Here is a 144,179-nt window from a genome sequence, read left to right on the forward strand (position 1 = left end):
GTTGCCTCGTTTGCAGATCTTGTTGCACTTTTGCACATTTTGTACCTTCTCAGGGGTGTACTATGGATGGGGGTATAATTTGTGGGTTTTGTATTTATTTGATATAGCTTGTATATGGTAGAGAAATCATGCTTCAAAGCACATACATGAAGGACAAGAAGACAATAAATACAGATTTGAAAAAATATAACCTCTATGATGTCAGGAAAGTGGTGTATAAGGTGTGGTTGTGAGACCTCATTGTGTCATACGCTTTCAATACCATCTTGAGACCAGTCAGACTAATTTGTAAAACCTTTACCTCAACCCTGGGTAGCTGTGGCTTCGAGCAGCAAGGCTTAAACAAAGGAACAAGTGTGAAGCATTCAGAAGTATCAAAACAACAAACTAAAGTCACAAAGCACAAATGAAATTGGACACCATTTTATAAAAATAGATCTTACACCAAAATGAACAAAATTCACCTGAGGGTTCTGTAGATTTTTAGGTAAAGCATACTTCACTGCTTTTCAGTCATAATTCCAACAAGCATTAGTAAATACAGCTGTTAGTGGAAACTTTGCAAACTGTAAAACCTTCATAAAGTTATGTTTGGCTACTCGGCCTTCTTTGGGTGACAAACTCCGGTGGGGTGGTGGTCAGGAGGGCCAGGGGGGGCAGCAAATATGTGTAGGACAGGTATTTTGACACCAAAGCAGAGTTAAGCCCAGTTCCAGGCTGTGTGGGTGAACCGCCGTTGACATTAAGGGAGTGGTCCTGTTGAAGGGATAAAGAATGCTGAAGATTCTGTATGGTGCTGAGGGTGCTGTCAGGTCGATAGGGGCGGGGGCTACAGGAGCTACTCCTTGTTCCACAGTCTTGGTGGGTTGACTTTGGCCACAGGGGATGATGTTCCTTGAATTACTCTTGGGTCCAGTAAAAGTCCTGCTGCAACGGGACTAGAGGTCTCTGGTCACAGCTAAACCAGCAGTCCCCTTTGGTGAAGGCTGGTGTCTGCCTTGAGTAACCAAACTGCATTCCAAATACTCTCCCAAGTCTAGTGGCCAAAGGTGCAACGTTTGAGCATTTGGACATTGGTCTCCCTGGGTGCAAGGCAGAGGCCAGTTGGGTTCAAGTGATTGTGGTTACTGAATAGTCAGGACATTGTCTCAGCTTTTCTGGCCCTAGTGCTGTAACAGGAAGCTACCCAACTGACTCTTGGAGTTCACCTCTTCTACCTGGGGCTCAGGAGCTATTTTTTCACAAGCCAAACACTACACGCACAGTCCTACCTTTGCTAGCCCAAGAATAAGCAGGTGCAGTCCAGTGGTAGGTGCAGCATCTCTTGCCATGTCCAGGGAACAGTAGGGCAGTCCTTCTTCAGTCCTCTCTCCAGTCCAGAAGTGATTTGAGGTCTGGGTGCCAGAAAGTGCCCTCAGGCTGCAGTGGTTACTAACCAAGGTCAACCAGGCCCTTTCCTCCCTGATGATGACTTCCTGCAGTGTCTGGAATCTAGCTATTCCAAAGTGCACTATTCTGCCCACTCCCAAAATGAGACATGTTTTACTTTGTCCCACTCAGGGTGGTGCAATAAGGGCTGCTGTCCCTGAGGGACGTTTAACCTACAGGACCTGGGTATCCCTGGTACCATATACCCTAGGGACTAAGGCAACTGAGTATAAGCTGACCAAACATACACTTTTAAGGATCAGACCACTGGCACTGAGGTCTGGTTAGCAGGCTTAGTGCACTCTCAGAGTCAAAAGAACAACAGCATTGGTTCAAAACTTTGGGGATGCTCATGCAAAAAGAGGTATTTCCTTACAGTTAAATACTCAAAATAGCCAAATGAAACTTTAATGGACTTTCATAGATATTCTTTCCACTTGAACTTAAAATGAGCAAATGTTGAGGTAACACTAAGTCTCTGATTTAGAGTTCGGCAGTTGTGTACTCCATGACAAACGTGCTGTATATGTAGTCCCCCTTATTGCAAGTGCATTATATCCTATGATACTAATAATACAGCTGATGGGATTTCTCTCATTTTGGTGGCGGAAAACTTGTCAATCAAACTCTAAAACAGACCCTAAGGCTAAAAGGCAAACATTTCACAGTGCAACTCAAGCTGCCCTCAGCTGCCTACTTCCAAACCTCACACAACTTAACCTGATGGAACCAATTTAGGGTCAAATGTTGAACTAGTTCCCAAGTGTGTTTCTTGAAGGAGTAACCCAGTGTTGAGAAAAAAGAACTCTTTACCCAGGCCTGCTGCGCTAACAATCACCATCAGCAGGCATCCTAGAATATTTTCTCTATGATGATGCTGGCTTGGGTTTTCAGACCTACTATGACATCATTGAGGGGATGCCCTCCTTAAAATGTACCAATCCATGAGGAGAGAAGTCACATCTGTCTTCTGTCTTTGACCTACTCTCACCCAATTGGTCTGGCCGGGACCCTGCACAGGAAAAACCCACACTTTTTTTTAGAGATGTGTGTGTCCATATATATGAAATGATGAGATTGTGAAAGAAGTATATCGAGCCTCCTTGGAGTTAAATCACAGGTAGTGAAGGGTGGTCCTGCTGCAGAGTTAGGATTTTTTTTTCATCCTGAGGGTGAAGGCAAAAATGTAGAGCCCGATAAGGACCCGTCTCAGCACCTGCCTTTGAGAACTGCCAGTGCTGAGCACCGGCAGGATCCTGCCCACTTAAAGCCCTGTGTCAGGCTTTTTTTCTGCTGATTCGTACGATAGTCTATACATTTTACTCAATCATCCCGTTAACAACACGAAGGCAAGAACGCCACCTTTATTCTCATTATCGTATTACAGTTCACTCTAGGCAGGAGATGCCTTTGAAAGTGAGTGTGTAATGATGTTTAAGTGCAGCCTCAGGATTTTTACCAACTGCATAGAACAGAATTGCTTTGCGGCTCTGGCTCTGGCTCCCAGCCCAGCTCCTGTGGGCTGCTGATTAGAGATACCTTCAACAGAAATAAGAGCGGAGACCCCCGCGGCACCTCACTAATGTATGTACCCTCGTCCAGGGCAGTGAAGAGTGAAATAACGCCAGCCGCGCTCTCCCAGCACACAATACCAAAGTCACTGAACCCCACCTTTTGCAGAAAATGTCTTCTGTGCCCGCATGTGCAGAGGCAGATAAGAAACACCTCGCTGCAACTGAGTTGCGGCCCATGTTCCGGAACGATCATACTTGCATCCTCCTGAAGCACAAAAAATGACATGCATATTTTATACAGGTGACTTGAACTCCTAACATCTCTTTAAAAAGAAAATACCCGCGGCATACTCACTTTTTTCGCTCAAAATCTGCGGTAAGTTTTTTTAATGTTCATATGAATGTTGTTTTACCTATAAAAACCAGCTTGCAGGTTCAAAGTACTTAAGGAATTTATTTAACAAAAATATATTTACGAATCACCACCATTAGTATATAGCCCATCCTTTTCTTGGCAATAAAACCCATTTTCAGACAAAATTGTGACTTTATGTTAGCTGCTGAAAATTGTTAGTGGGCAATAGGTATACCTGTGCAGGATATTTTCTATCACTTTCCCTGTATGTGTCTCCTCTGCATACAAGAAACAGTTTCAACACCAGTCTCAGGACACCTTCCTGCACACAAAAACCTTTGGCAGAATGCAACACATGTGGAAAGAGGAATTATCGAGGAGAATTAAAGATATTTCTCCTGGTTATGACTCCCTCAGCCAGGAGAATCATTTTGGCACAAACCCAGTTTTATAAGTCCCTGAAGATCTGGTTTTGCATAAAAAAATATGGGTGAATGATGGAAACAGTCATGTTCCACCCATGTAACCCTTATCCGATGCAAAGTAACGTAAGCCAGCACTGTGTGCTGTCCTGCGCTACATTGTATTTACTAATTCTCATAAAGCCAAGCAAACTGGCTTTGTGTGGCTTAGCAAATACCATTTAAGGACTTCTGTTGCCTTGCGATGGCTTGTGTCATAAAAGTACAATGCAAGTCCTTTGTAAGTCTGGGTCATAGAGATACTTTGAATGGAAGTTATTGGTATAGACAGATAGTTGGTTGATCGTGGTGAGCAGGTACTAAATTTATTCCTGGTAGGAGCTCTCTGTAGGAGCTCCTAGAGCTGGGGATCCCTTTCCTGGGAATATCCTGTTTAGCGACAGACATCAATCAGATTGTAATACCCAAGAGTAACTGGATTATTTAGCGTTTCCTGGTGGAACATTTTGAACAAAGCCCTTCCACAATTTCTGCGCTTACCTGACTTAGACGACTGAGGGGTCCCCAGCTGAGGATCGATATGCTGGGGAGCTGACCCATCGCAAGCCATCACGGACTCTACCACCAAAGCTCAACGACCGCTGAAGCCTCGCCTGTGTGCAACACCAAAGGGTGAGTAGCTCTGACACGGTCCAAGGAGAGGGAGGCTAGCTGGACAGGAATCTCATGTAGAGGCCCCCGGCGACCGCGGGTCGAGGCTACATGTTCTCGTTTCCTTAGCCGCAGCAATCTTCGAAGTGCAGAGGACGAGACGGCACGAACTTGCTCGGCTGCTGGGATCCCCCCACTTTGGCTGAACTGCACTCGCTCTGTTGCCTGGATCTCCCAACTTCTGCGGGTCCTGCACCCGCCCTGACGCCTGGATCGCCGCACCGTTGCGGGACCTGCACTCGGTCTGACGCCTGGGTCGCTGGGTTCTCCCCACTTCTGCGGCACCTGCACACAAGAAGAGGCTGCAGGATTGCCTGGAGGCAGCTGGGTCTCCCAGTTCCCCCACATCAGATTTCTTCACAATAGCAGGGCCATCAGGAGGTGTCCCGGAGACCCGAGCGTGGCTGCAGGACCTCTCTGCAGGACCGCTGGGAAACATCAGGCCCCGGAGCAAGGCAGCAGCTCTCTGTGGGCGCAGCAGGAGTGGGCAGTGAGGCAGGAGTTGCCCCAGAGACCCGAGCATGGCTGCAGGACCTCTCGCAGGTACGCTGAGCAGCGTCAGGCCCCGGAACAAGGCAGCAGATCTCGCCCCCGATTTAGGTGACTGGCGGAGTCCAGGGGGTGGGATCCCTCCCCCCAACGGTGGTGCCATCGTGACTGAAGTCCTCGGTGGATGGAGGACTCCGGGGCCAGGGAGTGTCCGACGACGCTGGGAAGATTGGAGAACAATCTCTCTACGCAGCCCCGCCCCCTCAGTAGAAGTTGCATACAATCACGACAATATCACATTCAATTGGGCCCTCACATCGGATCTAGTAACACAAAGGATGATGCAACCAGCGCCCAGTTTCGGCAGCAGCACTTCCCTCAACTTCCAATGGGACACATGATGTAACCATCAACGTGTGCTTTTTATATTTTAATCGACTCCCGAGACGACATAGTTCTCCGCGCAAAGGTACCTCTGGTTTTATTTACTGCCTCTCTTTATCTTGAAGGTTTCTTTCTCACATAATTAAACATTTTCCAGGAGGCCAATGGCTCAAAATGGCTGGGGTCATAAACTACAATGGCAAATTGCCTCCCCCAACCACTGACCATTACTAAGTCCGGGTAACAGCTATGTCTTTGATCTGGGATCATCAAAACTGAAATAGGACTTGACTCCTCATCCTCATGACTTAATCATCCAAAATGAAACAGGACTTATCTCCTCAGCCCCATGATAGATAGCGAAACAGGACAACACCCCATCTCACAATTCATGGAAACAGACAGAGGACTACATAGCCTTTCTTTAACTCTCCTAAGGAGTCGGCCATTTTAGACTAGTCCCCCCTCAGTGGTCGAAATCATAGTTTCTTCGGCTCCCGACTTCCCCTCCTGCAGACATCCGATCAGAACCTCAGTGCATTCCCCCCCTATTTTGGCTTGACCTATCCCTGTCTGTATTTAAGAATGCCCATATTTTAGACTGACTCAACCTCTTCCACATCCCAAATACATTAGCCCTGACTCAACACTGTTCCCAGCCAGCTATGACGCTCTAGCCTACACTACAACACACTCCCCACACCTACACCACAGTTCACAACATGGAACTCACAGGCACTCACACCTACAAAATCATTTCCCCCCCAAACTCACTAAGAAATCTGCCAAACGCTTCAAACACAACTTTTTAAAATCTCACCCAGAAACCCCCTTTGCTGACCCTTATTTTTCACTGCACAATGGGATCACGACCACCAATATCATTTTCTACACTAAACGTAGAGCGCAATGGAGGAAAGCCTTCCTAGCCTTACTCGCAATTTCCTCCACGTGGAAATCCGCACATGGTCTAGTGATTTCCATTGCACAATCACAACTCTTCCAAGCGACAGCAACCATCACCATTTACAACAACGGAACTATTCTCCCTCAGTCCACAGACCATAGTCTAAACCTATTTGATAACATATTCCCCATTATTAAAGAGCATGTCTCTAATCCACCTACTTCTACCCAATTGACCCTCACTCCTAGCACCCAAGACACCACGACGCCAACCCCTTATGCCACCCTCCCACCCCGTACCCCCTTGCCATCAAGGCGCTCAGAGCCTTACACCTCCCTCAATCTTTCTACCCCACACTCCAACACACGACTCCTCTCCACCTAATCCTTACATACTTCCAACTTGCACGACTGTAAAAACAAACTCACCCCTTATTCAATCTGTTAGGTCCCCTGGAACGACCATAGCCCCCCTACCCCTAGTCCCCCTCCTCCATCACCATCCTTCCTCCTACCTCCGCCCTGCCTCATAACAACACTTTCTTCCTCCCCACCCCAGTATTGTATCCATTCACGCACCCACTATAGAAGTCGCTCCCCCTCCGGTTCCAGTCAGGGGTCACTCCCCTTCTAACAGCTCTCCCACCCTACCTCTCTCTTCCCCTGCACCTTCCCTATTCCACTTGGTAACCTCGAACTCCGAACCCCCCCATTCCAGCCAACACAACTGTGTTCACCAGGTGGCGTATATAAGGTCTCCCCACCACGACCACTCAATGAACATCTCACCCCTCTCTAATCCACCCTTAGAACATATCCCACCTTCTATTACTCCTCTCACACCCCCTCTCCTACCAAATGCTCCCACTACCCAGTTAGCTTCAGCTGCAACTTCCCTACTCACACACGCTACACTCTCTCCTACGTTTCCACCAAATCTTACACTAGAGCATACTACACCCAGGATACACCTACCACACCTCTTCATCCACCACCAACCACTCCAACTACCCATACATCCATGCGAAAGACGTGCCCAACCCTCTACTCATCACCCCCCTACTCTTCCCATGCCTTCATCAGATTTCACATCGAACCAAGCCAAATCTCTTCAACTCATACCACGGTCTACCACCTCCACCACTACCGTTCCAAATACCACTTTGGACAAGATTATGTCCACTCTTCTCCAAATTAAAGAGGAACTTCATACTTTTAAAGAGTTGATTTCGAATCAACCCAGGCACCCCACACCCCGGTACCCTTTCACCTAGCAAGCCCCCCACCCAACCTCCGCTCTCACACAAACATAATCCTCCTTACTGGACCTCAATTCCCTCCCATAATTCTGCCACCCGCCCTCTGCGAAGCATCAATCCACTTTTGGGGTACGATATACGCTCCCTCCTACACTCTTATGATTCCGCTCTCACGGCCCACATAGCCACCACTCACCGTCCCATCCCTACTATCCACCCCAACCCTCACAGGTCCTCCACACAAAACAATAGAGGTATCGTTTCCAATAATCTTAAAAAAGTCACACTCACTCTGGACCCCTCCTCCTCCCTCGTCACTCCCCGGCTTAAATGCACACTCCTAAACTAAAGATCTGCCCCTAGACACGCATCAGACATAGCCAACCTCATTATTGCTCTTGACCTTGACCTGACCATACTAACTGAAACCTGGTTAACTGAATCTTCCTCGCCACTCATTGACATTCTAGTACCCCCTAATTATCACATCATTAGATTCACCGGAGCAACCTCTAAGTAATTAGAGCCATTTCCCCTATATTCTCCTCCTGTGAACACATCTGCCTCAACATCAACAGCGAGGGCAATCCAGTATGCTCTCTACATATTATCTACCACCCACCAGAGGACAACCTCACCTTCACTGAACACTTCATTGACATGGTCACACCGAACTCTGGATGACAAAACACACAAATATATTCCTTGGTGATTTCAACCTCCACTGGAACGATTACGACTCTGTGGTCAATAGTCTCAAAAGTGTCCTCAGAGCTCTGTACCTCACCCAAATTTGCAACAGCCCTACTCACGACAAAGGCTCCATCCTGGATATAATCATCTCCAAAGGTGACTCCATCCAACTCGAGTCAATCCAACCTTGTGACTGGTCTGACCACCACATTATCACATTCTTCATCAATGAAAACGTAAAACTTAACCCGGCTCAATCCACCAAACCAAAGGTCTGGAAAAGAGACCTGAAGAAACTCAATCTCAACTCATTACCTTCTCCCAGTTACGATCTTCTCCTACCCCCTACCGGCACCTCCAATGTACAGGTACTCACCGACCACTACCTCAAGTCGATGACCTTGATAATCAACGAGGTTGCCCCCCTTCAGTTAAAGAGAGTTTCCTCTAAAAACTCAAAACCGTAGTACGACGGGCTGCTTAACGAAGATAGACGATCTATGAGACTGGCGGAACGCAATTGGAGATCAGTCCCTTCATCTATGCACCTGAAAACACTAAAGAAAAAAAGAAACGCTTACTTTAGAAAAATCAAACGTTTGAAATCAGATTTCTTTAGCCACCAGCAAGACCAAGCAAGAAACCGGCCAAAAAAACTGTTCGAGTTAATCAAAACTCAATCCAAGGAAGAACCTCAACGACTACAAAACACAACTAGCACACTACCGACCTGAGAAGAATTCTCTACCCTCTGTTTAATCTAAAGACAGATAACATCAGGAAAGATCCCCTCACTGATCTAAGCCTATACTCTAGCCCCCTCAGCAAAACACTCCTTGATCTAAAAATCAAGGCTATATGGTCGTCCTTCAATTCTTACATGGAAGAAACTATAGGCAAGATTCTCAGTACCCTGAAGCCCTCTAATCACTTCACTGACCCTCTACCCGCAAACGCTGTAAAGGACTTTATCCCATTGCTTCTCCTGCTTTGGACCAAAATCATTAACAGCTCACTTCAACAAGAATCCATCCCGGACAAGTATCGCCCTTACTAAAGAAACCCACAGCAGACCCCACTGACCTAAACAACTATCGCCCTATCTCCAATATCACTACATTGGCCAAATTGTTCGAAAAATGTGTACACCTCCAACTGACAAAACACATAGAGTACTTTGACCTCCTCAACTCACACCAATCAGGCTCCCGAGCAGGCCACAGCACGGAATCAGCCATGACACACATAATTGATTATGCGCTTCAAATTCTTGATCAGAACTGTACTTGCCTCCTCATCGTACTCAACCTCTCATCAGCATTTGATACGGTCAAACACGAGAACTTACTCGATCTGTTGAATCTCAGAATGGGTCTATCAGGGACAGTACTCAAGTGGTTTACCTCCTTTCTTCATAACCGGACTCAGAAATTCAAGATTAACAATACTATGTCCACACCCGTTCCAGTAACACTAGGGGCCCGATGTAGGTAAAACGCATTTTCCGATTTTAAAATACCGAATTGCACCGAATCGGTATTTTGAAATCGGAAAATGAGATGTAGATAAAAAAAATCGGAAAAATACCGATTCGGTCGTAATCGGTATTGTGATTCGATACGTACCGAATCGGCATCCACCGAATCGGAATTTACCGATTCGGCTACAACCGAATCGGCAAATACCGATTCGGTAATCGCAATACACCCCCATGGCCAAAAGGCCCATAGGAACGCATTGTAAATACCGAATCAGGAATTACCGAATCGGTAAAATCCGATTCGGTAAAATCCAAATCGGTAAAATCTGAATCGGTAAATACCGAATCGGTGAATGCCGATTCGGCAAGCTAGTCAAACTGAAACCAGAGACAACAGCCAATGAGGTGGATCCACCCTCCCCCACCCTAGCAGGGAGTGGCCACCCAGGCAGGTGCAGCTCATTAAGAACTTTCTGGAGAGGCAGCCTGAGCTGAGCATTCACAGTGAGCAGCAGTGGAAGCAGGATCCAGAGCACTGTGAAAGATGGCTAGCAGCAGTGAGAGCCAGAAGGCTGTGCAGAAGAGGAAACCTAAATTCAGCACCATGGAGCTTCAAGTGTTGGTGGAGGAGGTGGTGAGGGTACACAGGCAGCTGTTTGGGAGGCTGTCCCTCACTGTACCTGAGAGCACAAAGAGGAGGCTGTGGAGCGATATTGGGGAGAAAGTCAACTCTGTTGGTGTTACCCCCAGGAGCCTTGACGACCTCAAAAAGAGGTTCTATGATATCCGCAGCCTAACAAAGCAGAAACTGGCAGAGCTGCAGAGGCAAGCTGGACTTACTGGTGGAAGCAGGAACCCGGCGCCACCCTTCACTGAGCTGGAGGAACTAGTGGCGACTACCATCGAGAGGGAGAGTGTGGTTGGAGTTGGGAACCTGGATAGCTCAGGCAGAGCTACAGCTAAAGGTAAGAAGCATGCGGATCATGACACACCTTACCAGACACCTCCCCTTTAGACCCAATGCACAGCCAAACCCCAGCCCAGTACTGCTACCAACAGACATGAGAAATGCATCATGGTAAATGTAGTCAGCAGAAGTAGGCAAAAATGCCAGTGCAGAAGCATAATTAAAAGAACTGTGGATCTGAATCAAAGTATTTGAAATGATATGTGCAATGCTTTAATTGTAGTGACTGTAATACATCAGCACTCAATTCACAAATGCTTCTTTATACCTAGGGGCACCATCAGGTGGACGAGCAGGAGCAAGTCAGGCACCAGCACCAGCACCATCTTCCAGTGCGGTGGCAGGGCCAAGCACCAGTCAAGCAGCGCCCTGGAGGAGGAGGAGGATGAGAACACCAGTGCCCAGGGAAATGAGGAAGACCTTGGACATTCCTTCACATTTCTACACTCCCCCGAATATCTGGTACGCCCCCATTGCTGTTCTCCCCAGAGAACTCACCAACACCGAGCCACCATGCACCTGCCACATCTCCTGCCAGGAGTATTGTTGTAGCTCCATTGAACCCCATCGAGGGAGCAGCGGGTGAGGCCCCAGCTACCAACACAGTTACACCTGTGGCACCCCAGCCCACACAGCAGGGCAGCAGCAATCCCCGGAGGCGTACAACATCCAGCACTGCACTTCCAGCACGGGAGGGCAGCGTCTTTCAAGGGCTGGAAGGCAGCATGGTAAAGATACAGCGGATGCAGGCGAAATCCATCTTGGCCTGCCAGCGCCAGTTGCGGCAGCATAACCTGCAAATGGGAGAGATGGCGCAGGGGTTTAAGACATTTGTAGAAAGCAATAAGGAAATTGCTACAGGTCTTGGCCGTATGACCACAGCCATCACGCAGCTATGTACAAAGCTGGACGAGCACGAGCTCTCTCGCCGCAGGGATGCCCGCATGCACAATAGGTCAATAAACCGCCTTGCTGCTGCTACCGCACAGCTATGCCAACGTGGGGCAAATATGGAGGCCAGCCTGACCCAGAACACCGCAGAGGTCATCAGGGGCATGGCCCGCATTACGACCGCCATGGAGGCACTTATAATTTCAAACACTGTGGTCAATCCAGCCCTGGACCTGGGCGAGGCTGGGGACAGCAGCAGCCGCAGCAGCCCGGCCAGCGCAGTGTCAGAGCCGCGCCGGAGCACCAGGCGCTCTGCTGAAGCTGCTGGACATGCAGAAGGGGGAGAGGCACATCCCAGTGGAGCTGCTAAGCACAGCAAAAAATAAGCTTGCCAGGGCGGGTGAGGCAACCCGGCCAATTGACATTGAACCACTTTTTGGTAACATTTTCTTTTGTTGCACATCAGTGCAGTACCGGTGTTGCAACATTATTAAAAATTTCATTTCCTTACAACCATTGACCTGTCTGTGCATCTGTACTCACTCAGAAATAGTTTTCTGTAATCTCCTCACGTCTGTATCTGCCATCACTTGGCGTAGACACCCCAGCAGGTTGTGTTTGTGGCACAGCAACGTCGTCGTCATGGTCCTCGTAGTCTGACAACTCCACCTCAGTGCCCTTCTTCACCGCAAGGTTGTGCAACATTGCACAGACAGCTATGATCTTGCAGCAGGTGATGGGGGTATACTGCCTTGCACCTCCACTCTTGCGCAAGCATCTGAATCTGCTTTTCCAGATGCCAAAGGTCCGTTCAACTACATTCCTTGTGCTTTTGTGGGCCCGGTTATACCTCCTTTGGCTGGGTGTAGAGGGGTTGAGGTAGGGGGTGAGTATGAATGAGCGGAGGGCATATGCACTGTCGCCTAGAAGGAAAAGGGGTAACATTACTCACATGCATACATGTATTTCACATAGCTACTTTGTGTTATGGGGGTCTGATGATGTGTCTCACCTAGGAGGTATCCTTCACCAAATTCGCCAGCCGTCAGCCGTGCATAGATGCCGCTCTGTTGAAAAATGTAGGAGTCGTGGGTACTCCCTGGGAATTGAGCAACCAGGTCTGTGATGGTGCACTTCGCATTGCAGATCACCTGAACATTGATGGTGTGCGTAGACTTCCTATTGCGGTATATGTATTCTGTGTCAGCAGGGGGGAAAATCGGAATGTGCGTGCCATCTATACAGCCAATGATTTGGGGAAATTGTGCCATCTGGTAAAAGCCAGCTTTTGTTTGTACCAGTTCCGCGTGGGTTTCAGGGAAAGAGATGTATTGGTCCATCCTCCGTATCATGGCATCAAGGAATTTGTGGAAAAACCTTGACAGGCTGCTCTGGGTCACCCCTCCTACCGCAGCTACTCCACTTTGATAGCTGCCAGACGCAAGCAGGTGTAGGCTGCATAGCTCCTGCACGTGCGCTGGGATGGCGTGTGCCCTTGGGGTGGGGTGGTCCAACAGTGGTTTGAGGTCCCTGATGAGCTCCAGAATGGTGTCTGAGTCCAGCCTGTACCTCTGTAGGATCTCTGCCTCTGTGAGCATGAACAGGGTGATCCTCTGTCTGTAGACCTGTTCCTCTCTTTGCCATTCCCTCTCTCCTTCCTGCTGTAGCCGTAGCCGCCTTGCAATGACATAAAAAGTAGCCATCCTGCAAGTTGCAATGCATTTTGGGTCTATTTTTATAGGTTGAAGTTGGTTACCACCTGATTGTAATCCATGGTAAATACCGATTTTAAAATACAGATTTTGAGCCAAAATCGTTATTTCTATGCTTCCCTATATCTCTCTTTCTCCCCGATTCGGAGATTTACCGAATCGGTAACTCTACCGAATCGGTAGGTTATCCGATTCGGCATTTTTCCGAATCGCTGTCTCTACCGATTCGATACATGGACCGAATCGGTTTTTTTTTCCGATTCGGTGTCACTACCGATTCGGTACATGTACCGAATCGGTATTTTTAACGATTCGGTATGTTACCGAATCGTTCTCTTTCCGAATCGGGGTATATCGGTAGCCATTCCGAATCGGTATATATACCGCTTTGGACGATTTTCATTGCCCTACATCTCGATGGCTGTATACCGATCGGTAAGGGCCGAAAATCGGCATTTTCGGCCGTTACCGATCGGTAACGGCCTACCTACATCGGGCCCTAGGTGTCTTACAAGGATCCTCCCTATCCCCAACATTGTTCAATCTAGTCATGGAACCACTCACCGCACTGCTTCAAGCATCTAATGTGCAATTTCACAACTCTACCTTAAAATACAAACCCCTGAAGACATCAAACTACTCAACACAACGCCTCAGCCAGACTCATACTGGACATCCCCTGTCAAGCTCACATTTCCGGTCACCTGAAAGACCTCCACTGGCTCCTCGTCAACAAGAGAATAGCGTTCCGTCTCCTCACCCACGCACACAAGGCCCTCTACAACCTAGGACCCGAATGCCTCAACACACGACTATCCTTCTACACACCCACCCGCCAACTACGATCATCCAATCAAGCTCTCGACGCAATTCCGCGCATCCATAGATCCACCATGGGAGGAAGATCCTTCTCCTACTTAGCGGCCAAAACCTGGAATTCTCTCCCCACTCACCTCTGCCTTACACAGAACCACCTCTCCTTCAGAAAGCAGCTAAAAACCTGGCTTTTCGATAAGTAACACACCCACCCTCCCTCAAGCGCCTTGAGACCCTCTGGGTGAGTAGTGTGCTATACAAATTCTTGAACTTGAACTTGAACTTAGGAACACACAGACATGGCTGGCTGAGAATCATCTCAAACTCAACGCTCTAAAAATGGAATTCCTCCTAATAGCACCTCCCGCCAAAGTCCCCATCACTCAGGCTTGGCTTAAACATCTCACTGCACTCAACGTTCAACCTACCATCGGTGACTCAGCAAAATCTTTAGGCATTACCCTCGACCGCAATCTCAAAATGCAGCATCATATCAGCAATGCAACGAAGGGAGCTAATTTCCAAATCAATACTTTGAGCTGAAACCCTTCCTCCCAGCCAATGACTTCAGGACTGCAGTCCAAGCCCTAGTTATCCCTTGAGTATATTATGGAAGTGTCGCCCTCTGTGGCCTCCCCATATCGACAACCGCACCCCTAAGAGCCTCTATTAATGCTGAAGATAGACTCATCACTGGCTCAAAAAACGCTCACACATCTCTCCTGACTTAAAATCCTTGAATTGGCTGCCATACGAAGCTAGAATACACCTGAAAATCGCGTGCATGACACACAAGGCTATACACCACAACTCGCCCAGTTACCTTGCTCAGAAATTAACAATCTCTTGTGGCTCAAGAGCCACAAGAAGCGCAGAAAATCTTCTTTTGAAACCACAAAGATTCCACAAGAAAAAAACATATAAACACTCCTTCTCAGGGATGGCGCCCAGGATCTGGAATGCCCTCCCTCCAGAAACCAGACTTATCAATTCCACGGCATCCTTCAAAAAAGAAGTAAAATCGATCCTCTTGGCTAAATTCCCCTGAATATAGGCTAAGGAAATCTCGAGACTCATTATTTTTCCTTTTATGACAATGACTGGCAAGACCACCTATGCACCTTTGCTACCTTTCCTTGACTCTATGGATAACCATTTGCTCTTCTTTGCACAATATGCCTTGTTAATTATTCTTTTGTCTTTATATCCCATTTGGGTGTAAAGCGCTCTTATATCCGTGAGGATCTTGTTTGCGCTCTATAAAACTTTCTAAATAAATAAATAAAATAACAATCAAAATTCTCTTTTGTGTAGCCTCAATCGATGAAAAAATCTAATAGTTTAAAACGTTTTTTATAGTAATTTGAATCTCTCTGTCTTCCAGAATAATTGTGTGATATATATCCATTTTGTCTTAAAGAAGGTGGTGTGAACAATTCCAATTTCGACAGAAACGCTGCGTCTACGGACTACTTTAGTTTCATATTGGTTGGATTTTTAATTTATGTGCTATTGTATGGTTATGTATTTTAGGATCTATAAATGTAATAGACGATCATGGACCATGTAAAGTCCTTTTTAACCTATGGATATGATTTTTTTATATATATGCAGAAGACATATGTATCTTTTTTATGAAAATATCTTTTGAGAACTTAAGGAGTGACAGAGATTGTTTTTACATGGGTGTGGGAAATGTTCATTACAAAGTTTCTTATATTGTATTTACTACTGTTTAGTACATGTTAATGTGTTCTTGAGATGCAAACATTGGGTCTCATTGACTGAAAGTACACAATTGGGAATGTTGCTTGTTGTCTTAGTTATACTACACTGTTCCTTTGGTAGTCAAGGTTGACTCTCCTTTTGTTTGGGATAACATATCCAGTACATAGTCAACAGTGCCCATAGGAGTGCGGAGTCAAAGTGACAATATCCACGGTCTCTGTTTTCTCTTCCTTTCCCAATTCCCCAGGTCAATAGCTAACCAACATACTATATTGTATATAGTTGGCTGTGGATACAGGGAAGTGCGGAAACATTAATAGATCCTATTTGATTCAGACTAAAACATAAGTGTTTTCTGAATGCCAATGCTCACTTAATTCTCAAAGTCAGTTATAGTTGATGCCAATTAGGAGCATAGGCACACATGTACTGATATCAGTAGCAATCAATGCATTTGTCAGTTCACATTTCCCTCTGCAGTGTCATTTGGGCATCTATATATGCTCTGTATATGTGTTCCATGTAGTGGTACAAAAGTAAATGCTGAAATTTACCAGTTATAGTTATGTCAAGAACTATATTTCATGCTCTAAAAAGCTTATAACTCGCACCCCCGCCATAGCACAGTGTTGGCAACAATGATGCTATTTCAGATGTAACAGGGATATTATCACTGCAATCATTAAAAATGTCATGAGTGATGTAATATGTGAGGTAATTAACAGCACATGGCGAGGGCACTATATAATTACTTTAGGGATCGAGTTATAGTTACTTGAGATATTCGAATTATAATTACTTAAAACTGTGTGCTGCATGTTGTCGGGTGGAGGGCCAGTCCCTTCTTCAAACCCCACTGGCAACCAACTCCCTACAATGCGTCACTAAAATTCATCAGTTTTAGTTAACAGAAGAACTTATAACTTGCACCCCTCTATGCACAGTGCTGTCATCAGTGATGTCATTTCTGATGTCATCAGTGAAGTTGTCAATGATGTCATTGAACATTTCATGAGTGAAGTAATATGTAAGGGCCTGATTCACAGAACTAACTTAAGACAAAATCCTAAACTTACTAACATTTTGGTATTCACAGAAGGCACTTACTCATTTTGGTATTCACAGAAGGCACTTACTCATTTCGGTATTCACAGAAGTTAGGAGTCCTAACTTTAGGACTCCTAAATGCCCTCTGTGAATACCAAAAGTCTTAAAGTTAGGATTTTTCTCAGTTTAGGAGTAGTAAAGTTAGGACTCCTAACTTTACTACTCCTAAACTGAGAAAAATACTAACTTTAAGATTTTCGGTATTCACAGAAGGCATTTAAGAGTCCTAAAATTAGGAGTCCTAACATTACTACTCCTAAACTGAGAAAAATCCTAGCTTTAACACTTTCATTATTCAGAGAATGCATTTAGGAGTTCTAAAGTTAGTAGTCCTAACTTTACTACTCCTAAACTGAGAAAAATCCTAACTTTAAGACTTTTGGTATTCACAGAAGGCATTTATGAGTCCTAAAGTTAGGACTCCTAACTTCTGTGAATACCGAAATGAGTAAGTGCCTTCTGTGAATACCAAAATGAGTAAGTGCCTTCTGTGAATACCAAAATGGCAGTAAGTTTAGGATTTTGTCAACTGTCAGTGCATACGTTATAGTTTTTTCAACTGGTGAGTTCCAATTAATTTTTAAGTTTAAAATGTTGGACCTGATTCACAGAAATAACTTAAGACAAAATCCTAAACTTACTGCCATTTTGGTATTCACAGAAGGCACTTACTCATTTTGGTATTCACAGAAGTTAGGAGTCCTAACTTTAGGACTCCTAAATGCCCTCTTGAATACCGAAAGTCTTAAAGTTAGGATTTTTCTCAGGTTAGGAGTAGTAAAGTTAGGACTCCTAACTTTACTACTCCTAAACTGAGAAAAATACTAACTTTAAGATTTTCCGTCTTCACAGAAGGCATTTAAGAGTCCTAAAATTAGGAGTCCTAACATTACTACTCCTAAACTGAGAAAAATCCTAGCCTTAACACTTTCATTATTCAGAGAATGCATTTAGGAGTCCTAAAGTTAGTAGTCCTAACTTTACTACTCCTAAACTGAGAAAAATCCTAACTTTAAGACTTTTGGTATTCACAGAAGGCATTTAGGAGTCCTAAAGTTAGGACTCCAAACTTCTGTGAATACCGAAATGAGTAAGTGCCTTCTGTGAATACCAAAATGAGTAAGTGCCTTCTGTGAATACCAAAATGGTAGTAAGTTTAGGATTTTGTCAACTGTCAGTGCATACGTTATAGTTTTTTCAGTTAACTATAACTGGTGAGTTCCAATTCATTTTTAAGTTTAAAATGTTATGTTTTAACTGATCTTTTCACCTAACGATAACGACCCTTTAACCTTTGTTTTTTTCAGTGAATTTCTAAGGTTTTAATAATGTAAAGTAAAATAATATTATTATACCTAACTATAAAATCACTTCAAACTTTGTTTTTTTTAGTGAATTTCTAGGTTTAAAAAAATTTAAAGTATTTTACTATATCAACTCTGCACCACGCACAGCCTTTGGCCATGCAGTGTGAGAAAGAGAGCAGGTCCAGGCCCTGCATTCAACCAACCCACTGTGGGCACCCCACTGACCATTGCTGGGCAACCAGGTGCAACTCTCCAAAGCCTCCACGTTTCTTTTTTCCAGGCACCACTGTACTTTTTACTTAGGGTGCCACACAGGGTGTTCATACTATGGTGCTGTAACAGCACAAATAAGAAATTAATCCGACCGAACAAGGCCCAGGGGATTAGGGGGTACTCATATCCTGCCCCCTTATTCTTAGTTTTTTATTTGCCTATTTCCTCATGTCATAGAATCGTGGGTGCAATATTTTCAGAATACATGTTTAGAGCTTGTGGTACTGCAGTACTCTACGGTAGTTCCACTGTGGTTCACTGTCACTAAATATCCCTAAATCTGGCACCTTTATTTCTCAAAACCTACTGAACTGATTTACATTCAATCACAAAAGCACACTTTCTGGGTCAAGATCTATCTTTCAGTCAAATTTGGTGCACTTCCATCTAGCTGTTTGGTTGTATCGCTGTTCTATTCTCCTATGGAAAATTGCAAGGGAAAACACGTTTTGCCCCTCCCCCATTTTCTCAGCACCCACTGGATGGATCACCACAAAAGTTTCCAGGAAGGGACTGACATGGATAAACCTTTTTATGGAAAGTTTTGTGCAGATTTGTCAAATGATGGTGCCAAAGTTATTAGCAAACCAAAACAAAATCAATTTCCATGGAAATCTGTTCCTACCTGCAACTACGATATATATATATATATATATATCAAAGTTTGTCAGCCCAAAGTTTTGACGCCGGCGCACTTCAATCAAGAGCGGTGCATGCCTTTACCGGCAGAGCCAAGCCGGTTCGTTTATTTTCATTAACATGTCAGTTTGACACAAAGAAGGACGCAGTCTCTCGTTTCTTTCAGGAAGAATTAGGCAATTTGATTTTATTTTTGCCATGCCATGCCCTACGCGTTTCGGTCAAAAGCTTTGACCTTGATCACGGGATCATTACAAACAGAGAAGATTCTCTTTTATTTCTACAAGAAACAGTTACTTCCTGTTTTTAGTGAAAGGTGCATTGTGGTCAGTGTAGTTTATACATAAACAAGTGTATAGTGATTTGTGAGTGCTTATCTCTGTGTTGTGTATTAAAACCAGTAAATCATTTATTTTACTGTGATGGAGGCGAAATGTGTCCATTTGCATATTTTTTCATCATTTTTCATTTAGAGTGTCAATTTCAGATTAATTTTCATGCTCTCTAGTGAGCCTATTCTCGTGCCGCACGGTTTGCCACTTCAACGCGAGGTTGAAGTGGCAAGCCGTGCGGCACGATCTTTTAGAGGATTCATTTCTCCGGTTTGGATGCAGCGATTTTTGCAATTCAACTCCAATTCCTTGGAAAACATCCCCGAACTAAGCGGAGGTATCAATCTGTGAACTACTAACTTCTGAGTGCGGACAAAACGTCGCACCGATGTTGATGCACCACAAAAGGGTGCCCAATGACAATGGTTTTTAACCTACGTGCACTCTGAAAGAATCTTTGCGCCCCTTCCCCCAAATCCCGTCCTGATGAAGACCCGTTGTTGAGGATTTGAACCACCCGTTTTATGGTTGGGTCGAAACGTCGACGACAATTCCCTGTGGGAGCCTGCACCTATTAACCCCTGCCCCTTGCCCCATTTCCAAATCCCTTTGCCAACAGTGCAAATTAAGGACAACGGAACTGTATATAATATACAAGCTAGTAAAAAAGAAGTAAATTTTTTACAAGCGCTCTCTAGGGCAGGCTCAATTTCTTGTATATAAATAATCTACACTTTGTTTCTCTGATCCTCTTGATCATTCACTTGAACACACACTTTGATCTTTCTCTGTGCACGTTTCTTTTTTACTGTAGGAATATATCTGTGTCTATTCTTAATGTAAATAGGTGTAAAAAGATATGTTAAATTCTAAACTTTGTTGAATTGTACATTAAACATGCCAATCTGATTGGATTTTTTTCAAATCCTAAGGTCTGTGGTGCTTTCTGTATGATATCTTGTCAATGTGGGCTAGTATTACCTATTGAACCAACAATACAGATTCAGTCTGGGTTTGATGAAAATTAAACTTAACCGAATGCAATAATTGTTTTGTATGTTAAATATATGTCGAGGACCAGCTTGTTTCCTATACTGTTAAGCGGATCTGAGCAGACGCTACACAGCGAAAGCCATCAGAACCGGAGCTGAAAATCGAGGTAGTTACGTGCATGCCAATATGATGGAGGAGGATCCAGCAACCCACTGGGGTTTTAATATCGGACTAACATGCTGACTTTCACAGCACTTCACTGGAAGAATAATTGTGCTGCACTACAGATACCAGGTGGCCTTGCTCTACGGCCACGCATATCAGGGCGGTATCTAGTGAAATACAGGTGCAGCTTCCTGCTGTATACGTCAGCACCTACTAAGCCTGTGATGAAGGGTGGGTGCCCGAAACGCGTCGGCTGTAACAAACTGCTGTGTTAACATTGCTGAATTTGGCTGCAACCTCGATTAAATTTGAAAAGCTGTACCTACCTGAGTGGGCTTCTTCGTTTTTGGCATACACATATATATATATATATATATATATATATATATATATATATATATATATATATATATATATATATATATATATATATATATATATATATATATATATATATATATATATATTTATCTATTCACTGAAAAAAACAAAGGAAACAAGGATGTGATGATAGTTAGGAAACAGTGTTAAAATACCTTTAAATTTAAAGTGACGTTATAGTTAGATTCAGGTTTCACTTGTACAAAATCAGTGAAATTCAGCAGTTATAATTGTCTGTGTTAGCTATAACGTATGCCCCTTCAATGCCCTGCTTCTGACATCATATATTACATCACTCATACATGTCAGTGACATCACTGGTGGGTATTTGAGAGGATGCATCAGTCTGTGAGTAGGTGTGTGAGTGGGTGCGTGAGTCTCTGACTGGGTTTGTAAGTGGGTCTGTTACCTAAACATAACATCCCTGTAACGTTTAGTGTTTTAAGTGAATTTCTAAGGTTTTTTAATTTCTTTTCCTGAGTGTAACTTGTAACTATTGAGAGTGAGTGTCTGAGTGGGTCTGTGAGTGAGTGTGTGAGTGTCTTAATGGGTCTGTCAGTGGGTATGTGAGTGTCTGAGTGGGTCTGGTAGTGGCTGCATAAGTCTCTTACTTGGATGGGTGTGTGAGTGGGTGTATGAGTCTCTGAGTGGGTCTGTGAGTGGGTGTGTGAACATCTAAGTGGGTCTGTGAGTAGGTGCATGAGTCTCTGAGTAGGACTGTGAATGGGTGTGTGACAGTTTCAGTGGCTCTGTGAATGAGTGTGTCAATCTCAATGGATATGTGAGTGGATGCACGAGTCTCTGAATGGTTCTGTGAGTGGGTGCATGAGACTCTGGCTGGGTCTGTAAATGGTGCCTCAGTGTCTGAGTGGGTCTCTGACTGGGTGTGTGAGTGTCTGAGTGGGACTGTGAGTGGGTGCAAGAGTGTCTGAATGGGTCAAGATATACACATTTGAATTTGATTTAATATCTCCAAAACTACTGAACAGATTTTCACCTTATATAAGGTTTTAAACACTGAAGTGACTGAAGTGTCACACCATCACCTCTCCCACAACCTACTTAAAACCTGGGTACATAGCTCTTTCTTATAAAAGAGTGAGCATGTTTGCAAACATGAAGAATAAAAATAGAAGCTCTAATGTAAAATTAAAAAACTTCAAAAAGCTGTATATTAGAGTCAGTTTAATACAAGATTTTTTTTAGAAGTGCAGTAGTTTAGAATGTACAGAAATATTCTAGCTTTTCTGTAACTAAACAAGTAGTGCAAAGGATAAACTCGTTGCAATAAATATCTCCTTTCTGATTGTCTCTATATAGCTAGAATAACAGAGCAGAAAAATAAAAGCAATGTATTGTTTCATCCTTAAACAGCTGCCTTGATTATGCACCATTACCTGGCCTGCCTGCATTTCCACCCCAGCGGCTGGCAGCAGGCAATATGATGTCAGAACTAAAGTGTTATAACGTATTACATTTGAGTTCGGACACCATTTCAATATAATAGGTAAATGAGAGCGTCACAAGTCACCGAATAGAAAGAAAGAAGAGACAGGTTTTTTATACAGGGATTGAAGAATCCCATGTATATGTATGCTCACAAGGCATTTATAGTTAGGTCAGCTCAATTGGAAAACCATTTTTGTGTTGCTAATACATTTGGCCCAGTTAGACAAATCTCCATAAAACTTTCCAAAAAGGTGCTATATTGCGTCTAGGGTGTGAATGGAAAGATTCAGGGTGATACGTCAAACGAGGGCTGAGAAAGAAGAGGAATCACAAAAAGCACAATCACCATGCATTTTCCATTGACTGCTTCAGACAAGGCTACAGCAAAAGCTGCTGAACAGAATCATACCTAATTTGGCAGGAAGCTAAATACTGGTCTGCAGATTATGCTCTTTGTTATTTGCTATAAATCTATTTGGTAGTTTTTGAGAAATTGAGGTTAAAAAATCATTGTTTAGATGCATATTTGGTTCCACAAAAGGCACAAGAGACTCTTGCGGGAGTGTCAATTTAAAAATAGAGCATTCAGGACCTTTTTTGCTTTAGGCCAATTTGCTACCATGGAGTCTGATTCGCGCGTGAGCATGCTCTCTGGTTGGGTGCCAGCAACATGAGAAAAATGTTGCTAGCAGCCATTACAGGACTCAGGGACTTATTCTCGGTCCTGAACATGTTTAAAAAAAATATATGAGGGCAGGGTAGGGATACCTGACCCCTGAGGCCCCATGGGGGGACCCGAAAGGACCCCCACTACGGGCATAAACAAAAATATTGGCAATAAATTGCAAACAAGAATTGTAAAAGTGGTGACCGGGCCACTTTATTTTATCAATGGGAGGGGGGCATGCAGCCTCCCTCCTCTAATCTTTACAGGCCCCGGAGAACCTACCACTAAGGCCTAAATTAATTTATGTACGGGAAGGGGCCCCCTCCCCAAGCCATCACAGGCCCCAGGGAGCCCACCCCAGGGCCAAAAACACTTTCTAAGGGGATGGGGGAGGTGTTGTTCTCTCCTGAGCCATCCGAGACCAAAGGTTTTTAAAATGATTAGGGAGTCCATGTGCCCCCCTCATCCATGACAGGCCCAGGGGAGCCCACCCAGGTCCAAAACGTATCAAAATTGGAGGGGGCTTCTTAACCCCCCCACCACCTGAGCCTCTAAAGACCTTGGGAATGGGCTATCCCCTGGGGCCAGGTTACTAGCTATGTCCTGGGAAGCCCATATCTGTGCTTGCTCCCTTCAAAACTCCAAACACGCGGGGGCAAACACAAAGTTTGATTGCAGTTTGTGGGACCTTTGAAAATGCTCCTGCTGGCTGGGAGAAAACCTTTTGATCTGTTTTCTTGCCCACACTAATGCAGGCAGAGAAACAGATCCAAATATTGCTCGTGCCCACAGCAAGCAGCATTAGCAGGTGCTCCCAGCGGGCATGCGCAATGCCTGCTCCCGCTGCATGCCGGAATCTGGCTGGGACCACAGGTTCACTGGGGCTCCCTCTGCAGTCCCCAACACATGTATGATGGGCACCCACCTTCAATGATGAGGGTTTTGGGGAATGGGGTTCCCCAGGTCTGAAAATGCCTTCGGGTGGGTGCCGGGTGGCCCCCTCCCTTTAATTTTAGTAGTGGCCTTGGGGGATGGAGTCCCAGGTCATTGCAAAGCCTGGAGATAGAGGCCACGTGGAACCCTCAACTTTAATTAAAATAAACAGCCCAGGGGAATGGGGTCCCCAGTGCCTAACATCGGTCGGAGAGGGGGGCGAGCAACCACCTCCCCTTTAATTTAAGAAAAAAGCCCCGGGTTGCCCAGGGCCTAACAAGGCTCAGGGACCAGGGCTGTGCAGCCCCCTCTCTTTTTATTAAAAAAAGGCCCTTGGGGAATGGGGAATGGGGAATGGGTCCCCAGGACCTAACAAGGCCCTGTAGGATCATGCAGCCCCCCTTCTCTTTCATAAAAAAAGGTAATGGTGGATGTGGTCCTAATAAGGACCAGGGAGGGGTCCATGGCAAAATGCTACAATCAAATATCAAATCAAATCAGGGACATTTGTACAGCGCACATATCACTCAGAAGTCTCATGGCGCTTGCAGACGGCTCTGATACCATACTCGTCAAAGAGCCATGACTTCAGCTTCTTGCAAAATGAGTTGTGATCAGTGATAGTACGTAGGTTTAAGGGAAGTTTGTTCCAAGACGTAGGGGCAAGAAAGGAAAAAGATCTTCCTCCGTTTCTCGCGGTACGACTTCTGAGAGGTGTGAGAAATGATTAGTTGCTCAATCTTAGCACTCTACAAGGCTGGTACACGTAGTTTTTTGGACCATTACCCGGGCCTTTTCCATACATATTTTTGTGTGTCAGATGAAGAATCTTGAATAGAATTCGTTTTTTGACTGGGAGCCAGTTTAGAGATCTCAATAACAGCTGTCACCAACTTTAAATACATTACAACGTTTACAAAAATTAAATTACTTACGTACACTACACAAAATAAACATCTGCACACCATAATATCTAATCTGGAAAATTCAACAAAATAAAGCTCCAAGTTTTGGAACAATGCAAAAGTGATTACACATATCACTAAATTTAAATACATGAAACATTTGAAAATAATTACATTACTTGCCTCCACTAGACAAAATAAACATCTTCACAACATAATATTTAATCCTGCTAAATTTAAAGAAAATGTCACTCCTCGTTTTGCCCCAATGCAAAATATAAAACTGCATGGCTGATTGTAACCTTTGGTAAACACAGCCATCAACCTATCACATCACCGGTTCCAAGCCCCAGATATTGTGGTATATCATGAACAGCAAACGGTATACCATAGCACAACATATAGGCACGTTTTATATAATTTATACCTTTTATAATTGATATTTTGCTGATAGAACATTGAGATGTTTTCAAATATTTTATGGTACCTTTCATTTAATTTACACTTTCCAATCTATGCCAATCCATTCTATAAAAGTTGACTTTATGTCACTGCACTCTGCGCTATTTACAGTATGCCAGGCTCTTTTATGACACTCAACTATATGCCAATGTATTATACATTAAACCAATTAATATTACTCTGCTGTACTCCACCCACCTACACTGTACACCATTAGACTTTACTTAAATATACTGTTCCCAACTGTATTCTTTTACACATTGAGTATGCCACTTTACTCGATGTCCCTACACTATAATGCTCCTATCTGTAAGCTATTCCACTGTACACAACTACACTTTATGCTATTCCACTATATGCTACTCCAGTATGCCCCACTTTATGGTACACTACTAGAGTGTACGTTATTGCAGCGTAAGCTACTCCACTCTAAACTGATCAATCCAAATAAAATGCAGTATACGCCACTGCAGTGCATCACAATATACTGTATGCTATTCCAGTTAAAAAAACTACACCCTGCACCACTCGATTGAACAACACTTTAGTCTATGTTACTAGACTCGGAGCTTCTATAGCTAACACTATTTAATTCTACAGGACTCTACTGCATGCTATTCCACTATATGCCACTGCGATGTACATCTCAAGACTTAATGCTACTAAGCTCAATTTTATTTCAGCAAACACTAATTATTTGTATGCTACTACACTGTACGGCACTACACTTTATGGTACTCCACTATGCACCATTACACTGTACCCTATTCCACTGTACCATATTCGACTGTAGTGTACACTATTCCACTCTCTACCACTGCACTGTACAGCACTGCAATATACACCACTACACTTCACACAATTTTAATTTACAACACTACACTATACCAAGTTCAACTTTACGCAAGCCCACTGTACACCACTCAGCTGCACGCCACTCCTCTATATGGCACCCCAATGTTCCCCAATGCTATTTTAGCAAACAATATGCCTCTACAGTAAACAACACTCCACTGTATACCACTCCACTGTACTCCGCTACACAATGTATGCGAATACACTCTACAATGTTTTCAGAACATAGCTCCACTTTACCACACCCCACTTTATGCTAAACCACTGTATACCACTACACTATAAAGTACTAAGCATTGTGCTACTTTAATATACACCACTCTGCTATACCCAACTTCAGTGTACGCCACCGCACTGTATGCGACTCCACTGTACACCACTCTGCTGTATGCCATTCCAGTGTACATCACTTCAGTCAACCTTACTCCACTAAATTTCAGTCAAGTATACCAAAATATACTGTATCACAGTACACTTTACAACACTACCCACCACCATATTGTACTATACTCCGCTTTTAAAACATTTCACCCCATAACAGTAGACTGTACCAACAGTACACATTTGTTACTAACATTGCAAACCCATTAAAATTTACAAAGAAACCAAAGGTTAAACATAAGTTATACTTAGGCAAACTTTATTCATGTTTACTATATAAACCCAATTTAAACTACACAAACATTAGAAATTGCACAGTTATAGTTATATCCTAAATTTATTAACTAAGCCCCACTTTCCCACTTATAAATGTTATGCTTACAACACACATTTCAACTTACGCATCACCTTAAAATTCACATAACTTGCACATCTCTGCACATAGTCTTTTCACCTCACTCCACTATTCAGCAACAGGGATGAAATTTATTTTGCTATATACTCAAGCAGGACGGAATCAAATAGTAACATTCTTAGGGCCAATCAAATCTTGTAAATGCAGATCTCTGGGTGATATCTTGAGCAAAGGAGGTGTAAAACTAAAGCGAATGGGTCCCATATACCCATTCATCTGGTCCATTATCTTGCTAATTACAACTTTCTCAATCCGTTACTTTAACAAGTGGACCCACCAAAACACCCAAAAAGATAACTGTTTAGCAATGATCCCAAGGAGAATCATGTCATGGATGTGGGAACTCAAGCAAAATGTAGTAAAATGATAAGCCTTATAGAAATTTTAGGGACTGCCCAATTACCGTCCCTTGAAGAGCTGTCAATAATTTGCACACAGATTCTGAATGACAGTGAACACAAATAGTCTCACGTAGATACGCTTTAAACATGCATACAGTAGGATATGCATGCCTTTTGATACCAACATGGCCTCTCACTCTGCGAGCATGACATATGCCTGCATACAGTAATATGTACTTTGAATCGCTTCTCTTGCAGGCGATTCTTCGCAAAGACTACACATGGGCAAGTATTATCAATGCCCCTGTATACTTTTTAGGCACTACTCATCCATCTGCTAATTTGACTAATAATCCAGGGAGGTACTGTTCTGTTACCCTGATGAAAGCCCCAGACCTTTTTAGGCCTTAGAGTAAGGCTGAAACATGTTGGTTTGATATAGGGTCATAAGTTATTGTTTTCACTCTCTCCACGAATAAAAGGATACCTAGGAGAAGGTGAAGGATTTTTAATCTCTAGTTAGACCACCCTTCTACTAAGTGCTCCCTGAAATATGGTTGAGCCCACCCTAACTTTTAGGAGTCAGGGTGAACCCGACGATGAAGCATGACACTATTAGAGTGTGTGAGGGTTACATATAAAAAGAATGTTTACCTTCCCCGCACTAGTCACGCGGAGCTAACATACCCACTTGGGGTGACCCACCCCAGTATCCTGTGTCCCCTGTATTCGAAATAACCACCCCCATGACCCTTGGTGGCATAATTGTTGGTTAAATCTGTAATGGGTTCCGCTGCCCATCTCCCCCTTCCCATTGAAGATGCCAGCCTGTCTACCAACACATAGGAGTGGCCAAGCTAAGGTGTGACACACACTTGCTTCTAAGTGGCCCTCACCCTTAGGAAGAAGTCACTCCATCCAGCAGACCCGTTGTTCCACTTCCTGGGAGTGCTTCACACCTCCTAGCCAGAGTGCAGCGGCTGACACTTGTGACAACTGCTGCAGTTAATCGACAATGGCTACCAGCGTTTTGGTGCAAGAAAGTGGTGGCTTTATAAAGTCACTTTACTATTTAAAGTTACTTTAAATTCAACTCTAGCATTGAGTTGGGTTTAACATAACAAATAATGTGATACCTGAAGTACTATGTTTGGTAGCCCAAATGGAAGCTAGCACTTAGCACATGGGATAGTGTAACTCCATGTTAGACAAGCCCATAGGGCGACCAGCCTTGCTACAGTGGCAACAACAATTTCAAGTGTTTATTGATATTACATGTCAAAAATAAAATAAATATCTCTTTCTTTATAAACATCTCCTTCTTTATAAACAAACGCTGCTGCTATTCCTCCGCAGCCTCAACAACACATACAAGCAAACACGATGCTGCCGCGCATCCCCTAACACCAAAGTAGGACATTTCTTCTGCACCTATTGCAATTTCACCTGTGATATCTCAGATGCCGACACCACTACCTCCAAAAAACAGACGCCCATCAACATCACCACCCTGCACCAACTGTCCACCATGCTTCTCAATGTCCGATCCCTCTCGAAACACTCCACTGATATCTGGGACCCCTCCACAGCAACACACCCAGCCTTCTCTTTCTGACCGAAAAGTGGCTTAACCCATCTTCCATCCTGGGCATTGCTGCAGCCGTCCCGCCCACCTACAAATTCATACACCAGGACCAAACCCAGAAACCAGGCAGAGGAATTGAGATCATCTACTAAAACACGATTGACTGCACCACCTCCTTGGACGTGGATACCAACGTCATGGAACACCGACAAATACAAACAGACTACAACACTGTCCTTAAAGGAATCCTCGCCTACCGTCCCCAGACCTCCGCGTAGAATTCTGCAACCACATTGCAGACTTCATCACTCCCCTCTCCATCAGATCATCCTACTACATCCTCCTCATGGTCCTTAATTTCCACCTGAAAGACACAACAAACCCTAACTCAAGTACCCTCCTCCACAGCATCAGCAACCTTGGACTCACCCAGCTCGTCAAAGGACCAACCCACACAGCAGGCCACACCCTCAACTCTATTTTCTCCTCCAACAACAAGACCACCACCACCCACACAACCCTACTCATATGGTCCGACCACTACATCATACATTTCAAGATACCTGGCCACTATGCTACCGACCAGAAAACCCCAAAGCACACTGGGGCAAAAAATCCAAAGAAAACTGGAGCAAGACCCTACAGGAACACCCACCCAACCACGCCAGGAACTTCGACTTTCAAAACCAAGCTCTTCAATAATTGGCCCACTGACTGTGCCACCTGCTCTGCTCCCACCCAAAACAAGACCTTCTAAAGCAAAAAATGACTCAGCTGGTACATGGATGACCTCAGAGAGTCATTCAATCAATCAATCAGAGATTTGTAAAGTGCACTACTCACCCGTGAGGGTCCCAACCCTCTGAAGGTGGCTTTGAGCAGCTCCGTTGAGGTCATTAGAAAAGCCAGGTTTTGAAATCCTTCATGAATTGGTATAGTGTTCGGCTCTTCAGGAGGTCCAAGTGCCCCTACAAGTAACTTGAGAGAAAATGGAGACTCAACAAAAACACCAATGAAAGATCCACATACAAAGCCACCCTCAACCTTTACCACCAACAACTATGAGATTGAAAGAAAAAGGCCATAACTCTCAGACTTGAAGCCAGCTCCAACAACAGCATAGAACTCTCAAGGAGTTCTCCAATCCTGCAGCTGCACACATGATATTATCTCATCCCAAGCTCTCCACAATGGCCTCTCAAACGTCTTTCAACAGAAGATTCCCAAGATCTACAACACTTTCAACCCACAGCATACCAGACAAAACTCCCCCAAGGTGAGCAACTGGAAACCCTTCTCAAACAAAGAGACCATTACCTTGATGAATACCTTCCACTCAGGAGCCCCCATGCCTCTACTTTACATACATCGGAAGAATCATCATCTCCCCTTGCTCATCACCATCATCAACACTTCCATAACCACTGCCACCTTCCCGTCTTGCTGGAAAAATGCAGAAGTCAATGACCTACTGAAGAAACCAACAGCGGACTTCAACACTCTAAGCAACTACAGACCAATCTTGCTCCTGTTTTTTCCAGCTAAAGTCACTGAGAAAGCCATCAATACCCAACTTGCAGAACACCTAGAATTCTATTAACTGCTAGACAGATCTCAAACATGCTTTTGCACCAACCGCAGGAAAGACACAGCCCTCATTTTGACTACTGATGACATCAGTAACATCCTCTACTGAGGAGAAACAGCTGCACTGATCACCCTTTACTTCTCTGCAGCTTTCGCTACGGGCTTCCACAAGTCACTCATCGGAAAGGTTCAGCACGTGGTGGGTATATGTGGGCCAGTGCTCAAGTGCATATCCTCTTCCTCACAGACTGAACTCAACTAGAAGACTTCCCCCTATACCTCAGATACCAAGAAACTCAACTGCAAATTCCCTCAAGGAAGGTCGCTCAGCCCACCCCTCTTCACTGTTTACAAGACGCCCCTGGCGGACATAGTCAGAGGCCACGGCATCAGCATACTATCCTACGCCGATGACACACAGCTCATCCTCTCTCTTACTGACTCAACCAGCACTGCCTAAGCAAACTTCACCAACTGCATGAGCAAACTTCACCAACTGCATGAGCAACTGCTTTCAGCTCAACACAGACAAAACTGAAGTCCTTATCTTCGGCACCAAACCATCCCCTCAGGGACACCTGTTTGTGGACCTCCAAACTTGGCCCTATTCCCACACTTGCAGACGATGCCAAGAACCTCGGAATCATCCTGAACACCAACCTGTCCTTGAGCAGACAGATCAATGCCATCTCCTCATCATGCTTCCACAGCTTGAAATGCTACACAAGATTTTAAAGTGAATTCCACTGAACACCATACAAATGATTACCGAGGCTCTTATCACACACAGACTTGATTACGGAAACACCCTATACATTGTATTCCAAGACCATGTCATCTGCCGACTCCAAACCACCCAGACCACCGCTGACAGACTCATCCTGAACAACTCGTGAAATAACCACATCCAACAATCTTGTGGGCTATTAAGGCCTCACCTAGTATTGACTTAAAAATATTACAAAAGTTCATTTTGCCATGCTGGTTTGGAAGTTTAAAAGCTGCCCTGCTAGGTTCCAGTGGCAGACACAAAGCCATGTTTCACCTTGTCACTGTGGTGGTGGCATAATAAGTGCTGGAGACCACCAGTGGCATTTAACTTGCTAGCACTGGGTACACTTAAATATGCCAATCAGGGATTGGCCAATTGCACATACACATTTGAGAAGTCAGAGCACATGCACTGGGGCCTAGTCAGCAGGGCTCAGTGCACTACAGAGTCAAAATATGTGCAGCATAAATCCAAAATTTTGGGGGTCACTTTCTTAAACTCACGTCAGAAAGTGACCTTGCAAACAGGCTTTCTAGAGCCCCTATGCTTTCACTATCACAATTACTCTGATAATTTCTAATCAGCTAAGGAATACCCTGCACATAATGGGCTTCGGAGCCACAGGTCATTTTTTCTACATTTCCTTTGCCAACACATAGGGATGTCAATCATTGTAAAGATCATCCAGAATCAGTTTGAGCAGTTGATGAGTCAGAACTGTCTTCTTGTCTAATAACACTTCAAACTGAACCTCTTCACCTAGTTTGTGATAATGGACATTCTTAAACCATATGTTTCAAATTGATTGACATCCAGATTTTTAAAACTAAGAATAGTCCTTGGCAAGGTAACCCTAGACTCTAACTACTGTCCGCAACCATGCCATAATTTAGCATCTGACTGCATGACTCCTTTGGCATGAACTTCCACTACTGAAGACAATGAGAATATCTTACCAAGTCAGTATCAGGAATGTCTGCACATTTTTGACAAGGCAAAGGCCACCACGTTTACGTCTCAAATGATTACAATTATCATATTGATTTTCTGCCTGAGGCAACTTTGACTTGTAGCCAGATTCCTAAGACATTCCTCCCCGGTCTCCTCCCTACTCCTTTTAGTCCCAAACAAAAGCGGAGACTTGAGAATGTCTATCGATTACCACACCTTGATAAGGTCAAGAATATGAATCGATTGCCATTATCACTAATTACTGTCCTGCTAGACCAAGTGAAGAATTAATTGATTTATTCTAAACTGGAGCTATGAATGGCTCATTATTCAATTAGTTGTTATGAAAGGGAAGAAAGGAAAACCACCTTTCACACTAAATATTGATTATTGGAATACTGCATTATGTTCTTTGGGTTATGTAACAACCTGATGACATTTCAGTTTTTAATAGGCAGCCTTCTTCTGGAATTGTTGGTGTCTGTGCTATTATTTATATAGGCAATATCCTTATCTATCCCGAAATGAAAAGGAACACATGACTCGTGTAAAAACAGATAATCTTGGAAAGATTACGTCAAAACTGGCAATTTGCTTTGTTTGACAAATGTTCTATTCATCTGACTCGAGTAGAATTTCTAGGTTTCATAATTTCTCCCTCTGGAATTCAGATGAATATAAAGAAAGTAGAACCCATCTTAAGTAGCTAGTCCCTATAAATGTAAAAGAAATTCAGAGTCTGTTAGGATTTGCCAGTTTTTATTGGTGGTTTATAACACACTTCTCGAAGTAAAATAAATCGCCTGTTTGCTTAGAAAAGCAGTTCCTTTCAGATGGGCATAAGAGGATGATTTGGCCTTTTCCCTGCTAAAGAAGATATTCATATTGGCCCCTGTACTCAGGCATCCAGTCACAATGTTCCCGTTTGCAGTAAACAGTAGGTGGGGTGGTTATTGGTACCATAAATTAATTATCTTTTTTTGTAACATACATTCAATAGTTTTTTTTCTCAAAAAAGCTACTTTCTTCAGAATAAATGTACCTCATTGCAGGGAATGAACTTCTGGCAATTAAAAGGCTGAATCTGTTGGGGGCAATTCATACCATGACCATATACTCACCTTAATCTCTCATCCTGTTTTTTGTGAGTTTGTCTTCGTTATCCATTAGTGTTGCAGACAAACAAGGGGAGGCAGACACTTTATTCAGAATGATCAAATTCTCAGACAAACAATCAAGAAAACCAGAAAGTTAAACACTTCTCCCAGGTGAAAAAATCATAGGGAGTTGCTGTGCAGATGAATTATGGAACACGTTACCTACTTCAACAAGTCCTTTGACCATTGGAAACGGCTCGAAAAAGCCAATCACAGTATCAAAGGAGGCTTGTTTCTACCTTGAAGACCTATTGTACATACCTACCACTGAAGTGGGAAAAGTTGTTTAGAATTGATGTCACTCATTCCCCCCGCAGGCCATCGTGGGGAACAAAAGGTCAGACAAAATTGCCTGCAATTGGTTTTGGTGGGAACATATGTCTAAACATCCTTTTACCAGACCTGTCCAACCTGTGCTTGTAGTACAACCCTTCCCTCTCAACCTACAGGACTACTTCAGGCAATGGCTATCCGACTGTTTTTCCTGCATATCATTAAGTTGGACTTGTCATGAACCTGCCTCTCATCAACGGGTTGACCACTATCCTAGTAGTGGAGGTCCATTAAACCGAGATGGCCCACTTCATACTCCTGAAAAGCTCCATACAGCTATTGAGTGAGCCAAAAGGTATCTTAAACAAATAGTAGGGTTGCATAAAATCCCCGCCATCACAATCTCGGATTGAGGACCCAATTCATCTAAACGTTTTGCTGTGAGTTTTGTTAATCTCTGGACATCGGTCCTCTTTGATGTTTGCCTACTCCTGAGACCCTGATTACAAGTGCAGGGCCAAATATCAATCCCTCCGCAAACACATGTTCGCAAAGGTACCGGAATTAAGAGTTGTGTGAAAATAATCACACCCTCGCAGCGTCCCATGATAAATTCTGGCAAGTCAACCTGCCAAAATTTGTCGGGGAAAAAGGCCCATAAAAAAGGCAAAACATACTGAACTTGGTGTGTTAAACACCTATTCCGCAAGTTATGCCTCATTTCAAATGATATATTAATATGCGATATACATCTTACCTTTTAAATTCCGATCCTTGTGTTTTAAAAGGTGCAATAATGATCACCTACCCAGCCAGGCACTCATAATGAGGGCCTGAGACCAGTAGTAGAGTCCAGGCTCTTAGCTTAGCTGAATTTGCATACATTAACAGTAATCAAACTAGCCCTGGGAGAAATGTTTATTTTGTCCGAGAAGTTGGAGTAATTTCAGTTATAAGTGAAATTCCCAAAATTACCTGCTTATGACTGATTCAATATTTGAGAGTCATTTGGGCCAAAAATCCAACCACAGGAGCAGCGAATGAAGGGGCATATTTACAAGCCCCTATCGCCACAGGAACATAACTTTCAAAGACTTTCCTGTGGTAATAGAGGCTTCACCTTATTTACAAGGTGGTGTTAAGCCACTTAATGTGGCTTAATTTCGCCTTGTAAATAAGGCACCCTTTCACGCTACACTTAGCGTGAAAGGGGCGGGCAATGGGTGTGTTGCAGTGGATGTTCCACCGCAACACCCATTGATTTTGATGCTGCGCCATGTTTACAAGGGTAGCGTAAATATTGGGCAGCACCAAAATTAAGACCAGTTAAAACCTGGTCTTATCATGGCAATACAAGGTGAAATGTTTCATTTCTTCTTCTTTTTGTTGTTTTTATCTGTGATGCATTCTGCAGTACACATAGACACAGCAAAACATCATGAAAGAATATTTATGTGCAGGAAGGTACCTGCACATAAACAATCCTTTAAAAAATGATGAGTTTCAAATTGCCATTCTGGATTGTTTACGTGCAGGAAAGGATCCCTTCCTGCACATAAACAATCGTTTCCTCAACGCAGGCCACCTTGCACTGTGGTTTGTATTTAGCGCCAGCGCAGGGAGAAATGCAGGGATGCGCTGTATTATTGTAAATATGGTGCATCCCTGTGTTTCTAAAGTGATGGAGTGTGGTGTTAGCTAGTTTGGAGCTAACCCGCGCTCCGCCACTTTTGTTGTAAATATGCCCCGCAGAGAGAGAGAGCTACTGCTGGCTACTGCTGTTCATGTCCTGCAGTATTTAGTCCTATTTTCTTAGCAAACAATGTATCCTTTGGCCCATTTTTGGACAAGATGCATTTTCCACTAAAACAAAATGCTAAATGCTGAATTTAGCATAATTGTGTGTTTGACAGGGAAGATCCATAAAGTCTATTTTGAAGCCCTAAACACTTTTATCACGTTTGGAAATCTTTAACTCAAGACCTGTGGGTTCTTGAGACCTTTCAGGGTTTCAAAATAGACTTTATAGATCTTTCCTGTCAAACACACACGTCCAAACCTTTGATTCTTTCAGTGGAACATCAAGAGAATGTCAAGGAGGAAATCTCCTCGATGCTTCAAAAAGGTGCTCTTATAGAAGTGTCATGGTCTCTAAAGAAATTCGTCCGCACTCTCTTCCTGGTTCAAAAGAAGCAAAAAGGCTGGAGACCAGTTATAAACCTACGAGAAGTAAACAAGTATCTGGTCTACAGGCACTTCAAAATGGAGGGCATTCACCTCCTCAGAGACCTCCTTCTTCAAGGAGACTGGCTGGTCAAGTTAGATCTAAAAGAGGCCTATTTTACCATCCCTATAGCCGAAGAACACCAGCCCTTCAATTCATCTGGGACAATTACCTCTTTCAATTTCAGGCCCTCCCGTTCGGACTGTCATCCGCCCCTTGGTACTTCACCAAGATCATGAAAACTATTGTCTCTCTCCTGAGAGAAAGAGGCATTTGTTTAATTATCTATCTAGACAATATCCTTATCATGTCCCAACTTTACTCTCAACTTTTGGAAGACCTCAAGACCACCATGAATCTCATACAGAGTCTCTGTTTAATTATAAACCGGGAAAAATCTATTCTTACCCCCTCAAAATCTCTAGAATTCCTCGGGTTCACCGTAGATACCTCAAAATGCCTCCTTCTTCTTCCCAAGAAGAGGATCGCCAAGATTCGGAAAGAGATCAGATTTGTTCTAAAACAACACTTTCTTACTCTTGGGGAATTAGCCAGACTTCTGGGCTTACTTTCTTCCTCTATTCAAGCCATCTTTCTGGGACCACTGAATTACCGTGCCCTCCAAAGAGTAAAAGCCCAAGCCCTCAGGTCTGGTCTTTGGTACGGAGACCTTGTAACCCTAGATCAGCAGGCCAAGTCAGAACTCTCCTGGTGGCTGGACAATTTGGATGTATGGAATGCATCTTCAGCTCAACTCCGGATTTTCTCTTGGAGTCAGACGCCAGCCTTCATGGTTGGGGAGCCGCCTCCTCGACCAAAAAACGGGTGGTGTTTGGTCTGAGGCGGAGTCCTCCCACCATATAAACTTTTTGAAGCTGATGGCCGGTTTATACGCCCTAATGAGCTTCAAACACTCACTTCAGGGCACATCTGTTGTCCTGAAAATGGACAACATCTCCGCAGTCTCCTATATCAACCGCCTTGGTGGGACCAGATCAGCTGACCTCTCAAATTTAGCCAAGAAACTCTGGATGTTTTGTTTAGAACACAAAATTTCCATGAAGGCAGAATATCTCACGGGAAAATCGAATCTTTCTGCTGATTGGAATTTGGGATTCCTTTTAGACTTCAGCGATTGGAAACTCTATGCCAGCATTTTCAACTCCCTGTTTCATTTTTGGGGCCCCTTCGATGCAGACTTATTTGCGAGCAGATTGACTTTCCAGCTGCCGAAATACTTCAGCTGGATGCCGGACCCGGGCGCTCTTGCAGTCAATGCCTTTCTCCAGTCCTGGTCTCACCTTCAGCCTTACGCCTTCCCTCCCTTTGCCATGATCCAGAGAGTTCTACAGAAAGTGAGACAAGACCAGAGCTCCCTGCTCCTGATAACTCCCTTCTGACCTTCCCAGGCTTGGTTCCCGACAACCTTGGAACTGTCTTGCGATATTCCCTTCCTAATTCCTGCAACGAAGGTTCTGGTTTCAAACGTAAATGGAGAACATCACCACCTAATCATCAGCTCTCACTCTCCTCGGAGAGTCCTGGGCACCAGGGACATATTACAGATACAATATCATTTGGAGAAAATGGTTTTGTTGGTGCATGGAGAGGAACTTGGATCCTGTGGAGGCTCCTATCATCAGCATAGTTAACTTCCTTGTCAAATTATTTGACAATGGGCTCTCCTATAGATCCATTCATTGTTACAGATCAGCGGTTTCTGCTGGACATTCTCTTGTCAACTGTAAGACAGTAGGTAAGAATGTTATCATTTGTAGAGTTCTGAAAAGCATTAGACTAAGAAGACCTCGTAGACCCAAATACCAGATAGATAGATGTTATAACATGTACAGTGTTAAGTTTGAAATCCTTAGGAGAACTAAGACTATGTCAGATTCTATTTTTTACCCTCGTTTTGATTTCTGTAAGAAACTTTGTGTTGTTGATTGTATGAAAGAATACGATTCCAGAATGAGAGATCTTCCCCCTTAGGATGCTAATCAAATTCTTATTTCTTTTGTTAAACCATTTAAGCCAGTCTCTTCCTGTTCCATTGCTAGATGGGTCAAACTAGCTTTGAACCTCGCTGGTATTGACCTTTCGAAATTTCAAGCCCACTCTCTCAGAGATGCTATGGCTAGCAAATCCTTCTGGTCTGGTGGTAAGTTAGATAATATCCTTAAGGCTGCCGATTGGTCCAATGTCTCCACTTTCGCACATCATTATTGTAAACCTATTGAACATATGTCCGATGTTGTCCTTCAAGGCTACCAACATGCATAATGTAGCCTCCTGTCTTGTAATGAAATTGCAATTTTCCTATTAACATGACCAGAGAATTTGGATTTCATTAAAGACACGGAGGCTAACATTATCCCACCCGTCCCTCCCTTGGACAGAGTATCTATTTATATGTTCTTGCTGTTTTGCATTTATATGCTGTTGATTATTTGCACTGGTTCCTTACTGTTTGCATATGTATTTTTTCTGCCTTTATTGCTTTAGGTTTCAACCTTTTTAACTTTTTATTCTTCTTTTCAGATTACTCAACCTAATGGATTGTCCTCATCTCCTCTAATCCTCCTCTCTTCATTCCCTTCCTCGGAATTCCATTTTTTCTTCGCTCTCAAGACCAAGTTGCATCTCAACCTTATGAACTTTTTGTTGCTTTAATCCATTTAAAAGAGGCAGATTTGTTGTTGCTCATGCCTTTTGTTAGTTGTTGTCACTGCATTCTATAACTATTTTATTGATGATGTAAATTTGGCTGCTTGTGACTGCATTAAATGATTAATGCATAATGTTAGCCTCTGTGTCTTTAATGAAATCCAGATTCTCTGGTCATATTAATAGGAGAATCACAATTGTGTAGTATTTACGAGTAATTACACTAAAGAGAATGACACTATTTATGCCCACCCCTAAATCACGCAGCCAGGGTTTTGTCCTTCTTTTGTAGTCTAGGGTTTCACCCAAAACCTTTTCTCCTAGATTTCAATACGGCTCTGATCAAGTCCCAGCAGTCAAATCTCACCACAAAATACTGCAGAAAATCTCGGAGTCAGCAGGGAACATTAAAAAAAATACAAGGGTAACATGAAAACACCACAGATCAATGATATCAAAATGTTGGATACAAAAATCCCTGCATTTTTAGGGACCTCATAATCGACAGTCCTTACAAAATTTCACAAATCAATAACCTCAAAACCATGGAACTCCAATTGCTAGTCCAGTACCATGTTCATCCGGTGTTTTAATGGGTCACTATTTAAACCCTATCAATCTTTTCATCCTCCTGAATCATCTCCCCTGCCAGTCTCCATTAATGGACATCTGGAGTATAAAGTAAACCAATTTTTTGACTGAAAAAGACATAAAGGTAAATTGTTCTGTTTCGTAGACTGAAAAGGCTAACACCCAGAGGAGAGGTCTTGGTAGACTGCAGCACGTGTACATGCGCCTCGACTAGTACTCAACTTCCATGTTCGAAACCCAAAATAGTTTATCCTGTTATGCGGCCTTTTGGGAAGAACAGTCATGATATGGGCTGGCTATTCTGCCTGGTCCATTAGTAAACACCCCCATCGTTCTGGACCCCACATGCCGAATTCATACTTTGGTTGTAAGCTGGAAATCACTGCATAAAGTCACTTTCCAGCTTTTCTTTGGGGGCAGTAAGCAGCTGATGTCCTTTAACCCCTTCCATGCTCATGACGGCCCCCGGCCATCATGAGTCACGGTGGGCGTGTGTGCATGATGGCCGGGGGCCGTCTGAGCCACGCCCGCGATTGGAACGTTCAGCACCACAGCGGAATTCACGTTGCAGCCAAGGTATTACGAGATGTGAAAACAACCCGAGGCATTGGCATCAGCCTCAGCTACCCTTTTTTTTTGGGTGGGGAAAAGTGGTGGTGGGGTTGGTGGAAAGCAGAATGCCTCTTAGGTAGCTCTCGTGTACGAAACCCTGCCCCCTCCTCACTTGATGAATTTCATTCACAAGTTGGCAGCTCTATTTTTTGGGATCACCTTGTGCACTTCTGGAGGCTGCAGGTGGGTCTTCATTTAGATAATTTGGCCTAAAACCGGTCGCAGATGCCTCATATTTCTCCAGAACGAGACCTCCCTTTGCTGCCAGGGAACGGACATTGGGACGGAAGGGGGGTTGTCCTTTACCGATCATACTGTTCAGTGAGCCTCCTCCTTGTTGGTGTCCCCGAAGGGACTCGTATTGTGACCCTGATGTTGTGGAACCGCCCCCTGCAGCACTTCCGGGTATGGATGTTCAAAGGAACCCCTGCCGCTTTCACCGGTAGTTACTTTCCGGTTTCCTGGGTGTGTTGGGCAGCAGTCTCTCACCAGACATGTTGTGTCATGCCGCCAGTTATGTCAACTGCGACTCAAGGCCTGTAAGCAGCAGGGGGGCTCTAAAAAAATGCTGCCATGCTCCACTGCATTTTTTGGGGAAGGGGGGGGAATTATTATAGATTTCACTTGCATGCAAATCTATGGAAATAATTTCAGTTTCACATAATTCTTGTTTTAGGCAAACAAAGTCATATAAGGAATATGTCGATGAAAAGTGTTTTAATAAAACACAGTTTTGAGAGGAAAATGTAGATTATTGATGGTAATTGCAGAACACTTTCAAAAGTTTGCACAATGGAATCTGTAAACTGTTAAGGGCGAACGCTGTTTCATGCAAGCACACTCTCTTTGTCTAGGAAATGGCCATATGAACAGACTGGGGCGTGCCGGTACCTTAATAGATCTATGTTTACAATCATAATTCTGATGAGAATAACCGATATATAATAAAAAGGAACATGTTTTTTCGGCAACGCAACAGGTTTCCAAGGTGAACAAAACGGTGGCATAATTTCAGTTACAAGAAAAACACAGAAACAAATAGAAGGATTATTTAATCTATGTTTTGCAAGCCATTTATGCTCCAGCCTTTAAGAAGCAGCACCCGATGATTTTAGAACAGACACGATGCTCAAGATAAAGTACGCACAGAATATTTGAGGAACAGTGAAAAAGATCATCATTCTGATTAAATTTGCATTGCAAATATGATGAACGGAAATAATCGATTTCCTTCCCAAAGGTGCTTTGATTAAACTTGGTAAAATCATTTACTGTGGGCAGCTTTGAAGCGATGGCGAGTGTGTATTGATGTGGGTGTGAAGGAAAAGACAGGTTAAGCAGCTCTAGCAAGCCCAAGGGAGATGCCTTTCAATGTTATACTGTGCAGTGACTGATGAAAGCAAGAAAGAAAGCAGAAAAAAAGCAAAAATTGGGTGAATGCCAGAGATGCCTATCAGCAAGATTTTGAGCAGGGTTGCTGTCATAAGGGACCCCTTCTGCCAACTCTAAAACCAGAGATGTGTTATTGAATGTGCCCATCATTTTGGACGTAGAATGAGGTGTCAGACCGTAAAGTAAAAGTGTTAGAAATTCGTGCAGTTTCTTTATGGCCGGGATGCCTGTTACCCCCTCCCAACACAAATCCCCAAGGATGGGAAGACGGACGCAGTTCTGAACTTTTGGAAGGCGGGAGGGAGTCACCCTCCCGGCCGTATTTATTAAAATATGAACAAAATAAAACATTAAAATAAACGTTTCATATCATGTACAATTTTCATTTATTACGTTTCGATGAAGACATGTTTATTGGCTAACCTTAACAAATCTCTAGTACAAAGGTTTTCCTAGCCGAGTCTAACATCCTGCCAATGCATACTTTCTAAATTAAAATTGTACATCCTAGCATTACGGGCCAACGGCAAGGTCGCAACCGGTGTCAGATCCCTACTACCAAAACTCTCGCCCTCACAGTGTGAGTGGCGGCCGCACCGAGGACTGTACCCTCTGTGCCAACTCCAATTTCCCTTGTCATGTGGGGCCCCCCATTTAACTCGACGCCATCTTAGAGGTCGTCCGAGGACCCGTGTGAGGTGACTGTAAGAAGGCAACGTGGACTCCCCCTCCCACCCCACACTGTCTATCACATCCGCCGTCGCGGATATCCCGGCCCCGGGAAATTCGTAGGAGGTGCATATAGCCCCCTCCTCCCCTGGAAGGGGCCTATGGCCGTCTTCCCCTAGGCGACCCATACTTAGTGGGTGCCGCCTCCCCGTGGGAGGGGCCAATGGCCACCTCCCCCCGGGCGCTCCCATCCATATTGGGTGGCGCCCCTCTCTAGGGACCTTGAAATTACTGCTCACCGATCATGACCTTACCGCCCGACCAAAAAATAAATACGACATTTGATTACCTACGAAGGAGAAAATTATGCTGTTTAATTGCAATATCTGTCAATGCTACGAAAAAACAGTACCTTCAGACATTCATCATATCACTAAACTGGACCTTCATATACTGCTAAACAAAGGGGAGAAGATGTTATCAAGAAGAGAAATACTTTATTGCAGTACTAGCATTGCTATAAGGGGCTGGTGGGTGGGTCAAAATTTCTCCTTGTTCCATCGAGGGCTCACGTGCAACGAGTGGGTGCAGCTTCCAAGCACAGGAACAAGAGGATGCTTCTTCGGATTCCCGCTCTCTTTATCCGTCTTCGGGAGGGCGTGAACCCTCTGCTGGTAGGCCTCCTGGGCGTGGCCATCGGTGTAGGTGTCTAGGACAACCCCTCCTGGGCAGGAAGAAGGCGCGCCCCGGCTAGGCCGCTTCGGGCATACCAGCCGTGACACGCCCCCCGCCCAAAATGGTTTCCCGGGGGGATCCGGGCCCCCAACCATACGTTCGGGGGGACCGAGTGGTCGCCCCTTTCCATATGGCCGGGATGCCTGTTACCCCCTCCCAACACAAATCCCCAAGGATGGGAAGACGGACGCAGTTCTGAACTTTTGGAAGGCGGGAGGGAGTCACCCTCCCGGCCGTATATTTATTAAAATATGAAACAAAATTAAAACATTAAAATAAACGTTTCATATCATGTACAATTTTCATTTATTACATTTCGATGAAGACATGTTTATTGGCTAACCTTAACAAATCTCTAGTACAAAGGTTTTCCTAGCCGAGTCTAACATCCTGCCAATGCATACTTTCTAAATTAAAATTGACTTTCAATGTTATACTGTGCAGTGACTGATGAAAGCAAGAAAGAAAGCAGAAAAAAAGCAAAAATTGGGTGAATGCCAGAGATGCCTATCAGCAAGATTTTGAGCAGGGTTGCTGTCATAAGGGACCCCTTCTGCCAACTCTAAAACCAGAGATGTGTTATTGAATGTGCCCTTCATTTTGGACGTAGAATGAGGTGTCAGACCGTAAAGTAAAAGTGTTAGAAATTCGTGCAGTTTCTTTATGGCCGGGATGCCTGTTACCCCCTCCCAACACAAATCCCCAAGGATGGGAAGACGGACGCAGTTCCGAACTTTTGGAAGGCGGGAGGGAGTCACCCTCCCAGCCGTATTTATTAAAATATGAAACAAAATTAAAACATTAAAATAAACGTTTCATATCATGTACAATTTTCATTTATTACATTTCGATGAAGACATGTTTATTGGCTAACCTTAACAAATCTCTAGTACAAAGGTTTTCCTAGCCAAGTCTAACATCCTGCCAATGCATACTTTCTAAATTAAAGTTGTACATCCTAGCATTACGGGCCAACGGCAAGGTCGCAACCGGTGTCAGATCCCTACTACCAAAACTCTCGCCCTCACGGTGTGAGTGGCGGCCGCACCGAGGACTGTACCCTCTGTGCCAACTCCAATTTCCCTTGTCATGTGGGGCCCCCCATTTAACTCGACGTCATCTTAGAGGTCGTCCGAGGACCCGTGTGAGGTGACTGTAAGAAGGCAGCGTGGACTCCCCCTCCCACCCCACACTGTCTATCACATCCGCTGTCGCGGATATCCGGGCCCCGGGAAATTCGTAGGAGGTGCATATAGCCCCCTCCTCCCCTGGAAGGGCCCTATGGCCGTCTTCCCCTAGGCGACCCATACTTAGTGGGTGCCGCCTCCCCGTGGGAGGGGCCAATGGCCACCTCCCCCCGGGCGCTCCCATCCATATTGGGTGGCGCCCCTCTCTCGGGACCTTGAAATTACTGCTCACCGATCATGACCTTACCGCCACAGGCCGGATAGTTGACCGGCTATCCGGCCCCCCCACACTCCTCCTAAAGGTCATGCTTCCTCAAACCCCTTAGCCAAGCTATGAAGTCTCCTATGAGTAAGACATTCCCCTCCCGGGACAAGTGAACCCCATCCTCTAGATACATGTGATCCCCCCGAATGCATCCATGCGGAATACTGTGCAACTGCGCCGAGCGAAACATCCTACCAAGTTTGTTGTTGACCTTTTTTACCGAATGGTTCAGAGCTGACACCGAGAGGCCCCCCCGCCACACCTTCCTGGGAATCATGTGGGACCATGCTATCGTGCACCCCGGGATCCTTCTCGCAAGCCAACTAACAGTAGACAAAACTCGCTCGAGTAGTACTCGCCTCCCGAGTGTCACCATGTCATTGCCCCCCAGGTGTACTATGATTACAGATGGCGGTGACCTCTGCCGCCCTAAGAGTTCCTCGAAAAAAGATTCAAACTGGTCAATACAGAGCCCGCCCCTTCCGTGGAAGGTCACTCTGCACCCGTATTCCCCAGCTGCGTGAGTCGCGTCACCTGCTTTGAATACGTCCCCGGCCCGCCTCACGTATGAGTGGCCCACGACCCACACCACTCTCTCCTCAGCCGGTGATCTCTGACCGCTGGTCCCCTGGTGCCTGGTCGACTGAAAATTCTGCCCCGCATAGCATGCTCGCGAAACTGTAAATCAAACAGAAGACAAGAAGCGTGAGTGCATGTAACTTGACTTCACAACATGTGCAATCGCACGTACCTTTTAAAACAATTCGAGGACCATCGTCCTAACTGTTTCACCTCTTCAGCACTCTGACCCCTGGCTGTAGCCTCCGTAGCAGCCCCAATCCAAAAGGAGTGGGTCCCAAAATCGCACGGGTCCATGCCCGCTGCTGCGATTGCCAGTGCTAACACCCTCTGAAACTGAAACCTCGTCAGTGGGGTGGCATCAATGTGTCTCAGCAGGCTCCCCCCCCACGTATCCGCCCTTCATGCCAAATATTCTTCAACGCACCTTACCGGGCACATGGGGGACCCTCGCATGCGCTGGACAACAATACTGTCTCCCATAGCCCTTTGATCAGTCTTGGATTTGACTATTGTGACTACCATTGAATCACCCCTAATCAGGATGTGATCCCGACACAGGCCTCCCCCTACATCTTTCTTATTCCTTGCAACCAGTTCGCTCACCCGCATAGCCCCGTGGAATGCTAATGCGAAAGCGGCCTTCAATCTTGTTTGGACCCTCCGCTACCCGCCGTCCCACTATTTCCTGGATCTGCAAGAACTCTCGGGGTGTGATGAGTTCCCGCACCCCGCACATGGATGTCTGAATCTACATGTCCCTTGTGGCCTGCTGCAATTGCCCCTGTTAAAATTCCAACAGACCCCTTTCTTACCCCCCTTCCCACCAGTCCTTGCTTGGCGGTCGCCACCGGGGCCCGCTCGAAAGGGCACCGAGGACTGGTGGCGGGGAGGCTCCAACCCATTACCACCTAGCGAGGACGACTTCGTCGCGCCCGGCAGTAGCTGCTTCTGCCAAGAAATTGAGTCGAGACAATCCCACGTCAGAGATGAATCGTGCTCCTTGGCCTTACGGAACTTCATATCGTACCCCATCTATTCATTGCCCTCATACGTTTCATATAAATCCAGTATTCGTGTTTGATAGCAAGACAATTCTGACAGAACCTCGGGTCTACGTTCCCCCATGATTGCAGTAAACATCGCAAAGGCCTTGGCCCAATTTGTGATTGTCTCATCCACCCTGAATCCCGCCATTTTTGCTCGCCATACACTCGGGTGCCACAAATCTTTCTGTGTCTTAATATACTCCATTTCGTGATGGTCAGTCAGCAGGGAAAACATATTTACATACTTATCAGCCCATATCAATTCTTTCGTGGCCAACGGTATATGTTGGACCACCTTCTCCCGTCTTGAGGGCAACGACCCCTCCCCCGCCATTGGCAATGCCTCCTTACCCGGCTTAATCGTCGTTCCCGCCGTTTTCTCTACGCCTGGTGCCCGTCCTTCCGAGATCACCTGGGGGGGACAAGAGGGAGATTCGCCTTTGCGGCAGCTCTAGACTGCCGTAATTGCTCCATTATTTTGCCGAGCCATGCGGCCAGCTGAGCGGCTAATTCCGGAGACATATCCTCCTCGTTGGCGGGCGTAACAACAACCGGAATCGGTTGACCCGCGTCCGGGATTGGTACCGGAGTCTCGACCGGACTGGCCGGGGTCGCCGGGGGAACCTCGGTAACCGGGACCTCCCCCCCTGCCGCCCTATTCCTAACCCGCTTCCCCCTACCCTTGGGGGCAACTTTCGGCAATGCCGGGCCTATTACCTTCTTCGGTCTACCCAGATTGTTCATCGCAGCCATCTGCTTCTTCATGTTCGCCATATCTCTTACCAGCATGCGAAGCATCTGGTCGGTTCCGGACTTCTTTCCTGCCTTCTTGCCAGGCATTATTATCGAGTGTCCGATCTACGTTGATCAACACGGTCCTGAGCCCTGAGCCTCGAAGTCGCTGAAAGAGAAACACAAGAATTACAAGTTCTCAAAATTGCTCCTTGTTCCGTCGAGGGCTCACGTGCAACGAGTGGGTGCAGCTTCCAAGCACAGGAACAAGAGGATGCTTCTTTGGATTCCCGCTCTCTTTATCCGTCTTCGGGAGGGCGTGAACCCTCTGCTGGTAGGCCTCCTGGGCGTGGCCATCGGTGAAGGTGTCTAGGACAACCCCTCCTGGGCGGGAAGAAGGCGCGCCCCGGCTACGCCGCTTCGGGCATACCAGCCGTGGCACGCCCCCCGCCCAAAATGGTTTCCCGGGGGGATCCGGGCCCCCAACCATACGTTCGGGGGGACCGAGTGGTCGCTCCTTTCCATTTGCGTAATTAAGTGAAATTTCTGAAAATTAGGAGTAATGTAAATCTGATGGCATAAGTTTCAGAAATTTTACGCAAGAAGCATAACATGAAATGCAAGGCTACACCAACCTAATAAAATGTGTTTCTGTTGTTTTTGTCAGACATACATCCTGCTTACAGCCAAAGTGGTAAAATGTGAGAGGAATGACACAGATAAAGTATGCTAGAATATAGATTGAAATATACGTTTTCTGAAATATGCACCACTAACATTGCTTATCTGTGTAAAAGGGCAAAAGCCCTCCACCCCCTGCACTCTATAGCTTAAACTGGGCTAACCGAGAAATAGCCACTCTGGAGTTGTCTGTGATGGAAGAAACTCTGGGGCTTATTTATGGGATTTTGGTGTAGGGCAGCACAGCAAGGCACTTTGCTGTGTTGCCCTACTCCAAAGGTGCAGGAATGCACTTTATTTAAGCAACACGGTGCATTCCTGTCCTTTCTCCCTGCGTTGGCACAGTTTTGACAGACTCTCTCCAATGTAAGCACCATTGCACCATGGTGCAAGGGTGTCTCCGTTGCATGCAGGATTGATTTTGTGCAAGAAGTTGCACCTTCCTGAAGCATTTTCCTCTTTCTGTATCTGCTGCAGAAGGCATCAGACATAGAAAGAAGAAAGACGAGGAGAAATAAACATATTTCTCCTCGATACCCCTCACCTTGGGAGGCATACCAATTTGGTGCTTCCCCAGGCTTACATCACTTTGTAAATCTAGGGCACCATCAAATTTCATGAGTCTTGTGTGGGAAAACCCACTGCAACACCCATGAAATGCCTCCTGTGTGCAGAGTAAGGCAATGCAGCGATTTGTGCTGCGTTGCCTTGTTTGTGATTTATTAGGCCACTCAAAGTTACACAGGGTGGCTTTGCGTGGCTTCATAAATCGAAATGAGAGCTCTGAGTAACACAGGTACCACTTTTCGTGGTGCAAAAGTGACACAGGGCTGACATAAATAAGCCACTTAGTTGTCAGTTTTGGCTGCTTTTATGAGATAGCTGCAGGTTAACTTGAGGGTTTTCAGTTTTGTAAAATTTTCCTACAATTGAGTTTTCTATCATTCCTTATTTTTCTGCCTTTGCAGTCTGTATATTAGTAAGTAAAACTTTGTTTTTTTTTTATAGTTTATGTTAATGACACTTGCATTTTGATATTGGTTTTTAAAACATCACAGACACAGGCTAATTTTAATTTGCATGTGGTAGAGAGACTTGTGATGATTTGTATGAGGGAGTAATACTGCGGCATTACTTGTTTTGGCTAGCAGTCATGTATATTTTGTGGGTGGTATTTGGGGAATAGTATTTCAAAACTGGCTGTCTAGGCCTAGTAGAGAATAGTGCCATTTGGGATGTTATGTTATGCAGATTTCTAGAGAGCACTATCGCCAGGAGGGTATCCTAGTACTGAGCAGGTTTGAGTCTAGGCACACATAGGGCCTTGTGAGACTACCCAAAAAGCCCAGAATTCAGATTCTTGTGGAATTCAAGAAGTGAGCAGGCGGCTCTTATGTTTAGAGGCAGGTCGTTCCATGATTTAGGAAAAATTTAGGAGGTGACTCAACCGCCAGATCTGGTTTTCTGTATGTGTGAGATTTGTGCAAGTAGGAGTCCAGACGAGCAGGGGTGTCTGGAATGTTTGTGAAAGCAGATGCAATCATTGAGGTATGCTGGCCAGTGTTGTATCGTGCCTTGATAGCATGGGTGATGAGTTTGAATTGTGCTTGTTTGTGAATGGGGAGCCATGGGAGCTCCTCCGGGTGTTGTGTGAGGTTAGTGCAGCAAAGGAGGTTGAGAGTGATTCTGGCTGCCAAGTTTTGAATGGTATGGAGCTTCCTTGTGAGTTTTTTCTTGATCCTGGCATAGAAGGTGTTTCCATAGTCTAGCTTGCTTGTGACCAGCGCATTTGTGTGATGGTTTTCCCGGTACTAAATGGGAGCCAGTTGAAAATCTTCCTCATCATCTTCAGGTTTTTGAAGCAAGAGGCGGTGATGGCATTGACTTGGGTGGTCATGTCAAGTTTGCTGTTGATGATGACTGCGAGGTTCTTGGTGTGGGTGTTGGGGGTGGATGTCAATCCTAGCTCTGTTGGGCACCAGGTATAGAGCTTTTCCCGAAGATCACGATTTCTGTCTAGTTAGTGTCCAGCTTTAGACAGATGGTCTTCTTCTAGTTGGTGATTTCAGTCATGCAGCATTTGAACTTGATCCGGATATTGGGAGTTTTGTCCATGAGGGAGGGATGAGTTCTGTTTCATTGCTGTCGGGGAGGGCTTTGATATTGTGAGAGAGGATGATCCTGGCTAGAGGGATCATGTATCTATTGAAGTGGGTCGGGCTCAGTGAAGTCCTTGCAGAATTCTGCAGATGAGGTCGCAGTAATGCGAGATGTACTGTGCCAGGGTGACTGACTGGGTCCTTCCAGTCAGGAAAGAACAGTCCCATTGGAGTGCTTGTCCTTGGAGTCTGATGTCATGTAGGTGTTGGATGAGGATGTTGAGGGAGACTGTGTCAAATGCTGTGGAGAGGTCCAGGAGTAAGATGGCTGCTGAGTCTCCTCTGTCCAGAGTCATGTGGCTGTCATCTGTGGCAGCTATGAGGGCAGTTTCTGTGATGTGGTTGTGTTTGAAACCAGACTGAGTGGTGTCAAGTAGTTGGTGGTCATTGAGGTGATTGGTGAGGTGTCTGTGGATGAATTTCCCTAAGACCTTGGCAGGGAATGGTAGAAGGAAGATCGGTCTGTAGTTGGCAAGCGGTGAACGGTCTGCAGCAAGTTTCTTCAGCAATGGGATAAATGTTGCATGTTTCAAAGAATCTGGGAAATTTCCTGGAAGAGGTGGAGGCATTCAGATGATTGTGAGCATGGGGCTGAAGACTTGCAGTCCTCTGGAGTAGGCGTGGTGGGCACAGGGGTTCAATGAGGTCCCTGAATAGAAACATTTTATTGTGGCAGCGGATGATGGGCAAGTGGTTAGAGCAGATGTATTTGAAAGGAGACAGATTTAGTCATTCTGGCAATATAGTGATTCAGGTATAGATTTTGGTCAATGATGAAATCAAGAGATTTCACATTGGGGGACTAAGGAATGGAAAATCTCCAGTATGCCTAGCCACTGTTGTGCAGGAGGTGATGATTCTTTTGAGAAGACTAGAATGAATTGGATTATGATTGGATTAATTTAGACTAAGCAAGAATGCATCCTTTATTTAAGTTTCTCTAAGACTTCCAAGTTAGTGATGAAGAAGGAGTTGGAGACATAAAGGTGCAGCTGGGCCTTATCTGCTCATTGGTGTAGGTGGGTGTATCTGTCAAGAAGCATTAGGGAAAGTGTTTCTATATACAAAGGGAAGAGAACGGGCAAAGGTATGAACCCTTGAGGTACTCCAATTGTTAGGAGGTGAGTATTTTTTTCAAAGGATTCCAGGTTTATAAACTGAGATCTTGTACACAGGAATGTTTTAACCATTCTAAAGCATTCCTTTTTACTCCCATTCTAGTACTAAGATTGAGAGAAGACTAGTTATATTGATGAAGACTAATACCTTGAGGATGTGTGTGATGATGGGGTTTACCAGGCAGTTGTGGGCAGGTTGCCAGTATGAACACTGGTGACCATGAGCTGTATAGGTTTTCTAATAGTAACGTGCGTGTTATAGTGGCACACCCCTTATATGTATGCCATATATATGTGGATCTTGCTTGAGGAATGTGTGAGATATGAATGGTTCAGGAACATAGTGATGACATACCTAGAATATTAGAGCAGGAGATCTTGACCAAATAAGTGTGAACCCTAGCTTCAGAATCAATTGTGAACACATAGGTTGTTACTCTGCAGGGTGTGTATCAAGGAGATGTCCCATACGGATTATGCTGGACTTTTTGGGAACTTTTGCTATGATAGGCCATGACCTGCTCACTTTAATCTTGGATCAGTAATGGGAATCTCTGACCACACTATTAGTTACTTTATCTCATATGTAGAGTGAGGAACTCAGTGACATTCACTCCTTTTATTTCAGCTTTGTGCTATTTATTTGCTAGGTACCGTATGTTTCAGCATTACCTTTTATTTCAATTGCTTGTTATTTATTCAGTAGCTACCATAGGTTTCAGCATTACCTTTTTAAAGTTCTCCATTGTCCCTTTGTAGAACTCATTGGATCTGAAGTGTCGAATATGAATGAGTATGCTGATGACACACACATTGACTTTCATTTAGTGGGTCCAAGCAATGAACTTGCTTGCATTGATTCACAGTTGTGTACAGTCGCTATGCAACTAATGATTTGTAAGTACATGTGAAAAAATGGAGGTGATGCTACTTGGCTCTAAATGAATATTGACTTATCCTATGCTCTTTTCACAACCACCAACTATATTAAATGTATAAAACATGGGATTGTTCAGAATTCAGATAGAAGTCTGGAGAAGTGATGAGACAAAATTAAGTCTGAGTTCTAAAACTGGTTACAGTACTCAATTTCTTGCCAGGTAACACGGAAAGGCTATTGTCTCAAAGTCCCAAAAATAATGGTTTCAAAACATTTAGAATGTGTTTTTTGCTCTGATGCAAGGTGACCACATCCTTGATCTCAGAAGATCAATACAATGACTTTTAGGAAATGCTAGAATAAACTATTAAATACTTCAGCTGGCATTTAAATGGTTTCATAGGTTACTACCAGTTTACCTTCGTATAACGCTTAGCTAGTATCGCCCTGGATGGAGATTCTGGTCCTCCAATATAGTCCTAACTGTTCCCCAGACCAAATGGAAGTCTTTTTGCCACAGGAGAGCCTCCACATTGTGTCTCTGATCGTGAAACAAGATACTTCTGACAATTAGACTAGAACAAGCATTGCTAAGAATTAATAAATAATCAAATATTCCTCATCAAGGGCAGCTTTGGTGGGGATGAAGTGGGTGAGGTTTTTACACATCTTGTCCGAGTGGTATCCTGTTTGGTGAGGCTTCAAAAGACCCATTTTCCATAGTCCAGGAATTCCTACAAGTGGGAATTAAGCTATATGAACTGGTTGGCTGGTGGATCAATGGGGAGTTACACCAAGACTTTTTTTTTAATTGTTCGATGATTGCAGGAACAGTTTAAAAGGTTGGTCTCATATTCCCAATATTATATGAAGCAAGCATGGTGACAATGCCTGACCTTCTGCAGTGGTGCCATGGAACAAAACATAGAATGTTACTTTAGAGTCTACTACTGTATCCAGGAACATTGTTCATTCACTGCTACAAATCCACCCCACACTGCTGCAGTCAAAGGCCTCTGTTTTGTTGCATTGGGGCACGGGTCTTGTCACTGTCCCAGATTGCATCTGCTAAGGCCATCTTTAGCAGCAGATGAGGGCTATTTTTCCTTAGAAAGGTGCATTTTCAACTGTTTCCTAAATTGGAGCAGTGTTCATCAGCCCTGATGAATAAAAGGATGTTGTCCCAAATTCTGGATGGATAGATGAAAACAGCCTGTGGCTTTATCTTTTCTTTTTCACACTTATGAGTCTGCTGACTGATGGTGTCCTGGCAGTGGGTGTAGTGAGCACCCCCAGAGATGGTGAGTTTGTCTGGAGGATAAGTGGGGTCCTGGCCCATGATGGTTTTGTAAATGATGCAGCTGGTTTTGAAGATGGTGGGGGCTGGCAAGGGAAGCCAATGGAGCTCCTACTGGATGGGGGGGTGGTGGGGAGGGGGTGATGTGATCAATGTTCCTGCAGGCAGAACCTTGCTACATGGATCACCGATTTTCCTTGCCAAGACATATTACTTTGTAAAGAACTGTTTTGATGGTCATTGGGAATGCAGGGAAGTATCCTGAAAGTCATGTTGTTGATGAAAACGAAATTGACCTATTTTCTTGAACATTTATCTCTAAACTCTAAAGATGAGGATGTATGTTCTACTAAAGCTTCCCAGTGAGAAAACATGGAGGATCCTTACAATGGGCTATATAGTATATGCATATATGAATGTGATATAAAATGTATTAAAAGTTCTCATATGTACATACAATTGCTAAGAGTGTTAACAGTGCTTGCTTGTTTTGCATTTCTATTGAAGTCAAGTAGAATCTAAAACTCATCTTCCACAAAACGGCATAAAGTGATGGAGCTTGGGTTAGCGATTCAAAAAACAGGGAGAAGTGCTAGTACACATGTGCACATGTATATTTGATATACCTATTTTCATGTCTAGTCTTCAGAAATTTCCAGTTTTATTTCAAATTATAGAGGGTTAGATACAGAGGAATATTACCCAGGTATATTCAATTACAATTTTTATTACAATTAGCACTCTTGTGAACAAATTACTTGAGTTATATATTTTTGGCAAAGAGTCACTGTGCCCTGCAGAATTCCTTGACCAGAAGAAGGGAGGAGGCCAAGTGGTTGAGTCCAGTGCCTTTATTTCCTCTCTAATCCAACTCCTCTTTGTCGCTTCTATCATTCGCCCTCATATTCCCGTGTATGTGGTTAATGGTGGGGGTACTGAGGGACACAAAAAAGCATCGCTCCTGTTGTACCCTGCACACATGATTAGTGTAAACTGAAACTATGTCCATAACACAAAGACGCTATTCACACAGAGTAACAAGTATTAAAGCCGGAACACATAGTAATTCATTTCTTAGCAGTGGGAGGGGATTTAATAAATATGTAATCTGTGCCTCATAGTTGGGAAGCATTGTGAAGACAGCATTAAGACAGACTTGACTTGGAGCACAGGGAACCTTATAGTACTTTTTACAGTATGGTACTCATCATAAAAGATACCAGGTATACCAGGTAATAATTCCCCCCAAATGAAGATCCATCTCCAAATTATGCAGGTAATCCTTAAAGCGAAATAACTGCATGCTTCTGGGATTCCCAACTCGCAATCTGGGATGAATAATCATGTACAACAACATGTGTCTGATCAGTTTTACCTGGAAAATGTGCAAGGAGAAATTTACTGGTGAAGCATTACCACAAAACTTGGAATACCAGTATTTTCAAATTATTTGGAAAGAGGGCTTTGGGTGAGGTTAGTCTTGTAATCTTGCCAAGAATCAGGACAGAAGTTGGTAAAAGTGTCATCGATCAATATTACTCACTTGGAGTGTTGCTGATTTCAAGTTGAACTAGATGACTTAGACACATTTCATTCTAATTTATCAGGAAGCTTAAAATGTGTCATGTGACAGCGCAAATGGGAATTGCCTTTGCTAATGCAACATAGCAGTTTGCAAAATTCATGAGTAGCCCGCAATTTAAAATGTTCTTGTAGAGTTAATGTGCAAATTTGTAACTTCTTCTAAATTGCAATGAATTGAGGCAGCACCACTTTCTTGCAATCTGCAATGCTTTGCGGCCTGATGTTTGGATGGAACAAAGAGAAAAGAGAAATCGGTTCACTGCAGATCGCTTCCTGCTTGCAATGAGGTAAGATGTCACCTTAATAAGTCAACAGCCCTTCACAGGCCTCCATTGGTTGGAAAACTCACCCTATAAATATTCAATTGGATCACTGTATTCTGTATGTGAAAATATCTTTATTGAGCGTTTGTTCAGCAGAGTTGATCTTCGAGATTTTTCTAATTCAAATGGGCCTAGGGACTGCCCCATCCAACCTTTTCACAAGTGCCCTAACTTTCGTCTCCTAGGGTGTTATAATCTGGGTGTCAGGTAGACTACCAGTGCCTCCCTCGAGGTTTAAAAATTAATGCGATCATAGATTTAGTGTTCAGGCACCAGTGATGTTAGGAACCCCTTACTGCCTGATCCTGTCCCGCCCCAGACACCGGAGCCCATGTCGATCCCCCGAAGGTCAAATGGGTACCTATTATTTTATTCAATAAGACGCTAAAGAATTAGTCCAATGGCCCCATGGAACCAACGCTATTATTGAAACTCTGTCTTCCCCTTAAACTTGTGCCATGAATACCTACTTCCCTGAGGTCAGGAAGAGCCTATGAAATTTGAGATGAGGTATATATAACTGGAGCGGGAGAAACTCCACTCAAGTCAAGTCAATCTCTTGCAGCCACAAACATGAGAATGGGCAGGCGACCCTTTTAATCAGGCTGTGACTCTGAACCGTCCATCCCACATTCTCACTGGTTTGCATCCATGCCTGGCTGAAGTTGCAGTGTCCTTGTAAGACGTGTGCTTATGGTGCAACAAACACCGGCCAGAAAAGAAAGGTTTGCTTATTGCTTTTCCTATTGGAGAAATCAGGATACCAAATGTATAGACCCCTCCCACCCCATTTTTTTACAGCCTCAGACATTTTGCCAGGAAGACACATACACAACCATAGACTATTGTTGCCAGGCGTTCCCACTTCTCTTGAATCACACCAGAGCAAAGGGATCCAACAGAAGGAGTATAGTATTTAGGGAAAAAAGCACAGCAGAAGAGTAGTCAGAGGAAGCACGAGTCCCATGCTGTAGGACCCCTTCCTGGTTTTTAAAAGAAAAACAAATACGTGCAAGGGTGTACAGTTTTTCTTAGGAGCACGCTTCTAGCACAGGTGATTGCTGGTTTTGCTGGACACCAAGATTGACTAGACTAGATTGCACATCATGGCTCTTCCTTCCACCACTCTCAACTTTTTGTTGAAGAAATATAAAATCGGTACTATATAATGTTGTCTTGATGTATCCAATATATGAATGCTATTCTGATAGAATCCCCTTGTAAATACACTCGACCCATGTATATCTAAAAACTTGGGCCTCAAATGAACAAACGCCATCTTGGTTTCATTTCTCGAGGCCTCTCTCGTTAGCAAGGAAAACACGTGACATACTGCTGAGAGGAGAGTCTGAAGGGTCGGCCCGGGCTATGAACAGAGCATTGATTCTAATTTAGGAAACTCAAGGTCACATCTGTCTTTCTTCTAGGATGAGCACATTCTTGCAGGCGCCATGCCTGTACTCCCGTGCACCAGAACGAAAGAGAGGCACCTTTACTGACCTACCCCCGGAATAGCTTGAGCTGAGTTTCGAATCAATCTATTGTGCCTTATATGGGTTTTCCTGTTGATTTCTCAATTACTGGTACTTTTCCATGTACGGGGTTTCAATGAGGTATGCCGAAAGTATATATGCACTGTTATGAATGTGATTCAGGAGTCTCCTCTGCACACCTTTGAGAGCTGTGGCGAGAGGGAGGCTCCCCTATATAGGCACTTTTGCAAAATAAACTCTTGAACCTTCTCCATTGCCGGTCGACTTATTCGTGGTAAATAAGGTATATGGGCTATTAGTAAGTATAGCTCTATGGTATATTTTTATGCTACTTCATTGTCTCCATATCTTAGTCGTACACGTGCTTTTTTTCCCAAGCCTTCTATATTTGTCACTGTTCCCTATCTTTCTCGTCGTCCTTCACTGCCTTTAAAATAGGTCCCTGTCCCTTACACTGCGTGCTGGTAACAGGCACTTTCAACCGCCAGTACTGTCTGATCCCCTGGACTTTTAAGATCCACCCTCTGCAAGCAGAGAAGCCCATCTCCATGATGCCACTTTGTAACTAAACATCAAGAGGAGGAGTACGTGGTGCGTCGGCTGCTTGTTTTCTCCTCTATCAACACTTTCAGTTTCACCCACTAAGGTATTTTCAGTTATTGCCTCATTAATACTTTCTGCTAATTTGCGAAGCGACGAATCTGTTGATGTCCAATGGTTGCACTATCTGCAATCCTGAGGAAACACCCTCACATTGCAAATAGCAAATCTTGTGAAATCACACTCCAGAAAGCCTTGGTTCATGTTCTTTTATCTATCTTCTACAGACATGTATTTAAATAATTTAGTCAAATTGACTGACGAAAATTAGCAGAGTTATATGTTTCACCACAAACTATTTTTCTATTCCCAGTTGTGAAGCAAAACATTTTTACAATACTATCTCACCTTGCTGTTAGATATTAAGAAAGGCTTGCTATTTTGGGCATCATTTTATCACGTAATAACATGGACAATGCTTTAAATATTTTACAGTAACAATGGACTGTCTAAAGTATTAAGGGGTTCATTTAATTCAATATATTTTAAATGTCAAGGAACCTATTTCAGATTTATTGTTGTTATGCCATTCCACCAAATGATGTGATTGGAATAAAGTATTTATTTAAATTAAGAATGACAAGAGTTTAATATGCTAATTCATCATTTGTCAAAAAAGCTAAGCTTAACACCATAATGAAAATATGCAAAGTATAATTAAGGAAGTCGTCAAATGTAATAATGACATCAATAAAGAAAGCAATTAAAACCATATTATTGATAATAATAACAAGCTTCATTTGTTACATATTTATGCCACAGCAAGGTCAATTTAGAGTGTTTTTTAAGTAGTCTACTGTGGTGGGGAGGGAAAGCGGTACATTTTAAATAGTTTTTTGTAATATGTGGTTTTCTTCACATAAATGTCCTCAGGAAAAGAAGTCCATGACAACATTTCTTGGTGTGATGGACATATAGTGACCATTTTTCACATACGTACATTTGTTCACAAAGACATCCATTTTAAGCGTCTCTCTACTAACGTTTTACCAATTTTCTACTTTTAATTGTTCAAGCGTTGGAATTGTATTACAATACCAAGAATATGGCGGTTTTTGTCGAGTAAACTGATATGATCTTGGCAAAGATATCCAACTGACTGCATAATGAGCTTGAGGCATTGATTGCTCACCTTCAAAATGGGCATCTTCTCCATTACATCCATATTAGATACCTTAACATTCAAAGTTGAGACTACATATACTCCTTGGCAACAATATGGGGGAAGAACTGAAACATAGTAATTCATTTGCACACACTGTAGTGAAAGGGGTTAAAAAGATCCATAAATAATTGAACAAAATGCAGCAGAAGGTAAAATGACTTGGGATCTAATTATGAGTTTGACGGTCCCTGGACTGCCAAACTCATGGTGGCGGTGCACCCACTGCTGCACTGGTGGTACTACCATCATATTACAATTTTGGAGGTCGGACCGCCATTGGATCGCCAGAACAGCTATTACCTGGCGGTGGCGAGGCAGTCAGGGGCTTACAATATGCTGGCGGTGCCCCTGTGATACCGCCATGCAAATTACGAGTTTGCTGACCGCCAGCGGTCTCATGTATGTTCTTAATCCATGAAGCTGCTGGCAGTCAGGAAACAAGGAGGTCCTACAGGTCCCCTTTGCTCAATGCATGTTGGTGCATGCAGGGGGGCACATGTTGTGCCCCCCTGAGTGCCTGCACCCACAGTTCCAGGACGGCATGGACTTCATAGACCATGCTGTGCTGTTGCACGTTGTGGCGGCCCATGGCAGTGCAGCATTAAGGCTCACATTTGAGCCTTTTTACTGCACCGCTGCAGGACCACCGTGCCACCTGGCAGCCAGACCAAAAAAATACTTGTAATCTGGCGGGTGGGCAGCGGCCCTGTTTGGTGGTGTGGGAGTGGGGCAGTGGTGTGGAGACCTGCTCCCACACCGTCAAACTCGTAATCGGACCCTTGGTATTTTGGTACCTCTACACTAATGTAAGAATTTGGGTCATTAAGTAGGATTAAGACCACAAATCAACCTGGGCTCAACCACCTAGTACCTGTGGCACAAAGCAGCTAGTCTAAACATAGAAGAAACAAGTAGAGAATTTAGCACTACCAAAGTACCAAAACAATAAAAAAAAAATAGCACAATAAAATTCCCACAGCCAATTTCTAAAGATCAAACAGCATGTACTAGGAAAATGGAACAAAAATGGTTAAAATCCAATTAGGGAAACCGAAGATATTAATTTGTAAAGGCTTTAGGGTAAAAAGGTCTAACAAACAGCACATCGTCCAGGGGTCTTGTCAACAGGGATCTCGGTACATGCTCAGGCTAATCATGATGCATCAGAGGGGGGCTAACCCTAGCGGGTTGACTCGGTCAAAGATTTTAACTTCTCTGATAGTCTTTTTTCTGAAAGTAGAAATCAACCAGTGGGGAAAAGGTTGAAGTCCTCTCAAAGTTGGAAATGCATTGGATGAACTGCTGAAGCTGTTTGTTTTGGCAGGAAAAGCTCAGAACAGGCAAATTCACATTTCGCACCCACTGAAGTCCTCTTGTTAGCTAGATACCTGAAGCACCTTCCCCCGGTCAAGCGGTCAATGGTGGGACTCAAGTCCAGATGTACGAAGCCGTTCGGTGGTCACAAAGCCAGCAATTCACAAAAACACAGAGTTTGCAACTGCAAAATGGCTTTAGTCATGTACTAAACACATTTTGTGATTCAGTAACTGATTACCAAATTACAAAATGGGTTTAGAATTGCACCACTAATTGCAATTTGGAGAGGGTCTGTTTAGGTCATACCTTTCAAATGCTGAAATACTTAGGGCCGCTATTTTGCCACAAAAATCCAGTCCCGAAACCCTTAAAAACGACTGATTTTAGATTTGAGGTGGTAAGCTATTTGCACTTTGTGGTTGAATGTGAAAAATACACTTGTTGGGGAGTAAACAGCGGTCTAGCCTCTCAAAAAAAACAAAAAAAACATTTCTTTTTACATGTATCCCCATTTTCCTTTAGGCAAAATGAGCTGCATTTAGAGAAAGTGTACTTTATTTGAAAGCAGCCACAGACATGGCGGTCTGCAGACTCCAGCAGACCCCCATCCTGTGATTGCATCCAATTGTAGTGAGTCAAAATGTATAACGTACTTCATGAATATTGATGAGTTGCATTGCAACCCACTATGATTTGGAATTTTGCTAACTGACACATTAGTACCAAGGTTTGTTCACAAAACTATATTCCTTTCACAAAAAGTTGGTGCAGAATTAGAGACCACTTTGTTGTGCTTGGAATGTTAGTACATTTGGCCCTAGGTCTCTTATTTGGAGCTCAAACAGCTCTAGTGGGACAAGCCGTGAATCTGTAGCCATGTGGGGGGCACTAAGGCCCACATGCATCAAAGTCTGTTTTTGCGATTCCTAATTTGCGATTTTTACCGAATCGCAAATAAGGAATCGCAAAACGGGATGCATGATTGAAAGTGCATAAAATTTGCGATTCGGTAAAAATCACATTTTTTACCGAATCGCAAATATTATGCGAATTCCAATTTGCGATTTCGCAATTCCCATTGATTCCTATAGGAATCAATGGGAATTGCGAATTCGCAAATTGAAATTCCCAAAATGTTAATGCATTCCATGGGTGCAGGGGGGGTTCCAAAGGACCCCCCCCCTGCACCCCTGAAATGTATTTTTAAATGGATGTTTCACACACACATGTCCTAAGGACATGTGTGTCTGTAACATGACAGTGTTTAAAATGCTAATTTGAGCATTTTAAACCTTTTTCGCAAATTACCACGAGGTTCACCCTCGTGGTAATTTGCCCCCCCTAAATGCGAATTCGCAATTTTAAAATTAATCATGCATTGCTTTTAAGGAATCGCAAATTTTCAATTCCTTAAGAGCAATCGCATTTTTGGAATTTGCTAAAAATAGCGATTTTTCCAAAAATGCTTGATGCATACTAAAAAGGTATTTAGGAATCACAAACGGCCGATTTTACCGAATCGCACTGTTTGCGATTCCTAAACAGCTTGATGCATGTGGCCGCTAAGCCCTTGCTGCAAGGGTCAACTGAAGTTTTTCGGTTGGCAAAAAAATCAGAGTGAGACTAAGCTGATTTTCATGCTCACTGAGGTAGTGGCCTGGTCAGATTGCCATTGTGGTTAGTCTGTTCCTTCATAGGTTAAAAATGTATAGGTCCCAGCTGTCTTCTATTTTTGGAGGAGCCCCTCTTTGCCTTGTCTAAGGCTCCTAAAACCTCAGGAAACCACGTAGAGACCAGAACTCATTCAGCAGGGGCCAACAGCACTGCCCAGTCAGTGTTTACTTATGACTGGTTAGCTGTTCTCTTCCAGGAAAGGCCTCTTGCAGATTGTTTTGTCCCTGTTGTCCCAAATGAGCTCTGCCAACTGTCCCTCGGACTCCACTTTGCAATCCTGGGTACAGGTGGGGGCGTGTCCAGGCTATGAAGTCTCACATAGGTCAAAGAGAGCTGGCTTCTTTCTCTACTCTTCTTCCACAGGTCCAGATCTGTTCCATGAGGCTGAGGTGCTTGTGGGAAATGAAAAAAGGGCAAATGTACCTCCTTTTTTCAGCACATCCTATTTTCTCAGGGAAAATCAGGATGGCTGGCACCTTCCCCAATGGCAGAAGCTTTTGGTCCACCCGAGAGACTGTCCAAGGTAATGAAGTTCTTCGACCCTCACAGAAGGCTCTTTATGAGATAAATTGAGCCACATACCTCCCACCTACGCCATCCAACCAAAAGCACAATTCATTGTTTTTTTCTTTGGAAGCAGTTTTCACAGCCAATCTGGGTGAATCACTGGCATGCAGGACATGCTGGGCAGGCCAGGCAGGCTACTGCTAGTTAGGTTACTGAAGCCTCAGACTGAAAACTTATAACTTCCTGAAAGTCTCCTTTCTTGTATATTTTTCAAAGATTCAACTTCATAATTGAATTGGATTTTTAGTAAATATCAGAAACAGCAGTTCCAAAAATAGCATTGTATTTGTACTTTAGCGTTTTTCATTGCTGAAGCTATAGCCCCTAAACAGTGAAGATCGCTTTGGGGGTTAGTCTCTGTGGGAACATGTCGAACTTAAATTTGTACATGTTTAACTTTTAAATACTAGACGCTCTACCTTGTTGTCTTAGGGGTGACGTACTTAATTTTTAAACTAATGTTTCCTGATAGAGAGGATTACAAAATGCAGGTAGGTCTGAAACCATATTTTACTGCTCAGCTAGGTTGATGGTATAATGCATGCTACAGTCAACAGGTGACATTGAATTTTCTTGACATCAGTGTATTTGCTGTGCCACATACTATTGCCTTACTGAAAAGTTAAATAATCCAAATTGGAGTTACGAGTACGGCGGTTGGACCTCTAGAGGACCTCCACAACCACTGAGGAGCCACGATCCTTGGTGGTGGCTCGACGGTCTTGAGGGCGCAACTTGCTTGGTAGTGCTGCTGTGATACCGCCAAGCATATTACGAGTTTCCTCACCGCCAGCGCTTGCATGGGTGGTCTCATTCCATGAAACTGCTTGCAGTGAGGAAACAAAGGGGGTACATGCAGGGGCGCAATTGCTGTGCCCCCTGTGTGCATGCACAGTCCATGCTATGCAGGAACGTGCATTGGAGGTACCGCAGCGGTGCAGTTCTAAGGCTCACATATGAGCCTTTGTACTGTATTGCTGTAGGACCACCACTCTGCCATCCTCGCTAGACCACGAAATTACTCGTAATCTGGTGGGCAGAGCTCCTGTTTGGCAGTGTGATAGCGAGGCGATGGTGTGGCAGCCTGCTCCCACATCACCATACTCATAATAGACCCTTAATTTTATCATATTTTCTGGGTCGGTGGCTTGTTAGGTATGAACATATGACAAACGTTCGATTGATTTTGTCCTAAAACTCTGCTAACCAAAATGATAATTTCTCACACGTTTTGTCATTTTCAGCTTAGCCCATCCTCCCTGCACTAACCTCGAGTAGTTGTCACTGGTGCGGGAACAATTTTCGGAGTGAGATTGATATCATCAGTGTTACCTCACTGAAGTCATAGAAACTATAAAAAATCCAAGGGTCCCACAAAGAACAAGTACAACAAATGAGCCGCACCTATTCAGCAGGAGAGTAGTATAGATGAGGAATGTAGCTGCTGGTGCGTTGTAGAGAACTCTGTCACAAATATATAACTACAGCATCATGTGGTAGCAAACTGTCATTTACAGACTGCATATTTTCCTCTGGCAACACAATTCACACTGACATGCAGTTTTACTTATAAATCTAGGCAACGGACCATGCACGCAACCTGGGCTTCATCCTGGACTCCTCGCTCACAATGACCAAACAAGTCAACGCCGTCTTGTCATCCTGTTTCAACACCCTGCGCATGCTCGGTAAGGTCTTCCGGTGGATCCCCACCGAAACCAGGAAGACGGTCACCCAGGCCCTCGTCACCAGCGACTGGACTACGGGAACACCCTCTACGCGGGAACCACAGCCAAACTCCAGAAAAGACTCCAGCGCATCCAGAACGCTTCTGCACGACTCATCCTGGACATCCCCCGCTACAACCACATCTCTGCCCATCTGAGAGACCTGCACTGCCTACCCGTCAGCAAGAGGATAACGTTCAGGCTCCTCACCCACGCACACAAGGCTCTCCACGACACGGGCCCCAAATACCTCAACAGCCGCCTCACATTCTACACACCCACTCACCAGCTTCGATCTGCCAGCCTCGCCTCCGTCCCACAAATCCGCAGAACCACCGCCGGAGGACGGTCCTTCTCCTACCTGGCGGCCAAGACATGGAACTCCCTCCCCACCCACCTTCGGCTGACCCACGACCATCTCTCCTTCAGGAAGCAACTCAAGACCTGGCTGTTCGAGCAGTAGCGTCTCCCCCTCCTCCCAGCGCCTTGAGACCCTAGCGGGTGAGTAGCGCGCTTTACAAATTTTGCTGATTGATATATAGCATACAAACAATATTGTGCGAAGATCAGGTTTCGGACAATATTTAGCATTTGCACATCACCAAACAAAGTGTATTGAATTGTTTTTATCCTACTAAAATGTTTATTTCCATTACACTTCAGAATTACAAAAAGTGTGTTTCCCTTGTTTTTTCCTAACTGCTATGTTTTGGAATAGTTGCAAAGTTCATTTGCAGGTATTTAAATGTTGTTCTGCGTTAGAAAAAAAGTTACACCTCATAGCCTTTCCCTTTACACTCCTTGTATCCTAGCATGACTGTTTGATAGATCACTTTTCAAAAACTTGAACTTTTCGGTCAGAGAAAGAAAGTAAACACCAAGCTCCATGTTAAAATAAATAAACAACAATGTGTCAGACGGCAGAGGCAGACATGTGGCCTCTGTGTTTGAAGCAATAGCAAATGTGACAAGATAAAATACACAATTTAAAACCATCTTTTTTATGGATTCAGCAGCATCCCTCGCTCCTGTACTTGCAGCACCTATAGTTCCAGTACATCATATTTTCAGGCGGTCATAGTAAACATACCAAAAATCTTTATTGTCTAAGTGTGACAATATCAAAATAGTAGAAGGAACTGGATACTAAATTTATGAATGAAAAATAGAACTTATTTGGTGAACACAGCAAGATGTGTCTGGAAATTCTACATTTAAATTAATTCAATTTAAATGACTAACCGGAGCATGTTACACACCTTCCAGTTTACATTTATACAACAATGATGCTAAACAGCAGCATCTGAAATGTGGGGTTTAATGAGAACAATTACTTTGTATGCTTTGTGCCGGTCCCAAGCTGTTACAGCTCTGCCATGATCTTTCTGCATTTATTAAGATGGCCAAAGGACTCTATAATAATGCACAGAAGGGCTATTTATTGACTTTGCCCTAAACGCTATCTGCAATGTGAGTCTATATCTTTGCTAACGGTAGTATGAGGTAAGGTAATACAGAAAACACAGACCCACTTGCAAGAACAGCTACTTGGCTTCATCCTATCACATCATGTAATAACTGTGAACAGCTCTATTCTGCTTCAGTGCCTTCACAACAAAGACCTGGATACATTTGAGGGGGCTTATATAGGGCCTGTGGGAAAATACATCTCTTTGCATGGTTATCCTGTTTTCTATTTATTGCATACTTGATATATATTCTTCCCGCTGAACAGTGGTATTCTGCTAACCAGGCTTGCATTGCACGTGGTCCATGCCTAAAATGGTGTACATCTGACAGATCAGTTGGCATTTTGACTTTTATATAAGCCTACAGGGACCTGAGCAACACGTGTACAGGTGGCATACATGTTGAATGATGCCCAATATGGAATGCAATGTGACTTTACACAACCCACTTGTACAATTATAAAAACACAACAACTGGCCTGGGAAGAACTCCAGTAGCACTGCAGGTCAAGCTGCATTGCTAATGGACATGTTTAACATCCAGTAACTATCTCACATGTGCCCTTTGAATCCTGCAAGGCCCTGTTGCATAGAGTTAGGAGTTAAGAAGTGGAACATGCTGGTTGTGCAAACCTTGCATGTCTCAGTAGTAACCGCACTAAAGGTCACTAAACGGAATGAGCACAGTTTTCCACTGACAAGTCACATTTCATATTTAGGATCCTTGTCAGATTTTGCTAATGAGTGCACATTGAATCCATTGGTGAACTTAGATTTCAATACAAATGTCACAAAAACTACTTCTGAAAATATGCTAATTTCTGCTCCATGAAAAGGGCGTTTACAGACTAGTTCAGGAAGTCGAGGAATCCTAGAGTGACAGTAATACAATTATAAAAGGGCTTCACTGGAACTATATTTGCCATGTTAGGAACAGCAACCTCTATTGTGCGCCAACTACCGGCAAGACAAGGGGAATATGATTACAGGCCAAGAAACGCCACTCTTATGGTATAAGGTAGTTGTGAAGAGAAAATGGGCAGAGGACATGGTTTGGGCATTTGTAATAGAAAGCAGGATGGACAGGCATCCTCTCTTGCACTCCAAAGACAGAGCTAGTAGGAACATGTGTTTGATGAAAGCCTTTCACCAGTCCCACAGGCCCCTTGCAACCATGAAGCAGTCAGGTGGAAGGCTAGCCTGGTGGGGTTTCCCCTTGAAAGTGGAGAACCACCGACCTTTATTGAGATAATACTATAGAGTATCTAAATATAAGAATGCTTCAGTGACCTGACTAAGGCCAGAAGAGACATGAAAGAAGGCCTCCTTCAAGGCAATAGGGAGATCAAGGACGTCTTGGAAGAAGAACCAACAGGACAATAGGATGAACTAGGTGGAGCTTTACTGAAAATAATAATGTTAGACCTGCCTCCAATTGGCATCAGTGCTCTGCTGCAGTGGAAGGTGTTCCTTCAAGTTTGTGAGTGAACAGGAAAAACTTTCTTTGAAGTTGGGGCTTTGAAATTTTCAAGCTCCGAAGAAAGGGGACAGGGTGCCAAAACTATCTGCTACAGGCACACTCATGGCGGGCTAGATTTTCTTTCCCATTGGACTTTATGCAGTGACTTTTTAGGATACTGAAAGACTGTACAAAATATATTGCTGACATTGGGCCCGATTCACAGAATGAACTTAAGACTCAATCCTAAAGTTACCACTGTTTTGGTATTCACAGATTGCATTTACTACTTTTGGTATTCACAAAATGAACTTACTACTTTTGGCATTCACAGAATGCACTTACTACTTTTGGTATTCACAGAATGAACTTACTCATTTCGGTATTCACAGAAGTTAGGACTCCTAACTTTGGGGCTCCTAAATGCCTTCTGTGAATACCGAATGACTTAAAATTAGGATTTTTCTCAATTTAGTAGTTGTAAAGTTAGGACTCCTAACTTTAGGACTCCTAAATGCCTTCTGTGAATACCGAATGTCCTAAAATTACGATTTTTCTCAATTTAGTAGTAGTAAAGTTAGGACTACTAACTTTAGGACTCCTAAATGCCTTCAGTGAATACCAAAAGTCTTAAAATTAGGATTTTTCTCAATTTAGTAGTAGTAAAGTTAAGACTCCTAACTTTAGGACTCCTAAATGCCTTCTGTGAATACCGAAAGTCTTAAAATTAGGATTTTTCTCAGTTTAGTAGTAATAAAGTTAGGAGTCCTTCGGTATTCAGACAAAAGAGTTTTTCATTACACTTTACCTGACCCAAACTCCATAACTGTAACCTCAGAAAGTGTCTGGGGTGCAGTCACCCACACCCTGCAGACTAGCATGGACTTTTTACTTTCTCATTATTTTCAATAGATGTGTTCCTCTTTTCTTGAAAAAGTCTTAACACCTGATCCAGTGTTTCCTATTTTGGTTTTGTTTCAATTATTTAAATTTTTCTTGAATGTGTGATGTATGTGTGTGTGTATGTGTGTGCATGCATTCATGTGTGTGTGTAGGCATCTGTAACCCATATTGTGAGAATGGGATCAGTTCTCATAGTGTTTGTGCCCTGGCACAGAACAAGACAAACACTATCTTTGTGACGACCAGTAAACCATGAGGACCGGTGCCCATAGAACGTGCATTTGTGTGTGTAGTTGTGTGTGTGAAAGAAACAGAGAGAGAAAGAGAGAGGTAGGAAAACTGTGTGTGCCTGTGTTTGTTTGTGGATGTTGGTGGAGGTGGAGGGGGGCATGTTTAACCCACGCCATGATGACTGGATTGACCCTATTGGCATGGGTTAACTTTGATAGAACCAGACAAATACTACCTTTGTGATGACCGTTGCATTATGGAGACGGTCCTGTGGCGTGTTTAGGTCCGTTTGAGCTACTGTATCAAGAAATCTAAACGTGCATTTATTTTTGTCTCGGGTCGCTTTATAACCTACCCTACTATCAAAACACACGAGGAGGCGGAGTTGTAATTACACACTTCATTACGGTCATTGACCGGGGGTTTGTGTGCCATTATATGGGTGGTTCTGCATGCATGTATCTGACTGCATATTTATGATATGAGCCATCACCTCGCTTTTTAACCCCTTCGATGCTGATGACGAGCTGAGCTCGTCATCAGCCACAGGGGGCGTGTGCGGTTGACGAGCTGAGCTCGTCATCTAACGCAGCTTTTTGAAAAAAGCCGCGTAGTGCAAAAATTTCCGCCACAGCGATGAGGTTAATCAGCAACACCCTTCGGTGTAATTGGCAACATATGTTATACTGAGCAATATTCTAAGGTTAAGTCAGAAGCCCCTTCTGAGTACCAGATTATACTATTTTAAGGATAACCCTGTGATGAGCAGCGTAACATGGAGAAGTGTGGCTCAATGGTTAGAGCAGTAGACCCTGATGCAGAGGTCTGGCACGGTACCAGCATTCAATTCTCGCCTCGGCGGGTCTTGGGCTCAATTACCTCAGACCTGATAATTCTCACCACGGTGCCTATTCTAATCATGGGTCCGACTATGCAACTCAGGGCAATAGCTTGCTTAATCTCCACAACCGCCTCAACAGCACTGGGATGCCTGGCTTCACCTTGGGGGTGCCCAGGAAAAGCCAGGAAGGGTTCCACAGTGGACTGCGTACAGCGCCAGGAAACCCCAGTTGGGGTATAAGTGCGCTTTACAAGTACAAAATAATTTCATTTCATGCCATATTTGATACATTCTCTATTGTATATAGATCTTCACCCAACGTAATATTGATCAACATCCATATGTCATACTGGCCTTCACCCTCTGCCATACTACAACCTATCCGGGCCGAAGATGGCTGGAATGCCAGAAACCGGTCCTTGGAAGCTTGTTTCCGGTCCAGGGAAGACATGGCTTGGCAGTTCGGGCTGGACTGTTCCCATGAGGCACAGGGTCAGACTGATTTGCATATGGCCATGTCTGAACTGGGGTGGCAGAGTGGGCTGAAGAACGGTGATGGATTAAACCCAGATCTTTTGACTGGGTGTGAGTGTTTGATTGATTCAGATGCTCCATCCATCACCAACCCCTTTTGTACCGCTTTTGGCCGCCATAAGTGTGGCAGGGTATGCTCAGACGTGAGTCCCTTGCTCACTTTGCCACTGGATTCAAGCAAGCCGGGCTGAAGACGGCTGGAATGCCAGAAACCGGTCCTCGGAAGCTTGTTTCCGGTCCAGGGAAGACATGACTTGGCAGTTCGGGCTGGACTGTTCCCATAAGGCACAGGGTCGGACTGATTTGCATATGGCCATGTCTGAACTGGGGTGGCAGAGTGGGCTAAGAACGGTGATGGATTAAACCCAGATCTTTTGACTGGGTGTGAGTGTTTGATTGATTCAGATGCTCCGCACATCACCACCCCCTTTTGTACTGCATACTACAACCTATGGCACATAAAACTGCTTACAACCTATTGAGAGGCACCATACACCACTCTGAGCAGCACTCACAATTCTCATTTGCTCTGTCAATGCCAACTTTAAAGAGGCGCTGGTACTTCCCAAAAATATAATGACACCTCAGACCTGTGTATTATTTACATGTGTATTTCATACTGTGTGAAATCCCCTTCACACACAATTTAGATTTCATTACCTTGTGCAGCAAGTCATAAGGGTAGCTATGAATACTTTTATGACACGGTGCATCCACATGGGAATCTTCACTGTGTCAGTGCAAATGCATATCTAAAAGCATTTTCGGTCGTCCTTTTATACCAGCATCTTTAAAAGGAATCTTCAAAAACAGTTTGCGTTTTCTAAAATAGCAGAGCAGCTCAAAAGAACACGTACTAACATTTCATGGTTTCTGATAGGAGTCGGACATGAATAATTCCAACATGAGGACCTATTTTTAACCTTTTGTCTTTATAATACTATCCCAGTTCTCAATAATAATTAAAAATCCTCTTAATTTTGGGCACAGAAAAAAACTTCAGAAGTTTTTAATTCTCAAATACAGTCTTATATGTATGCAAATCTTGCAGATAATTTATTATAAATCATCTGCAAAATAAATCTCATAGAACTGAACTGCAGCGTTAACTGCCTTTTATCAGCAATATTGTTTCCCCCTCTTTCTTAGCAGTTGAATATCACAATGAAACCTATATATATATATATTTTAATTGCAGTCAATATTCCATGCCTTTGTCTTTTCTTCAACAATGAATTTACTGCTAGGGCCGTCATGCAAGCATGTTGCTGCAATAGATGCCTAATGTCGCGAAGCAGCTTATTCTTAACATAATTCCAAAAACATCCACTTTCACATAGAGACCTATTTCGCTTCTTACAGCATCCACTCTGACAGCACTAGGAAGGCTGAATGCTTTTCTTACAGAGTTCAGCTTCCAATGATTTATTTTCTGGAGGACTTTCCTATTCTAAGCCTACCGCCAAATGCAAAACAATTGGGACCATCTGTCATTCAGATGCTTGCAGCACAGACGTCTGAATTACCACCACATTTAGCACTAAAGCGATTTACGCCCCACCACAGAAGTCACTGCACTTTTCAGTAACATGTTTGTGCTGTTCATTTTGTTCTTGAAAATCAATAACCCAACTGAACGTCTTGGACTGCTTTGCTTATGGTCAATCGCTGTTCACAATTCCATATAAAATGTTCCTATTTTATAATTTAAGATTGTCAATATACCACTCTAGAGTGATGTTCCTTTTATCAAAATGTATAGTTTCGTTGACAATATATATTCAATAGACAGTAGCGGCTCCTGGAGGTGGTGCTGCAGGGCGGTGAGCCGGGGCGGAGAGGGGCAGGGTGGGGGGTAGTAAATTACGGCATACGTACGGCCAAACAGAGTTAAATAACTAACTAAACAAATAAAAGGAATTGCATTGCGCCCGCTGCATCACAAATGGCGATCCAGCGCGCGCAATGTAATTCTTTTTATTTAGTTAGTTATTTTAGTTAGTTACTTAACCCCTTCGGTGCTGTGCGGGAGAATTCAACAAACTGTGTGACCCTGGGCAGTTGTTTTCCTTCACTGTGCCTCCCTTTCTGTGATCCTCACATTTGAGCGCACCTTCACATCATTCAGTTGAAGATGTGCACTCTACAGCATATTCTCTTGTAAGTGGTTTCAATAAACAATTATGATGCTCCATCTACAACAAGGCTTTATATAGGAGGCACAAAACAATTGTCTAGCCTCTTAAGGCACTAATAAAACTGTCATCAGGGCAGAAGGGTAAAATAATACACCGCCCTTCCACTGGCTGAATGGCATAATCTGTATTCAGTAATCCGTGTTTCAATCATCCTTGTTTCCAGCATCTCCACACTGTGTGGCTGGAGGCAATTCATTTTCTTCATTGTGCCTCATTTTCCATGAACATCACATTTGAGAGCACATTGAAATAATTCAGTTATGGATGCACAGTGTACACAAATCTCTAGTGGACCACAATCTTTCTCCATCATAACAATAAAAGCTTACATAGCAGGCACAAGGCAACTGCATATTGAGTCATTAATAAAAATCTTCAGGAGAGAACATTGTGGTTCATTGGTTCTGATAATGACCAACCAGTGCAGTGCCTTAAATTAATATGCTAAAGCGAAACCATCCAAAATACATATTTTTAAATTGAAAGTTCTTAGCTCAGCTACAAATAGGTTGTGCTTACTGATTGTTGCAAGAAGTGAATCAAACCGGTATGCTAACTGCTAGGTTTCAGAAAATAAGAAATTGTACTAAGAATCTTGAGCTCTGAAAGATGTGATTGTTATTAGTGTTGCCAAATTCTTACACACTGCGTGGCTCACACACTAGCAGCTCCTCCAGTAGCAATTGACATTGTGGTGGGAGTTTTTTTTAACAAACGGTCTTCTCCTTCATTGGAATCTGTTTTTGATCTGCATATTTTACATAGCTAGGCTCCTCTGTGGTTGCTGATCTATAATAGCTGCTGAAGGCACTGCTCTGGATTTGAATGATCTGTCCACTTTGTTAAATTCTCACGCAATCTATTTCATTAGACCTTTTTGACTGCTATTTTGTGTGTGACCCAATAGTATGTGAATTTTGACCTTCTTAAGAGATTGTGGGGCATATGTACAATCCCCTATCGCCACGGGAACGTCACTTTTTGTGGCGTTCCCGTGGCGATAGGCGACTGACCTTATGTACAAGGCAGCGTTAAGCCACTTAACGTGGCTTAACGCTGCCTTGTACCTAAGGCACCCTTTCACGCTATGCTTAGCGTGAAAGGGGCTTGCAGTGGGTGTTGTGGTGGCCATTCCACCCCAACACCCATTGTATTTGACGCTGCCCCCTATGTACAAGGGTGGCGTCCATAGGAGGCAGCGCCAAAATGAAGACCAGGAAAATAGTGGTCTTAAGTTGGCAAAACGAGGAGAAATGTATTATTTCTCTTCGTTTTTGCTTTTTCCATGTGTGCTGCCTTGTGCAGCACACATGGAAAAAACAAAATGTCATGGTTTGTTTATGTACAAGAAGGTGCCCCTTCCTGTACATAAACAAACCTGTTAAAAAAATGCCATTTTGTAACTTTCTTGTGTGCTGTATGAAGCAGCACACATTAAAGTTACAAAATGGCATTTTAAGATTGTTTATGTGCAGGAAGACACCTCCCTACACACAACCAATCCTCCCCAGCACACTGACACCCTTGCGCTCTGGTGCAAGGGTGCCTGCGCTGGCGCTAAGTTGTTAAACTTAGTGCAATTGCAGGGGGAAACGCAAGGCTGCACCACATTCTTGTAAATATGGTGCAGCCTTGCATTTCCGAAGTGGCGTAGCGGGTCGTTAAGCCCAGGAGGCTAACGACACGCTCCGTCACTTCATTGTACGTATCCCCCATGTATCTTATCTGTTTTTTGGAGCCACCTCACTTTGCTATTTTGCACCCCAAACTGAAGTACTGCCTATCGTATTTTATTTTTTATATCTGTTTAACATTTTGTGTGTGATCTAATATCTGTGAAACTGTACTTACATAAAAGAGACTATGTTCTACTTGATTTATTTGTTTTAAGGATCATGAATCCGCAATAAGCAGCGTGATGATTATATTTACATCTATATTTCTTCATATTTCTTATTTGGCCATCTCATCTGTACCTACCCATATTTGTTTTGAATTATGTGAATGAATGAAGTTTCCACATGTATTTAAATAATAAGCATGCACGCATACTTTAATGCCTGTCTTGTTTTACCAAATTAAGCAGACAAATACAACATCGCAATCATCCCAAATGTAAATATTAGCATTATCCTACACATGCATGCTGACATATGTGATTATTTGAGGAAATCTCATCCTGTTTTTTAACTCCACAAGCTATCTGCCAGTTTAGATGCTAGCCTGGAACTGATGAAAGAGAGTACCTTATTTAATTACAGCTATGGCTCTCAGTTTTTCGTTTTTACTGATTTTACAAATAGATACAGACAGAAAACAATGCGTTTCATGTCTGCATTTACTTTTAAAAGAAAGTAGAAAAATACAGAAAGTAGGGCTTCTTTGAAGTACATTTGCAAAGCCAAGCATGGCCAGGCAAATCAGGCCTTGCATGGCTTTGTAAATATTACTGAAGCCTCTGCATTATCCTTGCATTGCCTTGCATGCCGCAAGGGCAACACAAAGGCTTCATGCATATGGGCCATAATAAGGTCGTCCTGGTTCTTTTGAAAGACCGGCAGACACACACTCAAGCAGAATCAGATCCAGGTTGTTTTGTAAAAAGTATAGAAACCTTCTTTAACCCCTTCACTGTGGCGGCTATTCCGCCGCAGTGCTAAGGGGGCAGGGGTGCAGCGCGGCGCGCCCATGCTGGTAACGGAACCGCTCCGTCACCAGCCACGGTTGCGCTGTGCTCATGACGGAGCGGTTCCGTCACGGCCCCGCCCGCTCAATGGAACGCTCAGCGCAGGCGTGGAATCCGCGCTGCGCAGGTGTGCCGAGCGGGCCCTGACGGAACCGCTCCGTCATCAGCACAGGGCGATCGCGGCTGATGACGGAGTTGTTCCGTCACCAGCAGGGGAGGGGTTAAGATCTGCTGACATCCCACCGCCTCCTCCATGCCCTCATCATTGAATGAACTTCTCTGCATTTTGATCTCTGTGCTCTGTACTGCTGTCTCTGGTCTCACGAAGCCAATATAAAACGTGTAAATGGAAATGAAGTATATAGGTGCCTAAGCAAGTATTTAGGAGTTGGTGGACAATGGTATCCATTGTTGATCCATGATGATGGTTATTTGCTGAGAGCTTCTGCATAACATCCCGGCCCCTGGCAATGTTGGGTTAGTCGGTCATGCAAATCGGCTCATAAAAGATAGTGTCCAACTAGGTGATAGAATGAGGTTGGAGACACCTTTGGAGCATATCCGTAAAAGGCTCATCCATTGACTGGTTATTGAGCTATTGTGAGCTAAGGCTCTTGGAGTGAGGCGGACTCAAGTGTTGAAAAGTTAGCCTAAACATTCACTTTGTGTTGTGGCGAGTAAAACAGGCAACACAGAATTACAGGAAAACATACGACAAGAAACAAGGGGGCATATTACCAAGGGCCTTATCGCCACTTTAGCGGGAATTTTTCCCGCTAAAGCGGCGATAATAATTTTATCGCCCTATTACCTAGCTGTCGCTAACACCAGTTAGCGACAGCTTTAAGGAGATAGCGATCATCTTGGGGCCCACTTTGCATGTCAGCGATAATTATCCCTAATGCCATGCAAAGTGGGCGTGCTAAGATGCTAGCGACTGGAAACAGTCGCTAACATCGCTATCTCCTATTATCTACTTTTCAAAATATTTGCGCTAAGCGCGAATATCTCCAAAAGCGAACGCCTGCCAAAAGCAGTTCTTAGCCATGTTATCCAATGGAAGGTGGATAACATGGCTAAGAGCATTGTCACGATAATGCATGAATATCGCTGATTTTTCAGCGATATTCATGCATTTCGCAGGATTTTTACCGCTTTTGAGATAAACCTTGATAATATCAAGGTATCTCAGTGGTAAAAATCCTCGGTGCTCGGCGATATAATTTTACCCACTAACCATGCATAGCGATAATTATCGCTATTGCTTGGTAATATGCCCCAAGATGTGTAGGAGTTAAAGGATAGCATGAGAAATATGACAAGCATAAAGAGTCGTAAAAGTGTGTTAATGAGTTCACCAATGTTCATGCCTCCAAAGGTTATGAGTAAGGTGAGAAAATGATGATGGATTTTAGCAGCTAGAATTTAGAAATACAAACTAAGAATGTTGCTGGTAGCTCATTTTGGTCTGAAGTTAGCTAGCAAAATTTGGGTGAGATGCTGGTACCTGTTAGGGTGTGGAGGTATTTCTGTGGAATTGAAGCCTGGGGAAGGTGCCCTTTCTACGTTATATGGTTGCATTTTGAAGATCATCATGTAGAATACTGATTAATGCAAATATTTCCTAGAAATCTGTTTTTCTTTTACATGCAGTATTAAATATAATATTATTTTCTGTACGGGTGAATGGAATATTCGGTTCCATCCACGTAATTGGTGACATTTTGGCATCTCTGCTTTACTCTTGTAACACAGAGTTCTGGAAAAATTACGACAATTGCCGCCTGACAGAATATTTTCTTGTGCACGGCTCCACAATGGTAAGTCGGTGAGGGCGAGCGAGATTTGGCAGCGTCAGCATGATTTCTGGTCACTAGGAGGACATCTGATGAGATTTTTCTAATGCATGTGGTCGTGACCATTCGTGGTCAGAAGCCTGCCATGCGGTTATAAAATCTACTCAAGCACCAGCAAAATCAACTCGCGTTGCAGTGCCCTCTGACTCACTGCGCAGTACAATTTGTACTGTTTTTCTAGCGCGGTATGTGCGACCTCTGCCAAATCACAGAGCAACGTGCCTATTTCTGCTCGTTGGCGGAAATCTGCAAAACATTGTGGTGTTCTTATGTAACAACAACAATAATGACCTAGGTCTAGGGCTTTCACTTTCAATTATGTCGAGCTGGGGTATCACACGTTGCAATCAATTACAACAACCTCCCATTTCTTATATATGTATAGGGTAGGGTCTTCGCCAGTCAAATGCCCACCTTAAAAAAGCCTGGCCCCTTATCTAGAAAAATAGTAGAAACCCACACCAATGTGTGATAGGAAAAAATGTGCAAGAGCAAGATGGCACCTCCCGGGCGTACCACCATGGGACCCCTGGTAGGTACTCACCAGGACGGCCCTGTTATCATCATTGGTGCCATCGAGCTTAAAGAAAAGTGTCCAATTGAAAGCAACTGTGTTAACAGTGATGAGTGCAGTGGAAACGAAACAGGCAACATATACAATGGTGTCGCACAACATATAACATAAAACAACGCATACAGCACGGACAGATAACTTTATTCTTGTTCCTTTGTGCTGGTTGCGTATATTAAAAAAGTGAATATGGCTACTGCCTATAGAGCCATGTTCTACACGCCAACATGTTTCATTGCCATGGTACTAGTCAGGCAATTTCTTCAGGGCATATACTTTTTACGCCACTGCATTGGACACCAGGGCTTCAAACACTGTCAAAAAACACAAAATAAAATAAACTTGAGTTTACTTCCTTGCCAAATGGGTAAATTCCTATAAACCGCTGCGCAGACAAAAATAATTATTGCCATGTTTACCCTCTATATCGGCAATTATCTCTCCTACCAGCCGAGAGGTCTTAAAAACAGGTTTTGGTTAACTCCTTCTGTGAGTTTATTAACACCTCCTTCAGTTACTCGTAACTGTAAAAAACCATCACAATGTTCTTAGAAAACTTATCACTTACCCTGCTTCTTAACCTACATCTTCATTCCATTTAAAAACCCTTTCTTTAACACCATATTTTCTGCTTTACCGATACTAGGAGTGCCGCCGGCTTTCTCTCGTCCCTCGAGCAAACTCCCCATCGGCTAGTGTATATTTACGTACTTGCGCGATTGAATGGCCTTCACCGATAGGCTAGATCATTCTTGCGCTATTTGAGGCCATCTTGGATCGGGTTTAACCGCATTGAGATGTATTTACACTGGCAGATATTATGACAATCTCGTGAGATCACGCTGCAGCGTGCCCAAGAGTATTTTTTCATATGCAAACTTTATCAGGACTACCTTTTAATTGTATACAAACACCCAAACTGATGTTAGTGAAAGCGTGGCCCAAAAGATTATTCCTATAGTCAGACCCGGGACCAGGGTTCGATTCCCGACGCGGCAGGGTGTTGAGCTCAAATGTCCACGGACTCGATAATTCTCGCTTCGGTGCCTGACCTAATCATGGGTTCACACTCTGCAACTCTGGGCATTAAGCTTGCTTAATCTCCACAACGGCCCCCCGCGGCGGGATGCCTGGCTTTCACCTTGGGGATGCCCTGTAGGGGCTATCTCACAGGGAAAAACCAGGACGGGTTCCCAAGGCAAGCGCGGAGATACCCCTTCGGGGGTCGATTCTGGCGCTATATAAGAAATGCAATAATAATAATAATAATAATATGTATATCAGGATGTGTACATTTACGCATACTAATTCAGGGCTAGATCTCATCGAGTATCACCCTGTAGAACTGTACACAGACTCGATTCAGAACCGCACTTCAGCTGCACAGAGTATTGTGTATCCTATATATACATTTGTTATTTCTTTTAATCTGGACTTCTGATTACTCTCCAACACAAATGCTCAGACATCTACAATGTCGATCTAAACTTTCTAGTGTGTAGGATATGCTAGTGTATGTCTCTACTCATTATTTAATCAAATGTTTTTACTAACCGGGTCCTAGTGTATCCCATAGGCAACGTAGTTTATAATCATTAGTGTTAACCCACATCCAGGGGGTATTATAGTTCTATTGTTAGGCTACTCCAATTCCTAGTGTGCTGGGAGGGGAAAAATCCTTAAGCATTATTGCGCAAGTACCCTACAAACGCAAAAGAACATCATTGTGCAAATTCAATGTAGCTTGTTCCATTCCAGGAGTTTGTTCAATCCTTTTTGTTCACTTCTCTCCTGAAAAATCCATCTGGCTTCTTTCGTTGTTAGCAAACTCTCCACCGTTTGTGTATCTCCAGTCACTTTTTCCAATACCACCCACGTGAAGGTATGTTTGTTCCTATGACAATGCTGGACCAGCTTTGTTGTGAGCTTTCCCGCCCTAATGGTACTCAAATGTTATTGTATTTTTAGTTTTAGTTTGCGTGTTGTTAAACCGATGTACTCCAGACCACATTCACCTATGAGTCTGTACACCACATTTGTGGTGTTGCAATTGCTGAATTGTCCCAGCGACCATATTTTTCCAGACTGCAAGGGTATGGTCGATGTTTTAGGAGTTAAAGGACATACGGAACAATTTCCACATGGATAATGGCCTTTTGGAATTGCATTACTCTTCGGATCAATGGCTGGCTTTCCCTAGCATGCACCAACTTGTCTTTTAAATTACAAGCTCCCTTAAAAGCAAAACGCGGCGGAGTAATCTTAAATTCATTGTTTGATAGTAACGACCAGTGCTTCCTGATGGATTGTCGTATTTTCGTAGCAAGGGGATCGTATGTCATTACGACAGGGATGCATTCATCTTTCTTTTTTATTTTGGTCTCCAACAAGGCACTTCTCGGAGTGTTAAGCCCCCTCTTTCTGGCTTGTTTGATCACCTTTACCGGGTATTTCCCGGCTTCCAACTTCTCACTCAGGATTTTAGATTGTTCATTATATCCTGCTGTGGACGAACAATTCCTACGGTAATGGAGGAACTGGCCCACCGGCAGATTGTCTCTCAGAGCCCTAGGATGATATGACTCGTATGAGAGCAAAGAGTTTGTCAGTGGGCTTCTGGTGAACACTTGTTTTTAGGCCGTTCTCGTTGGCTTCAATATCTAGATCGAGATATACAGCTTTATTTCTGCTGTATGCCCAGGTAAACCGAAGACTTTGATCCTGATTGTTCAACCAGTGTAGAAATTCCAGGAGAGAGGTTTCGTCTCCAGTCCAGACGCAGAGCACGTCATCGATATATCCCCTTCAAAGGCGCAAATGGCCTTTGAAAGGATTGGTGGTAGAATCGATGACGTGCTCCTCGAACTGGCCTACATAAATGCAGGCCATACTCGGTGCCATGGTTGCGCCCATTGATGTACCCGTTATTTGGAGAAACAGGTTATCCTTGTAACCGAAGAAATTCCTGGTTAGTGCCAGTTCGATACATTGTAGCACAAAACTCTGGGGGGCATCATGAAACCACTCCTGTTTTGCTTATGCCCGCGCCGCTGCCACCAGCGCTGCATCTTGGGGAATACAAGAATATAGCGATTCAATGTCAATGGTGACTAACATTTCGGGAGATGGGTCAAATGTCATTTCATTCAGTACATTAGAATATCCATCGTATCTTTAACGAAGGAGTTCTGTGTAATCACTGATTCGCGTAAGAAATAGTTGGCAAACTGAGATAATGGCTCTAAAACCGTATTCCTGATACAATTGGCCGACCTGGTGGAGGCCTGGTGGAGGCCGGGTCCGCTTGTGTATTTTCAGTAAGATGTAGAAGGCCGGAGTCCTGGGTTTGGTATTCACAAGGAACTCCGCCTCCTTAGATGTTATCCACTTTTTTTCTTTTGCTTTGCCTACTAGATCTTTAATGACTTCCAATAGGTCCGAGGTGGGATCCTTTTTCAGCGGTTGATAGTTGGCACGCATGTTCAATAGTCGGTAGACTTCTGCCTCATTGTCGCTGGTCTCTAATACGACCACTGCCCCACCCTTGTCGGCACTTTTTATTGTAATGTCAGCAATATTTTGTAAGGACTGGACCGCTTCCCAGTCAGCCCTGGGCATATTCTTAAATACTCTTTTGTTGTTGTTTAATTCCAAAGATTCGATATCTTGCAAAACCTTTGACCTTTGACCTCTGGTCCTGCTGCTCCACTTTGGGGGCAGAAACTTGATGGTCTTTTCAAGTTGGTATGAAAACCCCCTTTCTCTTCGAATGGTTGTTTAGCGGAAAAAAAATTGAGTTTAATTTTTCTCACCGTTTCGTGGAACTCCACTCGACACTTGAAGGCGTCATGGGTTGGTGTTGGTGCAAAGCCCAAGCCCTTATTTAAGACTCGCTCTTCATTCACAGATAAGGGGTAACTCGACAGATTAACTACAATGCTCGTCACAGGGGTTTCCTCCCTCTGCTCCGAGTTTGCCGAGGGGAGTAGGTTTGCCATTGTGGCAGGGGGGCAGTTGCCTCGTCCTCTCCCCCGTCCCTGTTGACCAGTTCCCCTGGTCCCCCCCTGGTTCGTCTTCGCTCGATGTATTATCGAATGTCCAATTCGACGGAGTGCGTCCCTGTTGTTGTTGCCTCGCGCCCCGGCCCCTTTGATGTCCACCAAAGTTTTGTTGTTCAGAATTTGGTTGATAATGGGAGTCACTCACATATGGGAAAGCCCACTCATGTGTAAATCTTTGCAGATTCCGTTGGAGTCCTCTACTTTTCTGGGTCACCATATAATTCTTGTACTCGTCCAGATTTTCTTGTATTTTCTTAAGATGTTCTTTTACGTCTGTGAAGGTGCTATCACGACTAATGCTTTCCTCGAGTTCTAGAATTTCTTTAAGTTACTCCTCGCTCAATCTTTGGGCCATGCTAATTATGAGAATTAGCCAGTCTCTCGTACATTTATTTGGGATGTAACTCTAGTATAATCGGAACTTTTTATCATCAAGGAAAATCCTGGGTTCAATCCTAACTAGTAGGCTTGCTGGGGCGGGTCCTGCTCTATAGTATTCTGACATTAATGCCCCATGTAGGGCTATCCTTATGTGTTTTTTCCTAAGGTTGCTTCATTTTTCCCATTCCTCTCTCGCCGAACTATTTCCTGCTAAGGTGATGGTCCAGCTAGAATTGCGGCAATCTGCTCATCTGAGTGATCAGAAGTCCAGATTAAAAGAAATAACAAATGTATATATAGGATACACAATACTCTGTGCAGCTGAAGTGCGGTTCTGAATTGAGTCTGTGTATAGTTCTACAGGGTGATACTCGATGAGATCTAGCCCTGAATTAGTATGCGTAAATGTACACATCCTGAAATACATACAGACTATAAGAATAATCTTTTGGGCCACGCTTTCACTAACATCAGTTTGGGTGTTTGTATACAATGAAAAGGTAGTCCTGATAAAGTTTGCATTTGAAAAAATACTCTTGGGCACGCTGCAGCGTGATCTCGCGAGATTGTCATAATATCTGCCAGTCTAAATACATCTCAATGCGGTTAAACCCGATCCAAGATGGCCTCAAATAGCGCAAGAATGATCTAGCCTATCGGTGAAGGCCATTCAATCGCGCAAGTACGTAAATATACACTAGCCGATGGAGAGTTTGCCCGAGGGACGAGAGAAAGCCAGCGGCACTCCTAGTATCGGTAAAGTAGAAAATATGGTGTTAAAGAAATGGTTTTTAAATGGAATGAAGATGTAGATTAAGAATAGGGGTAAGTGATAAGTTTTCTAAGAACATTGTGATGGTTTTTTACAGTTACGAGTAACGGAAGGAGGTGTTACTAAACTCACAGAAGGAGTTAACCAAAACCTGTTTTTAAGACCTCTCGGCTGGTAGGAGAGATAATTGTCGTTAGAGGGTAAATATGGCAATAATTATTTTTGTCTGCGCAGCGGTTTATAGGAATTTACACATTTGGCAAGGAAGTAAACTCAAGTTTATTTTATTTTGTGTTTTTTGACAGTGTTTGAAGCCCTGGTGTCCAATGCAGTGGCGTAACAAGTATATGCCCTGAAGAAATTGCCTGACTAGTACCATGGCAATGAAACATGTTAGCGAGTAGAACATGGCTCTATAGGCAGTAGCCATATTCACTTTTTTAATATACGCAACCAGCACAAAGGAACAAGAATAAAGTTATCTGTCCGTGCTGTATGCGTTGTTTTATGTTATATGTTGTGTGACACCATTGTATATGTTGCCTGTTTCGTTTCCACTGCACTCATCACTGTTAACACAGCTGCTTTTACTTGGACACTTTTCTTTAAGCTCGATGGCACCAATGATGATAACAGGGCCGTCCTGGTGAGTACCTACCAGGGGTCCCATTGGTGGTGCGCCCGTGAGGTACCATCTTGCTCATGCACATTTTTTCCTATCACACGTTGGTGTGGGTTTCTACTCTGTCTAGATTAGGGGACGGGCTTTTTTGAGGTGGGCTTTTGACTGGCGTAGACCCTACCCTATACATATATAAGAAATGGGAGGTTGTTGTAATTGATTGCGATGTGTGATACCCCAGCTCGACATAATTGAAAGTGAAAGACCTAGACCTAGGTCATTATTGTTGTTGTGACTTATTGAGTGGAGGGCAACCTAGGTCTGTATTTCCCTCTTAGCTCCATGTTGGTGTGCGTGTTCTTATGTAACTCTGTTGAGTCATATTACACGAGTTCCGCCTACTCCTAGTTTTCTACATATTCATTGTGATTGTTCTTCAGCGAGAAAGTGAGTTGGGAATAGCTGCCTGGTCAAGTCAAACTTTATACATTTGGACCCAGATTTATTTACATTTTGTTTCAGGGTTGTGTCACTTTATATAGACCCAGACGTATGCTAAAAAAAAATCTGGATTTACTAAGTCATGCAAAGTTGTATGTGTGGGCCTTTTTAAGGCTTAGTAAAAGAAAGTAATGTAACTAAGCATATAGCGTTGCCTTGCATTACTTTAAGTTGAGATGGAGTTCCGTGGTTAGGGATTGCCCATTCCGGTGCACCCATGCATGAATTTTGATCCATACTCAGATGTACTAAACTCAAGAATCCTAGGTTTACGCCACAATAGGCCTACCCAGGAGAAAATTAGCAAGGAGAAATATCATATTTCTCCTTGTTTTGTCCTCTTTCCCTTTGTGCAGCATTCTGTAGCACACATCCAAAGAGGAATATGGCTCTAAGAATAGTTTTTGTGCAAGAATGTATCCCAACCTGCACAAAAACAATTCTGCCTGTGTAACAGGCACTCTTGGCCATAGCGCAAGGGTGTCTGCATTGGTGGTAGGCAGCCACAAGAGTTCCAGAGTTAAGAGGGAGCTGAATTGCGCCATATCTATGCAAATGTGGCACAGTTCAGCTCTCTCCTTTTCACTGAATGCATCACAGTAACCACCCATGCCGTGTTGCATTGTGTCAAATGTTAATAAATATGTCCCTGGATGTCAATGGTGCAGCTGAACTGCAATGTAAATGGCTGGTAGATAAAGTTAGCAAACCTGCACAATTTGCGCTCTCCTAGTGGTACACAGCCAGTAGTTCTTAGTTGCTTCTTATGTGCTGTAAGGGTGAGATGATAATCTTTAGCGATGAAGATGAGCATGAGTTTGATGATGAACATGTGCTTGTGCAAAATCAGGTGCAAATTCCTTATGCACCAAGTAACATTTTAGATACTGGCACAATACAACTTCATCAGCTGGCCAGCATATGTACCAGTCTTTCTTTTTTTACCATTACAGTTGTAATAATCTGAATGATGAGAAATAAACAAGTTTGTTAAGGCATTTGTGTCCCAACTTTGGCGTAAACATGCTTTACAGCAACCTAGCCGACATTGTATGGAGAGCAGTTATGATGTTGAGTTTTGCTGCTAGGGCTGGGGGCAGTGGCTTAGCGAGGGTGGGGCCACAGGGGCAGTTGCCCCAGTTGCAAAATTCTTTGGGACGCAAAATCTTTAAAGAAAAGCGGAAGGACCCTTGCCTTTTTGTCATTATTCAGTTTTGTGGCATGGAATTTGGAATGAAGATGAGCCTGTGCATGATACTCCAAAGGCGGGTACCTTTATTTACATGGTGGAGTATTTCCAAAGCCAATTGAATAAACTCCTAGATGAGTTGCTGTGTGCTGTTATATTATGTGCGCTCACACACCTTTCTGTTCATCATACAGTTACACGCAGCTCTACACTACTACGACAACCTGAAAAAAATATGTAAAACTTGAAATTACAAAAAAATACCAAATATATTCTAACAAAGTGCAGTATCCATCCTTAAAAGTTTCTTTTTAATAACATATAGTTGGATTGGCTGTGGAAGAGAGAGCCTGGACAGTTGAGTGAAGTGATTTACAGACATACTTACCGTGTCTAAAACCATTTCGAGCTTAGGTTGAAATATTTAAGCTGTTGGTCACGCTCTCTCAGGGCCAAGTGAGTAAATGTTGTTGCAGCAAATGACAATTTGCAGTTGAGACCACCGAACAAAATCAATAAGGCCTGATTAATATGTCCAATAGCTCCTTCCTGCAAGAGAAACCTAATCCGTGAATGTCTTTCTTGCCTAACGGAAGGGCAAGCAAACCTCGTTTGAAAAACATCTTTCTTTTGTAATGAGTTTTGAATTTGTGTGGTCACAGGCACTAGAGAGTGAGCACAAAACATGGATGAAGAAATGAATTCTCCTGGAAGAGACAGGCTCCAGGCCAAGTACAGCAGCTTAAACCGCAAATGTGGCCCTGCAATGATATTAATTAGAGAAAGTGAGATAATGTAAGTGTGAACGAGCAATCATTTGCCATTTCACCCACTAAGGCTGGGATGTGGGGGGAGAGGGTGTTTTATGTGTGTGTACGTGTGTGTGTGTGTGTGTGTGTGTGTGTGCGTGTGCGTGTGCGTGTGCGTGTGCGCGTGTGTGTGTGTGTGTGTGTGTGTGTGTGTGTGTGGCTGCGTGGGAAGTGTGTCACTCTGTACATACATGTTTGAGTGGTTGATTCACTGGTTGTATAAGTGCATGTGGAAACAGCTGTATGTGTGGGTGAGTGTGTGCATGGGTGTGTTGATGAGTGAATGGATGTCTCAATGGTACATCTCCAAGTATCTCCATATGTAAAAGGCAGTGCATGTAAAAGTTGAAGTATATAAATGACTATACATAAGAGTCAGTGATTGTGAGAGTGGCTGTATGGATGAGTGTGTATTTCTATCAGTGATTGTAGAAGAGAGTAAGTATGCATTTGTTTCTGTTTGAATAAGTGATGTGGTGTGTGTATAACTGTATAGGTCAGTAATTGGAAGTGTGATTGATTCTTTGCATGACTGAATAGGTTTGTGAGTTACTCTGGATGAGTGGTGGTGTTTGAGTGACTGTAGGTGTATGAGTGCTTATGATAGTGTTGTATTTATGAGTGAGTGCATGTAAGAGTGATTGGATGGGTGAATGAGTGGATGTGTGGGTAGACCTAGGAATCAATGTTGTAACTGGTATTGGTGTGTCTATGGTTTCGAGAATGATAGTCTGTAGTTTGTGGTTGTATCAAAGGTTATATTAGAGTGTGAGGAGGTGCATTGTATTATCAAGTGGATGATGTCATAAGTGATGTCATCAGTGATGTCACTGACCATGTCATAAATGATGTAATATGTGACGTCATCAGCAGTGCATTGCGGGGGCGCGAGCTATAGTTAGCTGAACTAACTATAATAGGGGAATTTCTATGGTCTTGTACGAGTGAAATGTCCAACTAACTATAACGTTCCTGAAACCTATGTTTTTTTCAGTGAATTTCAAAGGTTTTTTTAAATGCTAATTTCTAACTATAAAGTGCCTGAAATATATGGTTTTTTCAGTGAATTTCAAAGGTTTTTTAAAAGCTAATTTCTAACTATGCCTACAGAGGTAGGACAAGTGAAGAAAGAAGGAAAACCGCACTGAAAGAATCAAAAGAAATGCAGAAAGAAGCAACAGAAGTCCAGAAAGATGAAGAAAAGTGCAGGAAGAAGCAAGACATGTGCAGAAAGAACCAATAGAGAGCAGAAAGAGGCCTTGTTGCAAAATCATCCTGTGCCAACAACTTTTTCAGACGGGTACTAGTGGTAACTGAGTCACTAACCAGGCCTAGAGCCAGTGCTGTGCTAAAAGACACTTAGAATACAGCGAAAACACCTACATACACTAGGGAACTCTATGTGTTGGGGTACCCCTGTGATTAGCATGACCTCCTCTGTAAGACCCTTGTACACAATAGGGCAGAAGGATTAAAACTATCTAAGTCAGAGGTGCAGAAATATGCTACTGTAACTAGTAGACGAGTTTGCAGAGTGGTGGAGAAAGGGTTCTGGGCGTCCAACCAACGCTCAGGAATTCCGCTGCCTAGGACTTACAGGAGGTACCAAGAGGGATTCTTGGCCCCCAAACTCCCTCAGGACTAAATTGGACTTAATCCCCCATCCCGTAGTCTGCCACGAGGCACGTTTGCAGAGTGGTAGAGAAAAGGGGCCATGTCCTTCGAAGAAGTCTTAGCAATCCCACTGTGTGGGACTTACTGGAGGTAACAAGAGGGTTAGTTGGCCCCCATGGACATCCTTGGCAGCTAACTTCCCAAACTATTACCACCAATCAGTAAGTACTCGTACCAGGCCACGCCCACTTTGCCCACCACTCTACAAACTCGCTCCCTGGCACGCTCTTAGATGGGGATTGAAGTCCCCTTCACTGCTGGGGGTCCTTTAGGGGGCAAGTAGGCTACCTTTTACCTCCAGTAAGCCCTACGCAGTTGAATTGGTGAGAGGTAGACAGAGGCCATGCCCCCTTTCTCCACCACTCTGCGAACGCGCCCCCTGGCGCGTTGTATGTTGGGGGATTAAGTCCCCTTGAATCATGCGTGTCCCTTGGGTCCAACTAGCCCACCAGGTACCTCCAGTAAGCGCCACAAAACTGCGTTGCAGAGAGGTGTAAAAAGGGGTGTGGCCTGGCCTACCTCTCTGCAACGCAGCACAGTGTTGCTTACTGGAGATACCAGGTGGGGTTTTTGGCCCCCAGGGACCCTCAGGATTGAAGAGGAATTCATTCCCCCAACTTAAAACACCCCACAGGGCGTGATGCACACATGTCACCTCAGGCCCCACCACCTCCCTTTACCACTGTGCAAACGCGCCCCTTGGCGCGTTTTAAGTTGGGGGATTAAATCCCTTTGAATCCTGAGAGTCCCTGGGGTTCAACTAACCCACTAGGTACCTCCAGTAAGCGGCAAAAAGCTGTGTTCCTGAGAGGTGTAAAAAGGGGCATGTTTAAAAGAAAAAAGTCCCAAAAACAATGGACAGTCTAAGGATATGCCCAGTTTCAATACGTACTCCTAAGGGTATACCTATTTCTCTAAAAACAGCATGCCATCAAGTGGGCGGGAAAGGCAAAAGTACAATGTAGTGTGTTCAAGTTATAACAGTATTACATACGGGAAATTATGGATTATCATAAACTACTGACACAATTCCAATTTACAATGATAATCGTCACAATGCATGTTTGGTAAAACTCTGTTAGGATTTATTTATACAAAAAATTTTTCATTATTAAAATCACAGTATTAAAAACATCATGTTATACATTTTATTAAAAATTAAAGAATAAAAACACAAAGATTCAAAAAGAGTCGATGCGGCGTTTTGGTTTTCTGTTAGTACACCTTCTTCAGGACTGATTCTTATTCCAGGTGGAGGTTATATCTCTACTGGAAATTGCTGATTGACAAAATTCATATGGGCTATTTAGATGATTGGCCCGTCATAGGATGCTGTACTCAATTAGCGACAAATACCGACTGAAGGAGGAGTGGACGGACTGCCGGGACACAGGAGCAGGGAGGCCGATATAAAGATAGCGGATAATGACAAACTGATGAGGCCAGCCCCAATTTGTCTTGTGGTTCTCCAATAAGAACGGACCCAATTGAAAGCGGACCATATTGGAAGCGGATAGAGGTTACAGTAACAACTCCTTTACCCAACTTGAATGGTAAATTAACGACCGCAACTATCATCAAAACGGTGGCTCCTCCTGGCAGTCTAAATTCAACAAGATTACGTCCTAATTACAGAGACTTCTATTCATATTGAACATCAGAGACAGATGACAACAAAAAGGAACGTTGTTGACAATTCTCGATTAGGGAGAGACTTCACATTTTGCTAATTGAGTACAGCATCCTGTGACGGGTCAATCATCTAAATAGCCCATATGAATTTTGTCAATCAGTAATTTCCAGTAGAGATATAACCTCCATCTGGAATAAGAATCAGTCCTGAAGAAGGTGTACTAACAGAAAAACGAAACGCCGCGTCGACTCTTTTTGATTCTTTGTGTTTTTATTCTTTAATTTTTAATAAAATGTATAACATGATGTTTTTAATACTGTGATTTTGAATAATGAAAAATTGTTTTGTATAAATAAATCCTAACAGAGTTTTACCAAACATGCATTGTGACGATTATCATTGTAAATTGGAATTGTGTCAGTAGTTTATGATAATCCATAATTTCCCGTATGTGATACTGTTATATCTTGAACACACTACATTGTTCCTTTGCCTTTCACGCCCACTTGATGGCATGCTGTTTTAAGAGAAATAGGTATACCCTTAGGAGTACGTATTGAAACTGGGCATATCCTTAGACTGTCCATTGTTTTTGGGACTTTTTTCTTTTAAACATTCTTCCCCCCAGTCCCTTACAAGTCTGTGTGGGGTCCTCCTTCTCTCTGTAAAAAGGGGCATGGCCTGGATCACCTCTCTACAACACAGGTCTGTGGCGCTTACTGAAGGTACCTGGTGGCCTATTTGGCCCCAGGGTCCCTCAAGATTGAAGGGGAATTAATTCCCCAACTTAAAACGTGCCACAGGGTGCGTTTGCAGATTCTTGCTGGGAGGGGGCGGGGCCTCTGGCATGATCGCGTGTTTTGTTTTTCATTTTCTTTTGGGATGGGGGTGTGTGGCCCCCCTTCTTTTTACGTTTTTGGGCCCTGGGGACCCAATCCCCCAGGGCCTGACACCCATTTAAAAAAAATAATATGAACGGGAAGGGGCCGTGTGGGCCCCCTCATGTGGCAAAATCCAGCCCCGGGGACCCCAACCCCCGGGGCATGGCCACATATTTTTTTTTTTTTTTTTATGGAGAGAGGGCTGCGTGGCCCCCACCCTGAGACCTCTTTTGGCCCCGGGGACCACATCCCCCGGGCTGGCCTCTATTTCTTATATTTTTTCTTTGGGAGGGGGCGCCGCGCGGCCCCCTCCTGGGGTCCTTGTGGGACTGTGGGACCCCCTGAGCAGGCCTAGGGGGTCAGGGGGTTTCTACCCTGCCCCTTTTCTTGTTTCTTGTGTTTGTTTTTCTGTTTTCTTGTGCCTCGGTTACTGAGGAACAAGATGGCTGCCACCTCTTGCTTCTTTCTACACCGCTCTGGCTTCTTTCTACACCTCTCTTGCTTATTTTTGTGCCTTTCTTCCTCTTTCTGCACCTTTCTGCCTCTTTCTGCCCCTCTCTTAATTATTTCTGCCCTTCTCTTGCCTCTTTCTGTGCCTCACTTGCTTCTTTCTGCGCTGCTGCCATACCATCCTATATTGGTTACCATGTGCTTATACTTTTCATTATCTGTATTTGGGAGCTCCTGGTGTGCTCATTTCTGTCTCACAGACTGCACCTTTTCAATATTTGTTAATTGTTGTAGAGTCTCACTGTAGGTTTTCGGGGAGTCTGTGCAGCAGTTCTTTAATCATTTAAATTTGGTCTTGCTTTTAGCTCCATACAGTGTGAGCAGGTTATTTGAACCAGCTTAGGGATTCTTCTTTTGTTCTTGTTTTCCATTTCAGTTCATTGTATCCCTGCCTTCTATGTAACTTGGACTCCTGTTCATGTTTACATGACATCCTTACTGTTGGGGATGTCAATTCATGTGACGTAATGCTTTGACCTTTCTAAGTATGTAATCCTTGCCAAAGCTTGGATTACTGCGTAAATCCCTGAAGCATCACACAGGTAGAGCCTGTTTCTAATGTGTATGATCCCACACCCTGGGTATAACTAGCCTTATAGGACAGCAGTCCATAGGTACCCCACAGTTTTTTGTGTGCCAGGTACCAGAGTAGAGGTGACACCTGCCCTTTTTTTTGGGACTCACCTTAGCAGCGTTTGTGCGGTCTCTTCGAGACATGCTGTATTCAGGATATTGGCATTCCACATGATCAGGGCTTCTAGTTGGTTTGGTGGCCTGCGTTTCTATATTCCTTTAATCTGGCTAGTCGTTACGGTGCATCTGTCATGCCTTTGTGTAACAGGTGCCCTCCCAGCGGACATCCCCCCAAATATTTTTGGTTTGGCCATCTGTTGCCTCTTCTGCTCGCACCCCTTCCCTCCCGTCATTGCTGACACCCTTCCTGCGGCTTGCCCTACCCTCCAACCCCCCCTGCACAACACGTCATTGGCATTTTTGGCTACAGCAGCATGCTGCGCTTTACGTTTAAACATCTAAAGCGTGGTGTGCCACCATTGCTACAAAAGCAATTGCAATATACTACGGTGATATAGTCCTTATTGAATAGAAAAGAAATTCATGCTTGATACCAGTAGCATTGATAACAGCACAAATTTGCATCAGACCTAATAGTGAGGTAATTGTTATGAGAATAGGGTCAGATGTTTAACACACAATATCATATGGTCCTCGTTGTGATGGATAACAGATCACACTTTTTTGACACACACTAAGATATGATCCATATGATGGCAATAGAAGCACAGACATATCAGGCACCTAAACATGTGTAAAACTCATAGCTACAGAAAGACAAACACCTATGTATCCCGATTTTAAAGATCAAAATAGGTTCAGCTGTATTCTTGCCTTCCAGGTCTTATCTGAGCGACCTCAAGTTCTTATGTTGAAGTTGACGTTTAACCAGCTTTTCACAATTTATGGACAGAATTTACTTACAAATTGTCAAATGCCATAATTAGAGTTGGATGAATGGGATACTCCTTCACAAACGAGATGGAGATCCCGTCTGCAGTTTTACAAGTGCTACAATGCCTAATCCGGGCCCTACATTTTTACCACTTTAAGAATATAGCACATGCGGCTAGAAACTGAAAAGCAGCTCTTCACTTCGCAAATGTTCAAAATACCAACTGAATTGAGGATGCAGAACTACACGAATTCAAAGGGAAACACAGTGAAAAGATGGATATTGTAGCAGTTAGGAACAATTTTTTAAAGGTATTGTCTAAATAATACACTATTTAAAACCCAGTATGGTCAGTTAAATATACGCTGGATGAAATAAGAAAGCAGTGTTTGCTAAATGCATATGTATTCTGTAATAAATTGTCAGTCACATACGAAAGGGATCCAAATAAAGGCTGTTTTTTTGACAAATATATACTGTACCAAATAGCAAGACAGTATATGTAAAATATAATCTGGTCCTCATAAACAGACTTGTATAAAAGCATACACCGGTCCTCGTAAAGTGGTTTGCTGTCTTATGTAGTGTGTAAAAATGGTCTTCATAACTCTTGGATACGGGACATATGCGGTCCTCATAAGGGGGTTATGTCAGAAAGTCTCAAAACTATTCCCATAATCGTTTTTTGAAAATCTGATATAACTTTCATACTGTCATTAAAGTATAAACATAAAATGTATGATGATTTTGATTCTCTGATGATCAGAAAGTGTGGCCTTCATAATGTAGGTTTTTTTCACTGGTCTTCATAGAGTGATATAAACATGTAAGTGTGAGTGTGTGTGTGTGTGTTTGTTTATACTCTGTATAAGTCCTCCCAGTGTTGCTAAAGCCTGACAACACCACACTGGAACCATTTTTAAGATGCCTACGTCTCCGGAGCATCACTTTTTATGACGATCCGGTGGTGCGGGCCTCTCAAACATATCTATGAGGAGAAGCAAAGCTACCCTGCATGGCTGTGCTTTGCTCCATAGTTATGGCGTAATGCAAGGCAGTGCAATGCACGGTGTTGCTTTACAAAGCATCGAGGAGGCGTTCCACAGGCGTTGTTGTGGGTGTTTCCACTTAACACCCATGGATTTTGACACAGCCCTAGATTTACAACATCACGTAAACTTGGGGCAACACCCAAAATTTACGCCTCCCTAGAGCACTCCTAACCAGGAGAAATGTTTCTGCTTGTTTTTCCCTCTTTCCACATGTGCTGCATTTTGTAGCAAGCATAGAAGGAAGAAAATGGCTCTTGTGATTGTTTTTGTGCAGGAAGGTATCCCTTACAATCATGCCCACAACACAGACACCCAGGTACCATCGTGCAAGCGTGCCTTCGTTGGTGCTCAGCTTCAAATTGTGCACAGGCGCTGGCTGAAAGGACAGGAATGCACTGTGTCTTGTAAGTACGTTGCATTCCTGCACTTTCAAATTGGCGTCGGGCAGCACAGCAAAATGAATTACGGTGCTACCCTACGCCAACTCTTTGTAAATGAGGTCCACCACTTCTAAAATAATCTATGCTAGAAACACAAAAAGTGCACTGTTAATAAGAATGGCTTTGCGGATCCTCATGTCAGATACCCGACTGGTATATGTTTGTGCTATCTTTCTTGCTAAGTTTCTCAGCTGGGCATGGATCATTAGAACAAGAAGGCTAAAAAATAAATGACTATAATGTTTAATCTGTTCTTAACTTCAATGTATTATCAATTTTTATTGTTGGATGGTATATTGTGTATGACCATCCTCCTTTGTTTTATCTTGTAGAAATTGTAATGTAAAATTGTTTTTATTGTGATGCTTTTTAAGATAACATTTTATCGAAATAACGCCTTCTACAACAACAACAATAATAGAAATAGAGAGTTACTGGTTTATTGCTAGCAGCTGAATTAATATCCACTAAGGGTCCCTTATATGTTCGGAGAGACTCCCCGACATCTCCTGCACTTCTCTCTGAAGAAACATGCCATTCATGCGCAGAGCGAAACGAAGGAACGTTTTGGATTTTAAGCCAAAATATTACTTTAAAACTGTTAATTGCTGTAATAAGGCTGTTGAGCTCCTTTTAGCTTTGCAATCCCAAGAAATACAATAATTCCACTGAGTTGCAAACTGTGTTGTTCCTAATTGTAAAATGCACTTTCAGAGCTGATTTACAGTTAACCTCCAAGTGAATTACAAGTGTAGTAAGTCTGCCATTTAAAGTTGTAAACGCCGATTTACGTTTTTTCAAGCCACACACGTCTAGCTGTGCTATTGCTTGAAAGTTCTTAAGACCATCGGGAAAGTTGTTCCAGAAGTAAGTAAAGAAGGTAAGGAGGTTTCTCCGCAGATTTACATCTGCAGTTTATTTCCTGCACATCTTGTGTCGTTTGTATGAACGTTACAACTAATTTTCTGAAAGTTCAGATTTACCGATTACTTTTTCAGGCTAAATGTTAAATTCTGGGACAACAAAAAAACACATTTTCTGCAACTTATATTTTTACTGAAGTCTCCATTTAAGTATCCACATTAAACACAATTTATACTCGTGTTCTCTACTCTCAGCTCTGTTCACGACCATTAAAATCTGCATTCATATATACACCCATACATCAGCTAGTACATCATTTTTTAGCCAAACTGCCCCTCAGTCTTTTTTTCTTCATTCTATTTTTATTACAATATTGTGTGTCTATGTGTGTGTGCGCGTGTGTGTATGTCTGTGTGTGTGTAGATATGTTGGTTGTGTGCAACTGAATCTGTGTCGGTGGTCTGTTAGTCTGGTTACATGGACACCTGTATGCATGTTAGTCAATGTCCTTGAATGCTTCCATGTCCGTTGGTCTATCTGCATGTTGCATGTTTTGTTTCTAATGCGTGCGTGTGCCTGTTGGACTTCTTGGACACGACTTTATGTCTAGTCTGCGTGCAAAGGTTTTGGTAGTTCTGTTGTGCTATGTGCGTTGGGCATGTATTTCAGTTGTTCTGTGCGTGCGCTGGTGTTGTGGATGTGTCAGTTTGTGCGCGCATGGATTCCAGCTAACTTGATGTTTTCTCAAGTGCATTTATCTACGTATTTTTGTGATCATATCTGTAAGAATGAGCAATACAAAAGCAAATATGCATTAACTTCTTCCACTACTCGTAGAGAAACAAAGTCGAAATTGCTTAAGAAACATCACAGAGCCTCCTGGTTGAATGCAGCCCTGCCAAGTGCCACGCATTGCGGGTTAGCCTAACGCATTTCAGCGCTTGCACCCCGTCACTGCATTGCAACTAAATGTCTTGCCATTGTGAGCTCCTGTTAAATTGGTCAGGAACTCTGCTGTTGACGTGGCACTGTGTAAATAGAGAAACCTGTCATCATGATCCTGACTGCAGAATTAAAGTGCAGCGTCTCCTTTGTGAAGCGGGAAACCTCTTCAGTTTGCTGTGTACTGCGGGAGTCTGAGGAGACCTTTTGCCTGCCACTGGATCTCTGCCTATCACCGGAACCTTCATCGACTTGTCGGACCCGCTGCGCGGGTCCCGCTGCGCCCGTGGACACCCTGTGTGGCGTTGGTGGGGAGCCCTAGACTGAAAAACTCACTTGTCCACCGGCAGGGCTGCGAGCAGCCTAGCAGGGACTTCATTGTCCAGGAGTCCCTGCGTGCTTCACCTGTGGCCGCTCTCCCTGCCGGCAACGCCCCCTGCCCTCCACTATATCTTAGGGCGGAGCATCCGCTGCGCGGGAGCGTGCAGGAGCGACCGGGGCGAAGACCGGGCAAAGAGCGGGCCGTTTGAGGCCGTTCGAGTACGGCAGAGTCCGGCCCGGGCCCACCCCCCTGGCCGTTCTGGAAGCACATAAGGTAGGCGGAGGCCCACACCATATTAACTTTTGACTTTTGATTTTGCAAGAACGGATCAAAAATTAACCGTGAGATCTTTCATCCCGCCTACACTCTATAATGCCTTTAAGATCAGGTAAAGAACGAACAGTCCAAATTCACACCACCAAGGGAGTCATATCAGGCCCCCTTGATGCCTTCATCACACGGGCCACGGGGATATTGGAGAAGGAAATTGCCATGGATCCTGAGTGCTCAAGGCTCAGCATCAAAAAGAGGCGAGGTACCCTTGGAAGCTGCTTTCACTTTGTTGTCACAAATGTAAACTACTGAGCTCTGAAAATGCCCCCTGGCTTTCTGATTATGTAGACGTGCTGCAGGATGCCAACAAGAAAAGACAGGGAGAACCCAGCTCTTTCTAATTTCGCCAGGTGTGAGGTGAGACAGGTGTCCTTGTCCCAGGGCTGGAACTACACCATGAAACAGAGAAGGTGGAGGGGGAAAGGAGGGCCACTCTTGTACTTTACTTGTGCACCTGATGTTCCCTGAACACCAAAGGCCTTTGAGAGGGAGATAACCAGTGTGTAGCCCTATTCTTTTGCCACTCGTTTCCCATATCAAACGTTGACTTTTAAACACACCTGCTTTGTAACCTGCTTCATTTGATCACAGTGGCGATGGACCAGATGTCACTTCCTTGAAAAGGGGAGCAGGGGTTCCAGCTTGTTTTTGCTGCTCGAGATTACCATGTATTGTCTATGAAAGACTGTTATAGTTTAACTGTTCCCTGTTCCCCTAATATAACTGAAGTATGTTCCTGGCATAACATGCAGGCTTCATAAACTATAGTAATGGCCCTAAAAAATGAACTTATTGGTTATCAAGAGCCAAATACGTCAATCAGGTGATCCTGACAGCAAATGAAAGACTTTAGGAGCATTGGGCAGTTTTGAGGCATTTTTTATAACACAATATGGGCTAATTTGTGAAATGTTTCTCACTACACTGATTTGACCGCTGTTCTCTATTTGATTCCCGGTTCTCTATTCGGTATCGCTCTAAGGGCATATTTAGAGTTAATGCCACCAGAGCGTCACTTTTTCCAATTGTGGTGTTAAGTCCAATTCCTTATTTACAAGGTGGCGTGAAGCCGCTTAAGGTGGCTTAACGCCTCCTTGTAAATAATGCCCCGATTTTCACAGCACTTAGCTTGAAAGGGACGAGCAATGGGTGTTGCAGTGGGCGTTTTGCTGCAAGACCCATTGCTTTTTGACACTGCCCCATACTTACTAGGTATGGAGTAGCGGCAAAAATATCACCAGGGAATACCTGGACTTAAGCAGGAGAAAAAGGAGAAATGTTTAGTTTCTCCTCGAATGTTGTTCTTCATTGTGTGCTGCATTTTGCAGCACACATAGAAACAGCAATTCGCCTGTAAAGATTGTTTATGTGCAGGAAGATGCCCCTTTCTGCACATAAACAATGATCCCTGCAGCACAGGCCCCCTTGCAACAAGGCACAAGGTTGCTTGTGCTGGCGCTAGGCAGCTTCTTTAGCGCCAGCGGTGGGGGAAACACAGAGGTGTGATGTATTTTTGTAAGAACGGCTCATCCCTGCATTTTGAAACTGCAGCGTTACCAATTTTGGCGTAACACCGCGCTACAACACTTTCTAGTATATGCCCTTAGGTGTCACACATAAGAAATTCAAATGTCACACATAATCAGACAGAAACTATGTATGTGTCTCACATAAACAGCCAAACCAGAGAGTTTTCGCCCCATCTCCCTTCTGCCTTGGGTCTCCAAGATCTCTGAGGCCTGCATCAATTCCATCTTGACGGGCTATTTGGAGGAATATAACGCACTGAACCCCTCTCAGAATGGTTTCCGTCCTGGTCACAGCACGGATTCTGCTCTTCTAGCTGTGACCGAACATCTGAGATGGGCCTTAGACAAGGGTCGTACCACAACACTGATATTATTATTTTTTTGTCAATCAAATTACTTTATTCGATAACTTAATATCATAAAAGACATGGTACAATCAGGAAAATAAGAAAACAATTGATTACACAATAAAAATCATAAAATGAGAAAATTCATGGTGTACATATTTTTACACATTCATAAATATAGTCTTAAAAACATTATAAAAACTACAATGAATTTATACTCTACAATAAGACCACAATGTAAAAATACGTCCTAATCCGGGCCACTAAAGGTCAGTGGTGGCATAATGCTCATGTTCTTGATTCGGATAGCAGCAACTAGGAAACTAGCGACATAAAACATTATTCGGGGTGAGTTAAGTTGTTGTAAATACAGAAGGGCTGCCTAACCTGTGTGAATCTCGCCTCCCTCAAAATTGGGAACAAAAAATTCTTTCTACAGTCATGGTAGCGATCGCAAAACATAAAGAAGCGTAGGGTGTCCTGGGTCGAAAAGTTGTCACATTTACAGGGATCGGCCCGCTCGGGAGTACACCAGGTTCGAAAGGAGCCCAAAGAGAAATGAATCTGATTGAGCTGGAATCTAATTAGGAGATGCCGATAGTATGGGATGTTCACTATATTCAAGTAAGGTTCAGGGCGTGGACAGCTGACTAGGGCATAGTTAGCTCTTGCTAATGGTTTCCTCAGTTCTATCTCCTCTCGCTCTAATGATAACATATTCAACAAGGCATTTTTTGTCAGAGCGATATCCTTTTTTGTTATAGTATCAGGTGAGGAAAAAATGTCCGGGTGCCCTATTTTTTGAAAACCTGTTTTTATATAAGCCAGCCATGGGATTTTGCTGGCATTGTCCAGCTCCATACACTTTTTCAATATAATGTGATTTAGGGAGATTTCATGACTTAACCAAATCTTCAGCCAATATATCAGTGGTGCTATCTTGATTTGATCAGTTACATATCCTACCCCCAGTTCGGTGTGGATGGAAAAGGTGGGGGTAGACTGTGGGACAGTTAGAACTCCTCTCAAGAATGTATTCTCTATTAACTGAATTTTATCATGAGAAGTATAGCCCCATATCTGGCAGCCGTACATAGCGACCGCCAGACATTTGGCTTTGTATACCTTTGTAAGAGCTTCAACTGGTCTAGCCCCTAACTTTTTTATGAACCCCATGAGTGCTGAAACGGTTCTCGCAAATGCTGTGCTGTGGCTATTGTTTTGTGGGCCCCAACTGCCCTTTTCATCAAAAACAATTCCCAGATAGGGGAATGTAGGTACCTTGCAGACTGCTTCCCCACTACAGAGAAAGGTTTTGATTTTGGTTTTCCGGTTTACATTCCCTGCAATCAGAACCTTGGACTTTTTTGCATTTATCTTTAGATCCAAGTTCTCCATAAAGCTTCCAAAGGCATCTAGCAACCTTTGCAGGCCTACCCCGGTGCGGGCCACTGATCTTATTAAATCTTAGTGCATCGTTCAACACTATGTCCCACCAGAACCAAAGCGGTTGGAGGAGGAGGGCATTCTGGACTCAGCCTTGGACAGATTTCCCTCTTTTCTTTTGGAGAGGACCTTCCAGTTAGCAGCCCCACCTTTTACTTCTAGAGTCCATACTACCAAACAGGGGGTGCCGCAGAGCTCAGCCTTGAGTCCTACCCTCTTCAACTTGTATGTTCAACCGCCAGCTATGGTGGCTAATAGCAGAGGGCTCACGGCAGTATCATATGTGGATGATACACAGTTGGTAGTCACACTCTCCGATTACCCCACTCTGAACTTTTGTAAGTTTCGGAGTGATCTTGAGGCCATCGCAGAGTGGATGACTTCCAACTGTCTCCAGCTCAATGCCAGCAAGTCTGAGGTACTGCTGGTAGGGAAACACTCTGAGCTGTGGAGCTAGCACTGGTGGCCTGCCAGTTTGGAGCATACACCTGCCAAACAGGTCGTACAAAACCTGGGTGTCTGGGTCGATTCCGCCCTTAACTTTCAGATCCAAACCAAGAAGGTGGCAGGGACCTGTTTTGGTATTTTGAGCAGGTGTCAAGGTGCCTGAAACATCCACAGGAGCCGACGATGTACCCAACGCCCCTCCGCCTCTTGACTGTACCTGAAGAAAACAATATTTTATAGAACACACTTTCCTGGAAATAACTTAGTCTGAAAACTTTATACTTTAAACTACAATTACCCCAAGAGTTTTAGGCCTTTGCTTCTCTCTTGTATTTTAATGGCTGTATTAATTCCCTCTGGCTACTTCATTGCTGCAAGGAAAAAACAGATTTACAAAATTTACCCCTGAGAAAACTAGTGCGTGAACTTCTAAACTCTCTTAGATTTTTCTACCACTCATTACCTGATTGTAGCGTGAAGGAGTTTATAAGTTCATCTGCGCTTCTGCTGATTTCTTGACTAGACAAACTAAATAAGAACCAATGACTGAGGAGAATGTCAAGTTCTGAATGTCACAGTTTTTTTCGTTTTCAAAGTACTTATTCAAGAAAGACTAGCTGGAAGCTTTAACTAAAAGTTTTCTCAGATATTACCACTTAAATGAAGAAATAAACAAACAAGCCTGACTGGATTCTTCTTCTTCTCAAGTCAGCTGAAGAGGCGTCCCTCGTTGCGCATGCAATACTAGGTTGCTTCGGAAACACTTTGGCTATTTTCGGAAAGACTGTGGCAAGGTTCCTGAACTTTCGATTTCGATTCCGGCACGGAGCCCAAGGCTGACGTGCTCTGTCCGCCGGAACACAGTTGAAGTGCGCAGTTCGAATTACGAACGCGCACCTTGTTCACATTGATGCTCACACGCTGAGCAGACACTAGACTGCTGACCTGTAATGGCTGCGTCCGGTCTGCTCCACCATGCTGGGTTTCCTGCTGAGTTCTGTATATTCTTAAAGCATTGGTTGAACATCAGGGTGGATATCCGGTGCCTTTTCTTCCACCTTAAGGATGTGAAACCCTTGCGTCGGTGTCAGTGTTGCCTTTTCTGAACCCTAACTAGAGGAATCCTGACAGTACCTCCCTCCAAAGGGGGCCCTCCCAATGTGGGTTTAGTAGGATTTGCCATATAGAATTGCTTTACCAATCTGGGTGCATGCACATTGAAAGAGGGCTCCCACGATCTTTCTTCTGACCCATAACCCTTCCAGTCAACTAAATAATACAGTTGGTTTCTAGAGACTTTGGAATCTAAAATTCTACTCACTTCGAACTCTTCTTCTGACTCTATAGTAATGGCTAACGTTTTTTTCTTGAGTCTAACATTGGGAGGGTTTTTCTTTAGCAGTGATACATGAAAGGTGGGATGGATTTTTAGTGAATTAGGAAGCTGCAATTTTACAGCTACAGGGTTTATGATTTTGTGAACCTTAAAAGGAGCAATAAATCTGGGTTGGAATTTCCTATTTCCCTTCAATTTCAAGTGTTTAGTGGAAATCCATACCTGATTTCCCACTTCAAATTTGGTTCCCTCTCTTCTTTTCTTATCGGCTTGATTTTTGTAGGACACTTTTGCTTTTGACAGATTCTCTAGAGCCTTCCTGTAAGTGTTTTCTAACTCGTGCATTAAATTGGAAATGTCAGGAACTGAGTCATCTTTTGTCCCTAACACTAAACTAGGATATCTCCCAGAGCTTAAGAAAAAAGGGGTGTAACCGTGGAGCTGTGTACTGTGTTATTGTAAGCAAACTCTGCAGTCCACAACAAATCCGACCAGTTACCCTCCTGCTCCATCAAGTAGAGTCTCAAGTATTGTTCCAGTTCTTGATTGACTCTCTCTGTCTGACCATCTGTTTCAGGATGATAACTGGTAGAATAACGAGAGTCAATACCCAAATTTTGCATGAATTTTTTCCAGAATTTTGATACAAATTGTGGTCCTCTATCAGAGATAACTATTTGAGGGATCCCATGAGCTCGGACCACATGTTGGTTAAATACCTGAACTAACTGAGAAGCAGTGGGCACAGCTTTTACCGGAACAAAATGACTCATTTTGGAAAATGAATCCACCAACACCAATATAGCGGTGTGACCCTGGCTGCTATGGAGATCTACAATCAGATCTAAAGAGACGGTAAGCCATGGGTAGGGTGCATTAGGCAAAGGTTGTAACAACCCTTGTGGGGCTTGCCGATTGGGTTTCCCTCTTATGCATGACTCACACGTTGCAACATACTGTCTCACCTGAGCCGACATTTTTGGCCACCAAAAGTATCTCATGACCAAATCTAAGGTTTTCGTGGGTCCTTTGTGACCCGCCAGACAATCATCGTGACAGTTCTTCATAGCTTTCTCTTGCATTTCTTTGGTTGGAAGGTACAACTTCCCTTCATGGTACGGAAGGCCATCCACTAGTTTCCTTCTGTCATCATCTCTTACCCAATTGCTTAGCTGTTCGTCAGACTGAGTTTTCAAAATTTCAGTGGTGAATTCACCAGAATGGATGGCTCCAATAATTTTATTTTGTGGAATTATCGGTTCCTCTGTAGCCATTTTCACAGTATCTGCTGACCCAATTCGAGATAAGGCGTCTGCTTTTCCCTTCTTCACACCTGGTTTGTACGTGATGACGAAGTCAAATTCCGAGAAATATAATGACCATCTCAGCTGCCTTGGAGTTAATGTCTTTGCTGACTTTAAAAACTGTAAGTTGCGATGATCTGTGTAGACGGTCACACAATGTCTGGCTCCCAACAAATAGTGTCTCCAATCCTGAAACGCTTCTTTAACTGTCAGCAGTTCTTTGTCAGCTATGGAATAATTAACCTCGGATTCTGACAATTTCCGGGACCGGTATGCCACTGGGTGAAGTTGTCCTGTCAATTTGCTTCTCTGTGATAAAATTCCTCCTGTAGCGAAATCGGAAGCGTCAGTTTCGACGTAGAAAGCCTGCTCTAGATCTGGGTGAACCAAAATCGGGGCCGTCACAAAAGTTTTCTTCAAACACTGGAATGCCTCTTCTGCCTCGGGAGACCATTCAAATCTTTTGCCCTTCCTTAACAGCTGAGTGATAGGAGAGGCCAATGTGGAGAAGTTTGGTATGAACCTCCGATAGAAATTAGCAAACCCTAGGAAGCTTTGTATCTCTTTTACATTTCGTGGTGACGGCCAATCCTGAATGACTTGCACCTTGGTAGGGTCCATTGCGACTCCTTCTGCGGACAATACAAATCCTAAGAATTCCACCTGATCTGAATGGAACACACACTTTTCTAGTTTGACGAACAGATTATTCTCCAATAGTTTTTTCAAGATGGCTCTGACATGTTTCACATGATCTTCCATACAGTCAGAAAAAATTAGTATGTCGTCTATGTAAACGACGGCAACACGATCAAGGAATTCACTAAGCACATCATTGACCAGATGTTTAAACGCTGCTGGTGCATTGCATAGACCATATGGCATCACTTGATATTCGAATAGGCCATATTTGGTTCTGAAGGCGGTTTTCCATTCGTCACCTTCGGCAACTCTCACCAAATGGTATGCCCCTCTTAAGTTGAGCTTAGTATAAATCTTAGCTCCTTTGACCTGATCCAGAAGCTGTGATATAAGGGGCAGAGGATATCTGTTCTTCACAGTTACTTGATTCAAGACTCTGTAGTCTATGCAGTTGCGCAAGGTGCCGTCCTTTTTTTGATCAAAAAAACAGAGGCGATGACACCGGAGATTGGGAAGGCCTGATGAACCCAATCTTCAGATATTCATCCAAATACTCCTTCAGATGAACATTCTCTGACTCTGTTAAGGCGTATATGAGACTGCATGGAAGTTTGGCTCCGGGCTCTAATTCGATTTTACAATCATATTCTCGGTGCTGAGGAAGTTTCTCCGCATTTTTCTTATCAAATACACTGGCTAAATCGCCATATTCCTTTGGAATTTCTCGAGTTTGCAACACACAAATGCTGTTCGTGATTTGGGCGAGTTCCTTGGCTGGTGACCCCTCTGATTTTCGACTAGTTGCTTGAAGACAATTATTCTGGCAGTATTCCGAATTCATGGTGATAGTTCTTCTTTCCCAAACTATAGTCGGATTGTGTTCGGACAACCACGGAAGGCTCAGGATCAATTGAAACTGTGGTGCGTCAATAAGGTTAAATCTTATGTACTCACGATGGCCCTGTAACCCGATCAATTAAAGTGACTCGGTTTCTTTAGTTATCGGACCAGAGGTGAGGTTAGTACCATCCACCGTCTTGACCGCTTCACACGGTTTCTTCCTTACTGCCTTTATGCCAATTTCTTGTGCGTATTTTATGTCACAAAAATTTCCTGTGGCGCCCGAATCTATCATGACCGATGCTCCATGGTTTTCTCGAGCTCCAAATCGTATGGTACATGAAACTATATGGCTGAGATACCCGCCACCCCCTCTCAACACAATCCCCAAGGATGGGAAACCGGAAACAGTTCTGAACTTTTTGGAAGGCGGGAAGGGAGTTACCCTTCCCGGCCATATTTATTAAAATATGAAACAAAATCAAAATATTAAAATAACAGTTTCATATCATGTACAATTTCGTTTCCACATTACGATGTTTTGGCTAACCTTAACATATTTCTAATACAAAGGTTCTCCTAGCCGAAACTAACATCCTACCAATACATTAGTAACTTGAAATTGTACATCCTAACGTTAAGGGCCAACGGCAAGGTCGTAACCGGTGTCAGATCCCTAAACCAGAAATACCCCCTCACTTGCGAGGGGCGACCGCACAGAGGGCTGTACCTCATGTGCACATACCAATTTCCCTTGTCTTGACGGGGGCCCCAATTAACTCGACGCCATTTTAAGGTCGTCCGAGGACTCGTGTGGGGTGTCTAGAAGGTAGCGTAGACCCCCCTCCCCACCCCACACAACTTACCACATCTGCCGTCGCAGATGTCCTGGCCCCGGGAAATTCCCAGGAGGGGCCCGTAGCCCCTCCTATCCAGGGAGGGGCCTTGACTGCCTTCCCTTTCCTTTCGGCGTCCCATCCTTAGAAGGGACCGCCTACCCGTTGAGGGGCCAATGGCCACCTCCCCCCGGGCGCTCCCATCCGTAATGGGTGACACCCCCCCCATAGGGATCTTCCAATTACTGCTCACCGATCATGACCTTACCGCCCGACCGAATAAATACGACATTAAACTAGAAAGACTAAAACTAAAAGACAACAGATGCTCAAAATATGAATACTGCAACATCACTGATCAACACTGGTGCCAATACTTTATTCGAAAAATTATACTGCAAGGAATTATTCACTTTATTGCATACTGAACCAAAACTTAATCACAACAACCTGTAAGAAAATTGAGTTACCACATCAAAACTTTATTTCAAACCACTTGCTGTCTCCAGGGGCTGGTGGGTGGGTCAAAATTGGCTCTTCGTTCCGTCTCGAGCTCACGTGCAGCAGGGAGGTGCAGCTTCAGAGCACAGGAACAAGAGGATGCTTCTCTGGCTTGTTGCTCCTTTTATCCTTCTTCGGGCGGGCGTAAACCCGCCTCCGCCCGCCTCCGGGGGCGTGGTTGGCAGCTTCAGTGTCTAGGACAACCCACTCTAGGGCGGGAACAAAGCGCGCCCCGGCTACGCCGCTTCGGGCATACCAGCCGAGACTCGCCTCCCGCCCCAGATGGCTTCCCGGGGGGATCGAGGTACTCCACCATACGTTCGGGGGGACCGAGTGGTCGCCCCTTTCCATATGGCTGAGATACCCGCCACCCCCTCTCAACACAATCCCCAAGGATGGGAAACCGGAAACAGTTCTGAACTTTTTGGAAGGCGGGAAGGGAGTTACCCTTCCCGGCCGTATTTATTAAAATATGAAACAAAATCAAAATATTAAAATAACAGTTTCATATCATGTACAATTTCGTTTTCACATTACGATGTTTTGGCTAACCTTAACATATTTCTAATACAAAGGTTCTCCTAGCCGAAACTAACATCCTACCAATACATTAGTAACTTGAAATTGTACATCCTAACGTTAAGGGCCAACGGCAAGGTCGTAACCGGTGTCAGATCCCTAAACCAGAAATACCCCCTCACTTGCGAGGGGCGACCGCACAGAGGGCTGTACCTCATGTGCACATACCAATTTCCCTTGTCTTGACGGGGGCCCCAATTAACTCGACGCCATTTTAAGGTCGTCCGAGGACTCGTGTGGGGTGTCTAGAAGGTAGCGTAGACCCCCCTCCCCACCCCACACAACTTACCACATCTGCCGTCGCAGATGTCCTGGCCCCGGGAAATTCCCAGGAGGGGCCTGTAGCCCCTCCTATCCAGGGAGGGGCCTTGACCGCCTTCCCTTTCCTTCGGCGTCCCATCCTTAGAAGGGACCGCCTACCCGTTGAGGGGCCAATGGCCACCTCCCCCCGGGCGCTCCCATCCGTAATGGGTGACGCCCCCCCCATAGGGATCTTCCAATTACTGCTCACCGATCATGACCTTACCGCCACAGGCCGGATAGTTGACCGGCTATCCGGACCCCCCACAAAACTCCTACCTAAAGGTCATGCTGTAAACCCTTTAGCCAGGCTACGAGGTCTCCTATGAATAACACATTCCCCACCCGGGACAAATGGACCCCATCCTCCAGGTACATACTGTCCCCCTTGATACAACCATGAGGAATGGAATGCAATGCACTTGAACGGAACAGTCTACCCAATTTGTTGTTCACTTTCTTCACCGAATGATTTAAAGCAGACACCGAATTCGCCCCCCGCCACACCTTACGTGGAATCATATGGGACCATGCAATTGTGCACCCTGGAACCCTTCTCGCCAACCAGCTTACTGTGGATAGGATTGCCTCGAGAAGAAGTCGTCTACCAGTGGTCACCAAATCATTGCCCCCAAGATGCACTATGATTATAGATGGCGGTGACCTTGTCCGCCCTAACAAACCCTCGAAAAAGGATTGAAACTGGTCAATACAGAGCCCGCCCCTTCCGTAGAAGGTCACCCTGTACCCGTATTCCCCAGCTACGTGAAACATGTCACCTGCTTTGAATACGTCTGCGGCACGCCTCACGTATGAGTGGCCCACGACCCACACCACTACCTCCGCAGCCGGTGATCTTTGACCGCTGGTTCCCAGGTGTCGGGTCGACTGCACAGTCCGCCCCGCTTTGTAGGCTTGCGAAACTGTAAACCAAACAAAAACAAGAAGCGTGAGTACATGACATCAGCTACACAACATGTGCAACCGCACATACCTTTTGTAACAATTCGAGGACCAACGCCCCAATTGTTTCACTTTTTCCACACTCAGACCCCTGGCTGTAGCCTCTGTAGCAGCCCCTATCCGAAAGGAATGGGTCCCAAACTCGCCGGGGTTCAAGCCCGCGGCCGAAATTGCCATTGCAAGCACCCACTGGAACTGAAACCTCGTCAGTGGGGTGGCATCAGCGTGTCTCAACAAGGTCCCCCCCCATGATGCCGCCCTCTGCGCTAAATATTCCTCTACGCAAACAACAGGGCACATGGGAGATCCGGGAATCCGATGTATGACTACGCAGTCCCCGCTCGCACCCTGATCGGTCTTAGACCTGACAAACGAGACAATCATAGTCTCCCCCTTAACCTGAATGTGCTCTCGGCACAATCCCCCCACCGTATCCTGCTTGTTCTTCGCCACCAGTTCGCTTACCCGCATTGCCCCATGGAATGCTAACACAAAAGCGGCCCGGAATAACACTGTCTCATACTGGGATGAACATGTCGCAGGGAGTACGGATAATAACAGGGCCAACCTATCCAGACCTATCGGGTGCCTCTCATCTACTCTGCGACCCTCAAGGCGTTGCCACCCACGTAGCGCTTTCTGCACCACAAAAGACGCTGTCGGGTCCTGGATCCCATGCGCCCTCGCCATAAAGGAAATGGCGGCCCGATGCCTTTGGGCCGTAGCTACTGACTTGCCTGCCTGATGTAAAGACAGCAAAAATTTTACGACAAGCTCTTCCTGGCCCCAAAGCTCCCCCCTAGCAGACCCCAAAAAGGACCAATAGGAACGGAACGCCCCTTCGTATGCCTTCCTTGTCCTGGGTGCTAAACTCTCTCCCACGAGGTTTTGTAGTTCGGGGCACCGAGAGACCAGAGAGCTTCGGGAAAGGGTGCCGCCACCGGGTCCGCTGTGGGCAGAAAACCCCAGAAGGCCTGCATACGGAAACGAGAAAGCGCATCAGCCGCTTGGTTCAGTACCCCCGGGACATGTCTTGCCCTAAAGAGCACATTCAACTGCATAGACAATAACACAATTTCTTTGAGCAGTCTCAGAATCCATTTGCAACGTGCTGCCTGACTATTGATACACTCAACCACGGTCATGTTATCAGACCAGAACACCACAGAGTGATCCCGGAACCCCTCAGGCCATGTTTTCAGGGCCACCAAAATAGGGAAGAGTTCGAGAAAAGCAATGTTATTCGTCAGCCCGCACTCGTGCCACCATGACGGCCATTTTTGAGCCGACCAATGTGTGCCGAATATGGCACCAAAACCTATACTCCCCGCCGAATCTGTCCACAGCCCCAGCTCCTCGGAGGACACCGTCGGTTTATTCCAGACAATTCGACCATTGAAATCCGCCAGGAATGCCAACCAAATGCGCATGTCCTGGCGAATCTCTGCCGAGAGCCTCGTGCGGTGGTGTCCCTCCTTCAGGCCGACCATGGCTTGTGCAATCGAGCGGGAAAAGGGGCGGGCCATTGGCATTACTCTGAGTGCGAAATTCAACTGGCCCACCATTTGTTGCAATTGATGCAGGTTTACCTTAGTCTCACGAATACATGTTTCAAGGGATGCCCTGAATTTTACCACTTTTTCTCTTGGTAATCGAAAACAACCTTCTTCCGAGTCGAGCTCGATCCCCAGAAACTCGAGTGAAGTCGAGGGACCCACAGTCTTACCTGGTGCCAATGGCACACCAAAATTGTTCATTAAGACACAAAATTCGTTTAAAGCCTGTCCACATTCTGGATCCCCGGCTGCCCCCAGGAACAGAAAGTCATCGAGATAATGCATAACGTGCTGAAAACCCGTCTTCCTTGTGAAGACCCATTGCAGAAAACAACTGAACTTTTCAAAATAAGCACAAGATATAGAGCATCCCATTGGCATACATCTATCCATGTAATAGCGACCCTGAAACATGAAACCAAGGAGACGCTGATCGTCTGGGTGTACCGGGAGCAACCGGAACGCTGACTCGATGTCTGACTTTGCCATCAGCGCCCCGGGCCCCAGGCGATTCAACATGGCGACGGCCTCATCGAAAGATGCGTACCGCACCGAACACACTTCCGGGTCTATCGCATCATTTACGGAAAGACCACGTGGGGCTGACAAGTTATGTATCAGCCTGAACTCACCCGGGTCCTTCTTAGGGACCACCCCTAAGGGGGTACAAACAAAGTTAGCAACCAGTGGTAAATCGAATGGACCGGCAACACGCCCTCGAGTCACCTCTTTCCCAATCTTTGCCTGTACCACCGCCGTATGCTGCAGGACCGACAGTTGGTTCTTACAACTTGCTACACCCCGAAAATCTCCCACTGGAATGCGGAAACCATATGAAAAACCGTCTCGCAACACTCCAGCGGAAACATGATCCGGGTATTCGTTGAGCCAAGGAATCATTGCCATGGTATCAATCGGGGTAGGTAAAGGCGCCCCTCGGCCTATTTCAGACCTGTTTGGCGCTTCCCCTACCACCGTTATCACCCGTCTTGGCTCTGCACATGGTCTCAGGATGAGAGGACTGTCCACACCCCCCACATTCATGTCTAAACTTGCATGACCCCTGGGGCCTCGTACATTTTCCCCTGTTAAAATTCCAACAAATCCCCCTTTTACCTGCGTTGCCACTCGACTTCGAGTGGTGCTCGTTACCTGCACCCGTCCGAAAGGGTGTCCCGGAGGATTGGCGGGAAGACTCACCCCCGTTACTCCCCGACAATGGTACTTTTAACATGCCTGAATTCTCCATCTTCTGCCAAGAAATGGAGTCATAACAATCCCATGTTAGAGCTGGGTCGTGCTCCTTAGCCTTCCTAAAAATATTGTCGTAACAAAACCACTGATTGCCCTCGTATGCTAGAGAATACTCCATGATACGTGTCTGATAAATAGGTAACTCTGTCAACAACTCAGGCCTTCACTCACCCATAATGGAGGTAAAAATGCCAAATGCTCTGCCCCAAGTACCTATGTTTTCGTCGACCTTAAAGGCGGCCATTTTAGCGCGCCAAACACTCGGATGCATAAGCTCTTTTTGGCCCTTCACATGCTCCATCTCGTAATGGTCAGTAAGCAAAGAAAACATGTTCACATACTTATCGGCCCAAATCTTTTCCTTAATTTCAAGTGGAACATGCTGGGCCACTTTCTCCTTTCGTGAGGGTACAGACCCTTCCCCCGCAATCGGCAGTAACCGCTTACCTGCACTAGGTGCCGTACTTGCTGCCGAACTCGCGCCTGCTGCATTCCCAGCCACCGGAACCTGTGGGGGAACAGAAGATGGTGCTTTCGCAGCCTCTCTAGATTCCCGCAGTTGTCTCATTACTGCCCTGGCGTCGTCAGCCGTGGCCCCCCCACTATCTTTACCCAACCACGCTGCCAGTTGCGCCGCCAACTCTGGAGGCATATCATCCCCGTTCACGGGAGTAACCACCACGGGGATCGGATGCCCCTCCTTCGGAACCGAGATTGGCTCCTCTATCGGTGTATCGGGAACCGGGGCCTCCCCCCCAAGTGCCCCCCTCTTGGACCTCTTGCTTCTCCCGCTAGGGGCTACTCCCGGCAATGCTGGTCCGACGATTCGCTTCGGTCCTCCCTCCCCGTTCTTTGCCGCCATCTGCTTCTTCAAATCGGCTACCTCTTTTATGAGCATGCGGAGCATCTGATCGGTACCGACCCGCTTTCCGACCTTCTTGCCCGGCATTTTCACACGAAGATATCTGTAAAACAAAGACAAAAATTACAACGCTCAAAATTGGCTCTTCGTTCCGTCTCGAGCTCACGTGCAGCGGGGAGGTGCAGCTTCAGAGCACAGGAACAAGAGGATGCTTCTCTGGCTTGTTGCTCCTTTTATCCTTCTTCGGGCGGGCGTAAACCCGCCTCCGCCCGCCTCCGGGGGCGTGGTTGGCGGCTTCAGTGTCTAGGACAACCCACTCTAGGGCGGGAACAAAGCGCGCCCCGGCTACGCCGCTTCGGGCATACCAGCCGAGACTCGCCTCCCGCCCCAGATGGCTTCCCGGGGGGATCGGGGTACTCCACCATACGTTCGGGGGAACCGAGTGGTCGCCCCTTTCCATTAGATGTGGTGCAGCTGATTGTAGGGTGTTGACTAATTGCTGAGGCTCTTGCGTAGGTTCCTCAGTACCTCCCACCAGGGCAACCCCATTCACTGGTGGGACCTGTCTTTTAAACCAACACTGATTTTGGATCTTTTTGGGCATTCTTTCACAAAATGACCCGAACCGCCGCAACACATGCACAAATTTTGGGTCCTCCTCTTCTCTCTTTCCTCTTTTGTAAGAGGGCCTCTGATGGAGCCAATCTGCATTGGCTCTTCTCCTGTAGTTTGATCCGACTTAACACTTTCAGATTTGATGAGGTCTAACCTGGGAACAAATACTCGGAAGTCTTTTTTCTTTTCAGAACGTCTTTCAGACAATCGATGTTCAATCTGAAGAACTAAATCAATTAGCTCGGAGATTTCCTGAGGTCATTTTGGTATCTGCGCTAAGGCATCTTTCAACTCATCCTTTAGACCTCGACAGAAGATAGCAGACCGTTTTGCCTCTGGCCAGTCGGTTTCCACAATTAGTTTGTTAAATTGTGCAATATAAGCAACCAGGTCACGGCTCCCTTGCTTGAGGTCTAGTAACTCGTTGTCCGTTTCTTGATTTGCCGTCCTTCTGTCAAAAATTCGTAAGAACTCCTTCTTAAAACCTTCAAAATCGTACAAAGCTGGGTCGTTTCGAGAAACCAATGGCATTGACCATGCGGCTGCGTCACCGCTCAAGTAAGACAGCATGAATGCAACTTTGGCCTGATTTTCTTTAAAAACCACTGACCTACATAGGAAGTGTAAGGAGCACTGGGGATCCCCTGTGAACCTTTCGGGGTTAGCTAATGGGACAACTGGGGCCACTGAATGTATCACCTGCGTAGCTGCCTCTGCGGCAGTTCTACGACTAGGATCCAGTCCTGGCAATGGAGTAGTACTGGCCAGGAGTTCATCCATTTTTAATTTAATCTGATAAGTTTCCTGTTGGGATCTTTTAATTTCCTCCCTAAGGCTTCTGTTCTCCTCAGCGGACTGGAATAATTGACTCTATAACCCCTCTAAAATTCCTGCTAGGGTTTTTAAATCTAACCCCTCTGCCATCTCGACTCGGGTGGATATGCTTTGGCACTTCAATCTGTCAAGGTGCCTGAAACATCCACAGGAGCCGACGATGTACCCAACGCCCCTCCGCCTCAGACACCACCCGAATGTTTATAATTCCAGGTAATGTCTAAAACAGGGGGGAAAGGCGAAGTGGAGAGACAAAAAGAGAGACAGCCTCAATGGAATCGGATGACGATCCCTCTGTCGTAGGTTGGGGCGTCATCTTGACTGTACCTGAAGAAAACAATATTTTATAGAACACACTTTCCTGGAAATAACTTAGTCTGAAAACTTTATACTTTAAACTACAACTACCCCAAGAGTTTTAGGCCTTTGCTTCTCTCTTGTATTTTAATGGCTGTATTAATTCCCTCTGGCTACTTCATTGCTTCAAGGAAAAAACAGATTTACATGAATTTACCCCTTAGAAAACTAGTGCATGAACTTCTACACTCTCTTAGATTTTTCTACCACTCATTACCTGATTGTAGCGTGAAGGAGCTTATAAGTTTAACTGCGCTTCCGCGTATTTCTTGACTGACAAACTAAATAAGAACCAATGACTGAGGAGAATGTCAAGTTCTGAATGTCACAGTTTTTTCGTTTTCAAAGTACTTATTCAAGAAAGACTAGCTGGAAGCTTTAACTAAAAGTTTTCTCAGATATTTCCACTTAAATGAAGAAATAAACAAACAAGCCTGACTGTATTCTTCTTCTTCTCAAGTCAGCTGAAGAGGCGTCCCTCGTTGCGCATGCGATACTAGGTTGCTTCGGAAACACTGTGGCTATTTTCGGAAAGACTGTGGCAAGGTTCCTGAACTTTCGATTTCGATTCCGGCACAGAGCTCAAGGCTGACGTGCTCTGTCCGCCGGAACACAGTTGAAGTGCGCAGTTCGAATTACGAACACACACCTTGTTCACATTGATGCTCACGCGCTGAGCAGACACTAGACTGCTGACCTGTAATGGCTGCGTCCGTTCTGCTCCACCATGCTGGGTTTCCTGCTGAGTTCTGTATATTCTTAAAGCATTGGTTGAACATCAGGGTGGATATCCAGTGCCTTTTCTTCCACCTTAAGAATGTGAAACCCTTGCGTCGGGTCGGTGTTGCCTTTTCTGAACCCTAACTAGAGGAATCCTGACAGTGGGCTCAAACCGTTGTTGGGGTTTTCTGACCCCCCATCAGGCAGGTTATTGTTCAGGCTTCAATTCTGCCATGACTAGACTATGCCAGCTCACTCTATCTGCGGTCCAACAAGTCCAACAAGTCTGAAATCGTTAGACTGCAAAGGGTCCAGAATGCTGCGGCCAGACCTCTCCTTGGCCCGCCTAGGACATTATCTGCATCAAGTGCTATTCATCGGCTTCACTTTCTGCCTGTGGCCAAACGTATGGAGTTCATTTCCCTTTGTATTTCATTTATAATCTTGAACTCTTCATCCCCTTGTATTCTGGCAAATCTGCTTGCACCATACAGCCTCTCCCGCCAACTTCGGTCGATGGGGCAGCATTGGGTGGCTATCCCTCGGGTGAGGAGGGTCCGTGACGGGGGCGTTCCTACCATTCTCTGGCATCCGAACTTTGGAACGTGCTCCCTATTTCCATCCGCAGATTGAAGAACTATTTTTCGCAAAGCAATCAAAACGTTCCTCTTCCCTCCGTTGTGGGCCTTTTCTCTGTTAGAGGCTGTGCCGTTTTCTGACATAAGCGCCAGGACGCCCCTTTGCTGGGGCAGCTGAGCGCTCTATAAGACCTCATAACATAACATAACATAACATAACATAACATAACATAACATAACATAACATAACATAACATAACATAACATAACATAACATAACATAACATAAACAGTTTCAAACGAAGCAGCTATAAGAATTGATACTCACAGCCTTATACTGAAAGTGGAAGCCCTCCTGCACTGTAGGGGCTGCAGGGGATGTGGTACACCTCCCCCCCATGCACTTTGTTACACACTGAAGTTGAGAATGTTGCTGTAGGGGGTCTGTGTTTCTACCATGAAGTTGAGAATTTTGCCAAGCAACACTACATATCCTTCACACAGGAAGATACGCTGTCAAAATTCAGCATATAATATAAAATCGGTGCATGAAAAAAATGATCATATTAATATTAAGTGGTAAGAATGGTACAGAGTAATTAAATGACCCATATGCTGTGTGGAGTAAGGTATAGCTCATCAAGGGCTATGCAAATTGGAGGAAATAAAATATAATTGAAAATATTATTCTTGCCTATTTAGCAGAATATGCAAAAGTTGGTTAAACTGATGAATCTCAGAACCACTAACAGACAGCTGGGGAATATGCAAACACCATTCCATAAGAAACTAACCGCTAGTTCTTTCAAAACATGGGCTTTAAAAACAGCATTGAGGAGGTGCTGTCATTCCTTTACTAAACACATCTGGGTGATGGCTGTGCCGAAGCATCTCATTAGAGGCTTTCTGAGGTTTTTTCATTGAGTGACCATTTTATGAACAGATTATATTAAAATTACTTCAGCCTGAAAGAGATGAAATCTAAATGCCATATGAAAAACACCGCAAATCTTGTTATGGACATGCAAGAGCACAGGAAAATGAAAGCATTTGGAATGTTGACATTTTTGGCCAATATTTATTTTGAGATGCGAACGATAACTGCATTTTATGACTTAATAAGAGCGAATTTTGATATATTATGGAGTTTTAGGGTTTCTTCAAATCGGTATTTTGAAAAACAGTTTTCACGATAGCGCCTACTGAATAGCCACCCTACTGGCTTTCACATCGACCGTCACAATACATCAGGGGCCTCATTTATGAGGCCGTGCGTCACTTTTTGTGACGCACCAGCAGCGTAAAAAATGTGCCTTGTTGCACCATATTTACAAAGTGACGCATCTATGTAGATGCGTCACTTTATAAACCCCTGCGCCACATTATACCTGCGCCAGGTATAATGTATGCAGGGGGGCGTTCTGACGCAAGAAAAGGTCCTAGAAGTGACGCAGTGAAATCTATAAGATTTCACTGCGCCACTTGTAGGACGCAAATGCATCAATTTCTTACGCCTGGCTCACAGCAAGCGTAAGACTGACGCAGGCACTAACAACATGGGACTTGCTGGAGTTGCGTCACTTTTGTGACAGACTCCAGCAATGCGTCATTTTTGCGCCATACAGATACGTCAGAAATGCTGACGTATCTGTAACTCCTTGTGCCATGATGCGTCATACTGTAAATATGACACATCATTGGTGTCGCAAGGAGGGCGCAGTGAAAAGTGACGCATCGCTATTTTCACGCAGCGATGCGTCACTTTTCATAAATGAGGCCCCAGGTATATATGCTTGACTCCTGGACACATCACAAAAACACTCCCCATTCTATGCAACCTTAAATAAATCGTAGGGGGCTCTGATCCTTTCTTGGATATTCAACACGTGTATTGTTTGTGTGTATAGTAAACATGATGGCTTAGATTATATGTTGTTATATAATTGGAGGAATGTGGTCCTCAGAATATATTTAAAATTGTATCCTGCTTTTTACATTTAATACATCTACTACTTGGACAGGTGAACTTTTGTTTTTTTTGCAGTTCATGACTCTGACGGGGTGATATCACTCATCCGGTTCTCGCCCGATATTCCGCGGCTGCTGTTGGGGCCAAACTATCCGGCTGCTTTGGTTCTTCATACCTGGGCCCGAGCCTCGGCCCAGGGTCTTCACTGCCCTGCCCAGTGTTATCCTTTGCGCGGTCAGCACAATTGGTGCTGTGAGGGGTAGCCACCGGATTTCCTTGAGGTAGAGTGACCAACTGGCATGGGTGCAAATTCAGGACGGTAAGTGTAACAATTTAGGACAAAGGGTCAAAATTCAGGACAATAGGTCAAAATGCAGGACAAAAATTCGGCACAAAAGGTACATTTTACAGTCACATCAGAGGAAGTTTTGCGATAGTATAAATGTACGTAAATAGACAACCACTTAAGTACATGTCAAAAAATGTTATATTAGGTTTTTTTTGTTGTTTTGTTTTGTTGGTTGAGACTATCGTGCACTTCAAGTTTTTTTCGGAATGCCCGCAGCTTCGAGCAACTGTGCAGGTCTTTTTGAGGTATTTCATATGACAATAATCTATTTATATGGTTACTGATCTGGGTTGTCCAGTTTGATGTTTTGTTTACGACTCATGATCCTAAGCAGGCATGTTTGGTGAGAAAAGTGATCAGGAAGATCTGCTCGGATAGACTTTGTTACTAGCATCTCATATCTGAGTGCCATTGTGAGATGTAAAGCGGCTCACATAGGTGAACTAAAGGGAGGATTGCTATGATGAACCCACCACAGGGAACGCATTATGGATGTTTCAGAAAGAGGAACTTAAAATATGGAATCTGACTTTGCTTATGAAGGTTTCGCAGAGAGTTGCACAAGCTGACGGAAGTCACAGAGGTGCTTTACCTGCTGCTTTCTTAAAGAACCCCCAGCCTGTGACAAGAAAGAAGGGTGCAGCCCGGGACTAACCAATACCACTTTTATGGGCCCTTGCTGGCAATCTTATAAAACATTCCATCACAGGTTTTGTGAGACAGGCAGGCAGCCTTATTCCACCTTCAGTTCCGCCTGTCCACTGGTATTCTAGTTAAAGGACTGGTACCTCCCTGTATGTAGTATTGTGCTTTGTGTAAATGTTTCTCATGTTGCAATTGGCTTGGAATGTAATTATTTTGCATTAAGTTTCATTTTGGTGTTGTGAAATTTTGAGTATTCACTGTTAATGTTTGTACACTTGTATATATTGTGCACACAATTGTATGTTTTTGAACTGACTGTTTTGACAGGATTTTCCTTTGAAGTCATCTTTGGATTATAAATGAAAATAAAAAAAATTTTGTAATACAAAACTTTTGGTCACGCAGCACCCATGGGCTGTGTCGGTCCCAATTTTACTTAAAACAATCCTGACTAGCCATCTTGTTCTGTTTAGCTTTCTTAAAGAAGGCACTGTCAATACACTATTACATAGTTTATTTTTTACGCCTTGCCTATTGCTAAAAACATAATATACATCTCAAGCACAGCTCATGGCATTATGAGGCTCTCCCTTAAACCTTACGCCTAAACAAAACATGACCACATTTAAAATTACTAGTGTAAAATTCAAGTAGCAGTAGAGTGTCCCTCAAAATGTCATATGCATGATGTATAGATCACCCAGATAAGCACACAGTAAATACAGAATAGTAACACATAGGCAAGGGAGTAGCCAGAATATTAAAATACCTCTCACTTTGAACTAAAGATCTTATGGCACCAAGAAAGCAAAGTAAGTCATCACAACCCTCCCCAGAAGAGCTCTCTTGTCCATGGATCTAGCAATTCATCCATCAAATTCCTCATATCCACCATTTAAAATTTACATTCTGTAATCTATTAATTATTTCATCCATCATTCAGTCTTTCACCATTCATTCTGTCCTTCCATCTGAGCGCCCATCCATATCAAAACTTTTCAACCATTTGCAAACCTATCCTTCCATCCATAATTTCACTCATCCATCCCTCCATCCACCCTTTCACTCATCCATCCATCATCCATCCACCCTTTCACCAAATCCATCCTTTCACTCATCCATCCACTCTTCCACCCATCCATCCGATCCTCCCCTCAACGCAATAGCAAGGGTGCCTGCCTTGGGGCACGGCAGCCTATTGTGAGTCGGCACAGGGGAAAAGGACAGGAAAGCGCTGTGTATATAGATATGGTGCATTCTGGCTCTTTTCTTTTGCTGTTGGGCATCGCAGCAAGAAGGCCTGCTGTTGTGCCCTATTGCAAAAACACATGAATGAGGCCCTAGCGGCTGTTTGGAGTGTCCTTGCCCCGTAAGTTTGGTCCCCGCTGAACTCACCCAAGCTCACGGAAGTTGCCCGGGTGCGCGTGCCACAACTGGTGCGGTGCCCCTGTCTCCCTCTCCAGGCACAAAGGTAGGTGTGGCAGTGAAAGTGCTCAGCCAGGCTCGGCTGTGGGTCACACCACATTGTGTGAGGTAGGTGAGTGCGAATTTGCTGGGCAGGTAAGCTGGCGGCCTGGGTGCAGCTGAAGCCCATGGAGGGAGTTCGGTGGGGCAGGGAGGCGGTGCGGGGAGGGGCAGGGTGGGGGTGGTTAACAACGGAATATGGATAATTGCAGGTAAGTAAACAATTGAATAAATAAAACAAATTTCGTAGCACACCCTGCATCGCAAAATGCGATGCAGCGCCCGCTACGAAATTCGTTTTATTTATTACATTTTTTACTTACCTGCAATTATCCATATTCCATTGTTTACCACCTCCCACCGTGCCCCTCCCCCGCACCGCCTTCCTGCCCCACTGAACTCCCTGGGTGCAGCATCCAGGCTGGAGTTCGGCGTTTACATGGGTGTTTTTGAAGTTATTGGCCACCTGACACAGGCGAAGTGGAGCTGGGAGTCCTAGAGAGTCTGAGGCCATGGAGTGCTGGTCCCTATCTACAGGAGCATACCTAAAGGACATTGTGAGCGAGTCTAAGCAGCAGTAATCATTTGGGAACAGTGTTGAATGGGCCTTTTTCATCCCTTCCGGACTTCTTAGGTTGGCCTTGTTCAGGTCTGGCCTAGTGTCTTGATCCGTAGGACTGACGCCCAGTTGAAGAGAAGGTTTAGTTTTTTCCCGAGCCTTATTGCATGCTGCAACCCATAACTATGGTAAAAGATACCTGCCCAAAAATTAAGTTCAGGTCGTACTCTAACGACCAGATTTTGTCAGAAGACCAAAGCAAACCTGCTGAGGAACTATGCCCCCATTTAGCCATACTAAAAGGGGAGGAGGGGCAAAATACCAGCTTTCTTTCAGAAACTATCAGGGGACAACTCCCAGGTTGAAGTAGTCATACATTCATCCCCAATGGTGGCAGGAAATTAGGAGGTCAGCCTCCAGTAAGCTAAAGGTGGTAGAGCAATGGATGGCTTTTACCCCATCTTCCTCTCAAAAACAAGGCGCACTGCAGGTGGGGGCAGCGTATTTTTCTTCAGGGGCACGCCCCCCCTTTGTGTACTTCAATAAGTGGGAAGTTATTGAGGCATCACATGTGCCTTTGGCCACTCATCCTTCTCTAAGTCTGGATTACACACTACCTGATATTTCACCATTTAAACTGATGTCCCTGAGGGAAGATGGAAGTTCCATCTGAAACACCAATGCAGCGGAAGCAATCTATGGCCTTGATTTCAAGCACTCCCGGCATTACATCATCGGATCTGTTTGCTTCTCCTGATTTATTGCTGGATCCCCCATTGAACAGCTCAGCAGATTAAACTACCTTCTCAAGATCTCTGCAGAGTCTTGAAAGCATTCTGGCATCTATTCTGTCTCTACTAGGAAATAACATTGACAGTTTCAACCACATTTTAGAAATGTTATCAATAATACTGAATAATCTGCTGACCAATGGGTCTGGAGAAGAGCATAAGTTTCCCGCAAAGAGCTTGGTTACTTTCACTTCAGGTATGTATACCCAGGCGGGTGATCACAGGTCACACAGTCAAGGATAAAAGTCGTGATCAAACCTTGGTCCTAAGTGATTTGGAAGCCCTGTTCTTGGAGGAAGCTCTTTCTGCCCACGTTGGCATGAATATTGAGGCTGTTCTGGCCCTGGAGGAACCCTGCAAAGACTTTCTGATCTTTAAAAAGTTATGAGAGCCATCCCTGAAGCCACAACCCAGTAGTCAGGCTCGCAGCAGGGAAGGGGGTTTAGTAATAACAAACAAAAGAGTAATAAAAAGAAGGTAGAAAGGACAGCTGTGAGAATAACCACGAAAGAATACATTTCAAGATGTGGGTATATCAGTGAATACTGGGGTGCTGAGGGAATCAGCTACTTTTCCCCAGTGCCTGGTACCTCCAGCTTCTACCCTAATGCCAGCTGAGTCTGAGGGGTCGCACATTAGGGTGGTGTCGATACCTGCCCAGGCTGATCATGCTATTCCCTTGGCTTCCAATGTGGAGGGGGTTCATTTTGGCAGAGCTAGAGTAGGGATAGACTGTCTAGAGGAGGACATTTTGTGGTGATCAAAATCTGTCACCAATTCTACTGATGATACCATCTGGGTCCTCCTCCAGAGGAAGGTAGGCAAACCTTCACTACCTGGGTGAAGTCACAGGTAAAACATGAGTCTGCTTGGAACTGGATAGTGAGGGCCATTAATGCAAAAAGGGAGTTCTCTATACTACTTTTTCAGAGATCCTGATGCCATCGGGGTCAATCTTTTGTCCCGGATCATAGCTTGCAGGAAAACGAACTTATTGTCACTCTTGCAGGTTATCCAGGTCAATAAAGTGGTAATAGCGGCCCTTCAAGGAACTTGGGAAAACTGAGGACTGAGGGTTGCCAAACCATGTTGTTTTTAGTGTAAATTCAATTAAGAGACATTTTGGCAGACCTGCCAGGGGCATTGCCTTTTTGGTTTCTGGTATGCATGATGATGGTGTGTCAGTTCTATCCAGCGTTTCTCCGAACGTTCTAATTATATCTGTATCTGGGCTCCTTGCTGCTGTGCCATGTAGGAGGACAAAAAGTGATGCCTAGGCCAGAGTAGAAGGAACCATAAGGAATCCCCTGACCTGATTCTTATTATCACATATTTCTCACCAAAAACTGGTAAAGGTATACTATTCCAGGAAATGGCACTTTTTCTCTGCAAGACACAAGGGCTTTTTCCTAGTGTGCCCATCCTTTCAATGGACAATTTAAATGAAAGAATTCCCCCCAGACAGAAGAGGGATTCCATTCAGAGGGATAAAGAGATGGCATTGAACATTCCCAGAAATGTTTGGGGAATCAGAGAGGGATCTGTCCGGGAGGCACTTGGAGACCCAACTTAACAGCTGTAATATGACCATAATAAACAGGAGGTGACCTGGGGATCAGCCGGTTCTGCAGAAGTTTCACAATGGCAGGGTAACCTCCGTTATTGATTATGTGACAATATCCTCTGAGCATTTTAATATTTTGAAGGACCTCTGTCTAGATGACCATGGGGGGGGGAGGGAGGGAGGACCACAAGCCTCATGTCCTCACACAGTTTAAGGGGAGTAAGACTTGAGAAAGGTGACCCAATAGCTGACCCCTTCATCTCAAAAAGATGAGTAGAAATGTGTGGTCATCTAAATTAAAGTTACATGTTACAAATGATTTGAGGGGGCTACTCACAGAGCAACTTAACACACTTACACATCACACAGTAAAGGGCTTTGAAAAACATATTTCCTTCATAAGGGATTAGGCAGTCGCAGGCCTTGTAAGGGGCTGGTTAAGAACGGATCCTTTTAGTTCCGCAAAGTTAAGGGACAAAGCTTTGCTCAACAAGAACATAAGGGAGGCGTTCAAAGCAGGTGCAGAACATAGGGAGAGCCTGATCATACAATATAGGAAAGCATTCAGGAAGGATATGCGGCAAAGTAAGTGGAGGGAAAGTGAGAGCCTATGGATTAAGGCAATCTCTTGCCTGTGTACTGGTAACCTTAAGGGATTTTGGAGCATCTCTAATGGCATACTTGGGCTTCTCGCACATAAATGACAGCAGTGTCAATACCTGAAGAAACTTGGCTTAGTTACATCTCAGACCTTTACAAAATTAAAGAGGGTGTTGAGGCTGCCTGCAGTATGCCACAGGTAAGTCCGCAGGTTAAGGGGTCAGCTGAGAGTATCCCGCTCCCGACTGTCCAAGAGATCGAAGTGGTGATAAAAGGCTTGAAAGCTCTAGGAAGCCAGGGCCATATGGTATTCCCACCGATATCATTAAACCCAATCCTCTTCTCTGGGCACAGACCTTGGCTTCACTGCATGGACAAATAATTGGGGGACAAAAATTGCTGGAAACATGGAAAGGGAATATTAGGGTTCCCCTGTTTAAAAAGAGTGACATGGTGCATCCGTCTAATTATTGTATGATTACCCTGCTGGATATTATGAGTAAAATGTTTGCAAGACATCTGTTAGGCCTTTTGGAAGATTGGGTGAGTACAGACAGAATTTTACCTCTGAACCAAATGGGCTTTCAGAAAGAGTACTCTACTACAGAAGGCTGTGTGATGTTAAAGCTGCTGGTAGAGGATTATATAGTCTCACGGAAACAGGCCCTCTATGCAGCCTGTATAAATGTGTCTACCACGTTTAACAAGGTAAACAGAGTCATTTTATGGGAAAAGATGGCCAGATGGAAGTGTCTCCTAGGACTCTTGAAGCTGATAATCAGATTGCATTGAAGGTTCCTGGACCTGAGTAGAACTTGGGGGGATGGGGCCCTGTCCAAAAAGATCAGTACACCCAATGGGTTGAGACAGGGCTGTGTTTTGTCCCCGCTTCGGTTTTCAATCTACATAGCAAATGCTTTGGAACTTTTAAGGCAGGTCAGGGTCTTCCCTCTTATGTTGGGGATTGTTCCCATAGCTGCGCTGGTCTATGCAGATGACACAGTGCTATTAGATCTTACGCCGGTTGGGTTGCAGCGGCAATTGGATGTCTTTTCTCACTATTGTTAGGGGAATGATTTAAAGATTTATACATATAAAACAAAGGAAATGGTTTTTCAAAAGGTTTGAGGCTTCCCCCAGGTTCAGATGGTGGATAATTGGTGCTCACATGGAGGTGGTTAAGAAATGCAGATACCTTGGCATGATATTTAGCCATAGCTTTGGTTTTCGAGGTCATGTCTCGTCGCCGGAATCAAGGGCTAAGGCCATCGCAAGCTCACTCCAGAGAATAGATTTGGCTTTTGAACATAAGTCAGTAGAAGTGCTCAGAGAAGTACTCAGAGAGGCATATAATGTGAAAATAATCTCCATGTTGGTTTAAGGGAGTGAGGTTTTGTTACAAAAAGAAGTCAAACGCTTGCAAACCATATAAACAACTATCTGGAAAAAATGATTGGGGTTACCCACTGGCTAAGAGAGCGGTGTGCTGAGACTAGAGTAGGGCCTCACTTACATTTTTACCAAATATAGCCAGAGGTTGCTCAAATTATTGGGCTGGGTTGCTGAAATCAGAGGAAGGTCCCCAGAGGTATCCTATACTACTGCACCTTGACCCCTGATATCAGGTGCAGGCACCCGTATTTGAGAGCGTCATACAGATGTATTTGGGTAATTTTGGGGCGAATCTTAAAGGTTTTTCTTCAGTGGTCCACTTATTTATTTAATTCGGGTGGTGTTTAGATTCGGGAATGTAGCGTGCAATTCAGTTCCTTTGGAAATCGTTGCCGTCTGAATCCACGAAGCGTTCAGCTGCCATTAAGATTGTCAACTAAACTGACCCGAACCTAGAATGCCCTGATAGGAAACAAAAAGGCATTAGCAAAGATACATGCTCCCGTGCTTGGCCATTAAGAACCGACTTGCACGCTACATTCCCGAATCTAAACACCGCCCGAATTAAATAAATAAGTGGACCACTGAAGAAAAACCTTTAAGATCCACCCCAAAATTACCCAAATACATCTGTATGACGCTCTCAAATATGGGTGCCTGCACCTGATATCAGAGGTCTACCTTCTGTATATTTGTATAGTCCTGAAGATGGTCTCTGTATAGAAACGGTAGAGACCGAAACGTCGACCCACGCTTCTTCTGGCATCATTTGTTTGTATTTAATTTTAACAAAGGAAGAAAAGCGTTATATAATGTTACAGTGAAGGTGTCATTATTGCATACTGTTTCCCTTCTTGTCACATTGTTCATATGCACTTTAGTACCCTCTTTTGAAAATATAACTATAAAGAAAAATATTTTTATATATACCGGTTTCTGTGCTCTTTTTCGTTTGTCAAATATTGCCAAATATTTTCTTGTTGCAATGCTTAGTACTTTATTTAAATCAAAAAGTCACTGCAAATTTATATGGTGATTGTCTATTGTTTAGTTTGGGCCAAATATTTTGGTTAAAAAAATCCCTTGAAGGCAAACCCTACCTTATCACTTCTAGAAGTTGGCATGTTAGTGTAATTTGTGTCTGGCGTGTGATTGGCTGGAGCTGGCTGGTGAGCCTGGCTCCAGGAGTCAGGATGGGTCTGCCCCGGTGGTGACTGGAGAGATATGCATGTTGATGGCAGGGAGGGGTACACCTGGGACCTGAATAGGGCTGGTCCTTCCCTCCACAATGCTGGCTCCACCCCCTGTGGTGCGTTTGATGTCCCTAGCCTGGCCAGTGAAAGGGAGTTCCCCATAACCAGTTGTAGCTGGTTCTCCCATTGCCTGCACCCTGATAGACAAAGGATTGTGCTGTATAAATGAGGGGCTGTGACCCCATGTCAGTGTTCTTGTTTCTGACTGGAATCAACCAGGGGCGTGCAACTGCTGGGGCCCAGGGGAAGGCTTGCCTTCCTGGGTCCTGCCCAGCCCCTGGACTGCAGATGGACCTGGATGCCTGGAGGATATTTTTGCGTGAGGTCCCCTTGGCTCCACTTTGCCCCCAGGACCTTTTTCTTTTAATCTTATGTCCTTACTTAGAGACTTTGGGGCTGCCCCAGCACCTGGGGAGTGCTGGCTTCAGTTCTTGGATGCCCTTAGTTCTCTCTGTACTGTCTTACCCTGGGAGCGCTTTACTTTACAGCGCTGGGCTGCAGCGTGTCTGAGGGATTCCCCCTGTCTGGGGATTCCCCTCTCCTTGGGCTCATTGCGGGTGCCCACCCCGCTATTGTGATATTTAAATTGGCAGTAGCCCACCCTGCTTAATGGCCCGAGAGTTGGAGGGAGCCTACCCCTCATTTCGCCTGTTTGAATTTATTTTAAAGACGAGGATGGCCACCCCTCGTTTCTGCCTCCGAGTCTCCCGGCCGCGGCCGCTGTAGGAAAAGGAAGTCAGGCAAAGTCTCGCCTGACGGCGGGCGGGACTTCTGGTTTGGAGAGGAAGTCCCACACGTGCCGCCGGAGAGAGGAAGTCCAGCGAGGCGGCCAAGCTGTGGAGAGCGTCGCAGGGCTCCCATGCTGAAAGGAAAGCCTCGTGTTCACGCAGTAACTTGCGGCCAGTGCGGGGCGCCTGGGAGAAGCCCTCGGGTCCCAGGAGGTGGCCCGGTGCCGAGAGATTGCCGCCGCAAGAAGAGATGGTGCTGGTGCAGAGGGGGCGGGCTGCACATTGACGGTGCCTGCCCCTCTGCGCTGGATATGACTACAGCCTGGTGAGTGGGGAGGCCGCGGGGCGTGTTGTGATTGGTGCCCCAGGGCACCCAGGCAATGGTCATAAGTCTCGAGCGGCCCCGCCATTGCGGGCCGCTCCCACGTGGGGCACAGAGTCAGGGCGGCCCCGGTTGCACAGTGGGCTGCCCCAACCTGGCAAGTTGGGCTTTAGAGGGCCCGTGGCAGTCAAGAGCAGCCTCGTCTTTCAGCGGGCAGCTCCTTTGTTTGGGGGCATGGTGTTTAGGGAGCCTTGGTGGCTCCCCCGCCCCCCATTTGTTTTCCAAGCCAGATGGCTCAGTGGGGACATGATGAGTTTAGGAGCCCGTGCGCTACACAGTGCCAGGGCGCATGTTTGTCTCAGGAGCCTAGGTGGCTCTCCCGCCCCCATTATTTTTCAGAGCCTGTGTGGCTCCAACCCCTGGGGAGCAGTTTGTCCTAAGGGCCAGTGAGAGCCCATGCCGCAGTTTTGCTTCTTCAGCTGCCCAGCAAGTAATGGGCAGCTGCACCTTTTAGGCGTACATTGAAGTGAGAGTCCAAGAGAGCCCCAGAGATGGCACAGAGGTGCCAGGCCTTCTACAGCTGCGCAGCACTTATTGCCAGCTGCAAAGTTTAAGCCCTGTTGTTGTCCTCAGCTTCCCATGTGTATGTGGATAGGGCGCAAGGCCCTAACGTGATTTTTGTGTAATGTGATTTTCCACTATGTGTGTGATGATAATTGCCTAATGTGATTTATGGGCCAGAGTGATGTGGTGCTAGGAAATGTATGGTTTATAGTATGTTTTACGCACCCTGTGTTGATACCTCTAGAGATGGTTTTACCTATAGAGGTTTATGCTATTGAGATGTTTTCACTCTGTGAGTTACGCCCCTAAATGTGAGTTGTTCTTCGGGGGTAGGGTCTAATGTGTTTAGACTAGTGAGGAGATGGCCTACTGTTTTTATAAAGGTTAGGCCTAAATGTGATTTATGCGTAATGTGCAATGCCATTATGCCTGTGATACCTCTAGATGTGCTTTCATGCGTAGGACGTTGTTTTGCCTAGTATAGTTTATACTAGAGAGGTTATGTGTCCATGCGTGATCTAGGCCTATGGTTATTAGTATTGCGTAGTGCAGGGGTCCCCAAACCGGTCCTGGAGGGTCGGATCCATGCCAGATTTTTAAAATAACTACATGTATCTCAATGGGGATATCCAAAAAATCTGGCATGGATCCGGCCCTCCAGGACCGGTTTGGAGACCCCTGGCGTAGTGTGTACCTACCTTCTACCAGTGGTTACTGGTTGTGGTCTATAATTGTTATTTTGTACTACACTTATTCTATGTTCTAGAAGTGCTATTTCTGCTAAGTGTTGATCCTGACAGTGGCCCACGTGGCCCTGTCCTGGTGTAAATAATCCCTTGTGAAAATTTCCCGTGCCAGTTGGCACAATGTATATTGTGTGATTACTATCCGATGTGTTTTGACAATACAAAAGTTATTTTTATATAACCTTGTGTGGAGTTCCTTTTGTGGTGTTGTGGATGTTGTTGCTGTTGTGTGCCTGCGCAAATGCTTTATACATTGCCTCTGGGATAAGCCTGTCTGCTCGTGCCAAGCTACCAAGGGGGTGAGCAGGGGTTATCTTGGGGTGTGACACCCTTACCCTGACTAGAATAGTGGTTTCTGCCTGGCTTTGGCGTAAGCCTTAGCCAACCAGAAATCCCAGTTCTAACATGCAGGTTTGTCGTATTAGCAACCTAATGAATATAATTTTGCTCTGTGTAATATAGTGTGCTATTGGGCTTTGGCACATTTTTGTGAACTGTAGCGGATAGCTTCCCTGCACCCTTTTTTAAGAATGTGATTTGCCTTTTGCATCATAGTGTGGGTTATGGGGGTTTAGTTATTTTTTTTACTTTGCTTGCATTGTTCCAATTTATTCCAGAGAGTACCTCCTGGACAGTCTTCATATGTGGGGGCTTGTTAGTTCAGAAGGAATGCTGAGTAAGCACACCTTAATTACTCCCGATGGAGGGGTAGGGTATGGGTTCCAGTATTCCTTTCATTCTTTTTTCTGTCTGCAAGATAGATATATCTCTCACTTGTAATGAATGAAACGAATTCTATAGGACCAGGAGTAATGAAGATTACCAGATTGTAATAGGGCAGTACTACATTTGCCCTACTGTTACTTAGACTGGAATGGAAATAGTAAATCTAACCCCTGCAAAGTTAAAATGTTTGTTTAGACTGGAGCGAGAATAGTACATCCAGCCTTTCTATAAAGTCCAACACTTTTCCTACACTTGCTTGGATTGGAGTGGGAATTCTAAGGGCCTGATTAGGAGTTTGGCGGTCTTCCTGCGGGTCTCCATACCAGCACCCCACAGGATGACCAGCAATTCCATAGACAGACCACCTGACGGATTACGAGTTAATCCTGGGTGGGCGGACGGTGCTGCGGTGGTGTTACAGTGGTGCGTATCTAAGGCACATAGGTGTGCCTTAGACACGCACTGCTGTGAGACCGCCACAGCCCATTCCTGTATGCTATGGAATGCACAGTGCATTCCACAGCACTGGGGCTGCAAATGTACAGGGGGCACAACCTTTGCATGCATGGGCTCAGGAGTGGCAGGAGGCGCTTTTGGAGCCTCATTCGTTTCCTCTCGGCCCCCCTTTTCATGGCGGGCATACAGCCATGATAAGAAGGGCGGAGAGGAAACTCGTGATATGCTCGGCCATGCCGCAGCATCACCGCCAGCATATGACTTCCGCAGACCGCTGCATCACGGCTGTGGGATCACGGATCCCTGGCAGTTGAGGCGGTCCAACCGCCAAACTGTAATACAGTGGGTGGACCACCACCACTGCTTTGGCGGCCCTAGGGACCGATAAACTCATAGTCAGGCCCTAATTCTAACCCTCAGAAGTATAGAACATCCCCCACTGTTGCGCTGAGCAGAGTGGGAATATTACATCTAACCCTCCGAAAGTCCAACTCTTTCCCAACTGCTGCTTAGAGTAGAGTGGGGACTCGTTCCCTACTGTTGCTTAGACTGCGGGGGGAGTAGTAAGTTATTCTAGCCTCTTTTTTTCATTTTTTATTTTGTATATTTAATTTAAATGTTAAAAAAATAGTTTTTTATCTCTTTTACCTCTTTGTATATATATATATATATATATATATATATATATATTTTTTTTAAGTAGCTTATTGTTTTTGTTTGTTGCATAAATGTTTGTTAATTGTAACATTACTGTTATTATTTTTAATTAACATATTTAAATATTGTTCCAGAACTCTGTCTGTCTGTCTGTTTATCTATCTATCTACCTATTTATCTATCTATCTATCTATCTATCTATCTATCTATCTATCTATCTATCTATCTATCTATCTATCTATCTATCTATCTATCTTTCTATCTATCTATCTGTATATTTATAGATATATTCAAACAAGAAACCCCTTCAAATGCTGATGAATAAAAACGCAGGCATTCGAAGATAAGTTGTCACAGTCTTTAATCCATTATCTGCAAGATGTGTATTGGCATTTCCTTACCGTGTTCGACAAGTCAATGTGTACCACCATTCATAGAAACATATGTACGACATACGTGTGAAAAGAGAGAAAATACTTTCCCCTCTTTACAGCAAATGTTTTAAAGCATGGTATAAAAATGTGCCTGTGCCCTACTCACAATTAATGAACTTGACCAAACCCCTAATAAGAACTAAATAATAAGATTCATACACAATAGCAGAAGAGCAAGGGACAGGAGAAGTAAGTGACTGCACCCGCATGCAAGGGAATGTCGGGGGGCATCCACGGGACCCCTTTCTCACCTCCAGAGGGCCCCCTTTAGGAGGCGCACTGAAAGTGTGTAAGATTTTTGTGGGATACTTTCAGTGCACCTTATAAAGGCATGTTAGCCTCTGCACCCGTGCCATCCCATGGATGCAGGTGCAGAGGCAAAGTGATTCCCTCATTTGTATGAATGCAAATGAGGTAACGTCCTCTTGAGATAGTGCTGGTGCTACATATGTGGCAGCATTATTAATATTACAGAGGGCTGCAGACGCATCTGCAGCCCCTTCTGTAATATCAAAGTGCCCAGAGGTGCACAAAGCGGGCACATATGCCTGTTGCGCCTCCAGGTCCACTTTCCATAATACGGCCCTTTGTTCTCTCAATCTGCCAATAGGACAGGCCAACTGGGTGCTCCACATCTGCATGAAAGGGTGGTGTCTAAGGGGGCAAAAAATAAAAGATGGTACAGGAAAGCGGGTGTACTCACAAATAAGTATCACTACTTATATCCCCTTCACCCTTAGATGTTGGTTCTTGGTGCAGCCCTTCTCTGGTCTCTATCGAGGGCTAGCAAAAGCTTCTAAGTGATGGATCAGTGCCTCTGAACTTCTTTGGTTAACTGTATGCTTCCTCATAGGTAAGGTCAGCAGTGGCAGCAGTGCAGAAAGGCAAAGCTTCAGGACTTAAGTTTTGTTGCTAACTTTGAGGACATTGTACCATTCAGCTACACACTCTGGGAGCACCATAGTAGGGACCACGGAGGTCGGTATGGGTATTGAATAATATGGAGGGAAATCCAAGCTTGTAGTTTCCTTTCTTTGTGATTGGATAATCCCTTTCAATGAGAGTCAGTCTAGTCCTTAAATTCACTTAGGCAGATTTACAAGCCCCTTGCGCTGCCAGTACGTTACTTTTTGTTGATGCATTGGCAGCGCATTTCTCTGCCCCATATTGACAAGGGCAGGAAAAGCCACCCTGCGTGGCTTTTCCTTTCCTGGTAAATACAGCCCCTTTACACGCAGCACTTTGCGTGAAAGAGACATTCCATGGGTGTTGCTGTAGGTGTTCCCATGCAACACCCATGGCACCAGACACATTTCCAGATTTACAAGGATTCGTAAACCTGGAAATGCGTCAGTATGCTACGCCAACCTAGGGATGGAGTAGCGAGGCGCAACGAGCAGAAATGTTTCCATTTCTCCTCATTTTTTCCTCTTTCAATGCGTGCTGCAGTCCTCAGCACACATTGAAAGGGTAAAATGTCTGTAGTGATTGTTTAGGTGCCGGAAGGTGCCAATTCCAGCACAAAATCAATCTCCCCATGACACAGGTATCCTTGCACCACAGTGCAAGGGTGGCTGCGCCAGCGAATGGCAGCTGTTTGTGCGCCAGTGCAGGGGAGAGCACAGGAAAACAACATATCATTGTAAATATGTTGCATTTCTGTGGTCTGAAAGTGCCACAGCTTGGCCCATCCAAAGGGCTTGCAGTGCCACGCTGCAGCACCTTCTTGTAAATATGCCGCACAAACTCCACCCATCAAGTCAATTCATTTTTACACTCCTCTGAGAGGCTTCGCTAAAGAATCCCTTTTACAATTCTCACAGAAACAGGATTGGGTACCATTTTGAAGCAGAGACTGGATGATGTAGCTAGTATTATTGCCTTTTCTTCAATGGCTTTGAGGGGTGCAGAACACAACTTCTCTGAGAGAGTCTTTAGCAGTCTTTTGGGCCTTCAAAAATATATAAAAATGTCTTGTGGGGTATCAGAAATGAGGTATTTTCAGATCATAAACCATTACAGGAGATTTCTGATAAAAAATGTCTGGAATTGGTGACTTTGAGGATTGGCAAGTGGATAGTGGGTTTAAAAGACAAACACATTTCTGTGAGGTACTTTTCTGGCTTTGCCCATAACGCAGCTAATTGTCTGTTCTTACTCGTAAATCGGAGAGTGATGCAATTGAGAAAATAAAGGTATGCATGATTACAGATGTTTGTGTTTGAGAGAAAGAGTTGTTGGAAGAGGTAGAAAATTGCCTGTTTTGTGTGGCCACCCTCATTTAATATGGACTGAATCTGCTAGTCTTTGACTCTGTGCACTGGCAAACTGCTAAAAAGACCACAGTGCTTATGCTCCGACTTATAAAACATGTCAAAATTGGTTATACTGCTAATTTGGAATATTTAACCCCTTAGGTGCTCAGGACGGCCGTCATGCGTCACAGTGGGCTTTTGTTAACGACGACCGGGGCCGTCCGAACTCCGCCCACTCTCTATTTCGACGCACAGCGCGAAAATTCGGCCAGCACGCACAGGGTTAAATTACCTATAAATCCCTAGTATCAGCTTAGTAGTGAACCAGGGGACTGTTAGTTATATGTCACTAGTAGACTGCAACACCTATTGTTCCATCCACTATAGTGACAGTGTAAACATGGCTTCAGACCTACTATTGTAGCCTGACTGTAACAGTTACAAACTGTAACCTGACCTGTCAAAATAAACACTTTTGACATGTCTAAACCTTCCTTTTAAAATATTAATACATCCCCCTAAGTACATCTTATAGCCAAAAAAGCTGGGTGCATGGTGTTTAAAAGTAGGACATGTAGAAAATGGATAGTAAACGTGCCCTTATATTGACCAGCACCCAAAAATATTTTCACGGCAGCAGGCTAGATGCTCCATAGAGAAACACTGGGATGTGCTATTAAATTTAAGAACGCTATATTTGGCTCAGAAATGCCTAGAAAAATCATTCTTGGCCTCTATGTCATATTTATTAAAATCACAATTCACTGGTGTAGTTGGATGTTTAACAAATATTAGGGTGAAGGTACTTTTATAAAGTTGCCTTTCCCATGCCTAAAGCCTCTGGGGGCTAAATTGCATTAGCCTTTATCTGAATTCTCAAACCCTGCATGAGGTGTAAAGAATGCTTCAAGAGCAGAGACAAAGGTCTGGGAGTGTTAGGAGGTATTTCCGTTCCTCTGGCAGGATGACTATTTGGGCAGAACTCAGAATCTTAATTACCTTTGAAGAGGCCTCCACTATCACAGGCAGATGTCAGATGACATTTGGACAGGCTTCCTTCTTTGTTCCCTCAGTCAGGTAAGTTCCAGTCCCAGTGGTGAGGGAGTTACTGACATAACTGGGTTGAAGTGACCACAGAGGACCAGTGGCTTATTTCCCTGGCTACATCTCTGGGTGAGCACACAAGCTCTGCATAAGGTGGAAAGGGGTTCACAATTTTGTATTTAGACTGAAAGGGACACTGCGGAATTGTATGTGGATAAAGAACAGTAACTGCTAGAAAAGTGTTTAGGGTTACCCCTGGAAACATTTCCCCTATTGGTTAGGGAGGGGACAGGAGTCACTCTCACCCACAAGCTGAAGACAGGCATAAATGTGGACCCCTGAGCACTTTCCGCTGAGCACTGGAACTGTGGAAGGACAGATGAAGGACTGCACCCACTGTTTGAGCAGTGAACTTCAAGGGTAAGTTGACCAACCTCCTGTTTAAGCTACAGGACCATAACAAGCTGCAAGAGAACTTTTCCCTAAAGAGCCCAGCTGACCAGTACCAACTGCACCTAGCCTGGACCCTGCTTGTGGCATGAACTTGAGTGACTCTTGGCTCTGATGTGCTGTTTGGCTGCCCCTCCTACCCCTCCTAGCATACCTGAAAAACGTGGGACTTAACATTTTTTGAACTAACACAACCAAGGTACATTGTCTACAGCAATGCCTTCTAAGTAGGACTACAGAGACTTCAAACCATACAGAACGCCACAGTCAGACTCATCCTCAGCCTTCCCCAACAAACCCACATCACACCGCAGCTCAGACAACTCCACTGGCTCTCCGTATAGAAAAGATGCCAATTCAAGCTGCTGACCCAGGCACACAAGGCTCTACACAACCAAGGACCAGCCTTCATTAACCACTGTCTGAACTTCCGCCAACTGCTGAGAAGACTACAAACCGCCTCCCTCTCACTTGAGCATACTCTCTGAATCTACCAAAGCAGAAGTGGAGGACACTACTTCGCCCACATCACAGCAAAGACCTGGAACAGCCTCCCAACGAAACTCCGGACCATCCCCTTACTTCCATAATTCCCAATGGCCTTCGAGACCTGGATGTTTGAATAAGCCTGCGGGACCTGCGAGCACCTATAAATCCTGATTGATTGATTTATTGAAAGGTGCATTGCCACTGGGTTGAATGCAGGACCTTGCCGAAACATTATCTGGCCTTGTGGAGCCCTCTCCAGAGACAGCCCAAAGTTTTGCTCCGCTGGAGGATAGTGAACTCCGAAAAAGAGACTTAAAGGCTGATTTACCATTTTGTGGTGAAAGTAGTCCATCACAACGGTGCACTCTCCACACCAAACTGAAGGTCTGACCACCTGATTTACAGTCGGGAAGACCACAGGTATGTTCATGGCAGAGATTACACTGTCTTCATCACAGACATACTCCTACGACCACCTGATGGAGTCCTGACCATCAGAGGTTTTGCTATTTGACTATCCACCCAATTTAGAGTGGGCAGTTCAATGGCCAGTTTGTATTCTCCATTACCACCATGAAAAACCTGTTGTTAAGGAAAAGCAAAAACATTTAAATAGACAGCGAGTTCTCATGGCTGGCAGAGCTGAAGAGCATTCTGATTGACAAGCTGCTTACATGGAGGCCTGAGGGGCCCAGAGTGAGTCAGCCATAAACATGAAGAGTAAGCGAAAGCAAAAATACACAGAGTGATGTTTGCACAGAAAAAGAAGTTGTGCTTCATGTGAGGTAAATGTACTGACATTGGGCAGATTTGTAAAGGCTGTGGGAAGAACATTTTGTAACAGTTTGTAAGGTGAGGGAAAAAGTGAGTGTGTCACGGCGCAAGGACAAAATGCCTGCCCGAATGTTCCAGAAGTGACGTTCAACGCATGCCCACAAGGTCAAGCAACAGCCCAATCTGAGGCAAATCAACACCAAACGAAGTCGATCGTCATCTAAATCATCATCAAAAAGTTCATCTGTATCAATAACAAGTGAAAGTGAAGAAGATGCTTGTACAATGTCGATTTTACCTCAGGAAAACATGTGCATATTTGGACTGGCCGCATGTGATGACAACTACAGATCAAAGAAAAGTCAACATGAAAAGGCACCAAAGTCATTCAAACATTATCTGAAGATTACACTCAAATTAAACAGTTGCGCAACACCTTTTATTATTGACAGTGGTGCGTCAATAAACATTATTCCTGAGGAGAAATACAATGAACTATCTCCATTGCCCTGACTTATGCCATTGAAATCTAAAGTGTATACATGCACTGCAACAATGCCATTAAAAAGTCAACGTTCATTTGTAGCTGCGACGAAACACAAGTAAACAAAAGTAGAAGCACCCATTCATGTACTTCAAGGTATGGCCTCAAGTAACTATTTACTCAGCTTCAGCACTACTGCTGATATGGGACAGATATCAGTGAACCAATCACAAAATAGTAAGTCAGTTCCCCTCATTGTTTCATAGGTTAGGAAAACTCATGACTATGAGAGTACAATTACACATAAATGAGAACATCCGTCTTATTGCTCAAAGATACAGACAAATTGCATTTCATTTACATCAGTTGAAAAAGTACTTGAATTATGACTCAAACTTGATATCATTGAGTTCTCTCATAGTGGTAGTATCCAAAAGAGACAGTGAAGGAGCTATACGCATCTGTATTGACATGCATCAAGCAAACAAGGCAATCAAAAGAGAACAACATCCAGGTCCGCATATTGCCAACATGATAACAAAATTGAATGGTACCAATGTCTTCTCTTGCCTTGATTTGAATAAAAGTAATCATCAGTTGGAACTTGTGGAGAATTGCAGGTACCTTACAAATCTTTCTACAGATATTGGTCTGTTCATATATAAAAGACTAGGTTTTGGTGTGTCATCCCCTGCAATGCTATTTCAAGATGTCATTGGACATATCATACAATCTGTAAGAATGCTTTCAATTGTAGTGATGATATATCGGTTTTCGGAGCTACAAAGAAGGAGACCGATAAAGCTCTCACACAAGTGTGCCATTTGTTTGTTGATGCAGGTTTAACTTTGAATGCTGAGAAATGTGAATTCCACTAGACAAAGCAAAAATTCTTGGGCCATATCTTTTCTTTTGTGGGTATGAAATGTCTTAAAATTAATTTAAAAGTAATATAATAATAAATATAATTAATTTAAACATACTTAAAATAATTAAATAAATATAAAATTATTAAATAATTAATGTAACTTTAAAATACAAAAAAAAGTAATACATATATATATATATATATATTCACACTCCTTGTTGCTCCAGAAGGTAGCGGTCGGCCCCGCGGGAAGTGGCGTGGGCGCCGGTAGAGCTTGCCGGTAAATTCAAATGTCAGTCACCTCGTAACAAATTATACCACGCTCTCAGGCACTCAATAAACGCCAGACGTCAGCAGGTTCCAAGGGTGTTTATTGACCCCTTACAACATGTTTCGGCTTACGGGAAGCCTTGTTCACGTAAGTTTGTGCAACGCGTTGTGCAGTGTAAATACTGAGACAGTAACAACATAGACAAAGGACACAGGTCGCAGGTCACATACCCAAACAATTGATTCGGCCATGTTGGAATGGTTAACTGTGTTGCTAATACATCTTAACAATCACAGTAAGTGCGCATAGGGTAAACATACTTCAGGGGTCAGGATTATGACACATGACAGGCATCTGAATGTCTACACATTATGTCAGGACACGAGCGGTTAGAGTTAGCGCTCACGTGTGGTGACCAGATAAAATCATGGAGACATCAACATGCATGATATTAAAAGAAATCGGCGAGGACAGTCACTAGGTGAAATACCAGGGGTCTACATGTTGGAATGGTTAAACTATGTTGTTAATATATCTTAACAGTCACAGTAATTGCGCATTAGGTTAAAAAACGTTATGACACATAACCAGCATCTCAATGTCTATACATTGTGATAAGACACGAGCGGAAAGAGTGAGCGCTCACATGTGATGGCCAGGCAAATTCATGTAGAAATCAACATGCATGATATTAAAAGACATGGTCCAATAATAATGGCAAGGTCAGTCACTAGGTGAAATACCAGGAGTCATAAAGTGCCTACAGTGTGGAACAGTAGGCAATGATTGCCAAAAATAGTCAGGCGACCTGATCAAAGTCTATATTAGAAAGTGAAGCCAGTGACCTACGGTCGCCAGTAGGTAGTTATAGTTAGGATTTTTTTCAATGTTAAATCTCAAAATTCTATTTGGAATAACTTTTGCGCCGGTTGACGAATCTGCCTGAAAATTTCCTGAAAATGGCCTCGCGGCGTTCCGGTCCTTCCCTGAAAGTTTGGGGGGGATTTGTCAAGCGGGGGCCGAGATAAAAGGGGGTCCCAAAACGCGTTTTCCCCATGTTAATTTCCATAGGGCGGTCGATTTCACTTTTAGCCCGAACGGCTGAATGGATTTGTACGAAACTTGGCAAAATTGTAGGGACTGTTAGCCCGATGTGCCTTTGCTATGTCTCAAGATATGTGCTCCAGTGTATTTTGAGTAATTTAGGTTCAAAAAAATATATATATCTATAGCAGCGCACCGGTGCGCGCACCGGGGAGCGCTCCGGGCGCGTGACGCGAGGTGCGCATGGAAAGCTGATTGGCTCTCGGGTGTCTGTAAACATTCGAAACAGTCCAGAGCGGCCGCCATCTTGTGTCTCGGTAAAATCGAGACATAAGAGGTGGCTAAAACAAAGGGGGAACTGACCATAAGGCGTCAGGGATAGACCCCTTTGACCCCCTAGGTTTGATGTGGGGGCTATAAAAGGGCCCCGCGGGGCATTTAAAATATTTTTTTTTTTTCGTTTCGCGCGGGGGAAGCGCCCGGTGCGCGCACCGGGGAGCGGCCCGGGGAGCGTACTATGATGAAAAAAGGTGACAGAGTTTTTAAAAAATGAAGTTTTGATTTAGAAATTGGAGGTAGTTCTAAAAAGAACTTTTTTTTTTCTTCTTTTTGTTGTTTTATATTTTTTTTGTGTTTTTTGAACTTTTTGAACTTTTTTTGGCTTTTCAAAACAGTTTTATATTTTTTTTTGTATTTTTTTAGGGGGAGAAACAAAAAAAGGGAATTGAAACTGGCTCAACTGGAGCAAAAAAACAAAAAACCCAAAAAATTACTTCTTTTTGGGGCACTTGTGATTATCACCTGCAAGGACGATGAGCTTAACGCTTTTTTCCCCATAGGAGATAAGCTTGCCACATGCAGAACAAGTGATTTTAAAATCAGCAAATCTCGGCTGAATGCAAGGCATCACCTCGGATGTTTCTGGTTCCGAGGAAGTGGGTTGGTTTCTTTGGGAGGGGGTCCTTGATGACTGGGGGAGGTTACTGGCCAGTTCCCGGAACTCTGCACGAGAGTAGTTGATTGGATGCTTTCTTGTCATGTGCCGAATCATGGTATAGTTACCAAATGAATATTTCTTGTTTGGGTTTCCCCGTGAAAGTTCATCATTGCAGATGAGGCAAGTCACCTTGGGCGCATTCACCTTTTTTTTCCCCTCTGGAATTGAAAAAAACTCCCATACAATGTGTGGTTTGGGTTTGTATGGGGTATTTTCTTCTGGCAGCCATCTTCTTCTCCCCTCCTCCTCTTCCTCTTCCTCCTCCTCCTGTTCTTGACCACCAATATAATTTGGAGCTGGTCCTCTTGGTGGTTGTGGTGGTGGTGGTGGGGCAGATGCACCAGCTGATGCTACTAATGAAGCCATTATTTAGAGCAAAAAAGTAGAGAGAGCAACAAACAGGTCTTCCTCAGTCAAAGGACAAAGTCAGAATAAGGAAAAAAGGTGGGGTCTTTCATCATTTAGAAAAAAAAACTGTCCTGAACCAATGAGAAGTGTTATTTTCAGGTCACAAGACCAGGGGCTTCATCATTATGAAACTAAAACTGTTATGAACCAATGAAAAGTGTTATTTTCTGCTCACATGACCCGACGCGCTTACGCTACGCGCCCCGGGGCGCGCCCGGGGGCGCGGCCCGGGTCGCGCCCCGGGTCGCGCAGCGTAAGCGCATCGGAAGTTTACGTTGTGCGATCGTATTCGCTCGAGTACTTCCGGGTGCGCTTACGCCGTGCGTATCACGCGGTCGCGGCTACGCGATACGTCACGATCATGTTTACGTTTGCGATATTGGCGCTCACGGGACGCTCCCCGGAGCGCGCCCCGGGGCGCTTTTCAGAAATACGCTTTTCGGGGCGCTCCCCCCAAAAATTAAAAAAAAAAAAAATGGGATAATTGTAGGGACAGGTAGCCCTATTCTAAAGTGGTTTGTAAAAAAATTAACTTTAGAAAAATATGTATTGTGCTACATTGGGCTTAATATATGTTAGAGCCAAAATGTAGCCCAAATGTAGCCCAAAGTAGCCCAATGTAGCCCAAAGATGGCCACCAGAGACCAAAAATTGTAAATGTAGCCCAAATTTCAACTAGATGTAGCCCAACTGTAGCCCAATGACAGAATGTACCAGAGTGTTAAAAAGAACAACTAGAGTGCTAACAGTCTTATTTATAAAGTGAAACTTATAGTTAGGAATTAGCATTTAAAAAACCTATGAAATTCACTGAAAAAACCATAGGTTTCACACCAGTTATAGTTAGGAATTAGCATTTAAAAAAACCTATGAAATTCACTGAAAAAACCATAGGTTTCACACCGGTTATAGTTAGGAATTAGCATTCAAAAAACCTATTAAATTCACTGAAAAAACCATAGGTTTCACACCAGTTATAGTTAGCTGGAAATTTTACTGATATAAAACCATTGAAATTCCCACGTTATAGTTAGTCGGACTCACTATAACTTGCGCGTGCAATGCACTGCTGATGACATCACATATTACATCACTCATGACATGGTCAGTGACATCACTCATGACATCACTGATGACACCATCCAGTGAATATGTGTCTTTCTGAAAAAGTAAATATTAGTGAGTAATGTTTAAATATTTAAATATATATATTAGTGTTTCACTTTGTGTATAAGTGGCTACATGTGTTGGTAAGTAGCTACATGCGTATGTATATGGGTTATTAGATGTTTCTCTTAGTATCAGTATGAGTGTCTATATGGTTTGGTGGGGGTATTACTTAGCACATAGATGCATGAGTGACTGACTCTCTGTTTCTATGTGTTTTGAAGACAGCATATGTGCAGGACTGTATGGGTGGATGAGTGTGTATATGTGTTTGTTAGTGAGTGAATGACTGTCTCACTAGTGTCTTTATCAGTAACGACATATGTTTTAATCTAGTATATGTGAATATTGATGTATATAAGTGAGTATATGTGAGAGTAAGAGATTGAAAGAGTTCCTGTTTAAATAAGTATGTGTTTCTATAAGTGATTGTTTAAGAGAATAAATATGTGTAATTTTCAATAGAAGTAAGGTGGAAGTGTGTGTATTACTCTATATTCAAATAAATGGATGTTCAATAGTTTATTTGCACGTGTGAGTATGTCTGTGAGTAACTTTTCGATGATTGTCGGTGTGTAACAGGATGTATAGGTGTATCATTTCATATGATGAGTGAGTATAGGTATGAGTGGATGTGTATATAGATAGTGGAATTACTGAATTACTTGTTGTAACTGATATAGGTATCTCCATTTTTTAAAAAATGTCAGTTTCTATTTTTGAATATGTGTCTCAAGGGTTACATTATAGTGAAAGGAGGTCTGTCACTATGTCACAAGGATGGTGTCATGAGTGATGTCACTGACCATGTCATGAGTGATGTAATATGTGATGTCATCAGCAGTGCATTGCACGCGCAAGTTATAGTGAGTCCGACTAACTATAACGTGGGAATTTCAATGGTTTTATATCAGTAAAATTTCCAGCTAACTATAACTGGTGTGAAACCTATGGTTTTTTCAGTGAATATATATATATATACACATATTATTAACAAACCATATACAATATCTTAACCGTAGGATAGCGAGAGGGTTAAAATTAATATAACCACTCCAGTGAGTGCAACAGTAGGGAAAACATTGGATAGCGTAGAGGTAAAAATTACTATTCCAACTCCAAAGAGCGCAACAGTAGGGAAAACATTGGATAGCGTAGGGGTAAAAATTACTATTCACACTCCAAAGAGTGCAACAGTAGGGAAAGCGTTGGATAGCGTAGGGGTAAAATTACTATTCCCACTACAGTGAGTGCAACAGTAGGGAAATCGTTAGATACTGTAGGCGTAGAAATTACCCTTCCCACTCCAGAGAGTGCAACAGTAGGGAAAGCGTTGGATAGTGGGAGGGTAAAAATTACTATTCCCACTCCAGAGAGTGCAACAGTAGGGAAAGCGTTGGATAGTGGGAGGGCAAAACTTACTATTCTGATTCCAGAGAGCGCAACAGTAGGGAAAGTGTTGGATAGCGTAGGGGTAAACATTACTATTCCCACTCCAGAGAGTGCAACAGTAGGGAAAATGTTGGATAGCGTAGGGGTAAAAATTACTATTCCCACTCCAGTGAGTACAACAGTAGGGAAAGTGTTGGATAGCGTAGGGGTAAAAATTACTATTCCAACTCCAGAGAGTGCAACAGTAGGGAAAGCATTGGATAGCGTTGAGATAAAAATTACTATTCCCACTCCAGAGAGTGCAACAGTAGGGAAAGCGTTGGATAGTGGGAGGGTAAAAATTACTATTCCCACCCCAGAGAGCGCAACAGTAGGGAAAGCGTTGGATAGCGTAGGGGTAAAAATTTCTATTCCCACTCCAGAGAGTGCAACAGTAGGGAAAACGTTGGATAGCGTACAGTTAAAATTACTATTCCCAATCCAGTGAGTGCAACAATAGAGAAAGCATTGGATAGCGTAGGGGTAAAAATTACTATTCCCACTCCATTGAGTGCAACAGTAGGGAAAGCGTTGGATTGCATAGGGGTAAAAATTACTATTCCCACTCCAGTGAGTGCAACTGTAGGAAACGCGTTGGATAGCGTAGGGGTAAAAATTATTATTCCCACTCCAGTGAGTGCAACAGTAGGGAAAATGTTGGATAGCGTAGGGGTAAAAATTACTATTCCCACTCCATTGAGTGCAACAGTAGGGAAAGTAAATATTTCATATATATTTGAAAATAAATTAAATATTAATAGCAATTACAAATTAATTGAAATTAATTGCCAATTTAAGGTATTATAATAATTATTCAATTTAAAATAATAAAATTAATTTAATTACTAAAAAATAATGATCTATTATTACAAAATATTTACAAATAACAATAAATTATTAGAACATTTGAAAATAATTAACAATTAATTCAAATTAAATACCATTTTATATATGTATACATTTACTTAATTACAATTAAATGACTTCCCACCCAATTCCCCTATAAACCCACAACAAAAATTAAATACATAAAATTAACATAATTATCAATTAATCAATTAATAAAAATTAATTACCAATTAAAATTAAATAATTACCAATTACAAATTAAATTACAATTAAATCTAAATAAATACCAATACAAGCAAAATTATTCAATTATTTATCATTAAATGACTTCCCACCCTATTCCCCTATAAACCCACAACCCACTCCAGAAAATAAATTAGTAAAATTAACATAATTATCAATTAAAAAAAATAATTACCAATTATATTTTAATTAATTGCTCATTTAAAAATAATAAACAATTAATTGTAAATAAATACAAATAATTTAATATATTTATTTAATTATAATTACATTAGTTCCTACTCTATTCCCCTATAAACCCAGAACCCGCTCCAAAGAATAAATTAATAAAATTCACATAATTATCAATTAATCAATTAATAAAAATTATTACCAATTATTTTTTAATTAATTTCCAATCAATAATAAATTAACAATTAATTGTACATAAATACCAATACTTTTAAATATTGAATTAAATATAATTAAATTACTTCCCACCCTATTCCCCTATAAACCCACAACCTGCGCCAGAAAATAAATAAATAAAATTAACTTAATTATCAATTAAATTAATAAAAATTAATTACCAATTATATTTTAATTCATTTTCAATCAATAATTAATTAACAATTAATTGTACATAAATACCAATAATTTAAAATATTTAATTAATTATAATTAAATTACTTCCCACCCTATTCCCCTATAAACCTACAACCCACTCTAGAAAATAAATGAATAAAATTCACATAATTATCAATTAATCAATTAATACAAATTAATTACTAATTATGTTTTATGTGATTGCCATATAATAATTAATTAACAATTAATTGTACATAAATACCAATAAATTAAAATATTTAAATAATTATAAATACATTTTTCCCACCCTATTCCCCTATAAACCCACAGCCCGCTCCAGAATTATATTACGCAAAAATTAAATACCATAAATTGACTTAGTTACTTACCTAAAATTCGATATTTTTGATGTCTATATTCTGTCCCTGGATATTTTTGTTGTCTATATTCTGTCCCTCGATATTTTTGTTGTGTATATTCTGTCCCTCGATATTTCTGTTGTCTATATTCTTTCCATTCGATTTTCTGTCCATTCTATATTTTTGATTCAGTATTATTGTCTTTCTATTTGATATTTTTGTAGTCTATATTTTGTCTTATCGATATTCTGTCTACTCGATATTTTAAACTCGATATTTAACTACCTCGATATTTTTGTTGTTGATATTATGTCTGTATACCAATCTCTCCCAGGCTGTTATATTTCTTAAGCTGATTTGTAAACCTATCTCTCTACTTTGAGAGATTAACATTTCAGGATGAAAGGAGGTAAACTGGAATTCCTGTCTCAGTTGAAAAAACCTGTCAGAAATAATTTGGAAAGTCTTATATCTGCTTTGCTTTGAGAGCTTTAGAATTTTAATAAAAGGAGCAAGGTAAGATCCATATTCCAGAACCATTTATTCCAAATAAAAATGGGATCCTAAATTACGTCTAGAAAGTAACCTTATACACCAATCAAAAAATGCAGTTTGATATTATTTTTTTAATGAGGTAATGCAAGTCCACCATCCATAATCAGTAATGGTAAAGTTTCTAATTTTGTACGAAGTTTCCTCCCAGAGCAGACAAAATACCGAACCATGTGGACTATCTCGTGAAAACGTTGTGAAGCCACTCTGATTAATAGATTTGAAAAGACGACAAGAAATAAAGTCAGAATTATCCTTTTGACAACCGCAATACTGCCTATCAAATAGAGTGGTTGATTCTGCCACTGTTTTAACAGATTTCTGGTTTTCATAAGTGTACTTTCATAGTTTAACCGATATAGCTGGGAAGGATCTTGAGAGGTATCTGATTGCTTGTGCAGTGCAAACCTGACCCTGCATTTCTTGGTCAGAGCAATTGAACAGAAGAATTTCTGATTTGGAATGAATAATCTTGTACCCACCCAAATCGGAGAACAATTAATTTTTTTAAAGGCATTCACAAAGTTATATTGCTCGGCTGATAAATATAAAATTAGAACATCTGCCAAAAGCTTAAGTTTGGGAGCACCCGGGAAGGGTGCTCTAATTTGCAAATACTGACGCAGTGAGGATGCTAAAGGCTCTATAAATAGTGCAAAAATGTCAACATATTTTTATGCCTTTCACAGTTGTGACAGATCTTCAAGCATTATTGACCTTCTTTGGCAATCCTCAGGCCAAGATACCTCCTTGCATTGAACGTTGGGTTCTACATTTACAAGAGTACAACTACACATTCTAGCATCGTCTAGGAAAAGATCAAAACCCTGCTGACTACTTCTCAAGAGTGCCTCTACAGTGCCTTGGCACCCCTTCCAAGACAGCTGAAGCCTACACAAATTTCATCATAAAATCAAGCACAACAGGTGACATTTCATTGGAACAAATTGTCACTACCACGAGGCAAGATAGTGACATGTTAAAACTAAAAGACATTATTACACATCACTCTTGGAACCAGCACCTTCGACCTCTTACCAGTGACAGTGAATACCAGAAGTTTAAAAATGTCAAAGATTAACTGTCCATTACTTAAGAAGGCATTATCCCCGGAGGTTTCAGAATTGTTATTCCAAAGAGTTTGCAACAATAGGTAATTGAAATGGCTCATGAAGGACATCATGAAATCGTTGCCACAAAATGGGCTTGCTGAGATTGATTCTAGTTTCCTCATCTCGATGAGAGAGTTGAAAGAGAATATAAGGCCTGTCATATATTCAACTACTTTGCATCGAGAACCGCTCAACACCCATTAAACATGTCAGAGTTGCCAAAGCATTATGGGAAAGAATTGCAGTTGACTTCTTCGGTCCTCTTGACAATGGACATCACCTGATGGTGATTGTTGATGAAAATTCCCATTTTACATTGATAGAATGTCTCTCATTTATCCCTCAAGAAAGAGTCATCTATATATAGACCCATTTCTCTCTTAAACACAGATTATAAAGTTTTTACTAGGATCCTGGCAGATAGGTTGAGGGCGGTGGCCGGTGGATTGTTACATTCAGATCAAAAGGGTTTTTTGAGAGTCAGGAATTTACATGATCTCACGTATGATTTTATCGGAGCTATTGACCTTGCTTCCACTTTTTCATTACCAATTTCAGCTATGACTCTAAACGCCACCAAGGGTTTTGATAGGGTCAACTGGTTCTATCTTTTGGCAGTGTTAGAAAAATTTTACTTCGGGGAGTAGTTCTATAGAGTTATCCAGCTTATATATAGCGACCCATCGGCAAGACTCTTAGTTAATAATAAATTGACCAAGCCTTTTAAGATCAGTAGGGGAACCAGACAGGGCAGCCCCCTCTCCCCCCTTCTATTTGACATGTACATCAAGCCTTTTGTCCAGCGTATTAGGGAGGAGATAGGGATTGCACCCTTCAAGTTCGAGGCATGAGAGAGGAAGGTAGCCCTGTATGCGGAAGATGACTTGATTTTCACATCTGATCTAGGGTCATCCTTTCCCCATCTTATCAGGTTGGCACAAGACTTTGGGCAGGTGTCTGGTTATGAGATTAATGCGGAGAAACCAACATTATGTTGTGGAACCTGCTGGGGTGTCGATTCCAAACAAAGGGCAATATAAGATATCTGGGGGTTAGGATCGGCCAAAACTGCAGAGACTAATTTGGTAAAAGTTTCTAGGGAGTGCCAGACACTCATGAAATCATGGACGCATCTACCATTGACCATTTTGGGTAGAATCAATCTGATAAAAATGGTTATACTACTAAAAATGACTTTTCTTTTTAACACTATTCTTGCATTTTAAAAAACAGGCCATTGACAAACTGCAGCAAGCAATTAATTCATTTGTATCGGCTTATAAAGCTACAAGGATAGCTTGGAAGAAGCTAAGGTACAGAAGGGAGTAAGGAAGCCTTGCACTTCCGGATCTCCAACACTACGCCTGGGCCTTTCAGCTGTCGCACTCTAGAATGCTTCTGAAATCCCCAGATCCATCAGAGAGGGGGGTTATGTTTTTGGCTATGGTCGATGGAGTGGGGTTGTCACATGAGGGGTTTCTTATATGTATGGAGACCAAAAGTTCTCAAGAAAATCCGTCTGAAAGTCCTATTGAGTAGGGCTCGTACATGGCCAGAATTAAGCAATGTACCGGCT

The sequence above is a fragment of the Lissotriton vulgaris genome, chromosome 6 (assembly GCF_964263255.1).
Source record: "Lissotriton vulgaris chromosome 6, aLisVul1.2, whole genome shotgun sequence".
In the NCBI taxonomy this organism is placed as follows: domain Eukaryota; kingdom Metazoa; phylum Chordata; class Amphibia; order Caudata; family Salamandridae; genus Lissotriton; species Lissotriton vulgaris.